At 37.5% G+C, this 142,481-nt stretch overlaps 1 long non-coding RNA gene across 1 annotated transcript; it reads right to left on the minus strand.

The window, feature by feature from the left end:
• Positions 1 to 50,707: 50,707 nt before the first annotated feature.
• Positions 50,708 to 110,252, minus strand: LOC105499457 (uncharacterized). Its single transcript, XR_011616909.1, has 3 exons — positions 110,054 to 110,252; positions 77,417 to 77,612; positions 50,708 to 50,880 (listed from the first exon to the last, which is right to left on the minus strand). It is a non-coding gene; the product is annotated as an uncharacterized lncRNA (long non-coding RNA).
• Between the last annotated feature and the right edge of the window lie 32,229 nt (positions 110,253 to 142,481).

Here is a 142,481-nt window from a genome sequence, read left to right on the forward strand (position 1 = left end):
AGTCCAGCAGTGGACTGGATCTGACTGAAATGACTTTAAAGGATGTTTCTTTCTCCAGTCTTGACTTTCTATTTGATTTCTGCAATTTTGAAATTCTACCTCTTGTTTGCAGTGAAGATGTCTATACAGAGGACCTTAATTGAGAAGCTGAACCTTATGATAGATCAGAATTCCAGTTCCTGAAGAAGGCCACTTTACGAGTGAAGTGGGAAGACTGATAAATGTAGAGATGTGGGTGTCAATGCACAACAATAAAATGGAGCTTGGGTGGGTCCATAAGGTCTATATCTAAAGCATTAGTGGATCTTATTCATGAAAACAGCTACCCTAACAGCATCTGGGCTATTTTAGTGACATTCAAAGGAGTAGTACTGCCAGTAGTGGTATCAGTAGTAGTAATAGAAGAGAGGACAAGCCAATGAAAAGAAGCTCGTGATCCCCGATGCACATCTTGTCTGCATTATTCCCACTTCTGTTTTAAATCTAGGTTAGTGCTCTAAAAACAGAGACACCATTTTGAGCTTCAGATTCCAGGGAGGTATGTGACCGTACCTAGATCTGGCATGTTTTCTAGACAGCCAGATTCTTTTGTTTCTCAAAAGACCAATCATTTGTCTCTGTTTTAGTATGTCTATGTCCTACTATAGCTTTGTAGATCATAGGCAAATTGAAATAGACTAGAGTCTATTTAAAAGTACAGTACCCTGATCTAGAATTTAGCACCACCAGTGGAGGTTTGAATGTCTAGGGATTGCAAAATCTGAGGCCTTCATGGACAGAATTATTTTAGAAATTGTTTTTGGCCCTGGCTTGGCTCTGTTTGTGTTTGTATGTGTGTATATTATGATCATGTTAATTTTCGGATTTCTGTCTGATGTTCCCTATGTCTATCTGGATCTTCTGCTACTTAAAAACTTCACTCGTTGTTTTGTTCTGTTTTATTCTTTGCTTCAGTTCTTGGCTCTGCTGACCTGCAACTCTGAATCTTGTTCGTTTTTAGATTTATGACATACACTGTCCAATGGCCATTGACACTCTCCATTTTCTCTCTGGTAAAGATTGTTTTTTGTTGTATTTCAGGGAGAGAAGAGACAGTGAGAAAGTCAGGACCTAGGATCTCAAGTCCCTAACACTCAATTTTGTCCAGTCACATAGCATGACAACAAGCAGATTTAAGAGAGAAACTGTTGAAGTGGAATAGGGAACACATCCACGGCTTATGTCTATCCAGCTTTGGTACCAGACCTCACAACCGGGCTGGGCTGTCTCTGAGGGCTCAGTAGCAATGACTAAATACAGCCATCCTGGTTCCCTTCCCCGAACCTTGATGATTTAATATTCTGACAATGAGAAGCAGCAGCAAACACAAAACAGAGGAAAGCTCATCCAGGCATGTGTTTCTTCTCAAAGTATCAGCAGCTGGTTTAGATCTCCATTGCCTGCCCCTTTTTCATCAGTTCTCTTCCTGGTCTGGTTACATATTGCAAGTGTCAGGACTCCTCACTAGTGGAAGGCATCTCAGGCTAGTTTCATATTAACCCCCAATATATTTCTGAGAAACAGATTTTCAAAAAGATGACCAAAAGGCAGGTTCTATAGAAGAAACAATACCTGATAACACAAGAGTTTTTAACCTTCATGGTATCATAAACTCTGGGGCCTGGCTGGCACCTAGATGGAAAAGTACAACTGGCCTTAAACCATGCCAGTGTTCCTCCTTCCCAGAGCTTAGCCTGGAATGAGATCTTTAACTCCTGTTAGTGACTGGCTTATACTGGTTCTACTAACTAAGGCCAGATTCATATAACTACGTAGTTTAAAGATGCTGTCTACTGAAGATTTTGTGCCATATTAGTCATGTTCTGTTTTATTTTGCTGGTCACATATTGTGAACGTGTTTGAGTATGACCAGAGAGCAACGGATATTTCAGAGGGGAGAGAGTGTCAAAAAAGAGTCAATATCTAAATACATGTTTTTGCAATCTGTAAAAACAATTTCTTTTGGAAAAAGAAACAAATAACTAAACGCCAGAATGTGCAAGTGGGTGATTCATATATTCCATAGAGTGAAAACGTTAAATTCTGAAAGCCTTTAGGCTGTGATTTTCTTGTCTTTCCTTGTAACTTAAAATAGATGGAGGAAAAAGACAGCAGAGAGAAGGAGGGGGAGTTAAATGAATCAAGAGGGGGACTGTCAAAGCTGCTATAAAGTCTGCAGGAAGGCAATAGCAGTAAGGAAAAGTAAAAAGGCTATAGTCATAAAGATGATGGCATTTGTGAAGCAGCGGAAAGAAATGTCAGGAGGGGTGCTCTCTAAATCTGAATAATATAGGACTTAGACATTTCACATTCTAAATTATTTTATCAGTTCAACCAATCCGGCTTCTACTACATTTTGCATTTGCAAATAATTGGGTGCTTCAATAAAAAGCCTTAGGTAATTCATTTATTCTATTACATGATATTACCATCAAGTATTACTATCATTATTTTAGATTGGGCTAGGTATGTTTCATAAGATTAGTTTTTGAGTTTATCAAAATTTGGTAATCCTCTAAGACACTGATTTTCTAACCTGGCTGTGCTTTTGGATTGCTTGCATTTTTAAAAAATATGAATTCTCAGGAGATACCCAAAATCTGCATTTAAAATTGAGAATATCGGAGTGATACATCTGGGAAGTGGTGACATGATCTGCCACCTTTGGGAGCCGTGATTCTAAAACACAGTGCAGAAATAACTCTTAGTCAATATTTTGTCAATGCTCTAAAAATAGAAAATACATATTAAAATATTTACAACTTCAATATTTAAGGATTTAAACAAATGAGCACACAAAAGAATAATTATTTTGTTTTCCATATGTGCCCAATGATAAGGTGTGTAAACTGTGATGAAGTCAGTTTTGGTTAATGTAGATCTCCAATAAATGCCTATTGGAAAAAAAGACAGTTATGAATATATTAAAAGAGGATAAAAATAGGACATATAAGTTAAAATGAAAGGAATAAGCAGCATCACTAGACTAGAAATCAGGAGAAATGTTTCCAATGTCATCTCTAAACTAGAAACTTGCTCAGCTTTCTTCTTCTGTAAAATAAGTTAGCTGGTTTTAAGAAAAAACCTCTAAGTCTCTTCAACTTCTAACATTTTATAATCCCATGATTCTAGAGACCATTGTATTTTAGAGGCTATATGTCATGAAATAATACATTCATTTGATATCTGAGTATATTTTAATATCTTTTAAATTACCTCAGCTTTTATCAATAATTAGCATTACCTTACTTCAGTGATAAAAATGCCATTTCTTTACACTCCATCCAAGCTTTGAAGTAAAAGCCTCCTAGAGAGGTGAGCATGTTTTTTCAGTTATAGGTGCTTACTGGCCAAGCTCTGTGTCTCATGCCTGTAATCCCAGCACTTTGGGAGGCTGAGCTGGTGGATGGATCACTTGAAGCCTGCCAGGAGTCCGATACCAGCCTGGCCAAAATGGCAAAATCCCATTTCTACTAATAATATAAAAATTAGCCAGGCATGGTGGTGTGCGTCTGTAGTCCCAGCTACTCAGGAGTCTGATGCATGAGAATTGCTTGAGCCTGGGAGGCAGAGGTTGCAGTGAGCTGAGATCACGCCACTGTACTCCAGCTTGGGCAATAGAGCAAGACTCTGTCTCAAAAAAAAAAAAAAAAAAAGACCTTCATGATTCTGTCCATCTTCAATTTTCTGGATTTTCATGTTTTTGTTTTCAAATTTCGTATATTTTAATTCACCTACTCTTTCATTCATACATTGATTCAACAATGTTGAATGAATACCTAAAAGGTGCCACAGTTGTGCTAGGTACTAAAGAGATAAGGGAAAGTAAAATCAAGTGTAGTCTCCATTCCCTCAGAGCTTTATGGGCTAGTAGATAAAGAGATGTTAATGACACAATTTCACAATCCATATTAAATTTCCAGCCATTCTGAAGGAGGAAGGGCATTTAACCTATGAACTAAGAGTCACTGTGTTTTCAGATGGGTAGAACTGGACTAGGCCAAGAGAGATAAGAAAACTTGAGGGAGAGGGTTTCTTATGTGAGAAAGTCCAGTGGTTGAAAGTAACATGGAAAGTATGAAGGTTTTTTAAAAAAGCCTGAGAAGACCTAGGACCGGGAGCAAGAGGGAGATGTTTTACAATTAGGTGTGCGTAATTGTTAGAGGAAGGACCCTGTAGAACCCCGAAGGCCTTGTGAGATTCTTTATCTGTGCTGTTGGCTAAATACTTGCCGCACTCCTTTTGAGCATAGGCTAGGATCATACCTCCCTGCCCTTTTGGAGTTAGACGAGGTTGAGGTATTCTAACAGGTGTATAGTGGTATGACGCTGTGGTTTCCATTTATGTTTCTCTAATAAGTAATGATATTGAACATTTTTCACATTTTTTTCATCCATCTAATATATTTTTTGGTCACGTCTATTTAAATCTTTTGTCTATTTTTTTAATTTAGATTTTTGCTTTATATGTTAGATTATGGAAACTATATATTAAGGGTACAAGTCCTTTATAAGATACATGTTTTGTAAATTTTCTTTCCTAATCTGTGGCATGTCTTTTCATTTTCTAAACAGTGTTTTTTTGACAGTCCAAAGTTATTAATTTCATTTGTTCGCTTTTTTCAGTCAGCTCATTTATTTATTTATTTATTTGAAACAGAGTTTCACTCTTGTAGCCCAGGCTGGAGTGCAACGGTGCTATCTTAGCTCACTGCAACCTCCACCTCCTGGATTCAAGTGATTCTCCTTCAGCCTCCCGAGTAGCAGGGATTACAGGCACCTGCCACCATGCCTGGCTAATTTTTGCATTTTTAGTAGAGACGGGGCTTCGCAATGTTTACCAGGCTGGTCTTGAACTCCTGACCTCAAGTGATCTGCCAACCTCAGCCTCCCAAAGTGCTGGGATTACAGGCGTGAGCAACTGTGCCAGGCCAGTCTGCTCATTTAATAGTAGAAAAAGTTTCATTCATATAACAAGAGATTGAATAGTTTACTTTTTGATATCCTTATGCTTTTGAAAAATCTGTATGATTATCTATTTGCAAAATATGTAATTTCAAACTATTTCATAAATCTAACATACTATATTAGTATTAACCTGGATTTAATAATATTCAGATTAATCGGGCCACATAGCAATAAGGAATATGATTCAACTATATTATACAAGTTTATTAGTAAAATAGAAGTGTAAACTCTCTTCATCTAACTTATTATGAGACATTTATTCATGATTTTACTTTGGACCTTTATATATCACAGAACCATGGGTTTTTCTCTAAATCTAGGTTAGTATTGATCTTCCTGAAATGATCTTAAACACATACCAAAATAATTAATTTTGATGAAGTCTAGTTTATCAAACTATTATTAAATATCCCAATTATAATAGAAATAAAACAATAAAATATCCAGGTATGACATTTAGTAAGAAATGTATAATATCTGTATGAGGAAATATTTAAATATCTTGAAAAGAGACAAAAATAGACCTGAAAAAATAGATGCTCCATGTTGAATAACAGATTATTTTTTGGATGCTAGGCCTGTTGATTCTGTCATTTATAGGAAAAGCAAGTAAACAAGACCAGCCAGCAACATTTTGAATAGGTGCAATGATAATAATGAGCCTCATTTTAAGTTAAAAATATACATTATCAATATCTCTATTTAAAACACTTTGGTATCAGGATAAGAAAAACTAAATCCATTCATGGACTAGAACAGAAGACTAAAAAAAGAACCTATGGATATATGGAAATTTTGTATATAATGAAGGTGACGTTTCAAATTACTATGGAAAAAATAGAGGTTTTGATAAACAGTTTAAAAACTATTTGATGGCCATAACATTTTATTACTTACTTTGCACCCATATCCAAATAAATTTTAAATAGATCTTAGATAAAAATATAAAAAATAAGAACATACAAGTGTGTATAGTCTGTTCTCACACTGCTAATAAAGACATATCCAAGACTGGGTAATTTATAAAGGAAAGAAGTTTAATGGACTCACAGTTCCACAGGGCTGGGGAGGCTTCACAATCATGCGGGAAGGCAAAACGGAAGCAAAGGCATGTCTTACATGGCAGCAGGCAAAAAAAAACTTATGCAGGGGAACTCCCATTTATAAAACCATCAACTCCCATGAGACTTATTCACTATAATGAGAACAGTATGGGGAAAACCACCCCCATGATTCACCTGATTCAATTATCTGCACCTGGCCCCATTCTTGACACATGGGGATTATTACAATTCAAGATGAGATTTGAGTGGGGACACAGAGCTGAACCATATCAAGTGCAACATAAAAAGTGAATTATTTTATAATCTCCAAGTGTGGAAAGTTTTTTTCTCACAATGACTCAAAACCCAGAAGCAGTAAAGAAAAAATCTTAATACAAAAAGTAATGAGAAAAAAACCACCATGAACATAGTCAAAACACAAATAAATCAGAAAATAATTCTTAATTATATTAAAGAATATCTACTGAAATGTAAAATGTTCTTAAAAAATAGCGATGACAAAACCTGAAAACTTGTCAAAAAAAAGAAACAGGAAAAAAATTTAAACATGGAGTTAATGGGGGTAGGGGTAGTGTGTGTGGGAAGTGGCTCTTAGATATATTAAAAAGAGAAATGCAGAAAACTACCTGGAAATATTACTTTTCGTCTATTAAATTAGCAAAACTCCTATTACCCACCTATATTAGTCCGTTTTCATGCTGCTGCTAAAGACATACCAGAGCCTGGGCAATTTACAAAAGAGAGAGGTTTAATTGGACTCACAGCTCCACGTGGTTGGGAAGGCCTCACAATCATGGCAGAAGGCAAGGAGGAGCAAGTCACATATTATGTGTTTGGTTGTAGGCAAAAAGAGAGAGCTTCTGCAGGAAAACTCCCATTTTTAAAGCCATAAGATCTTGTGAGACTCATTCACTATCATAACAGCACAGGAAAGATCCACCCCCATGATTCAATTATCTACCACCTGAAACCTCCCACAACACATGGGAATTATGGGAGCTACAAGATGAGATTTGGGTGGGGACACAGAGCCAAAACATATCACCACCCTCCAGCCCATTCTCCACTTCCCAGAAAATAAAATGTGTTGGCAAAACTGTTATGAAAAAGGCACTGTCACACATGACTGGATGAAATGAAAAAGAGTACAAATGTTATGGAGGAAAATTTCATAACATAAAACAAAATTACACATGTACTTTGCTTTTTAATCAGAAATCTAATTCTTAGGAATCTTTCCTAAAGATATACCTCAATGCATATCAAGAACAAAGACACAAATTTATTCTCTGTCCAGAAGTAGGGAGTGTTTAAATGAGGATTTTCTGATACTGCTGCAAAATAGAATACCATGAGAACTTAAGACATAATGAAGATTACCTCTATGTGCTGATTTGGAATTATCTTCAGTATGAATTATCAAAAGGAACAAATCAAGGCTCAGAAGAGTATTCACATAATGCTTTCATTCCTGTTAACCACAGGTTCTCAACTTGGGGTGATTTTGACCCTCAAGGCAATATTTGGCAACATCTGGAGATATTTCTGGTTTTTATAACTGGAAAGGTCCTACTGGTATCTAGTGGGAAGAGTCCAGGGATACTCAGAACAACCCCTACAACAAAGAATTAGCAATGAAAACATCTAGCAATCAGATCTTGGTTTCCTCATTAAAGGAATCATGGATCTTTGGGGGAGTGGCTGGTACTCGATCTAAGATAGGGAATATGTAAATTGAGTTTGGAGCATCTTCTTGTGCCAGAAAGCAATGATGCATCAGAGTCTAGGGTAGGAATGTCAAGAGAAATAAGATGCCAGTTTGCAGAGGCTTTCATTGACCAATATGGGCAAATTTGAAAGTAAAAAGTTGTGTACAAAAAAAACCTATAATTGATTGTAAAGATGAAAGAGAGAGAGTTTTATCTGCTGCCTCTTATAAGGGGACTAATCCCATCATGATAGCAGCATCCTCATGATCTCACTTAACCCTAATTATCTCCCAAAGACCCCATTTCCAAATACTATCACACTGCTGGCTAGGGGTTTAACATATACATCTTTGGGGGAAATGCAAAAATTCAATATATAACAGTTGATAAAGGATTTGCTTTTTTTTTTTTTTTTTTTTTTGTAGAAGAGTACCAGTTAACGTAATGAAGAAACAATAGATTTAGAAAATCAATATTCAGCAAACTTTAAAGAAGTAACTGACTTAGGCAAGAATCACCAATGGATGCTAAAATGATTAGGTGGAAGTTTGTGGGAAACAGAAAATTTCCAAAGTGCTAGAGCCCCACTCCACCAATTGTTTATAAGTTGCAAAAGAAAATGATACCTTTAGGATCAAGAGATCTTAACCAAATAATCAAACTTAGTATTGCTAATAATTGGCAATTTGATATGTGCATTTTGATGTGGTAATGTGTTATACCATAGCATCACCTCTAGAGGTTTTTTTTTTTTGACAAAAATGTTTAATCTGAATTTTACAAAGCCTTTTAGACTTAAATTCAGTTTTAAAGAGATACAGATCATATAATAACAGGTTAGCAACATAATGAGGAAGCAATCAGGTAACTCTAAAATGTGGAACTGTTTATATAACAACTGACCTATTTTGATAATGAAAAAGAGATTGGTTTAGAAAGAAAAAAATCATAATCACACTTTGGAGACAGTTAGGGAAATTTGAATTTTATCTACATGTGGAAATGTAGATAAAACAAATATGGTAAAATATTAAAATTATCTCATTTTAAGATGATTATTTTGAATTTTCCATATATTTGAAAATTTTATAATAAAAATAGAATAAATACCAGAACGTTGATAGAATAATAAAGGGAGTGAACTCCTGGGCAAGAGAGAGTGGTACACACACGACTTATCTCCCTACCACCCAACTCCCAATACATAAGAATTGTGTGTGTGTGTTTGTGTGTGTGTGTGTGTGTAAGATACATGATGATAAAATGTGTGTTCAGATAAGAAGAGAAAACTCTAAATAGTAAGAATAAATTCTAGTACCAAGAAGAAAGTGGAGGAAAATATAGGCAGAGTGATTTAGGACTTTTAAAACCATGTTAAATCATGGCAGAGAACACAATCTACATGTCAGAGTTAGGGGCTGGATTTAGTGCTAGTTAGTGAACTCCAGTTCAAATAAATTTTACAACTGTTGTGGGTACGGTCAGAGAAGCACCTCTTGCCAGTGGCCTAGGAAGAAAGAAATGCATCTAAATGCAAACAAACAAGAGAGAAGTGACAAAACAAAAACAGAGTAACAAAAAAGAAATACCAAAAGCATGCAGAACAGCACTAGCAGTTGAGGAGGAAAGTGCAAAATGCAAATATAAAACCTGTTGTGGGTTGTACAGACAAGAGGACCAAGATAGAGGTACTAAATAAAAGTTACTGAACACATTATGAAAGACTCAACATACAGAACTCATATGGAAAGAAATATTAAAAATAATGTCATCCAAACAAAGTAGTTATTATCTTTGAAAACAAGAGAGAACTTTTCTTTAAAAAGGAGTATATGAAAATGAAATGATTGCAGGTATCAGAAACTAATATCATATTTATTAAAATAAAATTTAGGAGAAATATTTAACAGAATGATACAACTGGAATTAGCGAATTAAATAGAACTGAATAAAAATTGTTAAAAATTTTTAAGAGACACGGAGGAAGGATAGAATGAAAAGTTTCAATATACATCTTATAAGAGAGAAAGCAAGTGGGAATGGAGCAGAAGTGTAATAATGGGAGAGAGAAAATATTTGGATTTGAGTAAATCTGTGAATGTTCAACAAAAAGTGCAAAATAAAGAGCAGGATATTTGTTCTTTCATATTTTGGTAACAACACCCCGTAGAAATTTCTAGGCCTGGCTGATGCCTCTTTCCAGAAAAGAATATATTAAATTTGTGAGTCAATTATTCTAATTAATTTTGATTTATTCAAATATTTCCTTGATTTTCATAATAAAGTCCTATTTTCTATATGAAATTTTATTTTTCTTGATTCTTCTTCCCAGTGGTTCATATTTTACTACTGTTTTAAATAACCAACTTTGGATTTTTTGATTACATTAATTTTGTTTGTTTTTATTATACTAACTTATGCTGTTGATTTTATTTCTTTTCTTATACTTTTAAGTTCTTGGGTATTATTTTTTAATAGTTTCTGAGATCGAATGCTGTATTTATTTGATACAATTTAGCATCAAATAACCTTACATCAAATATCATACTTATTGTTGAAAATTTAGAAGAGAAATAAAAGCGTGTCTGTTATCACTCTATTATTTCACATTTAGTAGCGATCTCAACCAATATAATAGGATAAGACAAAGAAATGGGATGTGTGAATATTGGAAAGGAGAGAAAAGCTTTTCATTTAATTTCTTTCATTTATTTTGCTTTCTCTTTGTGTCTCAATGTTTGTATACAGTATAATTGTCTACATATATACCCACATGCTGAATCAATAAGCTTAATAAAATAGATGACAAAAACAAATAGCGGCCAGGTGCAGTGGCTCATGCTTGTAGTCCCAGCACATTGGGACAGCGAAGCAGGTGGATCACGAGGTCAGGAGTTCAAGACCAGCCTGACCAACATGGTGAAACCCTGTCTCTACTAAAAATACAAAAATTAGCTGGGTGTGGTGGCACACACCTGTAGTCCCAGCTACCCGGGAGGTTGAGGCGGGAGAATTGCTTGAACCCAGGAGGTGGAGGTTGCAGAGAGCCGAGATTGCGCTGTTGCACTCCAGCCTGGGTGACAGAGCAAGACTCCATGTTTAAAAAAAAAATAGCACTTTAATAGCAGCAGTCAAAACCATTCGCAAAGCAATTTTTTAAAAAACTTAAATAAGGTCATTTGGAACTTCAAGAGAAAAATACAACTGTATAAAAATAGATGTTTAGTTGGGTAAACAGAGAAACAGTCCATGTTCTTAGATGGCATGACAATATTATAAAGGTATAAATATTCTTCAATTATTTTACAAATTCAATTCAATACCAATAAAATCTCATTTGATATTCTGAGAAATTTAATAACTTAATTTTAGTTTGTATATGGCAGAACTAAAACTCAGAAATAGATGAGTAAACATTTGACAGGAAGCATAAAGCATAAAAATGGAGTTATGTGTTCTCTCAGGTAATTTGATATATTACACTTCTCTGGAATTGAAAATAATGACAATGATGCAAGAATAAATGAACAGTCTAATGCAACAGAAAAGAGCTCAGAGGCAGACCCATGTATACATAGGATCTTATTTTATTAAATTTTTACAATATATAGTATATGTATAGAGAAGTATATATAGACAGAGTTCACTTTTTTTGCATTAGCTTCACTGTCTCATCATTTAAATATGTCATTGTCCCCCTTTGTGTTGAGGAAATTGTCATTGAACACAGAATTACAGTTAGGCAGTTATTTTCTTCCTGCACTTTAACAATGTAACTCAATCATTACTGTTTCTGGCTTGAAGTTAGCTGTAATTTTTACCGCTCCTTTTCAGGTACTCTGGGTGCTTTCAAAACTCTTTATGTTTTTGGGTTTCAGCAATTTTCCTATGGTGGGTCAAGTGTTATTTCATTTATCATTCTTCTTTGGGTTTGTAGTACCTCTTGAGTTTGTGGCATTGTATCTAAATGAGTTTTGAGAAAATTCTCAAATGATAGCTTTTCTCATTGTTGCTTATACCCCATTCTTTTTCTTCTTTTCTTCTTCCTTAATATAGTAATCACCCATTTATTAAATTATTTCATTTATATATAAATATATAAAATGTAAGTGTGTATGTATATATATGTATATGTATAAACAATCACATATTAGATTTAATTTTATTTTTATTAATATATGTGTGTATTTCCAGGACACATGATAATTAAATACATTCACATAATTTATAAAGATCAAATCAGTGTAACTGAGATATCTATCACCTTAAATATTTTTCTTTCTTTAATGCTAAAAATATTCAAATTTTTGTCTTCTAGCTATTTGAAAAGATACAATAGAGTATTGTAAACTATAGTTCCTCTGCTAATCTATAAAACACTAGGTCTTATGTCTTCTGTCAAACTGTTCTCACACTGCTAAAAATAACTACCTGAGACTGGGTAATTTATAAAGAAAAGAAGGGTAATTGACTCAGAGTTCCACTGGCTGTACAGGAAGCATAGCTGGGGAGGCCTCAGCAAACTTAAAATTATGGCAGAAGGCGAAGGGGAAGCCAGCACGTCCTATATAGCTGGAATCAGAGGAAGAAAGAGAGCAAAGGGGAAGGTGCTACACACTTTCAAGGAACCAGATCTCATGAGAACTCCATGATGACACAGCACTTGGAGGATGGTGCTAAACTGTAAGAAACCACCCCTATGATCCAATCACCTCCCACCAGGCCCCACCTCCAACACCTGGGATCACAATTCAACATGAGATTTGGGGGGGACACAGAGCCAAACCATATCACAAACTGTATGTTTGTACTCATTAATCATCCTTTTCATCTCTTCCATCCTCACCCTTCCTGGTCCCTAGTAACCACCAATCTACTCTTTATCTTCATGAGATCCACCTTTTCACCTCCCACATATATGTGAGATTATGTCATATTTATCTTTCTGGCTGGGCTTGCCTTATTTTTAATTACCATAATATCCTTCAGTTCAAACAATATTACTACAAATGACAGGACTTTATTTTTTTTAAGGCTGAGCAGTACTCCATATTTTGTGTGTGTGTGTGTGTGTGTGTGTGTGTGTGTATGTGTAAGTATCTTGTCACATTTTCTTAACCCATTCATTCACTGATGGGCACTTAGGTTGATTACATAGTTTTGCTATTAAGCTGATTACACATTTTTGCTATTGTGACTAGTGCTGCAATAAACATGGGCATGCAGATATCTCTTCAATATATTGATTTCCTTTTTTGCCTATATACCTAGGAGTAGAATTGCTGAATCATATGGTATTTCAATTTTTAGTATCTTGAGAAACCTCCATACAGTTTTCCACAGTGACTACACTATTTTATATTCACACCAACCGTGTACAACCGTGTTTCCATTTTCTCTACACACTCACTGGCATTTGTTATTTCCTGTCTTTTTGATAAGTCATTTTAACTGGGGTGAGGTGACATCCCTTTGTGGTTTTGATTTGCATTTCTCTGATGGTAAGTTATGTTGAGCATTTTTTACATATCTGTTAGCCATTTAAATGTCTTCAGAAATATATATTCAGATCTATTACACAGGTTTAAAGTCAGATTTTTTTCTTAGTTGGTTGAGCTCTTTATATATCCTGGTTATTAATTCCTTGTCAGATGAATAGTTTGCAACTATTTTCTCCCTTCCTGTGGGTTTTCTCTTCACTTTATTGATTGTTTCCTTTGCTGTGCAGAAGCTTTTTAGCTTGATGTAATCCCATTTGGCTATTGTTGCCTTGGTTGCCTGTGTTTTTGAGGTCTTATACACAAAAGTCTTTGCCCAGATCAAAGTTGTGTGGTATTTCCCCAATGCTTTCTTCTAGTAGTTTTGTAGTTTCAGCTCTTAACAGATTTAATTCATTTTGATTTAATTTGTACATATGTTCAAAGATGGGGATTTAGGTTCTTCCTCCTGCATATCCAGTTTTCCCACCATCATCTATTGAAGAACCTGTTCTTTCTTCATTGTATGTTCTTGAAAATTTCATTAGAAATGAGTTTGCTATAGCTGCATGGATTTATATCTGGGTTCTCTATTCTGTTTCATTGGCCTATGTATCTGCTTTTATGCCAGTTACCATGCTGAGTTGGTTACTAGAGCTTTGTAGTTTATCTTGAAGTCAGGTAGTGTGATGCCTCCAGGTTTCTTCTTTTATCTCAGGATTGCTTTGGCTATTTGGGGTCTTTTGTGGTTCTATATTATTTTTAAGATTGTTTTTTCTAATTCTGTAAAGAATATCATTAGTAGGCAATTTGATAGAGATTGCACTGAATCTATAAATTGGTTCGTGTAGTATTCCCATTTTGACAATATTAATTCTTCCACTCGTGAACATGAGATACCTTTCCATTATTTTGGTCTTCCCTTCAATTCCTCTCATCATTGTCTTATAGCTTTCCTTGCATAAATCTTCCTTTTCATTGGGTAAATTGAATCTTAGGTGTTTTATAGTCCTTGTAGCTATTGTAAATGGGATTTGCTTTCTCAATTTCTTCTTCAGATTGTTTGCTGTTGGTACATATAAATGATGCTAATTTTTGCATTTTGTATCCTGCGACTTTATTGACTTTGTTTTTTGGTGGAGTTTTTAGGGTTTTCTAAGTATCAGAACATATTGTCTGTGAACAAGGATAATTTGGCTTCTTCCTTTTCAGTTTGAATGCCCTTATTTCTTTATCTTACCTAATTTCTCTGGCCAAAACTTTCAGTATTATGTTGAATAAAAGTGGTGAAAGTGGGCATCCTTGTCTTGTTCAAAATTTTTAGAGAAAAGGTTTTAAAGTTTTCCCCATTCAGTCCGATGTTTGCTATGAGTTTGTCATATTTGGCCTTTATTATTTTAGGGTTATGTTTCTTCTATGTCCAGTTTAAATGTTTTTAATCATACAAGGATATAGAATTATATCAAATACTCTTTCAGCATTTATTGAAATGATCACATGGGCTTCGGTCTTGGTTCTGTTAATGTGTGTATCACATTGATTGTTTTACATATGGTGAACCATGTTTGCATTCCAAGTGGAGATTATCCCACTGGATAATCCCCACTTGCTTGCAGTGATTTGTTTTTTTTTTTTTTTTTTTACTATGTTGCTGAATTTTGTTTGCTAGTATTTTATCGAGGATTTTTGAATCTATCTCTATTAGAGATCATCCTGTAGTTTTCTTTTTTATTGTGTCTTTGTCTGGTTTTGGTATTGGGGAAATGCTCCTTTGTAGAATGAGTTAAGAGGCATTGCTTTGTCTTTATTTTTTTTTGAAAATTTGAGTAGAATTGGTATTAGTTTTTCTTTAGATGTCTGGTAGAATTCAGCAGTGAAGCTCTCAGGTCCTGGGCTTTCCTTTGATTGAAGAAATTTTACGTTCTGGTTTTCTATTTGTTTGTGGTTCAGTGTTGGAAGATTGTATTTGTCTAGGAATGTGTTCGTTTCTTCTGGGTTTCCTAATTTGTCAGTACATAGTTACTCACGTTAGTCTGTAATGATTTTTTGTATTTCTGAGGTTTCAGTTGTTACATCACAATTTTTTTTGTCTGATTTTCTATATTTGGGTGTTCTCTTTTCTTAGCCTGGCTAAAGGTTTGTCAATTTTATTTATCTTTTCAGAAAAATGTTTATTTCTGCTGGCATGGTGGCTCACACCTGTAATGCCAGTACTTTGGGAGGCCAATGTGGGCAGATCTCTTTAGGTCAGGAGTTTGAGGCCAGCCTGGTGAACATAGTGAAACCTCTTCTCTACTAAAAATACAAAAATTAGCTGAGTATGGTGGAAGGTGCTTGTAATCCCAGCTACTTGGGAGGCTGAGGCTGAGGCAGGGGAATAGCTTGAACCTGGGAGGCAGAGGTTGCAGTGAGCTGAGATTGAACTACTGTACGCCAGCCTGGTGACAGAGTGAGACTCTGTCTCAAAAAAAAATATTGCACTGATATACTGAATTTATTTTTGTCCTAATTCCCTTTGTTTATGCTCTAATTCTTTACTTATTTCCTGCTACTATTTTGGGTTTTGTTTGTTCTTGCTTTTCTAGTTTCTGGAGGTACATAATTAGTTTTTGTATTTGAAGTCTATATATTTTTTGTTAGAGATACCTATTGCTATAAATTGATCTTTTAGTACTGCTTTTGTGGTATCCCACAGAGTTTGGTATGTTGTATTTCCATTTTAGTTGTTTCAAGAGATTTTTTTTTCCCTCTTAATTTCTTCATTGACCAGTTGATCATTCAAGAACATGTTGTTTAATTTTTATGTATTGTGTATTTTACAAGTTTTCTCTTGTTACTGATGTCTAGTTTTATTTCATTTTGTCAGAAATTATTCGTATAATTTCTAGATTTTTGAATTTGTTGAGACTTGTTTTATGGCCTAATATATGGCTTATTCTGGAGAATGTTCCATGTGCTGATGAAAATAACAGGTATTCTCCTAAAGAATCATCAGTTAGGCCTATTTGGCTTCAGGTATAGCTTAAGTCTGATGTTTCCTTGTTGATTTTTGTCTGGATGATATGTCCATCACTGAGAATGGGGTGTTGAAGTCTCCTACTATTTTTGTATTTCAGTTTATCTCTCCCTTGACATCCATTAATGTTTGCTTTATATGTTCTAGAGCTCCAGTGTTGTGTGTGTATATGTTTAGAGTTATTATATCCTCTTGCTAAATTGATCCCTTTATCATTATTTAATGACTTTGCCTATTTTTACTGTTTTTGGCCTAAAGTCTGTTTAATCTGATGTAAGTATAGCTACTCCTGTTCACTTTTGGTTTCCATTTGCATGAAATATCTTTTTTCATCTTTTTACTTTCAGTCTGTCTAGGTCTTTAAAGGTTAAGTGGGTTTCTCGAAGGCAGCATATATTTGGCTCTTGTTCCTTTATTTGTTCAGCCATGCTATGCCTTTTAATTGGAAAATGGAGTCCATTTATATTTAGTGTTTTTGTTGATAACTAAGGACTTGCTATTGCCATTTTATTACCGGTGTTCTGATTGTTTTATAACTCCTCTCACCTTTTCTTACTGTATTGTTTTGTGATTGAGTGATTTTCTTTTGTGGTTGTATGTTCTAAATTGTTGCTTTTCATTTTTATTAGTTACAAAATATAATAGTTATTATAATTATATGTTCTCACGTTGTGGTTTCCATGAAGCTTTCCAAAAACATCATATAGGTATAACAAGTCATTATAAGGAGATGACAATTTATCTTAGACAACAACAGAGAAATAGAAACAGAGAAAAAAAAATTTAGTACTTTAATTCCATCACCCCCACATTTTGACTTTATATTGTCTCAAGTTAAAATATAAATTTAAAAAAATATTGCCTATCTTTCAATAGGTTGCTGGAGCTATTATTTTGAATAAAATTTCCTTTTGAGGTTTATATTAAAGTTACTAGTGGATTGGACACTAATGTTATTAGGGTATTCTGGGTTTGTCTGTGTGTTTAATTTTATCAGTGAATTTTATATCTTCAAATGTTTTCTTGTTGCATATTAGTGTTTTGTTTTCTTTCATTTTCAGATTGAAGAACTCCCTTTAGCATTTCTTGTAAGATCATTCTGGTGGCAGTGAATTATCTCAGCTTTTGTTTATCTGGGAAAGACTATCTTATTTAAAGGATAGCATTACTGGATACAGTGTTGTTGCATGGCAATATTTTTCTTTCAAGACTTTGAAATTATTGTCTCACTTCCTCCGGACTTGTGTGATTTTTATTGAGAAATCTGTTGCCAGAATAATTGGAATAAAATAATTATTAGATGCATTGGGGTGGTCTTATTTGGGTTAAATCTGTTTGGTATCCTCTGACTCTCCTGTACCTAGGTTTTTATCTCTTTCTCAAGTTTTGGAAAGTGTTCTGTTATTATCTTTTTGAATAATAGCTTCCCATACCTTGCTCTCACTACTTCTTGAAGACTAATAATTCTTAAATTTTGTCTTTTGCAGTAATTTTTTAGGTAAAAATTTTTTGGCAAGTTTTTGTAGGCAATTTTTGTTTCTTTTCATTCTTTTTCTTTTCTGACTATGTATTTTCAAATCCCTTGTCACTGAGCACATTGATAACTTTCCTCTACTAGAACCATTCTGCTGTTGAATCTTTAATAAATTTTCCAGTTCTGCACATGTATTTCTCAGTTGTAAGATTTTTGTTTGACTTGTAAATTATTTCCATGTGTTTAAAAAATTTATCTGATACATTTCAGAATTGCTTTTCTGTTATGGAGATCACTGCATTTCCTTAAAACTGTTAGTTTGTATTCTTGGTCAGAGTATTCACATACTGCCATCTCATTAGGGTTAGTCATTGGTTACTTATTTTGCCTGTATGGGAAGGTCATGATTCTCTGCTGCTGTTTTTTGTGGATGTACATCAATGCCTTTGCAATGAAAGATTTGTTATTTTTTCCAGGCTTCTCTGTGTGACTTGTTTTGATTATTACTAAATATGTTTCCTTAGAGAAACTTGGAAATTTACCTACTAATTTTCCTCCTCCTTTTTTTTTGCCCACTAGGTCACTGCCTCCTTTTTGTCAATCAATGGTACCTTAAACCCAGGTTTGCCTTGGTTCTAGTAAACTATCAAGAGTTCTGCCCATCCCAAATAGTTGAGGTCCCAAGGGGAAAATCCCAGAAGCACAGGAAGGCTGGATAGTCATTTTTGCCCAGGGAACTTATGGACAAACCTCCTACAGTTGTGCTGCTGAATATAATTTAGCATTTCCTTTGGCTGGGTTACAGAGCAGAATTTCTAGAGCTGAGGATGGTAGTTAGCCTATCCCCTTGTCTCTGGCTGTCCTCAGGGATATGTCTCCCTTCAGATACTCTCAATGCTTACTGGAGGTTGAGGTAAAGGCAGGTATCCTGCCAAGGAACCAAGATGTGGTGAAGCTGGTTGTCCACCTTAATCTTAGTTTTTTTGAGACTGAGTCTCATTCTGTCACCTAGGCTGGAGTGCAGTGGCACGATCTCAGCTCACTGTAAGCTCCGCCGCCTGGGTTCATGCCATTCTCCTGCCTCAGCCTCCCGAGTAGCAGGGACTACAGGCACCCGCCACCGCATCCAGCTAATTTTTTGTAATTTTAGTAGAGACAGGGTTTCACCATGGTCTCGATCTCCTGACCTCGTGATCCGCCTGCCTCGGCCTCCCAAAGTGCTGGGATTACAGGTGGGAGCCACAAACGCCTGGCCCAATCTTAGTTTTTTTCAAGGTTGAACTTGAGTCAGAGGAAATTTTCTGCACTCTTGGTGCTGCAGATTTCAGGGAGGTGCATCTCAGATACGTATGTCCAATTCTGCTACCATGTTCTTAGGGTTTTTTTTTTTTTTTTCACTTCTCTGTGACCCGAGGAAATGTCTTACTATCATAGGGGAGTTCTGAGATATTTCTAGTAATAAATTCAGCAGTATGTGTTTGTTTCTGATTTTCTGTTGAGGGAGAGTGAAGTTAGCTTGCTTCTATGCTGCTATTTTGGAACTGGAAGTTCTCCCTTTTGTTATATTAATTTGCCTCTTATGTTCTCTTCTACATATCTTCTTGTGTCTCTTGAACTTTATTCTTCAGATATTCTTTTGATCCACTTTCCAAATTACTAATTATTGAGCTTGGACCATGTTTTAAAAAACCCTTTCACTGAATTCCTAATTTTACTTATTATATTTTAGTATCTAGAATGGTAATTTTTAAAAATGAATAAATAAAACATGGAATATTTATTCAATGAAACACTATTTAGCATGTAAATAAAAGCTATATCTTTATAAATTATCCCTGATGTTTCTCAAAAATATGTCTAATAAAAGAGGACCAAATAAAATGTTTAGCATATCATTTATATATCATTTTAGAAGCATTAGAAAACAATATTCTAAATCACACATGGATACAAGCATACAGACTGAATAGACTGAAATAGACACTGAAAATATATACATTGAATCACTGTGGTTTTGCAGTGGGCGGAAAGAGGATGCTGGGGGAGGTATGAAGACAGAACCTCAACTGCATGCTGTATTTTAATTCCTCAGAAAGTAAAAAAAGACTTGAAAGAAATGTAATCTAGGAGAGGGTGTAGGGCATGCCCAAGATGGCTGAATAGGAACAGCTCCAGCCTCCAGCTCCCAGTGTGAGCAACACAGAAGATGGGTGATTTCTGCATTTTCAACTGAGGTACCGGGTTCATCTTACTGGGGCGTGTCGGACAGTTGGTGCTGGTTCGTGGGTGTAGCCCGACCAGTGAGAGCTGAAGCAGTGCGAGGCATCGCCTCACCTGGGAAGCACAAGGGGGAAGGGAATTCCTTTTCCTAGCCAAAGGAAAGTGAGGCACACGACACCGGGAAAATCGGGTAACTCCCACCTTAATACTGCACTTTACCAAGGGTGTTAGCAAATGGCACACCAGGAGACTATATCCCACACCTGGCCCAGAGGGTCCCACACACATGGAGCCTCCTTCATTGCTAGCACAGCAGTCTGAGATCTAACTGCAAGGCAGCAGCGAGGCTAGGGGAGGGACGCCCGCCATTGCTGAGGCTTAAGTTGGTAAACAAAGCGCTGGGAAGCTCAAATTGGGTGGAGCCCACCACAGCTCAAAGAGGCCTGCCTGCCTCTGTAGACTCCACCTCTGGGGACAGGGAATAGCTAAACAAAAAGCAGCAGAAACCTCAGCAGAGGTAAATGTCTCTGTCTGACAACTTTGAAGAGAGCAGTGGATCTCCCAGCATGGAGGTTGAGATCTGAGAATGGACAGACTGCCTGCTTAAGTGGGTCCTTGAGCCCTGAGTAGCCTAACTGGGAGACATCCCCCACTAGGTGCAGACCGACACCTCACACCTCACACGGCGGGGTACACCCCTGAGACGAAGCTTCCAGAGCAAGAATCAGACAGCAACACTTTCTGTTCAGCAATATTCTATCTTCTGCAGCCTCCACTGCTGATACCCAGGCAAAGAGGGTCTGGAGTGGACCTCAAGCAAACTCCAACAGACCTACAGCTGAGGGTCCTGATTGTTAGAAGGAAAACTAACAAACAGAAAGGAAACTCACACCAAAACCCCATCAGTACGTTATCGTCATCAAAGACCAAAGGCACTTAAAACCACAAAGATGGAGAAAAAGCAGTGCAGAAAAGCTGAAAATTCAAAAAATCAGAGCGCATCTCACCCTCCAAAGGAATGCAGCTCATCACCAGCAACAGAACAAAGCAGGATGGAGAATAACTTTGACAAGTTGAGAGAAGAAGGCTTCAGTCGATCAAACTTCTCAGAGCTAAAGGAGGAACTAATAACCAGTGCAAAGAAACTAAAAACCTTGAAAAAAGATTTGACGAATGGCTAACTAGAAACACCAATGTAGAGAAGTCCTGAAAAGAACTGATAGAGATGAAAACCATAACATGAGAACTACGTGACAAATTCAGAAGCTTCAGTAACCAACTTGATCAACTGGAAGAAAGAGTATCAGAGATTGAAGATCAAATGAATGAAATGAAACGAGAAGAGAAGTTTAGAGAAAAAAGAGTAAAAAGAAATAAAGAAAGCCTTCAAGAAATATGGGATTATGTGAAAAGATCAAATATACGTCTGATTGGTGTGCCTGAAAGTGAGGGGGAAAATGGAACCAAGTTGGAAAACACTCTGCAGGATATCATCCAGGAGAACTTCCCCAACCTAGTAAGGCAGGCCAACATTCAAATTCAAGAAATACAGAGAACACCACAAAGATACTCCTCGAGAAGAGCAACTCCAAGACACATAATTGTCAGATTCATCAAAGTTGAAATGAAGGAAAAAATGTTAAGGGAAGCCAGAGAGAAAGGTCGGATTACCCACAAAGGGAAGCCTATAAGACTAACAGCAGATCTCTCAGCAGAAACTCTCCAAGCCAGAAGAGAGTGGGGGCCAATATTCAACATTCTTAAAGAAAAGAATTTTCACCCCAGACTTTCATATCCAGCCAAATGAAGTTTCATAAGTGAAGGAGAACTAAAATCCTTTACAGACAAACAAATGCTTAGAGATTTTGTCACCACCAGGCCTGCCATACAAGAGATCCTGAAGGAAGCACTAAACATGGAAAGGAACAACCGGTACCAGACATTGCAAAAACATGCCAAAATGTAAAGTCCACCAATGCTAGGAAGAAACTGTATCAACTAGCGAGCAAAATAACCAGCTAATATCATAATGACAGGATCAAGTTAACACATAACAATATTAGCCTTAAAAGTAAATGGACTAAATGATCCAATTAAAAGAAACAGACTGGCAAATTGGATAAAGTCAAGACCCATCAGTTTGCTGTATTCAGGAGACCCATCTCACATGCAGAGACACACGTAGGCTCAAAGTAAAGGGATGGAAGAAAATCTACCAAGCAAATGGAAAACGAAAAAAAAGCAGTAGTTGCAATCCTAGGCTCTGATAAAACAGACTTTAAACCATCAAAGATCAAAAGAGACAAAGAAGGCCATTACATAACGGTAAAGGGATCAATTCATCAGGAAGAGCTAACTGTCCTAAATATATATGCACCCAATACAGGAGCACCCAGATTCATAAAGCATGTCCTTAGAGACTTATAAAGAGACTTAGACTCCCATACAATAATAATGGGAGACTTTAACACCCCACTGTCAACATTAGAAAGATCAACGAGACAGAAAGTTAACAAGGATAGCCAGGACTTGAACTCAACTCTGCACCAAGCAGACCTAATAGACATCTACAGAACTCTCCACCCCAAATCAACAGAATATACATTCTTCGCAGCACCACATCACACTTATTCCAAAACTGACCACATAGTTGGAAGTAAAGCACTCCTCAGCAAATGTACAAGAACAGAAATTATAACAAATTGTCTCTCAGATCACAGTGCCATCAAACTAGAACTCAAGATTAAGAAACTCAATCAAAACCACTCAACTACATGGAAACTGAACAACCTGCTCCTGAATGACTACTGGGTACATAACGAAATGAAGGCAGAAATAAAGATGTTCTTTGAAACCAATGACAACAAAGATACAACATACCAGAATCTCTGGGACACATTTAAAGCAGTGTGTAGAGGGAAATTTATAGCACTAAATGCCCACAAGAGAAAGCAGGAAAGATCTAAAATTGACACCCTAACATCACAATGAAAAGAACTAGAGAAGCAAGAGCAAACACATTCAAAAGTTAGCAGAAGGCAAGAAATAACTAAGATCAGAGCAGAACTGAAGGAGATAGAGACACAAAAAACCCTCCAAAAGATCAATGAATCCAGGAGCTGGATTTTTGAAAAGATCAACAAAATTGATAGACCGCTAGCAAGACTAATAAAGAAGAAAAGAGAGAAGAATCAAATCGACGCAATAAAAAATAATAAAGGGGATATCGCCACTGACCCCACAGAAATACAAACTACCATCAGAGGATATTATAAATACCTCTACACAAATAAACTAGAAAACCTAGAAGAAATGGAGATTTTCCTGGACACTTACACTCTCCCAAGACTAAACCAGGAAGAAGTTGAATCCCTGAATAGACCAACAGCAGGCTCGGAAATTGAGGCAATAATTGATAGCCTACCAACCAAAAAAAGTCCAGGACCAGACGGATTCACAGCTGAATTCTACCAGAGGTACGAGGCGGAGTTGGTACCATTCCTTCTGAAACTATTCCAATCAATAGAAAAAGAGGGAATCCTCCCTAACTCATTTTATGAGGCCAACATCATCCTGATACTAAATCCTGGCAGAGATACAACAAAAAAAGAGAATTTTAGACCAATATCCCTGATGAACATCCATGCAAAAATCCTCAATAAAATACTGGGAAACCGAATCCAGCAGCACATCAAAAAGCTTATCCACCATGATTAAGTGCGTTTCATCCCTGGGAGCAACACTGCTTCAACATATGCAAATAAATAAACGTAATCCAGCATATAAACCGAACCAGAGACAAAAACCACGTGATTATCTCAATAGATGCAGTAAAGGCCTTTGACAATATTCAACAGCCCTTCAGGCTAAAAACACTCAATAAGTTCGGTATTGATGGAACGTATCTCTAAATAATAAGAGCTATTTATGACAAACCCACAGCTGTATCATATTGAATGGGCAAAAACTGGAAGCATTCTCTTTGAAAACTGGCACAAGACAGGGATGCCCTGTCTCACCATTCCTATTCAACATAGTGTTGGAAGTTCTGGCTAGGGCAACCAGGCAAGAGAAAGAAATCAAGGGTATTCAGTTAGGAAAAGAAGTCAAATAGTCCCTGTTTGCCAATGACATGATTGTATATTTAGAGAACCCCATCGTCTCAGCCCAAAATCTCCCTAAGCTGATAACAACTTCAGCAAAGTCTCAGGATACAAAATCAATGTGCAAAAATCACAAGCATTCTTATACACCAGTAACAGACAGAGAGCCAAATGATGAATGAACTCCCATTCACAATAGCTTCAAAGAGAGTAAAATACCTAGGAATCCAACTTACAAGGAATGTAAAGGACCTCTTCAAGGAGAACCACAAACCACTGCTCAGTGAAATCAAAGAGGACACAAACAAATGGAAAAACATTCCATGCTTATGGATAGGAAGAATCAATATTGTGAAAATGACCATACTGCCCAAGGTAGTTTATAGATTCAATGCCATCCCCATCAAGCTAGCAATGACTTTCTTCACAGAATTGGAAAAAACTGCTTTAAAGCTCATATGGAACCAAAAAAGACCCTGCATTGCCAAGACAATCCTAAGCCAAAAGAATAAAGCTGGAGGCATCATGCTACCTGACGTCAAACTATACTACAAGGCTACAGTAACCAAAACAGCATGGTACTGGTACCAGAACAGAGATCTAGACCAGTGGAACAGAACAGAGTCCTCAGAAATAATACAACACATCTACAGCCATCTGATTTTTGACAAACCTGACAAAAACACATAAAAACCCTACAAGAAAACATAGGTAATACCATTCAGGACATAGGCATGGGCAAGGACTTCATGTCTAAAACAGCAAAAGCAACGACAACAAAAGTCAAAATTGACAAATGGGATCTAATTAAACTAAAGAGCTTCTGCACAGCAAAAGAAACTACCATCAGAGTGAACAGGCAACCTACGGAATGGGAGAAAATTTTTTCAATCTACTCATCTGACAAAGGGCTGATATCCAGAACCTACAAAGAACTCAATCAAATTTATAAGAAATAAACAAACAACCCCATCAAAAAGTGGGCAAAGGATATGAACAGACACTTCTCAAAAGAAGACATTCATACAGCCAACAGACACATGAAAAAATGCTCATCATCACTCACCATCAGGGAAATGCAAATCAAAACCACAATGAGATACCATCTCAAACCAGTTAGAATGGCGATCATTAAAAAATCAGGAAACAATAGGTGCTGGAGAGGATGTGGAGAAATAGGAACACTTTTACACTGTTGGTGGGACTGTAAACTAGTTCAAGCATTATGGAAAACAGTGTGGCGATTCCTCAAGGATCTAGAACTAGAAATACCATTTGACCCAGCCATCCCATTACTGGGTATATAACCAAAGCATTATAAGTCATGGTGCTGTAAAGACACATGCACACGTATGTTTATAGTGGCACTATTCACAATAGCAAAGATTTGGAATCAACCCAAATGTCCATCAGTGACAGACTGGATTAAGAAAATGTGGCACATATACACCATGGAATACTATGCAGCCATAAAAATGGATGAGTTCGTGTCTGTTGTAGGGACATGGATGCAGCTGGAAACCATCATTCTCAGCAAACTTTCGCAAGAACAGAAAACCAAATACCGCATGTTCTCACTCATAGGTGGGAATTGAACAATGAGATCACTTGGACATAGAAAGGGGAACAGCCCACACTGGAACCTATTGTGGGGAGGGGGTGGGGGGGATAGCATTAGGAGATAATGTAAATGACGAGTTAATGGGTGCAGCACACCAACATGGCACATGTATACATATGTAACAAACCTGTACGTTGTGCACATGTACTCTAGAACTTAAAGTATAATAAAAAAAAAAGAAAAAAGAAATGTAATCTGTATTAACAGTTGTTAATTCTGTGTGAATATACAAGTGATCATTATATTTGTGGTTTTCTGCAATTATAAGATTTCAATATTTAAATTTATATATCCCACTGAATAGTTTGGAAGGAAGTACACAAAATATTAATGATGCTGTCCTCAGGGTGGTGATGTTATAAGTATTTTTTCTTCTTTAAGTTGTAGAATTATAATTTTTAATACTTTTATTTAAATCTGCTGTAGTTCTTTATCTTGCCTTGGATCCTCTTGAATATTAGCATATGTTTTACTTTTATTCTCTTTTCTCCTCATGACTTCATAGAAAGTTAACTGAGTCTGTGCTTCAGCAAAATAAAAGATTAAACCAAGTGAAAAGATAGTGATCCAGAAAGTGAGGGGATTAATACATGAGAGAAGCAATTGAAGTCCCAGGAAGGCAGTCATACCATATGCTTATAAGATAACAGGATAAATAGAATAGGTAAATTGTGGTTTGGCAGAAGGTCTTTAGGGAGAAAACATTTAATTGGTAGAATTCTTATTGCCTTTGAGGAATTAGAATTTATTACTGATTAATTATTTTTAGGAAAAATGGTGTCAGTTACATAAAATAAAAGCAAATAAAAGATTGAGGCAAATAGATGAAACAAAATGTTAACAAGAAGAAATATGTAATCATAATGTGTTACTTGACTCAGCAGTGAAGGCAAACATTGGTTAACAAATTGTTAAAGGATTCTATTGGGAAGATAAGGAAAAGGGAGAAATACATACACTTTTATAAGAGTAATAAACATGACTTATTTTCAGAGAAGATATAATAAAATAAGGTCTAACACTGACAAATCAAGAAGCAGAAATTTAGGTGCCTTATTATTCAAATATGTGAGTGTTAATATAAAGGAAAAACTTAGAGTTGAAAAGGTTGCCTCTGTGTAGCAGGACTAGCAGATAGCATGTATGAAGCATAGACTGTTTCATTATATCTTTTAATATTAGCAGTATTAAAATAATGTAATATGATAATTTTAAATTAAAAATAATGTGCATGGCCGGGCGCGGTGGCTCAAGCCTGTAATCCCAGCACTTTGGGAGGCCGAGGCGGGCGGATCACAAGGTCAGGAGATCGAGACCACAGTGAAACCCCGTCTCTACTAAAAATACAAAAAATTAGCCGGGTGCGGTGGCGGGCGCCTGTAGTCCCAGCTACTCAGGAGGCTGAGGCAGGAGAATGGCGGGAACCCGGGAGGTGGAGCTTGCAGTGAGCCGAGATCGCGCCACTGCACTCCAGCCTGGGCAACAGCGTGAGACTCCGTCTCAAAAAAAAAAAAAAAAAAAAAAAAGTGCATTTATTCCTTTTATAGAAGTTAACATTAATTGAAAAGTTGTGACATTGCATCTTACTTATTGTATGTATTGAGGAAAATTACTACAATTTCCTTAGTTTACTCATGTTAACAAACATCAGTGTTACCATCTGATCTTTGACAAACCTGACAAAAACGAACAATGGGGAAAGGATTCCCTATTTAACAAATGGTGCTGGGAAAACGAGCTAGCGATATGCAGAAAACAGAAATTGGACCCCTTCCTTACACCTTATAAAAAAATTAACTCAAGATGGATTAAAGACTTAAATATAAAACCTAAAACCATAAAAACCCTAGAAGAAAACCTAGGCAATACCATTCAGGACATAGGCATGGGCAACGACTTCATGACTAAAACACCAAAAGCAATTGCAACAAAAGCCAAAATTGACAAATGAGATCTAATTAAACTGAAGAGCTTGTGCATAGCAAAGGAAACTATCATCAGAGTGAACAGGCAACTTACACAAGGAGAGAAATTTTTTTTTTTTTTTTTTTTGAGACGGAGTCTCGCTCTGTCGCCCAGGCTGGAGTGCAGTGGCCCGATCTCGGCTCACTGCAAGCTCTGCCTCCCGGGTTCACGCCATTCTCCTGCCTCAGCCTCCCGAGTAGCTGGGACTACAGGCGCCCACAACAGCGCCCGGTGAATTTTTTGTATTTTTAGTAGAGACGAGGTTTCACCGTGGTCTCGATCTCCTGACCTTGTGATCTGCCCGCCTCGGCCTCCCAAAGTGCTAGGATTACAGGCATGAGCCACCGCGCCCGGCTTGCAATATATCTATCTGACAAAGGTCTGATATGCAGAATCTACAAAGACCTTAAACAAATTTACAATAATAAAAATAAATATATCAGGGCTGGCTGCAGTGGCTCATGCCTGTAATCCCAGCACTTTGGGAGGCCGAGGCAGGTGGACCATGAGGTCAGGAGATCAGGACCATCCTGGCTAACAGGGTGAAACCCCGTCTCTACTAAAAATGCAAAAAAATAGCCGGGCGTGGTAACCGTCGCCTGTAGTCCAAGCTATTCCGGAGGCTGAGGCAGGAGAATGGCGTGAACCCAGGAGGCGGAGCTTGTAGTGAGTGGAGATAGTGCCACTGCAGTCCGGCCTAGGCGAAAAAGTGAGACTCCGTCAAACAACAACAACAACAACAACAACAACAACAAAATCAAACTGGGCAAAGAATATTAGCAGACACTTCTCAAAAGAATACATTTATGTGGCCAAGAAACACATGATAAAAAGTTCAGCATCACTGGTCATTAGAGAAATGCAAATCAAAACTGCAATGAGATACCATCTCATGCCAGTTAGAAAGGCAGTCATTAAAAAGTCAGGAAACAACAGATGTTGGCAAGGATATGGAGAAATAGAAACACTTTTACACTATTGGTGGGAGTGTAAATTAGTTCAACCATTGTGGAAGACAGTGTGGCAATTCCTTAAGGATCCAGAACCAGAAATTCCATTTAACCCAGCAATCCTGTTACTGGGTATATACCCAAAGGACTATCAATCATTCTATAAAGACACATGCACAAATATGTTTATTGCAGCACTATTTACAATAGCAAAGACATGGAACCAACCAAAATACCCATCAACTGATAGACTGGATAAAGAAAATGTGGCACATATGCACCATGGAATACTATCCAGCCATAAAAAAGGATGAGTTCATATCCTTTTCAGGGACATGGATGAAGCTGGAAACCATCATCCTCAGAAAAACTAACACAGGAACAGAAAACCAAACACTGCATGTTCTCACTCATAAGTGGGAGTTGAACAATGAGATCACATGGCAAGGGGAGGGAAAGCTTTAGGATAAATATCTAATGCATGCGAGGCTTAAAACCTGAATGAAGGGTTTATAGGTGCAGCAAACCACGGTGGCACATGTATACCTACGTAACAAACCTGCGTGTTCTGCACATGTATCCCAGAACTTAAAGTAAAATTAAACAACTCAATGTTTACCAATGTTTATAATTATTTAATAATTATATTATATATGTTTACTTAAATTATTTCTTAAATTTAATTATATTTATTATATGCAGTACATATTAATACATAATAATATTGTTAATATCTACCCTTAGATATTAATATATATAAAGTCCTCAGCGATACATCTAGTACTTAATCAAAATTTATTTTCCTACCTATATTAATTTTTCTTGTAAAGAATTCTAAGGAATCATGTTAAAAACTACTGATAGTAAAAACTGTTGGGTAGAGAATTTTTCATGGTATCTTGTCCTCTCCCACTTCCCATTGTCACAACCTTTTCTCATTACAGTGAAAATTCTCTCGAACAATTGGCTATAACTCAATAGAAAAATCAATATTGCTAAAAGAGTACAATATATGGATAGTACCAGACTAAGCACTCAACACAATATTTCTTATAAGAAAGCAATCATTAGAAAAATAAATTTTAAAACAGATTATGTCCTCACAGCAGAATTTCTTGACAACAATGAAAAATGAAATCAGAGTAAAGGTTCAAATTTCTCATCTGTTAGCCAAGCAGGAAAAATAATTTGCCGATGTTGAGTTAATTAAATCATGTTTGATTTACAACACGCAAAGAAATGTATCCAGAAAAAATAGCTTGTTTAAGGTATTAGCATTTTGGTGTAAACAGCTTCTCAAAGAGTTGAAGATGTTTGGAGTAATATTAATAGTCAAATAACAAGACAAAAAGTTTGAGTGGTTGTCTTTGGTTCTTGAATAGTTGACAGATGTTACTAGTAAAACTCAGATGTTTATTTGAGAAGTCAATGCCAAGCCTGAAGTGACTGGAGAATTGGATTCTGTGGATAATCTGTATGAAACATTTACAAGCAAGAATGTTTCTAAAGAATCTGAGAAAATAATAATTCAATAAAACCTGAAGTGGAATCTGCTAAGATGTGTTACAACTGATACTGCCAAAAAAAATGTGAAACAAGAAAAGGCATAGTTGGAAAAACTTACAAAGCTTGTGAAAATATAAGGCAGTTAATGCCTAAGGTTATTTATTGTATTACTCATCAGCAGGCACTCTGCTGAAACTATGTATGTCTATCATGTGGCATTAAACTTGTAGTCTTGATGATGAATTGCATTGACTTTGTGTGGGTTTAACCGTCATTAGCTTTATGAATTTCTGTTGGAAATAGCAGCTGACTATCCTGACTTGTCCTATCCTATAGTGGGTCTACAACTTAACAGTGGTAACATTTGACTGCAAGTTGTTGAGTTCAGGACTGAGATTTAGAATTTTTCTGAATGAGAATCATCCTCAACCATTATTATCAAATACTGTTTGGCTTTGGAGATTAGTTTTGCTTAAGACTCATAATGTTTTTAAATTTTAAAATTACAAGTAAAACCAGCATTTATATGTGAAGTGTATACTATGGTAAAGTAATTTTGACAACTACTGTTGCTTGAATCACAAGTAATGACAAGCTGATTTGTATATTTCTTATACTGTTAAAAGTTAAGATGAGAAGTGAGATCTTTAATTCCACCCAAATATGCAGCAAATCTAATTTCCAAGTTCAAGCTACAGTTCTAGCATCTTCTTTCAGACCTCAATGCAAGTACAAATAAAATTTCCATACTTCAAAATCCATTTAATGGTACAGTTGAAGAGATTCCACATAACCTTCAATTAGAAGTGATTCATTTGTAATGTAATGACATGCTAAAAGCCAAATATCAAGAGAAAAATCTAATAGAATTCTATAACTTTCTTCTAAATGATGAATATTTTAAATAAAGTTACATGCTCATGGATTGATATCTGTATTTGGCAGTACCTTTCTGTGTGAAAAGACATTTGTAAAGTTAAAATATGTAAAATCTCATTACAGATCACATTAACAAATGAACATTTGCAATTGATTTTGGTTAGAAAGAGTACTTTTAATTCCATTTGAGTACAATGTTATCTCCCTTAAAAAAAGAATTCTAGTCTGGGCAACATAGCAAGATGACAACAACAAAATTGCTGGGCGTAGTGGTACCTGCCTGTAGTCCTAACCAAGGAGGGAGAAGTGCTTGAGCCCAGGAGTTTGAGGCTGTAGTGAGCCATGAACATGCCACTGCCCTCCAGCCTGGGTGACAGAGCAAGACCCTTAAAAAATTCCATTCTCATTAATAGACCAGGAATATAAAAAAAATGTACTAAGTTTACATTTTGAATTTCTTAGAAGGTTGCAAAACATTTTCTTTTCTTATTATATAATTCCTACATAAAGTCCTCGATTTGCCTCTTGGTCCCCAAAGCCTGGAATGCCTAATGTTGTGCCCTTTACAGATAAATTGCTGATCCTCACTACAGTTTTTTTTTCAATACCTGATTTAAACTATGTATAATTATCCTGATTCAGGAGTACTGAAGTGGGTCTTAAGGGAGGGAGTCTCCTCAAACGCAAATTAATGGTGTTTCTAGAAGCAGAAAATCTTGTGTGTAAGTAAATTAAAATGGCCACTATTCCAATCATACCTAGGTTTGCCTTATTTCCAGCTGTTCTGAGGGTAGTTATTTTACTTCCAAAAAAGTTCTATCTGAAAACCAGACCAATTACAGGACAGCAGCTAATATGGAGAAGTGGCAGCATAAGAAAAGTAAATATGAAAGAGCCCTTTGAAATTTCCAACAAGAGGCAGTGATGATGGAGTGTGGCACTACTCTAGGTACATACCAAGGTATTGCAGCAGACCTGCAGCTTCCCTGCCATGTCCCCTCTGGCATTACAACCCTAGTGCTCAACTTCCCTGACTTCCGAATCTCTCTGAGAGTACTATGTGGCAGCCAGAGCCTGCACATTCTAGGCCCTCGATGGTTGAAGTGTCAGAAAATTAATGTTTCTTGGATCAACCCTCAGCTAAATATCTCTCTGAAAGGATGACTCTCAGACACTTGTGCCACACTGACTTCCAGCTTAGTCCCACTAGGTACTAAGATCCAGTGAATTAACATGACAAATGTACTTTATAAACTGCCTGTCCTCTATCTTACTTCCCAGATCTTCTACTGATGCCTACTACTGGGATAACCCCTCAAAGAAACCACTTGCCTTTGAGCACTTGCTTTCAGGTCTATGACTAATGATATAGAATCCCGGCATTTAAATATTTTTTTGCAAATTATCTGTCCTCTATAAAAGCATTAAAAATATGGATGCCATTTGCATTAATCACCTTGTCTAGAAGTGCACTTTTTACATGTCTTCAATAAAAATTAAAACTAACATATATAGTTTGAAAACATAAATAGTATAAGAAGTTAAAAATATAATAACTGAGAATCTACACCTATCTCCTCCTTTCCACAATTAACTATTATTAATTCCCTTATGATCTCTTCTATGTAAAGCAGAGAGAGAGAGAGAGAATGAGAATATCAGTTTTAGTTGAAAAGTTACTAATAAAATTAAATCATTAAGTTTCTTTAAAACTTACTCCAAATAATGTCTGTCTGTAAATAATTAACTGTCTTGTAGTGAAGTGATCTGCAATGTATACACATAGTTTAAGTGGTGGCATGATGATGTTGTCCTGGTCCCTTTATATGCCACGGATTAACTCACCAGAAAAAATACACATTAAGTCTCTGTTAATTGAGAATAGTGACTAGCACTGAAACTCCCACCTTCACTCCCAGGGGAAAATTTACTTTCACAAAATGGCCAACATTTTTACAAATGAGTCTGTTAAAACTCATGTATTTGAGTTTGTCAATCAGTATTGTTGATGTCTTTGAGCCATTCTTACAGAAGCTTTTCAACTCTGACATTAGTATGAAAAAAAATTGTCATATGCTTTTACAATTTTATTTTTTGGTATTTAAATATTTAATTTTGCTGATATTTATTTATTTATTTATTTTTGGAAGAAAGAGAGGCCTGATGTAGTTATTCTATAGCTGGATTCTGCAGCTTTTCAGGTGGACCACAGAATAATGGGAAAAAAAAATAACACATAAACAGAGAAGCCCACACAATATTTTCAGAAGAGGGTTAGCTACCCAGGACAGGAGGAGACACAGGATGTGTCTCACAGGCACATCTCGTGGCTTTCAGAGTCTTGAATGATATCCAGGAGCTGTGGAACATTTATTTCTCTCAACGGCAGGGCATGCTGAATCTAGAATGCTTAGATAGTGTCATGCCACAACTCTTTTTGACTTGCTGCATATGATCCCTCCAGAGAAATGCACACAACAACATACAACACACACAATATATATGCACACAACACACAAGACACAACACACACACACACACACATCCATCCCAACTAGGCATTTTCATTTATGGAAATATATAGAAACATCCAGTTACACTGTGGAAGCTCTATGTCAGCAAACCTCTATTATCACCTGGGAGAGAACAGTGAGACCCATATCCAGGTGCTGTTGAACAAACATCTCAGCTTCTCATTTCCTATTATTCTGGAAATCTATTTCTTCCTAGCTACACATTTGTCTCAACACAATATATTGACTGCAGCTTTCCCCTCAATTATTTGAAACACCTCCTCCTGTATCAAAGACAAAAATCCCATGGGCATTTAAATCAATTCTGGACTCTATTCTGTTTCATTTATTTTCCTGTCTAGCCCTGTATTGGTATCCACCTACTTGTGCTACAGTTGTTATTATACTTTCTCTCTGATGGGCTAGTTATTTTTTCCCCCTAACATTTTTGTTTTAGGTATCTTAGGTATCTTCTTATTATGAATGCATAATTTTTTCCACATAAACTAGTTTGCTATGTTCTCTGTCAAGGCTGATTCATTAGTAGAGAAAACATGAGAAAAATCAAAGTAAGAGAATGATACAGTGCTTGATTTACACAATTTACTATCTTAATAATGAATCTGTCAGTACTACAACTCTGTTATATGCCCACTGAACAAAGGAAGACAAATATTATCTGTTGATATATACGGTAGAGCCTTGACAACACAAGAGTTAGGAGCACTGGCTACCCTGCCCCCATGCAGTTAAAAATCCACAAATAATTTGACTAGCCCAAAGCTTAACTACTGATAGTCTACTGTTGACCAGAAGCCTTACTGATAACATATTCAATTACCACATATTTTGTGTGTTATGTCGATTGTATACTGAAGTATTCATATGATCAAGTAAGCTAGAGAAAAGAAAATGTTATTTAAAATATCATAAGAAATAGAAAATAGATTTACTATTAAGTGGAAATGGATCAACATAAAGGTCTTTATCCTTCTCATCTTCATGTTAAGTAGGCTGAGGAGGAGGAGGAAAAGGAGGGGGGTTGAGCTTGTAGTCTCGGGGGTGGCAGAGATGGAAGAAAATCTGCAAGAAAATTTGTGGACCGATGCAATTTAACCCATGCTGTTTAAGAGTCACCTGTATACATATCTGAAACATATATATATATATATAGAGAGAGAGAGAGAGACACACACACACATACATATATGTATATTCAGCTTTCCCCCTACATATACATTTTCCCATATGTATATATATGTATGTGTAAAAGCTTACTAATTGTTTTTAATAGTTGAGAGACCAGTAGGAATTTTGATAAATACTCAGGAAATACAATGTAAAAATCAGAAAACTCTTCACAGGTAAGTAACCAGAGGTATAATTTAAAAACAGCAAGTGTATTGCTTCTTAGAACTCCAGCTGCCTAAAAGTGAAGGCCTCACTCAAGGCTTCAAATCTAGCGGGTTTTAGGTGGGTAAGTTAGGGTAGAAACTTAGGAGAGCTGAACTACTCTGTACAATTATGAATAAAGTTATGGGGACCTGGAAGAAAGTGACCAGCAAGGTGGGCCACTACCTGGGCAGAGAGGAGAGATTTGAGATGCCTCAGAGACAGAGCAGCCCAAGAGATACTTCATAGACAAAAATTACTAAATTTAAATTATCACATTATTTGCCCATGAGATGTGCTATCACTTATTTCTCACTCTGTCCCCCTATGGTAGCTTTATCAGGCTGCGTTGATGACTGTTTTTTTTTTTTTTTTTTTTTTTTTTTGTGCAAGTGGACTCCTTTGCAGAAACTTGAAATGCCTGGGCTAATACAATGCAAGACCAGATTATGTAGGGAGGCTGAATTTGAGGATACAGGAAATCCTGAAAAGCCTAAAGATCTGACAGTTAGCAAAAATCCTTGGGGAAACTTCAAACTTGGAGGGCTGCAGAATTAGTGACATCAGAGCTGAGAATAACAAAAGGTAAAGCTGGCTGATTTGTATTTGCATAATATAAAATTGCACTAACTATGTATATGACATGCTGTAAATTTGGAGTTGGAAAGCAGCAAAGCCCAGAATAGGATGGAGGGATTTAGCCATCCAGTCTGTCCTGTGGGGTCTGGATGGTAGGGGCAGGGATGGGAGGTTCAACTTCCACTTTGTGGCCCCACCCCCATCCTTGACAGCCATTGGTGACTGTTCCATGGCTCCCTGATGCAAGCCTGAATCTCTAGGCCAAAATACACAGGCTCAGGGCCCAGTGCTCAGTGCTGCTCAAAGAAGCCACACTGTATTAGTCTGTGCTTGCACTGCTATAAAGATACTCCCTGAGACTGGGTAATTTATAAAGTAAAGAGGTTTAATTGATTCACAGTTCCACATGACTGGGAAGCCATCAGGAAACTTATAATTGTGGTGGAAGGTGAAAGGGAAGCAAGGCATGTGTTCACGAGGCAGCAGGAGAGAGAGAACGCACAGGGGCAACTGCCACTTTAAACCATCATATCTTGAGAGAACTCCTTCACTATCATGAGAACAGCATGGGGGAAACTGCCCCCATGATCCAATCACTTCCTTTTATTTACATGTGGAGATTACAGGTCCCTCCCTCAACATGTGGGGATTACAATTTGAAATGAGGTCTGGATAGAGACACAGAGCTAAACCATATCATTCCACCACTGGCCCTTCCCAAATCTCATATTCTTTTCACATTTCTGAACCAATCATGCCTTTCCAACAGTCTTCCAAAGTCTGAACTCATTCCAGCATTAACCAAAAAGTCCAAATCCAAAGTTATATCTGAGATAAGGCAAGTCCCTTCCACCTATGAGCCTGTAAAATAACAAAAACAAGTTAGTTACTTCCAAGATACAATGGGGGTCCAGGCCTTGGGTAAATGTTCCAGTTTCAGATGGGAGAAATTGGCCAAAATGAAGGGGCCACAGGCTCCATGCAAGTCTGAAACCTAGTCAGGTAGTCATTAAATCTTAAAGCTCCCAAATATCCTTTGACTCCATGTCTCACATCCAGGGCGTGCTGATGCAGGGGATGGGCTCCCACAGCCTTGGGCATCTCTGCCCCTGTGGCTCTGCATGGCACAGCCCCTGTGGCTGCTTTCATGGGCTGGCATTGAGTGCCTGCAGCTTTTCTAAGCATGTGGTGCAAGTTGTTGGTGTATCTACCATTCTAGGGTCTGGAGGATGGTAGCCCTAGGCAGTGCCCCATTGGAGACTCTGTCAGGGGGTGGGGGGGGGGCTCTAATACCATATTTACCCTCTCCATTGCCCTAGTAGATGTTCTCCATGAGGGCTCCACCCTGGCAGCAGACTTCTGCCTGGATATCTAGGTGTTTCCATATATCCTCTGAAATCTAGGCAAAGGTCCCTAAACCTCAAATCTTGTCTTCTGTGTACCCATAGACCCAATGCCACATGGAAGATGCCAAGGCTTGGAGTTTGCACCCTCTGAAGCCACAGCCTGAGCTGTATATTGGCACTTTTTAGCTGGAGCAGGAGCAGCTGGGATGCAATGCAGCAAGGTCTGAGGCTGTACAGAGCAGCAGGGCCCTGAGGCCAGTCCACGAAACCATTTTTCCTTCCTAGGCCTCCAGGCCTGTGATGGGATGGGCTGCCATGAAGATCTCTGACATGCCCTGGAGACATTTTTCCCATTGACTTGGAGATTAACATTTGGCTCCTCGTTGCTCATGCAAATTTCTGTAGTTGGCTTGAATTCCTCCTCAGAAAATAGGTTTTTATTTTCCACCGCAGGGTCAATTTGCAAATTTTCCAAACCTTTATGCTCTGCTTCCCTTTAAACGTAAGTTCCAATTTCAGACCATCTCTTTGTGAACACATATGACTGATCACTTTCAGAAAAAGCCAGGTCACCTCTTGAATACTATGCTGCTTAGAAATGTCTTCAGTCAGATACTCTAAATCATCTCTCAAGTTTAAAGTTCAACAAATCTCTAGGGCAGAGGCAAAATGGCATCAGTCTCTTTGCTAAAGTATAGTAAGAGTGACCTTTGCTCCAGTTCCTAATGAGTTCTTCATGTCCATCTGAGACCACCTCAGCCTGGACTTCATTATCAATATCACTATCAGCATTTTGGTGTAAATCATTCAACAAGTCTCTAGGAAGTTTCAAACTTTCCCACATCTTCCTATCTTCTTTTGAGCCCTCAAAAGTGTTCCAAACTGTTCCAAACTGTTACCTAGTTCCAAAACAGCTTCTACATTTTCAGATTATCTTTATAGCAGTACCCCACTCTGCTGATACCAATTATCTCTATTAGTCTATTCTCACACTGCTATAAAAATACTATCTGAGACTAGGCAATTTATAAGAAAATAGGTTTAGTTGACTCAGAGTTCTGCATGACTGAGGTAGCCTCAGGAAACTTTTAGTCATGGCAGAAGGTGAAGGGGAAGAAAGGTGTGTCTTCACAAGGCATCAGAAGAGATAGAGTGCAGGGAAAAGTGTCACCTTTAAACCTTCAGATCTCATGAGAACTCCCTCATTAGCATGAGAACAGCATGAGGGAATCCCTGCCCCTCATTGATCCAATTGCCTCCCTCCCTGGATGCATGGGGACTGGAGGTCTCTCTCTCAACATGTGGGAATAAAAATTAGAGATGAGATTTGGGTGGGGACACAGAGCCAAACCATATCACAGGCCCTTCTGAAAATGGAGACAGATCTCTGTTTTCTAAACAGCCATGGAATTCCATGGATGAGGTCAAGTGCAGCCTAATGGGTCATTTTATCTATCCTTTTCTTCCTGCGTGATATGGGGCTCCTCCTTCTTTTTCTGAACTCCCTCTAGATAAATCTATTTGTAAAAAACACAGAAATAAATAAGGTGAGGGAATCCTAGATCCAACCCCCTAGTGTAGATGGGCTGGTGTTTTTCTTATTCCTTTTCCCACTTAACTCAGTCAATTGTATTACTGCAGCAGACGTCTGACGTGGATCCTGTTGGAAAAGATTAGAAAATTTTCCTTCTGGAGACCAGGGTGAAGACAGAGGTCTTCTATCCAAAACTCATAGATCAACTTACCTGGGAGTGGTAGAAGACTCCAGGGTAGAGGATAGAGTCCCAAACCCTGTGATTCTCTGTCCCTGGAACGATTATTGAGTGAGTATAAAATATGTCTAGAGGAACAGAGTCAGACAATGATAGCTCATTACTTCTCTTATCTGATGTTTCTGGGCCAATGCTGTGTCTTAGAAATGATTCTTAAGAGCCAGCCTGAGACTCTGAATGCCTCTGATTAGATGTTTAAAGCAGCTCTGGCCTCAGGGAACAGAATTCTGTCTGAGGGATCATATATGCACCTAAGATCAGCAATTCTGTACCTGTCCTTGACACTGATTGGAAAATTTTTGGAAGATCATAAGCAGAAAGCCATTCTTTCTGAAATTTTTGAATAATAAACAATAGAAAATATTTTTACTTTCTGTGAAAGAAGAAAGAGAATGAAACAGTCTCAAATTAAAGGTAGAAAGTCATATCATTCATGAATAATGATGGTCTCCAGTTTGTGTAAAGACGAGAGAGTGAGAACTGAATCCCAGACCCTCATTCTTTCAAGGTCAATGAAGTCAAGGGAAGAATGAATTCACCTGATCCCATAACCTCTCAGAAAATCTCTCATCAGACTTGGCTTATCCAGGGATCCTTCTAGTCACTTGCTTCCATCATCCACTACTGACCTCTCTACTTCAATACAGCACATACCATCACAATGCTGACTCAGTCTGACTTGCTTCCCGTTCTGTTGTGCACTGTCTCAGAGAGCTCATCTTCAGAGTGTTGGCCTCTTCTTTTCCAACATTCTTATGCCTGGGAAGTTCATGTCTTGACATTTCAGCCTCCTACTAGAGGTGCTTGTCTGGTAGAGTTTATTCTCTTCATCTTCCCGCACTGGGTTTTTCACAAAGGCTCTTTCCTTGTATTGCCCACAGGCCTTTCTTGGGAGATACACTGCAATGAGGTTTGAAGGAGGCTAATGGCTTCTTTATTATCTTAAACTTACCATACAGATGCACCTGTATATATGAGTCATAAAGAGAATGGATATTCAGATGTGTTTAGATAAATAAAAGCAGGAGAGATCATTTCCAAACAATTGAAGCAAGACTATGAACTGAATTCTAGAAAAGCCTTAGAATTACTTGCTGTTGAGCAGGATGCCCCAGCTCCTTATACCTTCCTGAGCTTTGAAGGCAAACCAGACCAATTGTACAAGAAAACCATCAAGATGCACCTGAGGGCCAGTGGCCTTGGGAGTTCTCAACTCAACATAGAGAAGCGAATAGTCTGGATGAGTACTGGATGGTCCAGTACTCATTTCCTATACCACTAAGAAGGTTGGAGAAGGGAAAGATCTAGATAAATCATGTCTGAAAGACCATCTTGGAGAATCAAAGCTCCAATTAAAGGGAGGAACCAAAGGCCATGGCTGCACCTCTGAAGAACCCCTGACTCAGATATTTTGTCTTCTGAGGACTCTGAGTCCCAGGCCCAGCGTGTGTAACGAAGAGATGTGGCCATTTCCAGGGGTACTACATCTACTTAGAGGACAGAGGGAGTGATCTGGTGTGGCAGGAGTACAGGAATTTTAAGGTTCAGGCTCCACAGTGGGGCCAGAACATCAATTTAGACCCAAGTTTAGAAAACAGTACACAGTCTCCAATCAGAGACTTCAATCCAAAAGAGAATGCAATGTTGGGGACTTCCTTTGCTAGAGAGATGATGATCCACCCTGTCCTGGATGGGGACCAAGAGAGATACTATTGACCAAGACACTCTGTCACTGTTCCAGAAGGGATAGGCTCCTCAAAAAAGTTAATCCCAGCAAAGGATGAGTAATTGGTTACAGTGGATTTATCCCAAGAGAAAAAAGAAAAGTCAGCAAGTTCCCCTGAAACAAACTGGATCAGTGTTAGTCTCCACAGCCTCCAGCTGTGCTGAGGCCTCCTCCCTCCACATCTTGCAGTGAGCCATTGTGTTCCATCAAGCCCCACCTGGACAATGCCCAGGGTGCTAGGTCCCATAGGCTGTCATGAGTACTGTCCTCTGCTATGTATCATGGCATCTGTTTCCACTCAGCCAAAAGCCCTCCCCTATCCATTTAGTATGGTCTGTTTTACCTATTCCTCATTTTTTTTCTTAAAAAAAAAAATATATATATATATATATATATATAAAATATATATAATAGGAGAATTAGTGTCTTTTCCTTTGGAGGATTTGGGACTGGGTTTAGGGAGTTCCAGTGGCTTGGGCTTAGATTAAAAAGGGAAAAACTTTAGCTCCTGTTGAATGCCTGCTTTGGCTTCTAAAAGAAGCTGTTTTGTGATGGGTATTCTTGGAAGCTTTATTTTTGCCAGTAATTTTGGTTCGTTTGTTTCTGTCTCTATAAAATGTGCCATGATGGCAGAAGTCTAGTTTTAAATCTTTTGCTGGACATTCTGTGTGGAACACAACTGAGTGTTTTCAAGTCTAGACCATTCCTCCTGGGGATGTTGGAGGGATCAGTAGCAGTGCCATGCCAAGCCGTATTGGAAACTAATTTCCACAAGATGTTTCAGATGGGATATGCTAGCTGCTTCTCACTCATATACCTTTCCTTACATAGTCCTGGAAAGCTAAAGTCCAAAATCTTGTCATTAGCAAGGCAGCTCTCCTTCTGAAGGCTCTAGGCGGAAATTCTTTCTTGCCTCTTCTAGCTTCTGGTAGCATCAAAAGTTCCTTGGTTTACAGCTATACTACTCCGATCTCTGCCTCCATGTTCACATGGCCTTCTCCTATGTCATTAAGCATTTAAGCAGTAGACATCTGTATCTATTGGGATGGAATTGACTGGGAGTCTCTAGGTAAGCAGGCAGCTGAAGTCACCTTGGGGAGGCACAGCACCAATAGGGACTACCATCACATTGATAGAAAGTTTCAGATTTGCCAGTGAGTAATCACAAATCTTGAGCCACGGAAAAGAGATAATTTACTGCCTATTTGCAAAGAAGTCAGCCTGGGCTAAAAATGTGGATAAAACTGATTCATTATTTGCTGGAGTCTTTATTTCACATTCCAAGAATATACACATAGCCAAGATGTTTGTAGTAAAGCTGGCAAAATCACCTGTGCAATAAGTCATCTTCCTCTGGGGTTGCAGGGCTGGTCTACCTGAAGGAATTTAGGTTTTCCCCTTACATTCTAAAACTGCAGTTCCTACACCTTCTTTCAGCCAATGATTTTTCTTTTTCTTCCTACTAGCAACATCAACAGAGCAGTTTATCATTGATTACTTGAAAATGGATTGAATTAATAAGCCATAAAAGCTAACACTGGCACCTACGGTGTGCTCCTCTTTTTTCCCCTGATTACTTCCTAGAAGCAACCACTCTAGAGCCTGTACTGTGTTTAGGATACGAAGCAATGGGTCTGGCAGTTGGTGGAAATATTTCCAAGGGAGGGAAGGCAATTGCCAGCACCCCAGCAGCTTGCAAGGCAGGTGGCTGCCTGGCCTGATGTGCTCCCCAGGGATGCTGTCTGTCTGTCCAGCTCTTATTGTGTTTGATGCAATTCAGTCTCCACTAAGCAGTCAAGGATCAAATGGCTTTTGACAACAAATGAAATCAGAAGAGGACAGCAATTTGTCATCCTTCCCTCTAAGCTGACCCCCAGGATGCTGGCTCATTAATATAAGAAACCACAAAGGTTTCTTATAGGGCCAAGCCTGGGCTAGATGGTGGAGGGGTGCTTGTAAGCAACCCCTGGCTGCTGCTTCTTGAACATAACCCATTGGCCTGCTGCAGCCTAAAATTTTGCCTTTAAGGGATCAGTCTTTGTCTCCCTAGACAAATAGTTCCTTATGAAAAAAACTCCCTCGGAGGGTTAGTACTACATTGTCTCTCACATTTTATGTTGGGTTATATTGTCAGATTTTTTTCAAGATAGCTGGGCAGCGCAGAGGCAATCAATGGGAATGAAAATATGGAGTGATGCCTTTCCCAACCAAGGCAAGAATGGAGTGCCATAGGTTCTGAGGACAGCAGAAGACACCGAGGCATCTGGGCCCCTGGGAGTAACACAGACCAGGAGATGTGTCTTGACAAATCAAATCTGCATGCTGAAAGGGTAACAAGGAGAAAATAAAGGTGAGAGGAAGTGAAAGGATGCAAGAAAGAGAAGGAATGAGAACAAGAAAGGAAAATCCATTACTTCAAAGAGGATGGTTGTATCTGTCACTGTGCCAGCCACTCCCACATGCATTTTATTTCATTGAATCTTCACAACAGCTATGTCAGGGCTTTATTATCTTCCTGCTACACAGATGAGGATCTTAGACTGGAAGGAGATTAGGGGCTTGCCGAAGCTGGGGCATGGGATAAGTAGGTTAGGTTGGAAGGTCAAACAGAGGTGCTTCCATACTGAGGCACAAGAGATCCTGCTTATAGGCTGTGCCATTGGGGGGTGGGGGGGTGGGAAGGAGCATGAAATCCTACCTAAAAAACAGACAGTGACTTGTCTTTCTAGATTACTATATAAACATTACACACCTGTAAATAGGTATGGATAACGCCTTAACTCAGATTATTTGATCAGGCTAGCTCACGTTAGCATAGAAGAATTTAACCATTCTAGAGCTGGGAAATAGAAGGAAAAGTTTTGATGGAAGGAGGTAGATGAAATAGTATGGAACAGGGGTTGTGGCAAAAAAATAGACCTGAACGGATGGCACAGAACTGGGAAGGCAACTGCTGCAAAGTGACTTGGTCTATATAGTGTCATTTTCCAGATAAGTGTTTTTCAAGTTTTGAATTATGGTTTAAAATATATGAAAATAAAATAGAATATAAAACAGTAAATTACATATTGTAAAGATAAATAGCTCATAAAACCCTGTTTTCAGTTATGAGTAGTCGTATGAATATGCATACTGGATTATGATATTAGGTATACTTTTTGGTCAGATTTTAATGTGTATAGATTTTTGGGGAGAGTTTATTAAAACTTCATGACTGAGCCCCACCTTTGCCAACGTAAGAGCTGTGAGATGAGTCCCAGAAATTTGCAGGGTTTTTTTTGAAATGGATTCTCACTCTGTCGCCAGCCTGCCATGCAGTGGCACGATCTCAGTTCATTGCAGTCTCTGCTTCCCGGGTTCAAGAGATTTTCCTGCCTCAGCCTCCCTAGTAGCTGGGATTACAGGCACACACCACCACACCCAGCTATTTTTTGTATTTTTAGTAGAGACGAGGTTTCACCATGTTGGCCAGGATGGTCTCCATCTCCTGACCTCGTGATCCACCCGCCTAAGCCTCCCAAAGTGCTGGAATTACAGGCGTGATCCGCCTGCCCAGCTGAGGCCAGAAATTTGCATTTTCATTAAGCTCCTCAGGAGCCACGCTTTAAGAAATACTGGTCTTGGGACATCCTTGGAGGAAGGAATCTGCTTGAGGATACACTGCAACTCATACCCAGAGTGGAAATAACTGAAAATATGACCATATGGCATTGAGTTTTGAATAAATTGCATGATGACTACTAACTCAACACATCTCACAAAATATTCTGGGGACATGAGCTTGGTGAAAGATTTTTTATCTTTGATGAAGGGCAATTTGAAGGCCACCAGAAGGCTCTTTTCTAATATCCACCTACTCATTCATTAATCCGTTCACCATTTATCCATCCAAGGGTTATTAACAGTTATGAATGTGGGCTCTGCAGTCATCCAGCCTGGGTCTAATCCAGCCTCTGTTCTTTATAAACTGTAATTTAAAATTACTTCATCCTTCTTTACCTCAGTTTTCTCATTTGCACGTGGATATAGTACTAGTAGTTTCCTCCTAGGATGGTGAGATTAGGTGAAATTGTATATGTGGAGTGTGGGGAGGCTTGCTGGGCACACAGCAACCACTCAGGAAGTGTTATGATTGTTTTTCCTGGAACATTCATTCACTGTTTTCTGTGTGATGAGCCCTTGATTTGCATGCAAAGGGGTGACAGCATAGCCTGCCGACATGTGGCTTGATCAGACACTCAGTGGTCCCACATTTCATAAGTTAGCCCTCAGCTCCTGAGCCTGCTTTTCTATCCTTCAGAGGCTGATGACCTGATCTTTCTGGCTTCATCCACTGTAGCCATATAGAGTGTCTATGTATCTTAAAATCTACCATTTACTTCCTGGAAAAGAAAAACTTACTGTTGCGGGACAGGGGAGCCCTGAAATTGGGGTTTAGCCCGGGAGGGTTTTTGGCTTCACCCATGAAACAATTGAAGAGCAGGAGAGTGGTATAACATAGCAATCTTTTATTGAATGATATTCTCCTTGAGGAGCAGGGCTAACTCATAGGCTGTGCACTCAGAGTCCACAATATATAGGCTCTTGGCAACTGTATTTAGACTTGCATAAACCCACTTTCAATTATATGCAAAGTAAGAGGTGGGTTAGTGCAATTGAGGGACAGGTTATTTGTTAATAGAACATTCTAGGAAAGGGGTAGTAATTCTCGTCTTTGCCCTGGAAAGGATTAGTAACTTCCAAGTGGTTGCTGTGACATTTGTAAACTGTCATGGAGCTGGTGGAAGTTTCTTATGCCAGTGAGTAAATGAGGGCAGCCAGAAATCATATTTGTTGCCATCTGTTGGTTCCTGCCAGTTTTTTCACTTTATCCTGTCTAGACTGGATTCTGTCTTGGTCAGCAGGGTTGTGACCAGAAAACGAGTCCTGCTAATTTCCTCCTCACTACCTGTTATGGAAGGTGAACTCCTATTATGTCTTCAAGAGTTGTCTCAAAGATTATGGAAGGTGAACCACTATTACATCTTCAAGAGTTGGTTCAAAGAAGAGTTTTCCTAATCTTCCTTCCACTCTTCCCTTGGGTCCTTGGTAATCCCCCTCCTAAGGTGTTTTCTTTACTCTGTTATAAAAGCTCTCTGAATTGATATGATTTGGTTATATTTCAGGCTGAGCCTCCATTTTCCCTGTAATAGGCATAAATAGTTGACATTCAGACATGTGCAAACAAAACACTGGTTTTGTTATCTTGACTACAGTTCTTCTTTGAACTATGAAACCTCAGTTTACTTATATCAGAATACTTTTTCTGTTCTTGTGAATTCAATTTAACTCAGCAAACTTTAAATTTAATTTGGTTAGTAATAGCCACTTTATAATTTTAAACTTACTTTGGCCTTTATCCATTCTTCCTTTATCTTTCTCTCTCCTCTCATTCCCACTTCTAATCCTCACAGGGCCTTTTTCTTTCAGCATATGTGGACTTTAACAGCAAGGGAAAAATGAAGAATTATGTCAGTTTTGGGGTTTATTCAGGAAGTATTCAACTTTGTTCTGTCTCCCTAGCAAGGAGAACACCCAGGGGTAGTAGCTAGATCTTCCTTTTGTCTATATTAGATCAATGGTTCCTTTACCTCCTGTCCTTTGATTAACCTCATAGTACCTTCCCTTGGGGGTTGTAAGAGCCAGGATGGTCGTTTTTAAATCTCCCTAAGACCCATGGGCAACTGGTATGGGGATATCCTGCCCCCTTCATCTTCTCCTTCCTAACACACTACACTACAGTTCCTTCATGCTCCACTGACACAAGGTGCTCCCATGGCTTCACACTCTGAAAACTCCAGAAGAGAGGGAGTGCTGGTCTCTGTGCTCACCTAATCCCCGACTTCAGAAGATATGTCCAACATGCTGGTACTTCCATGAGAACAGAGGAAATAGGTCCCTCACACTTTCTAGCATGTGCCATCCTAGTTGCAAAATCTACCCAATCATTTTTGATTTCCTTAGAACTTTGAAGCCGATTAAGGTTTAGTACCCCTGTCTCCCTAAAATAATGTCCCTTGGGAGTTGGCCATTGTAATTGAGCATCATTTTTTAAATCGTAAGATCCCATCGTAGTGATCAATGTATCTTTTGCTAGTCATCGAATAGCTAGCTGATAATGGGGATGAGAGGGCGAGGAAAAAAGGGTAATGATTAATATTTTATATATTTATGTAAAATTCTAAGTATCTATAAAATAGGAAACATAGAATATTTACCTGTGAATGTCACTATAACTTGACCAGAATGCCTGGCAAAGAATTGTAATGCAATAATTATTTATACAATGAAGGGATGCCCTGAACCCTTATAAGTGATGTCCCAAGAGAATGCGACCAGACTTTAAGAGGATCTCAGTCAACTATAGAAACTTTGCCTTCAGTAGTCGAAGCCAAGGATTCATGCAGAAGAACAGATTTCATAGCTGATGTTACAGGAATAATGATAGACTAGAAGCAAGAACAACTCTGACCACTGATTAATTAGGGAATCAAGGAAGAGATGCCAACATTTCTCATCCTTAGTTTTCTTTGTCAAATGAATGGTGACATGTAATTCTAAGTTTCCCTTCAAATTTAAGCATTTTATGATGTACTCAGCTAAATAATGAAGATACTGAACCTTGTATTTACTTAACCATTTTTTCACTTATTCACCAACAATATTTTGTGTGTCTACTAGGGCTTCTGCTTTTTCTAAAAAAAAAAAAAAAAAAATTCTGGGTAGAGATGGTGAGTTTTAGGATTATAATTGCAAAGTTGGCATTAACCTACTATTTAGATGGGTTAAACCTTTGTTCCAGATTTAAGAGTTGGACTTTCTGAGGCCTTCCTGGCCTAAAGGCAGTGAGTACTACTCTTCACTTGTCCAGGGACTTAGAGGCTAGTGGAATTGCTCAGAGGCACAGCTTTCACAAGATGAAAGGCTAGGTGTAGACTCTAGACTCTGTTACATAATTTAGCCAAAATTGTTCTATTTTCTGTTGGCAGGCCCTCATGTTTGGAGTAATTCTGGAGACAATGTAGTTGGAAGATAGAGAAGGGCTCTCAGCAACATAGACATTAACTGAAGACCTGCTTGGTACAACTGTTGTAGGTTGATGAGTCAATTTCTCCTCCAACAGGCACTGTGGGTCTTTGGGAGGTATTTCTCTGGCACGTCTCCTTTGGGGCCATGGGAAATATGTCCACCTGACCCAAGCATTGAGTCTGGGGGATTCTTTTTCATACCACCTTTTCTCAAGATTTTGTTATCAGCTCCACCTGAATCTCCTCCATTGTGACTTGTGTTAATCAAACATTTACTGAACCCTATTATGTGCCAGGTGTAGTGTAACATGATGACAGCAGTAGATGTAAAAATTTTAAAAGACAGACTCCATTTCAAGAAGTTGACAGTCAGAAATAGAGAACAATGCAAAAACAAGTTAACTAAATTACAATAGGAGAGATGCTGTAGTAAATCTAAATAGAGGGTTATAATGATCTAGAGGGTAGATTTGCCAGAAAAGGTGAAAATTGAATGCCAGGTTTTATTTAAGTTGGAACTTTCCAGGAAGATAATATGTGAAGGTCCATTCTGGGTTAGATATAAAGGCAGAGCTGATCACCTGGGTCAGGTGGCCCAGCACACAGTGGCAGTGTCAGGACCTGAACTCAGGCTCCAGTTCCAGTCTGTTAGTCTTGTTAGTAATAATAATGTCACATTATATTTCACAATCTACTACATGAATTAGTATAATTTTAAATGCACAATTTTTATAGGAAACTATGATAATTGCTAATTGGAATAAGTATCAATAGCTACATTTTATTTTCATAGAATAAGGCTCGGAGAAATATATCAAATTAAAATTTCAGGTAACAATAAAATGTTACTGCTAAAAGATGCTCTAAAGATAGTCTTTACTAACTCCTTGATTTTATAGACAAGAGCTCTAAATATGTCAAGTGACTTGAAAAAATTAAAAAAAAAAAAAGAATCATGTAAAATGGTGAAGGTCATACTGTGAACCCAGCGTGTAGAATCCAGATTTCCTGATCCTAAGGTTTGAGAGATTTTCACTAAACAACCTGTCTCTCTAGGCACAGGTCTAAACTGCTTCTTCTATTCCTAGGCAGACACTCCTCAAGGATATATGACAGCAGGTGAACAAATTAAATGCTGTAAAGTGTCTTCACGTAGGTCCTTATTTGGAGGAAAGAAGAGGGCAGAGCAGAGGGGAGGAGGCAGAGCACAGAAAGGCAGCTCAGGCGGTCCCTCAACTGAGCTATGCCTGTTGATATCTCAGCTTTTGAGGTCAGCTGTGCTCATCTCTAGCCAATAGAGGAGCCATACAATAAACTACTTCATGTAAATTATGTTCTCATTCCACTGAGCATGGGACACAATTCTCTTGTATTTTCTGATAAGGCTGATAATGAAGTGATCAGTCTATAGGATGCCCGAGTGGCAGTGAACCTGCATTTGCATAATGATATTATAGCTTCTGTTGAACCCACTAGTGGTAATCCATCCATATGCAAGGAATATAGGTCAGCAAAGACACAGCAGCAATGAGAGACGCAGGGCTATTCACTTATTGGAGTAAGGAAGGTCTTCTCTATCCTTTAACTCAGCAGGACAGAAATAAATGGAATGGAATAGATCAGGGGATTCTATTGGCTTTTGAACAATAAAAGGAGATGCATCAATTTTGTTTCATGGTTTAAATTCCATTTAAAATGTACTTAACCCTGTCATTTCCATTAGCAGAGTATTCCTCATACCCTTCTCTGCCCAACTGAGAAGAGGCAATGCACTCTAATAGCAATGTGTGCAGAGAGATCAGGAGTCATGGTGCCCCATTTAGTGGGGGTTGGGCAGTAGGGGTTAAGAAAATTAAGTATCATGGTTCTCCCTTGTGTTACCTGACCCCATCATCCCTCCTGTTTCAAAGATCTGTGAGATTTCTTGCCCAAACATGTCCTTCCATTTGGGGCCTTTTATTATTCTATTTATTGTCTTTATATTCATTTTGGAACCCCATGTGCTCTTCGATCATACTTTTCCTGTGCTCTTCTTCCCACTGTCTCTCTGAATCTTATGTGTAAATAATAGATCTTGCTTCTCTTACTACAATAATTGTGCGTTTTCCAAAGGCAAATCCCTGGCCTTTTTTTTTTTTTCTTCTGGAACTCACTCACCAAAGTCACTATTCAGGCTGAACACCGATGGAAGGCCTTCTAAGACTCAACTGAATTGCATTAGATTTATATTATCACCATAGAATTAAATTCAAGGAGGCTAAGAGACCTTAAGAGATCACTTAGATCATCTCAGAGCCAGGCAGTAGTACAACTACAACATCTAGGGGAAATGGCTGAATGGTTTATCCTTAACTTTTTTTTTTTTTTTTTTTTTTGAGACAGAGTGTTGCTCTGTCTTCCAGACTAGGGTGCAGTGGTGTGATCTCAACTCACTGCAACCTCCGACCCCCGGGTTCAAGTCATTCTCCTGCCTCAACCTCCTAAGTAGCTGGGATTACAGGCATGCACCACCATGCCTGGCTAATTTTTGTATTTTCAATAGAGACAGGGTTTCACTATGTTGGCCAGGCTGGTCTTGAACTCCTGACCTCAGGTGATCCACCCTCTTTGGCCCCCCAAAGAGCTGAAATTACAGGCATGAGCCACCACACCCGGCCATCCTTAAAATTTTTAAATGAAGTATACATTATCTCAACTAAAACCTAACTCTTATAACAGCTATTGGAACACATCTTATTTGAAAAGATGTTTTCCATCAGACTAGCAAGACACTATAATTGTCCTCTAATGATTTAGTGGTTAAACAAATAGAAATTGATTTTATTTCACTATGTATATATAGATTAAGTGAGATAAAAATATATGTAAGAAAACATCTGTTTATTGGAATGTTCCTTGTGTTCATATTTTATTAAAATGAATGTGTTAAATTACTCTGACAGAAAATATGTATGCAGTGTACACATATATAATGCCCCCACACTTATTCATATACTCATACATCTTTTACAACAATTAGACTATGGCCATTTGTGTGTGTGTGATAACTGAGACATTCTGGGATAACTGGAAGGGAAAACTCCTTATTGCCTGGAAGTGAGTTCAATGTGATGATTTTATGGACAGACTGCAAGTGGCTGTGTTGTTTAACACAGGGTAGATTTCAAAGTTAAAATGCTAAGCAAGAAAAGAATCAAGCCTAATTCTTGGCGCAACGTAGTAGGGCTCTTCAGCCCTAGCTAGCTCAACTTGTGGCAAAGGAAGGAACATGAGGTTTGACTAGTTCCCAGGAACTCTGGAAGCTGTATTATCCCAAATGAAAGAGTTGGACTTGGATGGAAGACAAAAGTTTATTTCTTTTTTGGTTAGACTTCAGTCTTCTTTGTTCTTGATCTCTGATCTCTGGGCTGCCTTCCCACCATCTCCAGGCTCTGCAGATCTTGCCAGTCTGGATCTTGTCCACAAACTGGAGTCAGTAAGAAAAAATGCCTGAACCTAAGAAAATCCAAAGCCAAAATATTGTAAATCACTGCCACTGAAGGAGAAAGAAATTATATTTTCCCTTTGTGAACTACGACTGAAGTTTTATGTTGCCTGCCCATCATATTAAACTATGAGATCATGCCTTGGAGTTAGGCATTTTGGCATGTCCTGCAGCTATTGTTTCCATGGTTGTGGTCAAAGCAATTCTGTGGACCCTAATTCACCTTGCTGACCTGGCATCTGGGGTGACTGTCTCCTGATAGGGGGTATTTTGTGAGATACAATTTTAAATGTTACTGTTTTGTTTGGGAAAAGAAACACACCACCCCTCTCCCCTTCCAAAACATCTTCAAGAAAAATACACATCAGATCATCATGCACACGACAACTATGAAAAACTGGAATGACTATTCCGTTAGTCTGATTGTCTTGTTTTATAGAGCAAATGGGGAAAAAATGGGATTTGAATGCTAGCGAAACCATCTGTTTATTGATTGCCTAAAAGACTAAAAGCACTTGCCCCAGAATCTTGGATAGAAATGAAACTTGGAACTTCCTTGTTGTTATCTATTGTGTGTCAGAATTTTTGTGGCAACTGAAATGTCACAATTTTTCTTGGAACAACATTCTGGCATCATTTGGTTTATTTATTTTAACTGATGATTTTCATTTCTCATTTTGTATCTAACGACTTCTGACAATGTTTCTTGGAGATAAAAGCGTCGTGGGAAATTATTTGGTTTATGTGACTTTTTCTTATACAATATGCTCAGTTTATTTGGGGGTAGTGGAATGTGGGAGAAGAGGATGGATGTTTGACTTGTTTTTACTAATGATTGCCTTGGTATTTTACAAGATTGATGGCTTGCTTGCTTCAAAGGCATCGCTGTCCCACTTTCCACAAAGGCAGTTGAAATCTGACTCAGGACTTTAAGAAATCTCAGTGACCTCATGACTTACCCTGCCTCATTCTTGATCTTTTTGCTGTTATGTTGATGTGGGTGTCATGCATTAAAATTGAACAACAATTTTGTTATTGTTGCTGTAAGGCTAGCCTAAGCCAACTCCATAATTTGTTCCCTTTTGATGCAATATTGCCCCACTTTGGATACTTTCATTCTCCCTTTTTACTTTGATTTGATATTAGACAAAAAGCATACACCATTTTTCAAAGTCAATTTTGGGACCTGAAAATATGCGCTTTATATTTGGTACTAAAAGGCATGCTCGCTTTATTTTATTTATTATTTTTGTGGTTTTTGTTTGAGGGGAGTGGGTAGTAGGGGTGGCAGAAACCCGTTAAATTTAAACTATCGTAGGTTTCAGAACAACATGTTATATTAATTGTGCCATTCATATTAGTAGCTTGATTACATTAAACAAACTTCTGAACTCATTTGCATGTGTAGACACTGCTTTTTTTTTGTGGTGTTTCTACTGTATGTCCCTTTCATACATTTTATGAAAAATAAAATGTAATTAAATAGTGTGATAGATAAATTCCTGTCAGAACTGTTCTTTAAAAAACAGAGAATTATTCAAGATACTTATAAAAATGATTGATGAGTACAAAATAGAAAAGGATACCTGGGACCAATATTTAGGCATGGATAGTGACTTTGGTGGGTATAGAAGAGAGGTCAGCAAATTCATTCATTAGCCTTATGAGTCAAAAGGCAAAAATCAAAGCTATTATGTAGTTACTTATGTGACAAGAGAATAACATTTTGTATGTTATTATTGAAATTTAAAAAAATAATTATAATAATTAAGTACAATTTTTAAATAAAATATGTGTAGCGTAGTATGTTGAATGGTTAATACTTCCCCTTCCCCCAAAAAGGCATGTTCAATTCTTAATTATTCTAATTATCTGTTAATTGCTTTCTAAATAGTATAAAGAACTAGTTTTCAGGTGGTTTATAAAATTCACCAGCCCTTCTGGATAGTGTTTAACTGAACATTCCACACTCCTTCTTTTCTTTTAAAGAGATCTACTTGCTTTAGTTATTTATCAATCATTCCCACTAAAATGAAGTTTTCTGGCCAATTCCAAAACCTAAAACAGGTCATGATGACCATAAATTTGTAACTGGGAGATAGATTTTGGGAAACAGAGATGTAAAGAAGGCTAGGGGTTATTCCAGGGAAAGCCAGCATGTAATCTTAGAGTTGAATGCCAGGAAACCCAAAAGGATAGAAAAATAAAATATTTGGGCAGGGTGTTAGGGAGAATAATTTTTCAACTAAGAGCAATGCAGAAATAGATTAGGAAGACTTGCTAGAATACAGCTTTGCTCATGGAATAGTGAGAGCAGTTATATTTGAATCCCTAGATTATTGTTCCTGGATTTGCTCTCTAATCCAGAGACTAAAAAAGAGTGGAAGAACTATAGGAATGGGTGTTAGAGGACACCAGAAAACAGGCTGATAAACAAGGCTACACTACTGGCTTGCTGCGCAGTAGAGGAGGGAGTGGGTTAGCAGCCTTCGCTCAACGCAGAGTGGAATACAGGATCTACTACTCTGGCTAGAAATACTTATGTGTCCCAATTTATTAATTTATTATTTTACTTATGAAATCTATATAGAAGTCCTTTATTTAAGTTGACTGAAATAGTCACCGAGAATACATAAAAAAAGGGTGAGAGAGTATTTCAATGAGGGCATAAAATAATAACTTCAGGGACACGATTTGAATATGTTATTCATGTCAAGTGTTTATTTCTTCAGGTTCTCTAAATCAAACATCTGTACAAAGGTGCGGTACATTCCTATTCACTGTCTGACACCTTTTCTCTTCTCTATTTTCTTTCTTCTTTAAGACCAGTAGCAATAAATGCGAGAGAAAAACTACATCAGGAAGGGTACCAGGTAAAAATGGTTTAACAACATCAGAATCACATCATGGTCATCATATCTGGAGACATTGTCAGTTACGATCTTTAGTGCTTCTCTGTGATTTATTAAATGCTTGCAAACTATTTTAATGTAAAAATTAATTTAGATACTTTTTCATTTTTTTAGGAGTCAGAAATTCAGGATAAGGTCCATTGACATTTTTAAGCCACTAACAACCCCCAGCACATTGTAAACAAAACTTCACATTGAGATCTTGCATTAAAAGATTTTAAATTAGTTTTATTAAATAAAGTATACTTTTTAAGGACCAATAAAATATCCTTATGTAATTACAAAGACTTTATTTGGACAACTACTTGCTAAATCATCAAATAAATTTTAATATGTGCATGCACAGGATTCAATAACTTTAGAGAAAAGAAAGGAAAATGGTTTTCCAGATGAGGCAACCAAGGCCAACGAAGGTTAAATTTAATGATTTAATTTAATTTAAGGTTAAATTTAATGGTTTAATGATTTTCCAGATGCAGTTTTAGCTACTTGAATAGCAAAACTAGAACTCAGGGACCTTTGCTGCCACACGTCGTTGTACAGCTAGTGGAGGTAGAATTGGGATTTAGGTACAATTAGTGAGGTTTTTTTTATTTTTATTTTTATTTTTCTGTTAGATCACAAATTTATTTTTAAAAATAGGTTTTTGAAGAGAAAAGTAAGACAAAAGTTCTGCCCCATAGATAGTAGTGAGTTAGAATACATAATTCATATGTTCACAGTCACCTTCAACAAAGAACTGGTGTATACATTGTAATGTAGAAGAGTAAATTCCTCATTTACTACAACAAACATATTCTAGCAAAAATTATTTTTATAATAAACATAAAGTGTCCAAATACAATTTTTACAACAATCATGTAAAGGAAGATATGCAGTGATCATAGCTTTGTAGTCGAGGTTTATATTCCATGGGAGAGAACTATAAAACATTCGTGGTTAAGAGCACAAAAATAATCACAGGAGAGCTTCTTGCCTTTTTCAATAAACAATTCAATTTTATGAAGACAAGAGACAGAGTATGTACAGATTTAACTTAAACAGGAACTTTCCCGCACCTGCCTAACACTTATTTGTTAAGCCTGATGGTTACTGGTATGTTAAATTCTCTGACTGGCTTTCTTATTTTTACAACCAAAGGTAGTTCTAATCCAGAACCTTGATATCTTTATTTTATTTATTTATTTATTTATTTTTAATTTATTTATTATTATTATACTTTAAGTTGTAGGGTACATGTGCATAACGTGCAGGTTTGTTACATATGTATACTTGTGCCATGTTGGTGTGCTGCACCCATCAACTCGTCATTTACATCAGGTATAACTCCCAATGCAATCCCTTCCCCCTCCCCCCTCCCCATGATAGGCCCCGGTGTGTGATGTTCCCCTTCCTGAGTTCGAGTGATCTCATTGTTCAGTTCCCACCTATGAGTGAGAACATGCGGTGTTTGGTTTTCTGTTCTTGTGATAGTTTGCTAAGAATGATGGATTCCAGCTGCATCCAAGTCCCTACAAAGGACACAAACTCATCCTTTTTGATGGCTGCATAGTATTCCATGGTGTATATGTGCCACATTTTCTTAATCCAATCTGTCACTGATGGACATTTGGGTTGATTCCAAGTCTTTGCTATTGTGAATAGTGCTGCAATAAACATACGTGTGCATGTGTCTTTATAGCAGCATGATTTATAATCCTTTGGGTATATACCCAGTAATGGGATGGCTGGGTTATATGATATGGTACTTCTAGCTCTAGATCCTTGAGGAATCGCCATACTGTATTCCATAATGGTTAAACTAGTTTACAATCCCACCAACAGTGTAAAAGTGTTCCTATTTCTCCACATCCTCTCCAGCACCTGTTGTTTCCTGACTTTTTAATGATTGTCATTCTAACTGGTGTGAGATGGTATCTCATTGTGGTTTTGATTTGCATTTCTCTGATGGCCAACCAAAACAGCATGGTACTGGTACCAAAACAGAGATATAGACCAATGGAACAGAACAGAGTCCTCAGAAATAATACCACACATCTACAGCCATTTGATCTTTGACAAACCTGAGAGAAACAAGAAATGGGGAAAGGATTCCCTATTTAATAAATGGTGCTGGGAAAATTGGCTAGCCATAAGTAGAAAGCTGAAACTGGATCCTTTCCTTACTCCTTATACGAAAATTAATTCAAGATGGATTAGAGACTTAAATGTTAGACCTAATACCATAAAAATCCTAGAGGAAAACCTAGGTAGCACCATTCAGGACATAGGCATGGGCAAAGATTTCATGTCTAAAACACCAAAAGCAACGGCAGCGAAAGCCAAAATTGACAAATGGGATCTCATTAAACTAAAGAGCTTCTGCACAGCAAAAGACACTACCATCAGAGTGAACAGGCAACCTACAGAATGGGAGAAAATTTTTGCAATCTACTCATCTGACAAAGGGCTAATATCCAGAACCTACAAAGAACTCAAACAAATTTACAAGAAAAAAACAAACAACCCCATCAAAAAGTGGGCAAAGGATATGAACAGACGTTTCTCAAAAGAAGACATTCATACAGCCAACAAACACAATTAGTGAGGTTTTAAATTCCGTGCCCTTAGCCACCACCTTCCACTGCTGCTCTGAATGGAGCACACCTCTCTCAAATCTGATCTCTTTTCACTCCTCTACAGACTACTTTCTTTTTGATTGTGGGGTTGATTTTCAGCTTGTCTTTATAAAAAATCTATCAACAAAGAAAACACAAATGTGAATTGTCAGTAGATAGCTAAGTCAGATCTTCTATCCAGAATAGACACAGCTACTTAAGGGAGTTAAGATATAGGACAAAAATCCCAACTTTGCAATACTTTCTTTTTTGAAATTATATTGCTGGATGGTCTAATGAGCCTTTATGTCAGTACATGGGGATATTTCAAAAGAGGATGACACATGTCATTACAACAAATGAATCTGTCTCAGATACTGAACAAGTTCACAGACTTCAATAAATTGTAGTGTTTTTCATCTCTCACCTGTGTTGTGCACACATCACTCCAGTTTTCTGGAAGAGAGGTGATTAACATCTCAGAATAAGACTTGTTTTTAAGTTGAATAGGTTTTTTTTCCTTTTACAAAGAATACAGATTAATTTTTCATTAAGTACATATGGAGATCTCTTGCAATGATGCTTCAGAAAGCCCCATAGACATAGGATAATGTGTCTCCACTTCATCATCAAATGAAAATGAAATACTTGTTTGGGGACCAAGAAAGATAGACCAAGACAGTTGAATTATTCACATCTGAAGGTTTCCAGTTCAAATGTTTTGCAAGCTCATTTGCAGCTGGGTTGCAGCAGGCTCCATCCACGTCTGTCTAATGAAACTCATGCTGAAAATCTCAGTTGGAAGTTCAGGGATTCAGAGCCATTCATCAAACCTCGTCATAATTATTTAATAAGCAACATTAAATGTTCAGTCAAGTCTTTAACTCATCAGTTCAGTTATCACAGTTTAGTGCATGCAAACATCATTTACACGGTTTCCTGCTGAACGATAGAGGATACAAATAAACCCCATAAATTAAACCAACCCTCAAAATAACCTTCTCCTGACTGCCTGCCCCCTGCCTCACCTTGTCAATGCTTGAAATGCTTGAAAAGGGTTTCTCAAACGGACTCCCTCACTAGAAAGATGGGTAGATGGGTGTTTCTTTTAGCTGGTGTCAGTTTCTGTGTGTGTGCATATGCATGCTCTATTGGATCAGGGGAGGTTCACATTTTATCAAGGCTTCATGTGGCTTGCCCCTCTCAGTCTGTCTAGCTGGTGCAGATATGTTCGTCACTAATAAGTAAGCATTTTAAGCATTTAAGTATGCATTTAAGAAGTGAACACTTGGCTCTATTTATTTTTCCCATGATAATCAGGACATATAATCTAAATGATAGAATTTTATGTAGAGGCAGCATATGAGAGAAAATAAAGCAAGGAAATTGAGGAGGAGGAGGAGGAGGAGGCAGAGGAGGAGGAGGAGGAGGAGAAGGAGAAGGAGAAGGAGGAGGGGAAAAGGAAAAGTGAGAAGCAGTCTTTAACATAGACGTTCTCAACTGAGGTTGTAGGACAGACCAATGTGCTGTTACATGTCATGAGTGTGGCACAGGAAATTTGCCAGGAATAAGAGGCTGCAAGTTTTGTAATTTACTCCTAAAATATATTACAACGGATTCAAGGTTATTCCTGTTACAATGTCACTGACTCATACGGATTCTGTTATGCTTTCTTAGGAGGGAGAGAAAGGTTTTGATCACATTAGTGAAGGTATTTTTTATAGAACTCTGTCTCTTTAGGCTGCAGCCCTGGGTATGCTGGCTGTACAGATATCTTATTCTGGTTTGTGTGTGTTTGCACGCATGCACACATGTGCTCATGCTAACACATCTGTGCATGTCAATGAGATTTGTTGCCTTAGGAAACATATGAAAAGAAAATTAGATGCTCAGAACTTGGGTTTCTCCGGTGGTTCCAGTCAAGTGACTGCAAAATTTCTGGACTGCCGTTTAGGCTGTCGGGGATCAGCAAGCTCCACAGCGTTTTTGGGCAGTAGAATGAATGATGTTTGAGGAGCCCTGAGGTCTAGGTTTTCACTCCACTTTTGTCATTAACTAGATATGTACCCACCTGTAAGTCTTGGTTTTTAAAATTACAGTTGGTATGCCAAATTTCTAAAAATTTTGTTAAATGAGTTCTTAAATAGGATATCTCCATGTGTACTTTAAAAAAACAAAATGCCCTTCAAATCCTAAAGTTTCTAGTTTCTACCTCAAGCATGAATATACATGAATATATATATATTTATATATACATTCTATATATTCTCTCTCTTTATATATATATATCTATATATATGCACACACTCATGCTTAAGGTAGAAACTAGAAACCTTAATATATATGAATTTATACATTTAAGGAGTTCTGATGAGCAGGAATTATTAATACTTTAGAACTATACTCATTATGATTTGGGATATACTCTAACTTTTGGGAGGTGCTCCACCCAAATGATACCAATTGAAAGAATATTCATGATCTTTCCATGGTTGAACATAGCACACTGAAATAAATACCAATATTTTGCACATAATAGTGGACTTGGTGGATATATTGTATTAAAAATGTGCTCTTGAAATTGCCGTTCAAATAATTTCAAGGTCTTATGAAGCATATCATATTTCCTTTGCATTTCGTGTACCCACCTCATGATGTCACTGGGATTCCTTTAGCTGATCCTCAGGAGAAACTCTCTCAACTTACAAGCTCTTCTAATTATGCTGTTCCTCTCCCTGAGCCATTCTTTCTTATTCCTCCCAGAACACACATCTGGTCACCTTGCAGTTATAGTTCAGCTCTGACATACATTGACTTTTCTGAAGAAGTCAAATCTATCTCCAGTTCTCAGTATGCTGCAATTACAACACCATGTTCTCTTCTTCTTTGCACTTGTCACAATGGTAAACTTAGATTTATTTTACTACAATTGTTGATTGTCTGCCCTCCTAGTTCATTACAAATGCCCTAAAATCAGAGAGCAAATCTACTTTGCTCACTGTTGTTTTCTCAGAGCCTCTCTCGGTGCTTATGACTGTAGATCAGTGAATATTTGTGGAAAGGATGGTTCGTTCCTGCTCCCCCACTGGCTTAACCAGGGTTATCCAGAGCTAGGAAACAGTACAGTGCTCAAGGAGTGACTCATCACTCAGCTCATTCAGTGCACATGCAGCCATTATGTCCCCGTTCTAGGCCAGCCTATGGGATGCAGTCATTCAGTGAGAAATGAATCACTTTGGGGAAATTTAAATGAATAGGATTTAAATGACCAGAAAGAAAAAATCAGAGGGCATTCTAAGTCAAAGAGGAAGAACAGCATCACAGAAATGGGAGAGTAAAACATAGTCAAGTGGTAATGCCTCAAGGGGAGTGATGTAAGGAAGACAGAAAATATGTGTAAGAATCATATTGTGGGTTATCTACACAGTTACAAGATGATTAGATGTATCCTTATGGGCATTTGGCAACAGTTGAAATTTTAGTCTTGGCCTAGTCCAGTTGCTTGGAGTTCTTTATAACTTTTTTGTGAAATCTTTCTATTCATAGTTTCACACACTTCATACATAATATTTAATCCTCAGATCTGCCATTTGCCTTTTACAGAGGAGAAATCTGAAATGTATAGCTGCAAATTAACTTGATCTAGGTCCTTGTGTAGTAAATAGTAGAGCTAGAAGTTGAGTCCAGGCAGTCTGTCTCCAGAACCCATACCCTTAACTTGGATGTCGAGTTGTTAGATGTCATTTTCATAAGAGGGCCTGAGGTCTCATCATTTCACTTTGCACCACAGTGCAGATTGTGGCTTCTGTGCACTACAGACTTGTAACAACTTTTGCATCTCTGAAGGAATGTAAATTTCATTTAATAAATTGAATTTCAAAAAGACACAGCACAAGCTTATGAAAATTATTGTTTTACCAATGAGGAGAAAAGAGGCAATACATACTACTGGCTGAGGAGCAATTAACACCATTCTAGCTCTGTTGCCATCCCTAATTATCATGGAATCTGCTCTTTGGCCTGCAGTTTCCTTACCCATAAAATACCAGGTTCAGCTGGATTATCTCTAAGATCCTTTATCACACTACTTTTATGCTCCTCTTCAAATCCTCTTGGTCTCAATCGCTTCTGACTTTGGCCTCTGATACAAGGACTCACAGGCTTTGATCAGCTTCTTGCAGATGTACCTCCCTGGGGCCATGCTGTAGCCCTCTCTGTTTCTGGCCTGGAGCTGTGCTTATGCTAGAATCTGCTTGCATGACCCTGCCTGGAACTCAGCATGCACAACCTGGAAGTTGTCTTTCATCCTCTGGAAGATGATTCTGAATGCAATTCATGAGCCTACTCCAAAGCTCTTGCAGAATTGAGAGTGAGCAAGTGGTCCTGTGGTAACCAGCTCAACAAATCTTTTATTGACTACCCTTCTTTCATGCTTGATTCCCTCTCTTCCTCATTCCTCATAAATTACTCTCATGCAAGGCTTTGTGTTACATTCTCAGTTGAAGATCACACAAGCTAAGAGTGGTGCCTTCCACAGTCAGGTTGTTGACTCTATGATCTAGTAAAATTGACTCTAAGAACATCTTGGTGGGGCTGAGTTGACTGAATAAATTCCTCAGAACCTTTCCAGGCTTTCCAGTTTAACTTTTGGAAAGCTGCTAAGATAATTGTTGGATACTCCTTTAGGAAGTGTTGCATATTTACAAAAGTCAGGAAGAATAAAAACAGGTATTCAAAGGATTATTCTAATCACCCATCAAAGACTACAATGTCACTTTTCTAAAATTAGTTGGAAAGAGATTTTGAACTCTTTCCAACTAATTTGAAAGCTCAAACGTTGAAATTTGAAAGCTCAAATTTCAAGGCATTGTAATTTTTAGCATGAGTTTTCCAAATACCTGAGAAATTATATGTTCATAATATTATCTTTCTTAAAGATTATTTCCCAGTAAATGTATATGAGTGTGAGTTTTCAGAAGGAAATATTAAAATCTAGCAAGTTTTGGTTAAGGAGTAATGAAGTTTATGTGGGAAACGTGAGGAGGGAAGAGAAGGAAAGGAGATTAACGAGCCAGTAGGCAGACAGAAGAGACATGATGCTGTGCAAAATTTTAGGATCCCTTGAGGCAAATCTTTTTAATGGAAGCTTCATTGACCCCAATAAAGTAGTATTATTTCCAAATTCTAGATAAAATCATCTTCATAAATAAGTCCTCAAATATATTCCACAGCAAAGCAGGAAAATGGAAAGAGCATTCAACTTGCGTGATATTGGGTAGTTCATGAACCTTTGTTTACTTATCCCTACAATTAAGATGTTGAATCGCTCAGTTCTTCAAACTCCAGTCTAACAACTGGGTCCTAGAAAACAAATGTCTGTGAGTTTAGACCACTGCTGCCTCTGCTCTTGGTGTTTTTTGAATAACACCGACCATTCTTTTTACTTGCATAGCCTTGAGTTAATGGATCAAACCTTGCAGCTTGTGACATTGTTGTGAAGATCATATGTAATACACATAGAACGATACTTAGTGTACCATGAACCTTTTTGAATTTTAGCATTAAACATCCATGGAAAAATTAAACATAAATGGCTACTGTCTAAGGTATTCTATTATAATGAATATGAAAAGTAGAGTAGAATTGTCTAGTTATCAAAATTATTGGCTCAATAAACAAAACCAATGCTGAAAATTGTTTGAAGAAAATGCAAAATGTCTTAGTTGTCACTACACTCAGGAAGACTTAAGAGTGTGATACAGAGGGCAAAATGGCTATTTCATTGCAAGTTTTCCCTTAACTGCATAGTATTAATGATCAAGTACTCACAATGTTCTGGGCATTTCTATAGATACATTACATGAAATCGCACAACAACCTTACATAGTCACTTGCTGTTCACTGTTCCTAGAGACAGTGTGCTGAGACACAGAGGTTAAGTGACCTGCCCAAAGTAACATAGCTACCAAGTCGGAGAGTTTGGGTTTCAACTTACGCAGTCTGTCTTTGGGATAGGTGCATGTAACCAGTATTTTATACAGACTCTAACGTTGGCCAAATGGAATTTATAAGCATACTCAAGAGAGAAATACATTACTACTCTATAATCAAAGTTCAAGTCACCTTTTCATCCCCATTTTCTATTACACTCCAGCCCTACTCCATGTTTCAAGAAGTAGAAATGTATTTCAAAATCTTATATGTACCACTCTATCTCTTTTTAAAACATTGCCTCAAATATCCTTTGTACTTGTTTTGCCATTATTTAAGGCCTGTCATGTGGCCCAATTATTTCAAAAGGCTTTCTCAAACTTTTTCAGCCCAAACTGACACAGCTCTCCACTGAAAAAACACCACATTTCCAGTTTTTATTGATAATATTTTAAAAATCATCCTACGGGTTTTAATTTCTGGTAGGTCAAATATCAACTACCATAATCCATATAAACTAAAAGTTATCTGGCATTCACTTCTTTTGCTTTAGTTAAAGAATAAAGAATTCTTAGGACCAAAAAGTGAGAAAACCACTGTGTGAATTAGTCTCAGGCATGATAGGTCCATTTCCTGCTGTAATTGTTATGAAATTCAAAGCACTTATATTATTTGTCCCTGGCTGGGCATAGGTTTTAGTTCTAGCTCTAGAAGGTAACTTTTGTTGCCCTGAAGGACTTGATCAAAATTAGTTTGTTCCTTCCTTGGCTTTTCTTCTATTTTTGTCTACTTTGTTTTCCCTTTTTTTCTCTAGTTCTTTTTTTGTAATCATTTTTAAAAAATCTAATTCATTAGTATTTGTTTTGTTTATCTCATTTTTGTCTAATATTGTAATTTGAAACCACTGTACTGATCAGTTCATTAGATAGACTTTGTACCTGGTTTTCTTTTGAGGCAATATGGACCTAGCTTGTTACCAGCTTTTCCCAATTTAAAGCTATCCACGGGATACCTTGCCTCCAAAGCCAACAGTAAGTCTAACATGCTGAATGGCCTTTCAGCCATCTCTGCTAAGGAGGAGACCCATATTAGCAACTACTGGCTCCTCAAGATCATTGGGAAGAATACCTTCACAAAGATGAAGTTGTCCCTGACTAAAAGACCAAGGAAAATGAATTAATGTCCCTGGGTTACAAAAGAGAAGATATACAGGACTCATTAATGGGCCACAAATACAATGAGGTAATGTCTACCCATCTGTTCTTGAGCTATAAGAAAGTTGAGCTGGAGGACTATACCATCACCTTGAAGTCCCTGCCTCACCTACCAGCAGAATTTGCGGTATGGCATGACCCCAGCAATAGCCAGAGCCAGAAAGGGACACTGAAAGATTCTTCACCTTCATCTACAGACACCCGTGTTTTGGGTCCACCAGAAAGAATTGGCATGAAGCTGAAAGCAGTGTGGAGATGATTGAAACTAATGTGATGAGGAGCCAAAGTGGCAATAAAAAACAAGAATGAATGAATGTGGGGAGGTCAAGCCATACTTCCTGAATTTTACATGGGATATGAAGATCATGAGAACCAAGGAATATAGTGAGATAGTGTGAGCTTCTGTGCCCTCTCTGGACATGCTACCCTCAATCTTTTCCAGACATTCATGATTTTTATGTTCAGGAATTGTTTGTGTTCAGGGATTTCTATGGATACGTCATCATGTAGCATGATCAATTATTAACTCAATCACTAGCATCTCTTTTTATTTTCTGGAGGATGGGGCAGCTGAATGTTCTAAGCTTCTAATCACAGCTTGATTCTCTTGGTGACCAGTCCCATTCAGGTGCCCAACAACAGTCTCTTCATCAGAACAAAACACACCCCAATCACCTAGGAAATTCCAAAGGATAAGATACTTTGTGTCAGAAACTGGGGTCAAACACAGTGTATAGAAGAAAAGATGCACTTGGTACCTCTATCACCCAGAAAATTACAAAGGATTTAGGAGCTTGGTGGCAGTTATTGGGGCAGAGACCACATACATATTTCTTATTATACCACAAAAACACATCTTTACAGCCAAAATTGTTAAATATGTTTTAGAAGGGGTATTTGAAAAGAGATATTGAAAGTTGTTTTGAAGGAGCTGGGTTGTGGGGAAGAAACGTAAGAAATTGGGAATTATCCTTCTATGCAGACTTTCCTAACAGTTTTAGAAAAACTCACAAGAATTTTAGTGCTGCTGACATGTTTTAATTACCATCAAAATGTCCACAATAGGATAATGAAGTCCTAGAAACCAGAATGTTGGGAGTTAGAAAAGTGATGTGATTTTGGTCACCCAAAGTAGCTTGGGGAGTCACTTAACTGTGACCAAATTTTCTGACTGTGTATTATAGCAAGAGTTAGGCCTTCACAGTGAGATTTTTTTTTTCTCTTTATAATAGAAGTATGGAGTAGTCACTCTAAAAAGCTTAATTGAGGTAGGAGCCAGCCTGAGTTTCCAAGAGGTACTCCATGGTCAGTCAGATGCCCTGGAGTTCCCAGAGCTAAGATTTATGGCAAGAGACAGCAGCCCAGAGGGATGGAGTGGATGGCAAGAAAAGTGGCTTTTAAAAGCAAGTTGCGGGTTCTCAAGTTCTCATCTCCAATGTGGGCACTGAATTGATGATATTAGAAACCCATAAGGGAGCTTCGCCAAGGGTTCCTTTGCAACCTAAGGAGCATCCCACAAAGCCAGCAGGTACCCATCACCCTCAATCTGCCTCCTCCACAGTCTTCTGGGTGTTGATCATCTTGACATCCCATAATGTTTTGCATTCTAAGTACATTTTATGAGCTTTATTCTCTTCCCACACTTGGATCAAAAAGTCATTGAGTTTAGAACCAAGCTTTATTCCTCTTTTCTTCTGTGTCCAAAGCCTTGTAAATTTATCTATAAATAGTTGACTTAATAAATAAATATTAATAAATTGATGGTACTAAACCAAAGGTAAGATATTTTATAGTTATTTATTAAAGACTTGGGCTGAGTCTTTGAAGAATGTAATTTAAATATAAATAGGATGAAGGATGGGGTTGCAATTTTATCAAAGGCAAAGAAGATGCACATAAAATGGAAGAGTTGAAGTAGGGGCATTGGGCATGTGATTCAATGAACTGGCTCACACCTGAGGCATAAGGAATATAAAATAGGTATAGTTTATTCATATTTTGTAAGTCCTACTATAATATTGGTATTTGTGGAAGGTGCACAGAGAATGTACATGATATATTAAGTGGTTTACATTTATAGATATCAGTTGAATACATGAAGAACATCAGTGAGTCAGGATATTTATAGATTGAGGTACACTAAAACAACTATAAAACATAGAGATTTTGTAGAGTGGAAGGAAAAGTATAATTTGAAGAATGTCTAGATACCTATTGCTGCAATATCTATTGCCCAAAACTTAGTAGCTTAAGACAATCCATCCTTCATGATTCTATGGGTTGACTGGAATCAGCTAAAAGGCTATTACTTGGGATCCATCATGCAATTGTCATAAAATGGTGTCTGAACCTGGAGTTGTCTGAAGGTTTGACTCAGCTGTGTACCCAACATGGCTTACTCAGTTGATTCTTGCTGTCAGCTGGGAACTCAGCTGGTCTGCCAACTGGAGAATTTACATGTGGCCTTTTTTTGGCAAATTGGCTTTCAGTATTTTAACGAGCTTCCCAGTGGAGAGTCATATAATTTTTTCTAAGATATTTGGATGGAAGTTGCAAGTCTTCTTATGACTTTCCAGTGAAAGTCTCAAAACTTGGGGGGGGCGGAGCAAGATGGCTGAATAGGAACAGCTCCAGTCTCCAACTCCCAGCGCGAGCGACACAGAAGACCGGTGATTTCTGCATTTTCAACTGAGGTACTGGGTTCATCTCACTGGGGAGTGCCGGACGATCGGTGCTGGTCAGCTGCTGCAGCCCGACCAGCGAGAGCTGAAGCAGGGCGAGGCATTGCCTCACCTGGGAAGCGCAAGGGGGAAGGGAATCCCTTTTCCTAGCCAGGGGAACTGAGACACACAACACCTGGAAAATCGGGTAACTCCCAACCCAATACTGCGCTTTAAGCAAACAGGCACAGCAGGAGATCATATCCCACACCTGGCCGGGAGGGTCCCACACCCACGGAGCCTCCCTCATTGCTAGCACAGCCGGCAAGGCAGCAGCGAGGCTGGGGGAGGGGCGCCCGCCATTGCTGAGGCTTAAGTAGGTAAACAAAGCTGCTGGGAAGCTCGAACTGGGTGGAGCTCACAGCAGCTCAAGGAAACCTGCCTGTCTCTGTAGACTCCACCTCTGGGGACAGGGCAATAAAAAACGCAGCCGAAACCTCTGCAGACGCAAACGACTCTGTCTGACAACTTTGAAGACAGCAGTGGATCTCCCAACATGGAGGTTGAGATCTGAGAAGGGACAGACTCCCTGCTCAAGTGGGTCCCTGACCCCTGAGTAGCCTAACTGGGAGACATCCCCCACTAGGGGCAGTCTGACACCCCACACCTCACAGGGTGGAGTACACCCCTGAGAGGAAGCTTCCAAAGCAAGAATCAGACAGGTACACTCGCTGTTCAGAAATATTCTATCTTCTGCAGCCTCTGCTGCTGATACCCAGGCAAACAGGGTCTGGAGTGGACCTCAAGCAATCTCCAACAGACCTACAGCTGAGGGTCCTGACTGTTAGAAGGAAAACTATCAAACAGGAAGGACACCTACACCAAAACCCCATCAGTACATCACCATCATCAAAGACCAGAGGCAGATAAAACCACAAAGATGGGGAAAAAGCAGGGCAGAAAAGCTGGAAATTCAAAAAATAAGAGTGCATCTCCCCCGGCAAAGGAGCGCAGCTCATCGCCAGCAACGGATCAAAGCATAATGGAGAATGACTTTGACAAGATGAGAGAAGAAGGCTTCAGTCCATCAAATTTCTCAGAGCTGAAGGAGGAATTACGTACCCAGTGCAAAGAAACTAAAAATCTTGAAAAAAAAGTGGAAGAATTGATGGCTAGAGTAATTAATGCAGAGAAGGTCATAAACGAAATGAAAGAGATGAAAACCATGACACGAGAAATACGTGACAAATGCACAAGCTTCAGTAACCGACTTCATCAACTGGAAGAAAGAGTATCAGCTATTGAGTATCAAATGAATGAAATGAAGTGAGAAGAGAAACCAAAAGAAAAAAGAAGAAAAAGAAATGAACAAAGCCTGCAAGAAGTATGGGATTATGTAAAAAGACCAAATCTACGTCTGATTGGGGTGCCTGAAAGTGAGGGGGAAAATGGAACCAAGTTGGAAAACACTCTTCAGGATATCATCCAGGAGAACTTCCCCAACTTAGTAGGGCAGGCCAACATTCAAATCCAGGAAATACAGAGAACGCCACAAAGATACTCCTCGAGAAGAGCAACTCCAAGACACATAATTGCCAGATTCACCAAAGTTGAAATGAAGGAAAAAATCTTAAGGGCAGCCAGAGAGAAAGGTCGGGTTACCCACAAAGGGAAGCCCATCAGACTAACAGCAGATCTCTCGGCAGAAACTCTCCAAGCCAGAAGAGAGTGGGGGCCAATATTCAACATTCTTAAAGAAAAGAATTTTAAACCCAGAATTTCATATCCAGCCAAACTAAGTTTCATAAGTGAAGGAGAAATAAAATCCTTTACAGATAAGCAAATGCTTAGAGATTTTGTCACCACTAGGCCTGCCTTACAAGAGACCCTGAAGGAAGCACTAAACATGGAAAGGAACAACCGGTACCAGCCATTGCAAAAACATGCCAAAATGTAAAGACCATCATGGCTAAGAAGAAACTGCATCAACTAACGAGCAAAATAACCAGTTAATATCATAATGACAGGATCAAGTTCACACATAACAATCTTAACCTTAAATGTAAATGGACTAAATGCTCCAATTAAAAGACACAGACTGCCAAACTGGATAAAGAGTCAAGACCCATCAGTCTGCTGTATTCAGGAGACCCATCTCACACGCAGAGACATACATAGGCTCAAAATAAAGGGATGGAGGAAGATTTACCAAACAAATGAAGAACAAAAAAAAGCGGGGGTTCCAATACTAGTCTCTGATAAAACAGACTTTAAACCATCAAAGATCAAAAGAAACAAGGAAGGCCATTACATAATGGTAAAGGGATCAATTCAACAGGAAGAGCTAACTATCCTAAATATATATGCACCCAATACAGGAGCACCCAGATTCATAAAGCAAGTCCTTAGAGACTTACAAAGAGACTTAGACTCCCATACAATAATAATGGGAGACTTCAACACTCCACTGTCAACATTAGACAGATCAACGAGACAGAAAGTTAACAAGGATATCCAGGAATTGAACTCATCTCTGCAGCAAGCAGACCTAATAGACATCTATAGAACTCTCCACCCCAAATCAACAGAATATACATTCTTCTCAGCACCACATCGTACTTACTCCAAAATCGACCACATAATTGGAAGTAAAGCACTCCTCAGCAAATGTACAAGAACAGAAATTATAACAAACTGTCTCTCAGACCACAGTGCAATCAAACTAGAACTCAGGACTAAGAAACTCAATCAAAACCACTCAACTACATGGAAACTGAATAACCTGCTCCTGAATGACTACTGGGTACATCACGAAATGAAGGCAGAAATAAAGATGTTCTTTGAAACCAATGAGAACAAAGATACAACATACCAGAATCTCTGGGACACATTTAAAGCAGTGTGTAGAGGGAAATTTATAGCACTAAATGCCCAGAAGAGAAAGCAGGAAAGATCTAAAATTGACACTCTAACATCGCAATTAAAAGAACTAGAGAAGCAAGAGCAAACACATTCGAAAGCTAGCAGAAGGCAAGAAATAACTAAGATCAGAGCAGAACTGAAGGAGATAGAGACACAAAAAACTCTCCAAAAAATCAATGAATCCAGGAGTTGGTTTTTTGAAAAGATCAACAAAATTGACAGACCACTAGCAAGACTAATAAAGAAGAAAAGAGAGAGGAATCAAATCGATGCAATTAAAAATGATAAAGGGGATATCACCACCGACCCCACAGAAATACAAACTACCATCAGAGAATACTATAAACACCTCTATGCAAATAAACTGGAAAATCTAGAAGAAATGGATAATTTCCTGGACACTTACACTCTTCCAAGACTAAACCAGGAAGAAGTTGAATCCCTGAATAGACCAATAGCAGGCTCTGAAATTGAGGCAATAATTAATAGCCTACCAACCAAAAAAAGTCCAGGACCAGATGGATTCACAGCTGAATTCTACCAGAGGTACAAGGAGGAGTTGGTACCATTCCTTCTGAAACTATTCCAATCAATAGGAAAAGAGGGAATCCTCCCTAACTCATTTTATGAGGCCAACATCATCCTGATACCAAAGCCTGGCAGAGACACAACAAAATAAGAGAATTTTAGACCAATATCCCTGATGAACATCGATGCAAAAATCCTCAATAAAATACTGGCAAACCGGATTCAGCAACACATCAAAAAGCTTATCCACCATGATCAAGTGGGCTTCATCCCTGGGATGCAAGGCTGGTTCAACATTCACAAATCAATAAACATAATCCAGCATATAAACAGAACCAAAGACAAGAACCACATGATTATCTCAATAGATGCAGAAAAGGCTTTTGACAAAATTCAACAGCCCTTCATGCTAAAAACGCTCAATAAATTCGGTATTGATGGAACGTACCTCAAAATCATAAGAGCTATTTATGACAAACCCACAGCCAATATCATACTGAATGGGCAAAAACTGGAAAAATTCCCTTTGAAAACTGGCACAAGACAGGGATGCCCTTTCTCACCACTCCTATTCAACATAGTGTTGGAAGTTCTGGCTAGGGCAACCAGGCAAGAGAAAGAAATAAAGGGTATTCAGTTAGGAAAAAAAGAAGTCAAATTGTCCCTGTTTGCAGATGACATGACTGTATATTTAGAAAACCCCATTGTCTCAGCCCAAATTCTCCTTAAGCTGATAAGCAACTTCAGCAAAGTCTCAGGATACAAAATTAATGTGCAAAAATCACAAGCATTCTTATACACCAGTAACAGACAAACAGAGAGCCAAATCAGGAATGAACTTCCATTCACAATTGCTTCAAAGAGAATCAAATACCTAGGAATCCAACTTACAAGGGATGTAAAGGACCTCTTCAAGGAGAACTACAAACCACTGCTCAGTGAGATAAAAGAGGACACAAACAAATGGAAGAACATACCATGCTCATGGATAGGAAGAATCAATATCGTGAAAATGGCCATACTGCCCAAGGTAATTTATAGATTCAATGCCATCCCCATCAAGCTACCAATGAGTTTCTTCACAGAATTGGAAAAAACTGCTTTAAAGTTCATATGGAACCAAAAAAGAGCCCGCATCTCCAAGACAATCCTAAGTCAAAAGAACAAAGCTGGAGGCATCACGCTACCTGACTTCAAACTATACTACAAGGCTACAGTAACCAAAACAGCATGGTACTGGTACCAAAACAGAGATATAGACCAATGGAACAGAACAGAGTCCTCAGAAATAATACCACACATATATAGCCATCTGATCTTTGACAAACCTGAGAGAAACAAGAAATGGGGAAAGGATTCCCTATTTAATAAATGGTGCTGGAAAAATTGGCTAGCCATAAGTAGAAAGCTGAAACTGGATCCTTTCCTTACTCCTTATACGAAAATTAATTCAAGATGGATTAGAGACTTAAATGTTAGACCTAATACCATAAAAATCCTAGAGGAAAACCTAGGTAGTACCATTCAGGACATAGGCATGGGCAAAGATTTCATGTCTAAAACACCAAAAGCAACGGCAGCAAAAGCCAAAATTGACAAATGGGATCTCATTAAACTAAAGAGCTTCTGCACAGCAAAAGACACTACCATCAGAGTGAACAGGCAACCTACAGAATGGGAGAAAATTTTTGCAATCTACTCATCTGACAAAGGGCTAATATCCAGAACCTACAAAGAACTCAAACAAATTTACAAGAAAAAAACAAACAACCCCATCAAAAAGTGGGCAAAGGATATGAACAGACATTTCTCAAAAGAAGACATTCATACAGCTAACAGACACATGAAAAAATGCTCATCATCACTGGCCATCAGAGAAATGCAAATCAAAACCACAATGAGATACCATCTCACACCAGTTAGAATGGCGATCATTAAAAAGTCAGGAAACAACAGGTGCTGGAGAGAATGTGGAGAAATAGGAACACTTTTACACTGTTGGTGGGATTGTAAACTAGTTCAACCATTATGGAATACAGTATGGTGATTCCTCAAGGATCTAGAACTAGATGTACCACATGACCCAGCCATCCCATTACTGGGTATATACCCAAAGGATTCTAAATTATGCTGCTATAAAGACACATGCACACGTATGTTTATTGCAGCACTATTCACAATAGCAAAGACTTGGAATCAACCCAAATGTCCATCAGTGACAGATTGGATTAAGAAAATGTGGCACATATACACCATGGAATACTATGCAGCCATCAAAAAGGATGAGTTTGTGTCCTTTGTAGGGACATGGATGCAGCTGGAAACCATCATTCTTAGCAAACTATCACAAGAACAGAAAACCAAACACCGCATGTTCTCCCTCATAGGTGGGAACTGAACAATGAGATCACTTGGACTCAGGAAGGGGAACATCACACACCGGGGCCTATCATGGGGAGGGGGGAGGGGGGAGGGATTGCATTGGGAGTTATACCTGATGTAAATGACGAGTTGATGGGTGCAGCACAGCAACATGGCACAAGTATACATATGTAACAAACCTGCACGTTATGCACATGTACCCTACAACTTAAAGTATAATAATAATAAATAAATTAAAAAAAAAAGTCTCAAAACTTCACTTCTACCGCATTTCATTGGTCAATACAAGTCACTAAGATCAGCATAAATGCAAATGGATGGAGATTGAACTTCATTTGATGTGAATAGGAGCAGACACATAAAGAGAAGGAAGAAATTGATGATAGTCATCTTTTACTATCTGCCACAGAGAATTAAAAAAAATTACTGAATAGCTTTTTAAAAAAAGTATTGATTTAAGAGGTATTTCCTGACCACCTGTAGTTTTCCAGATTTTAGGAATTGTAATAGCAATATTACAGTGGAAAAAATAAAAGTTTGACTTTGTGAAGGTTGTATCCAAGTACAGAAAACAATTAGAAGCAAATAATCCATGGTCAGAGAATGATGAATGCTATTAAAAAAAATAAAATAGGGTAAATAATAGAGAATAATGGGGATAGCAACTTGGAGTTATCAAAAAGACCTCTCTTAGAAAGTAAAATAAGGATAGATTCTTAATCTATTCTTATACAGGGAGTGCGCTGTGTTATTATCTGGGGAAAGGTGCTATAGGCAGACAGGTAGGGATATGCTTGGCAGAGCATCAGGGCACCCCGCATGGTTAGAATTATATGAGAGAGGAGAAAGAGGTTAAAAGTGAATTTGGCAGGAACCAGATAATTTAGCAGCTTGTAATCCATGAAGAAAAATATATTTTCATTTTGATTTTATTTTAACTATGAAGAGAAGCCATTGAAGAACAGGGGAGACCTATGGTTGACTTATATTTTATATGATTGAATATAGCTGTTGTGTACAGACTAGACTATGGGGCCGAAAGAGGTGGGTGGGCATCAGGGCAAAAATGGAAGCCAAGAGAACAATTAGGAGATTTGCAGTGGTTCAGGAAATAGTTGATGGTGGCTTGGCTTACAATATTGGTATTGCAAAACTTAAAACAAAATTTATTCAGTTATATTTTGAAGGTATAGACAACATTATTTGTTGATAAACTGGAGTGGTAAGTCAAAGACGACTCTAAGATTTTGGCCCTGAGTGAATAAGTGAATAGCGGTTTTTTTCTGAGACAGAATTTCTGAGGAAACAACAGCATTGAAGGGATAGAAGGCAATTGATTGCTTTTTTCTTCCTTTTTTACCTTAAATACAATGAAATGCACAGATCTTAAGTATACTTTCACTGAGTTTTGACAGTTGCATACATCTGTTTAACCTAAACTCCTACAAAACATTAAACATGACCTTCACCTTAGAATGTTTCCTCACTCCTTCCCAGTTCATCTTCATTCTATGCACACAAATGACTACCTTGACTCTTTTTTCCCCATTTGAGGCTCCTTTCACTTGTTCAAGAACTTTATATAGGTGGAATCATATGACTCTGCTTACTCAGGAGAAGGTAAGTGGCTTTTTGAAACACTATGTTCAATATCTTCATTAGATATCCATGTGAAAGATGCCATGCAAGCAGGATCAACTAAAGACAGCCAGTAAGGAACCTTATTGACAAAGGTAGTAGCATAGGGTCTAAGTGAAAATGTATGAGAGGAGTCTTGCAGGAGGTGAGTTTTGAACATAGTTTTCTGAGATGATGCTTTTTAATTGGTAGACTATTTGAGAAATGACACCAGGATGGCAACATGTTTTGTCAGAAATCCATATTAGGAGGAGCAAAAAAATTGGATGAGCCTTTCAATGACAGGTCTTGTAAGTTAAAAAAAAAAAAAAAGGACTAAGAAGAGTGAATTAAATCTCTTAGGCAATGTCAGTAGATAAACAAAATAATGTGTAGGGAAATTATTCCTGCAAACTTCTATTCCAGCATTGATTTGATAATCTCAGGCTAGTTGTGGAGTACCAAACTCAGCACATGGAACTTTGTCCATTCAACATAGTCTTATAAAACCATGGTGAGGGGCTACAGTTTGACAGCAGCCTTGTTATGTGAAAGAAATTGCAATTTTTAATCACTTGCTTTGGGTGATACAGTGGATAACCGACTCAGAAGAGATGGTTGTTATTTATTGCAGGTTGTGGGTGGTCTGTCTGCTTGGCACAGTCAATCTGGAGCTCTGAAAGTAAGCCAGAAGAAGGTTTCGTTTTGCTTTTTTTCTCTTTTCAAAGGCAATTGGAGAGTGGGTCTTAATCCTGGAACTGATATCACAGAAAGTCACAACTTTGCCCTTTTCTCTTAAGATACAAAATAGCAAAAGAAAGCTCATTTAAGAATATATTATCTATCAGACAGATGTCTGTAGGGAGTGATTTGATGGATCCTGGAAAACTCTTCTGCCCCAAAATATCTCCTCCTCCTTGAAATCTGTCGTGCTTTACTTTGGAGCGTGAAGGCTTTGGGGATTCCGAGAGTCTCTGCTGCCTTTGTAAATACCTTGGGGAGGGAGAACATATTAAGTTCTCATCAGTTGGGGGATTTATTTCATTTATCTTGAGGGCAAAGCCCTGTGGGAACAGAAAAAGCAGAAGGGAGGTGGTGATGCTAAAAGGAATAGAGCCTTGAAGTGGGGGCAGTTTGTAAGGGCGCACCCCAGGGAGGTCTTGTTGACTTCAGCATTTCACCACGGTCTGGGTGTGCCCATCTCACTGCACTCAGATTCCCTTCTGAGGCTGTTCATCTATTTCTCTCCTCCCCCTCTTTAATGTGTTGCAAACTCTACCTCTTAGCCATTATCCGAAGCACTTATGCATACTCATCCATCAGGAAGTGTCCCTTTCTCCCTTTTGCCCTCTCTGTGTCCTTTTGGCTCGCCTTCTTTCTGCTCCATTTAGAAATGTTGACAAGGCATTGTTCACTGCTGACTAGTTTGGTTTTTAAGTTTAGTTATTAAGCGGCTCTTTTGTTGTTATTGTTGTTTTCTGCAGCATTGGATCTTAATAGCTGCTGAACTGCAAATAATGGAAAAAGCAAACAACTAGAAAAAGAATGTTGAGAAGTAATATTTCCCAAATAATGACACCTGAGTTGGCAGAGCAGGGGACATTTCAGTAGTTTGGGTTGTGGAGGAGATAACTGTTAAAATCATTGAGGCTGGAATTCCATTAGGTACAGTGGGGAATTAGGAAGTTTATGTGTCTCTTATTTTTAGTGGAGAAAACCGAGAGACACTAATAGCACTGGCTTGCTGCATGTTTGAAATATTCACAGGTATTAGTAGAGAAAAGGGTTTAAGTAAAGAATAATATTGGAAAAAGAGGGCAAAGTGTGTGTGTGGGGGGGTGTTTGAGCTTGGAAAAAAAGGAGATGTTGGTGGAGTCTATAAAGTACCTGATGATGGTGGCAAAAAAGTATACAAAATCTTATACATTTCCCCGTTTGACTGTGGTTAAAGACAGGGGAATATAGAGAACGAAAGTAAGCCTTAACCAATTTAAGAACCAGTTTTCTATTCTTCTTTCTCTAAAACTTTGCTTTTATGATCATGAAAAATCAATAATTTGGGGATTTAAAAAGTCATATACATCCCATAGAGAAGGAAGGCTTCTTATTAGGGTGTAGAGTAATTACGCTAGCAAGCAGAGGATATGTACAAACAGTTACTTTGCTAATTGTTCTTCCTCAGTAGCCGAGAGTAACCAGCTTTCTTTAGCCTGGTGTGGGACAGATGACAGCTTGCCTCCCTACACCAAGTAGTCTTGGCTAGATTTAGAATTGTTCCTCAGTCAAGAATTAACTAAGCCTGGCCATGATCTCTAGGCTAAGGACAACTATGATGTATCACTTTAGTATTTAGGATTATTGTAAGACAGGCCCATAGTCACCCTGGTAAAGATAGATATAGTACCATGATTTAACTTCAGAAAAAGAAATGACATTGGAAGACATGGAAATGGATGGCCTTGCTTTATTGATGAATCCAGGTGTTCACAGCATCCAGAATCAGAGACCTATAAAAGTACAGTAATCCTTATCTCTGTGAAACTTGAGACTGGTATATGATTTCTATATGCTCAGAAACCTGTTCCAGCCTGGCTAATTAAACCCAATGTTACCTTAGCACATCTGGCTGAAAGGAAGAACCTTGGAATGCAGGGAGATGCAGATTCTGGGAAACAGATTCTCATGGAGCATAACAGTGAAAAACAGAAGTAAGAGCCAGTTATCAAGCACTTTTATGTACCAGACTCCATCCTAACTGCTTTTGTACATTTTCTCATTTAGTTATTATAATCATTATGTGAGATAGGCATCAAGAATCTCACTTTCATGTTAAGAAAACTGCATTCAAAGAAATAGAACAACTTGTCTACTTAGAACACAATTTACAAGTAGTCAAACCAGGACTCAAACCCATACCTGTCTGACCTGAAAGGCCATGTTATTAATCACAAAGTTTAATCTTTTATGAAGCAAAAGAATGAGCTCAACATTGGTTTTGGTTTTTCACCCCAGATCAACACATTTGAGAAATGTTTTACACTGTGAAATTGCATGCTGCCTTGTATATTTTGAACATTTATGCAATTTGAGCCAGTTATATTTTGATGCATCTATCATAATCTTTCCTAGAGGAAAGAGGGAGGGTTGATTGACAGAGGAAATCCCACATTTACCATTAATTTGTGTAAAAAATTTCAATTTTAAATGTCTAACAAATTGAATTAAATTGAGAAGGGTCATAAGAGCTTATTAGTTGAGGTCGTCATGACGGCAGTAAAGAAAGTAGTTAGGAGGCTGATTTTATATTAGCTGGCAAGCCAGCCAGGTCACTCTATTAAAATTCTAAGAAAGCCTACATGGAAATGCTGCTCAATGTGACAATTAAATGTGATATGTAATTTATTCCACTACCCATTACACTGATGTGCTGAGGTAGCCACTAAAAATGAAAGCTACAGGAACGATGAATACAGTATAGTGTAGCATGCATATGGTGGGACCATGTGGTTTGTTTCATTAAAACATATTAGTCCCTGCTATTTTCCTCTCTTTGGTGGCCAAGTCTTAACTTTCAGCTGTAAACTCAGTTCTAATACATTTTTCCAACCTTGTTTATCATCCATGTATAATTAGAAATTATAACTGGTTTCCCTGTTTTCTAGCATTGAAATGCCATCCAGTTATTCACATCTCAAGGATATTGTATATACAGTTATGTTACTTGGCAGTTTAAAGTTACATATGCATGTATTTTTATCTTGAGCAAGCAAAGAAGCAGGCTCACCTGAAGCCCTCTTTGTGAAGGTCCACTGGCTTGACCTGGAGGCAAGAGAACTAGTGTCTGTTGTCAGTTCTGTGGTTCACTGGCTGTAGCATGTAGAAGCAATCACACCCTCTCCCTGGGCTTTAGTTTGCTGTTTTTGTAAGACTTCTCTAATTCCAAAAGGCTCTTCTGCATGAACTTCCAATGGTCCTCGAGTCTAATAAGAGAATATAATCAAGAGTGCCATTCAGTCCCAGGTAATAAGAATTATGTATTGGAAACAAAACAGGCACTTCTCTGAATGATGAAACAGCAAAAAATCAAACTTCTAAATTGGATGTGGCAATAAGAGATATGGGACTATTTTAAAGGAAACAAAATTATATTTATACTTTTTATTTGCTAACAATAAGCAAGAGGAAATAATGTCTAGCACATTTTGTAGAGAAGAAATTATTATCCATGGTATACAAAGAGCCATTAAAATAAATAGGAAAACCATTATCACCTCAACTGAAGAAAAGGCACAAATATGTTTATTATTTATAAAAAAAGAAAAATATCAATAATATATTTTATCAAAATTCTGGAGTTTACTCATGTGAAATATATCATACCTTTTAATGAGTATGTATTATTACAATTATTATTCAGTAGCACCACCTATCTTAAGAGTGAAACCAGTACATTTGAAACTTTAGTATACTCTTTTTAAAACTTTGCTTGCTAGAAGTAACCACTATTTTCAGTTGTATGTGAATCACTACCTTGCTTTTGTGGATGATGTAGCTCCATGTGTACACATGGCTTAACAGTATATTACCTGGGTTTGCCTGTGCTTTCACTTCATATGAATAGAGCCATACCGTGTGTATTATTCAGTCACTTGTTTATGTCACTTAACTTTGTTCTTTTGAGCCATCTATGCTGTGAGTAAAGATATATTCATTTTATTTTCTTTCTACCTAGCATTCTAGCATAAAAAACATATCCTCTTTTATCTAACCTTTCTATTGAACATTTAGAGTTCAGGTTTCACAATTCCAAATAATGCTACCAAAAGCAATCACAGAGTTATTCTGTTGTACATGAACAAGAGGTTTTCTCAGATAAATGTATCCGGAAGTAGAATTGTTGGTCACAGATACGATGATCATTTAGTATATTGTTCAAATTGGAACATTTCGAAAACTTGAAGAGGATAATGTTAGCAATTATTCTAAAAGTAAGTAAAGTGGACTTACTACGATGCATGATTACACAAGTACAGTATATGAGTATGTTCAAATTCGGTGAGTAACGCTAAATTATTTTCTTAAACTGTATCAATTTAAACTCCCATTTGCCATGTCTGAGAGTTACCATTGCTCTTCATCTTTACCGATGATTGGAAGTGGGTTATTTTCCTGACATTTACTAAGTTTATTTTTGTTTTGTTTTGACATTTATTAACCATTCGTTTTTACTCTTCTCTGAAATATTTATGTAAAACTTATTCATATATTTTGGCCATTTCTTTATTAGAATGCTTACCTTATTTCTTATTATTTTATAGTAGTTCAATTATAAAGTTTCCCTGTATGTGTAAATATATTTCTGAGCTCCTTATTATATTTTGCTGGTCCATTTGTCGATCTCTGTGACAATTCCACACTGCCTTAATTACTACATTATTGTAGAAAGCTTGATGTTCTGCAGGATTACTATGAAACATTTGGATGCATATGTATATATATATTTTTATTTATCTTGCTAGGGATTCACCAGGTTTGTGAGTTTAATGTTAGGTGCCATTAAATAGCTATGAAAAAATCTCAGCTAATATCTCTCCAAATGCTACCTATTCTTTACTCTCTTTTTCTGGAAGTTCAATCAGATGCATGTAGGGTATCTTCATCATTAGGTAATTTCTCATTCCTCATTCTCCTCCCACCCTTCCACTTTTCTGAGTTTTCAATGTCTGTTATTCCACTCTCTATGTTCATGTGTATATATTATTTACCTCCCATTTATAAGTGAGAACAGGCAGTAAATGACTTTTTGTTGGAGTTATTAAATTTAATATAATGGCCTACAGTTTCATCCATGTTGTTGCAAAAGACATAATTTTATTCTGTTTTCATATCTTGAGTAGTATTCTATGGTATAGATATACCACAATTTCCTTATGTGATAATCCATCAATGGACACTTACATTAATTCCATAAATTTACTATTGTAAACAGTGCTTCAATAAGCATAAAAGTGTAGGTAGCTTGTTGATATAATACTTTATTTTCCTTTGGGAAGATACCCAGTACTGGGACTGCTGGATCGAATGGCAATCAGTACTGGGGCTGCTGGATTGAATGGTAGCTCTATTTTTACTTCTTTGAGAAATGTCCATACTGTTTTCCACAGGGGTTTTACTAATTTATATTCCCACCAACAGTGTATAAGCATTCGATTTTCTCTGCATCTTTGCCAACATCTGATTTTTTTTAAAAAAAATCAACAACTATTTTGATTAAAACAAACAAAAATCTATTAGCATACCCTTAATATGATAAAAGATACTACAAGATTCCTATGGAAAGCATAATAGTTAATGATAAAATATATAAACAAATTATCTTATTGATTCGTTTAAGTTCTTTATAGATTCTGGATAGCAGACCCTTGTCAGATGCATAGTTTGTGAATGTTTTCTCCCATTGTGTGGGTTGTCTGTTTATTGCTGGGTTGTTTTGCTGTGCAGAATTCTTTAATTAATTAGGTCACACTTCTCAATTTTTGTTTTTGTTGCAATTGCTTTTGGGGGCTTAGCCAAAAACTCTTTGCCAAGGACCATGTTGAGAAGGGTATCTCCTAGGTATTCTTCCCAGATGTTTATATTTTGAGGTCTTACATTTAAATCTTTAATGCATCTTGAGTTAAATTTCCTATACAGTGAAATATAAGAGTCCAGTTTCATTCCTTTGCATATGGCTAGCAAGTTGTCCTAGCACCATTTATTGATCAGGAAGTCCTTTCCCCATTGCTTGTTGTTGTTGACCTTGTTGAAGATCAGATGGTTCTAAGTGTGCAGCTTTATTTCTGAGTTTTCTATTCTGTTCCATTGGTCTACGGGTCTGTTTTTGTACCAGTACCATGCTGTTTTGGTTGCTGTAACCTTGTAGTATTGTTTGAAGTAGGGTAGTGTGATGTTTTCAGCTTTGTTCTTTCTGGTAACGATTGCTTTGGCTGTTCTGAATTTCTTTTGTTTTCATATGAATTTTAGAATACTTCTGTGTCATTCTGTGAAGAATGACATTGGTAGTTTGATAGGAATAGCATTGAATCTATAATTTGCTTTAGGTAGTATGGTCATTTTAATGATATTGATTCTTCCAATCCATGAGCATGAAATGTTTTTTGATTTATTTATGGTGTCTCTGATTTCTGTTTTATAATTCTCATTGTTGAAATCTTTCACCTTCTTGGTTAGCTTTTTCCTGGGTATTTATTTTCTTTCTAGTTGTTGTGAATAGGATTGTCTTTTTGATTTGACTTTCAGCCTGGACATCATTGGGGTCTAGAAATGCTACTGATTTTTTGTACCTTGATTTTTTATCATGAGGCTTTACTAAAATCATTTATCAGTTCTAGTAGCCTTTTGGCAGTCTTTAGCATTTTCTAGGTATAGAATCATATCAGTGCTGGATTATGTTTATTGATTGGATGCAGCTGGAAACCATCATTCTTAGCAAACTATCACAAGAACAGAAAACCAACCACCGCATGTTCTCACTCACAGGTGGGAACTGAACAATGAGATCACTTGGGCTCGGGAAGGGGAACATCACACACCAGGGCCTATCATGGGGAGGAGGGAGGGGGGAGGGATTGCATTGGGAGTTATACCTGATGTAAATAACGAGTTGATGGGTGCTGACGAGTTGATGGGTGCAGCACACCAACATGGCACATGTATACATATGTAACAAACCTGCACGTTATGCACATGTACCCTAGAACTTAAAGTATAATAATAATTAAAAAAAAAGAATCATATCAGTGAAAAGAGTTTAGCTTCTTCTTTTCCTTTTTGGATACCCTTTTCTTTCTTTCTCTTGCCTGATTGTTCTGGCTAGGACTTCTAGGACTAGGTTAAATAGAAGTGGTGAGAGTAGGCATTTTTGTCTTGTTCCAGTTCTCAAAGGGAATGGTTCCAGCTTTTGCCTGTTTAGTATGATGTTAGCTGTGTGTTTGTCACAAATTATCCCATTTAAAAAATGGACAAAGGACCCAAACAGGGAAGAAGAAGACAAGACATACAAGCAGCCAACAAATGTATGAAAAAATGCTCATCATCATTATTTGCATGAGAGAAATGCCAATAAAAACAACAATAAGATATTCTCTCATCATCAGAATGGCTGTTTCTAAAAAGTCAAATATAACAGATGCTGGTGAAGCGGAAGAGAAAAGGGAACACTTATACATTGTTGTTGGGAATGCAAATTAGTTCAGTCACTCTATAGAAAGCACTTGTTAATTTCTCAAAGAACTTAAAAAAGAGCTACCATTTGACCCACCCATCCCATTACTGGGTATATACCCAAAGAAAAATAGATCATTATACCAGAAAGACATATGCACTCATATGTTCATGGCCATGTTATTCACAATAGCAAAGACATGGAATCAACCTAGGTGCCAAACAATGGTCAACTGAATAAAGAACATGTGGTACATATATACCACCAAATACTACACACCCATAAAAAAGAATGAAATTGAGGCCAGATGTGGTGGCTCACGCCTGTAATCCCAGCACTTTGGGAGACTGAGGCAGGGGGATAATTTGAGGTCAGGAGTTCATGACTAGCCTGACCAACATGATGAAACCCTGTCTCTAATAAAAATACAAAAATTAACCAGGCATGGTGGTGCATTCCTGTAATCCCACCTACTTGGGAGGCTGAGGCTGGAGAATCGCTTGAACCCAGGAGACAAAGTTTGCAGTGAGCCGGGTTCACATTGCTGCACTCCAACCTAGGTGATAGAGCGAGACTTCCTTTGCAGCAATATGGATGGACCTGGAGGCTATAGCTCTAAGCAAACTAATGCAGCAACAGAAAACTAAATACCATGTGTTCTCATTTATAAGTGGTAGCTAAAAATTGAGTACACATGGATATAAACAAGGGAACAATAGATACTATGGACTATAAAGGGGGAAGGGAGGGAGGGAGGCGGGGATTGATTAATTACCTATTGGGTACTATGCTTACTGCCTAGGTGCAAGGTGCAATATACCCATGTAACAAACCTGGACATGTATCCCCCACATCTAAAATGAAAGTAGAAATTAAAACAAGAACAATGACAACAACAGAAAACATTCTCTGAAATTTAAGATGAGACAAAGGAATCCTATATCATCACTCCTATTCAATGTGTCCTACTCTTCTAAAATTGTTATTCACAGATGCCATATTGTGTATATACATATGATCTCAAAGAAGCTATAGATAAGGAATTAGATTTGAACTTAATTGTTTATTTTATATTCGATTAATAAAGAGAAATCAATTGTATTTCTATATACCAGAAATAAACATGTAGAAACGAAGTTAAAACCAGTACTGTTTATAGTAGTGCATACACACAAATTCAACTAACTAGAAATAAATCTAATTAAAGTAGCTTAAAAATTCTATACAGAAATCTAGAAAATGTTTTTGAGAGAAAATTAAAGTAAGTGAATAAAATATTCATGAATTGGAGGAATAACAATTATAAAACTGTCAGAGTAAGTTTTTTTTTTTTTTATAGATTCTATGTAATCCCAGTAAACATTTCGGGATTTTGTCGTTGTGATTCTACAATTTATCTGCACACACTTCTGGTTTTCAGTTTGGCAGGTAAGGAGCTTGAAAGTTGACCATAATAACAAGGCATAAAAAGTTGGACAAACTGAAAAATCAATAATTCTTTTTAGATCCATAAGAGATGTGAGGTCACAGGGCAAACTGCTGCTCCACAAAATTGTAGAGACAGACAGACTAGATATAGAGAATCACAACTTACCAGAGCAGAAACCCCCAAGAAGAAATCTCCATAGTAACCAGAGCCAGGAGAAGAAAACTTGAGTTGTAATTGACGAATTGCTGGAGGCTCAGTGTGGACAAGTCTGAGAGAAAAAAGACTCCAGGAGGACACAGTCATGGGGTGGGGAGGGTCCCACACTTTTGTGAATTTGACTTTAGGAGCTTTTCCAGATCCTCATAGTGAAGATTGGAGAAAAATACCCTAGTGCTTCTGGCAAGGGGAGGGGAAAAGAACAACTTTAAAATATACTAGTGCATTCTGTTCATCTTAAGAAGGCCCGCCCTCAAGAGAAACTATTTTACTAGAGCTTCAAGGGCTCACGAAAAGACTGCAACCTAATCATGGCACTATGAAACATTTTTTCTCCCTCTACACCTTATCACATTATTAAAGCCCTATTTACATTAGAGAACTCAGAGAACACCAAGCAAGAAAAATACCAAAACCCCAGCATTTCTTTTACCCATATATCATGTCAACTATCAAGAAAAATTGCAAGTCATACTAACAGGCAAAGAAACAAAGTTTGAAGAGACAAAGAAAACATCAGAACCAGAATCAAATATGGCAGAGATGTTGGAGTTTTCACAGTGAGAATTTAAAACAACTATAGTTAATATGCCAAGGGCCATTATGGATAAAGTAGACAGCATGAAAGAACAGATGGGCCACGCAATCACAGGATGCAAATTCTAGAAATAATAAAAAAGAATTGCTAGAGATCAAAAGCACTATAAAAGAAATGAGTAATATATTTGATAGGCTTGTCAGTAGACTGGGCATAGCCAGGGAAAAAAACCTTTGAGCTTGAGAATATGTCAACAAAATCTTCTTAGAAAAGCAAAGAGAGAGAAAAGACTGAAAAAGAAAACTAAACAGAATAGCCAAGGAATGTGGGACAACTACACAAGGTATAACATATACATAATGGGAATACAGAGGAGGAACAAAGAGACAAGGGAAGAGAAGAAACATTTGAAGCAATAATCATGGGTAGTTTTTTCAAATGAATGTCAGGCGCTGCTATAGATTGAATGTGTCCTCCTCTGCCAACTCACACATTGAAGCCTAACCCTAATAGATGGTATTTGTGGTAAAACTTTTGGGAGGCAATTAGATCTTGAGTGTAAAGCTCTCATGAATGAAACTGGAATTCCTATAAGAAGAAATACAAGAGAACTTGCCTTATTTCTGTTTTTTCTTTGCCATGTGAATATACAGTAAAACATGACAATATTTAAACCCAGAAAAAGGCCTTCACTATGAAAGTGACATATTGTCATGCTGATCTCAGATTTCTAGCCTCCAGAACTATGAGAAAGAAATATTTGTTGTTTAAGCCACCCAGTCTACAGTATTCTAACAGTCAAACTATGGAAGACACCAAACCACAGATCCAGAGAACTCAGCGAACACGAAGCAAGATAAATGCCAGAAAAACCACGATACCTATGCATATGACATTCAAACTATAGAGCATCAATGATAAAGAATAAATATAGAAAGAAGTCAAAGAAAGTAAACACCTTACAAACTGAGGAACAAAGATTACTATTACATTTGACTTTTTAGAAGCCATGCAAACAAGAAGAGATTGGAAGGAAATATTTAAAATATTGAGGAAAAAATCACCAACATAGGATTCTGTATCCTGAATCACAAGGAACTAGACAAATCTGAATAGACCAATAACAGGTAACAAAATTGAATCAGTAACAAAAAGCCCCCCATCAAAGAGAGGCCTAGGACACGATGTTTTCATTGCTGAATTCTACTAAACACTTAAAGAAGAACAAATATCAATCCTGTTCAAACTATTCAAAAAGTTGAAGAGGAGGAAATTATTAACTATTTCTATGAGGTCAGCATTACCATGATACTAAACCAGCTAAAGACACAACAGAAAGGAAAAACTATAGGCCAATATCCCTGATAAACGTGGATGCAAAAATCCTCAAAATATATTAGCACACTGAAATCAACAGCAAGTTATGAAGATAATTCATCATGTTAGGATTCATTGCAGAGATACAAGAATTGTTGAACATCTGTGAATCAATAATATATCATATTACAGAATTAGAAGGGAAAAACCATTATCATTTTAATAGACATCCAAAAGGATTTGATAAAATTCATCATCCCTTTATGATTAAAAACTCAACAAATTATATATTGAAGGAATGTATCTCAACACAATAAAGGTCATATATGACAAACCCACAGCTAACATATTTAATGGGTAAAAAGCTAAAATCCTTTCCTCTAAGATCTGGAAAAAGTGAAGGATACCCACTTTCATTACTTCTATTCAACAGAATACTAGAAGTCCTTGCCAGTGCAATTGCACAAGTGAAAGAAATTAAGGGCATCGACATTGAAAAGGAGGAAATCAAATTATTCCCGTTTGCAGATGACATGACTATACGTATAGAAAATCCTAAAGACTCTACTGAAAAGAGTTGGAGCTAATAGTTCAGTAAAATGGCAAAATACAAAAATCAACATACAAAAATCAGTAGCATTTCTATAAGCCAATAGTGTCTGAAAAGGAAATTAAAAAATGCAATGCCATTTACAAAACTACAAAAAGTAAAATACCTAGGAATAAATTTAATCAGGAAGGCGAAATATCTTTACAATGAATAGAGTATTTTTACAATGAAAACTATAAAACACTGATGAAGTTAATTGAGGAAGACAAAAGTGAATGGAAAGACATTACATGCTTATGAATTGAAAGAATTTATTTTGTTATTAATAAAACGTACCTACTACCCCAAGTGATCTAATGCAATCACAATCAAAATACTAATGACATTCTTCACTGAAATAGAAAGAAAATCCTAAAATTAATATAGAACATCAGAAGACCCTGAATAACCAAAGTAATCATGAGCAAAAGGAACAAAGCTGGCGGTATCACACTATTTGATATCAAAATATACTACCAAGCTATAGTAACTAAAACAAGACAGTACTGGCATAAAAATAACACACAGATCAATGGAACCGAATAGAGAGCACAGAAATAAACCCACATACTAACAACCAACTGACTTTCCAAAAATGCACCAAGAACACACACTGGGGAAAGAACAGTCTCTTCAATAAATAGTGCTGTGAAAAATGAATATCCAGATCCAGAAAAATGAAAATAGACTCCTATCTCTCAGCAGATACAAAAATCAATGCAAGATAGATTGAAGACTTAAATGTAAGACGTGAAACGTTAATACTAGTAGTTAAAAATAGGGAAATGCCCCAATTAAAAGACAGACTGGCAGATTGGATAAAGAATACTAATCGGTGTGCTGTATTCAGGAGACACATCCCACATGCAAAGACACGCATAGGCTCAAAATAAAGGGATGGAGGAATAGTTTCCAAGCAAAGGGAAAGCAAAAAAGAGCAGGGGTTGCAGTCCTAGTCTCTGATAAAACAGGCTTTAAACCACCAAAGATCAAAAGAGACAAAGAAAGGCATTACATAATGTTAAAGGGATCAATGCAACCAGAAGAGCTAACTATCCTAAATATATATGCACCCAATACAGGAGCACCAAGATTCACAAAGCAAGTTCTTAGAGACCTACAAAGAGACTTAGATTCCCACACAATAATAGTGGGAAACTTTAACACCACATTGTCAATATTAGACAGATCAACAAGACAGAAAATTAACAAGGATATTCAGGACTTGAACTCAACTCTGGACCAAGTGGACCTAATAGACATCTACAGAACTCTCCACCCCAAATCAACAGAATACCCACTCTTCTCAGCACCACATCACACTTATTCTAAAATTGACCACAAAATTGGAAGTAAAACACTCCTCAGCAAATGCAAAAGAATGGAAATCATAACAGTCTCTCAGACCACAGTGAAATCAAATTAGAACTCAGGATTAAGAAACTCATGCAAAACTGCACAACTACATGGAAATTGAACAATGTGCTCCTGAGTGATTACTGGGTAAGAAACGAAATGAAGGCAGAAATAAACATGTTCTTTGAAACCAATGAGAACAAAGACACAACATACCAGAATCTCTGGGACACACTTAAAGGAGTTTGCAGAGGGAAATTTATAGCACAAATGCCCACAAGAGGAAGCAGGAAAGATCTAAGATCAACACCCTAACATCACAATTAAAAGAACTAGAGAAACAAGAGTAAACAAACTCAAAAACTATTGGAAGACAAGAAAAAACTAAGATCAGAACAGAACTGAAGAAGATAGAGACACAAGAAAACCTTCAAAAAATCAATGAATCCAGGAGCTGGTTTCTTGAAAAGATCAACAAAATAGACTGCTAGCCAGGCTAATAAAGAAGAAAAGAGAGAAGAATCAAATAGATGCAATAAAAAAATGATAAAGGGGATATCACCACTGATCACACAGAAATACAAATTATCAGAGAATACTATAAACATCTCTACACAAATAAACTAGAAACTCTAGAAGAAATGGATAAATTCCGGGACACATACACTCTCCCAAGACTAAACTAGGAAGAAGTCAAACTCCTGAATAGAACAACAGCAAGATCTGAAATTGAGGCAGGAATTAATAGCCTACAAACCAGAAAAAAGTCCAGGACCAGATAAATTCACAGCCGAATTCTACTAGAAGTACACAGAGGAGCTGGTACCATTCCTTCTGAAACTATTCCAATTAATAGAAAAAGAGGGACTCATCCCTAACTCATTTTATGAGGCCAGCATCATCCTAATACCAAAACCTGGCAGAGACAAACAAAAAAAGAAAATTTCAGGCCAATATCCCTGATAAGCATCAATGTGAAAATCCTCAATAAAATATTGGCAAACTGAATCCAGCAGCACATCAAAAAGTTTATCCACCACGATCAAGTTGGCTTCATCCCTGGGATGCAAGACTGGTTCAACATACAAAAATCAATAAGCGTAATCCATCATATAAACAGAACCAATGACAAAAAAGCACATGATTATCTCAATAGATGCAGAAAAGGTCTTTGATAAAATTCAACAGCCTTCATGCTAAAAACTCGCAATAAACTAGGTATTGATGGAACATATCTCAAAATAATAAGAGCTATTTATGACAAATCCACAGCCAATATCATACTGAATGTGTAAAACCTGGAAGCATTCCTTTGAAAACCTGCACAAGACAAGGATGCCCTCTCTTACCACTGCTATTCAATGTAGTATTGGAAATTCTGGCCAGGGCAGTCAGGCAAGAGAAAGAAATAAAGGATATTCAAATAGGGAAAGATAAGTCAAATTGTCTCTGTTTGCTGATGACATAATTGTATATTAAGAAAACTCCATAGTATCAGCCGAAAATCTCCTTAAGCTGATCAGCAACTTCTGCAATCTCAGGATACAAAATCAATGTGCAAAAATCACAGGCATTCCTATACACCAATAACAGTCAAACAGAGAGTCAAATCATGAGTGAACTCCCATTCACAATTGCTACAAAGAGAATAAAATACCTAGAAATACAAGTTACAAGGGATGTGAAGGACCTCTTCAAGGAGAACTACAAACCACTGCTGAAGGAAATAAGAGAGGAACCAAACAAAGGGAAAAACATTCCATGCTCATGGATAGGAAGAATCAATATCATGAAAATGGCCATACTACTCAAAGTAATTTATAGATTCATTGCTATCCCAATCAAGCTACCATTGACTTTCTTCATAGAATTGGAAAAAAAACTACTCTAAATTTCATATAGAACTAAAACAGAGCCCGCATAGCCAAGACAATTCTAAGCAAAAATAACAAAGCTGGAGGCATCAGACTACCTGACTTCAAACTATACTACAAGGCGACAGTAACCAAAACAGCACGCTACTGGTACCAAAACAGATATATAGACCAATGAAACAGAACAGAGGCCTCCAAAATAACACAACACATCTACAACCATCTGATCTTTGACAAACCTGACAAAAACAAGCAATGGGGAAAGGATTCTCTATTTAGTAAATGCTGCTGGGAAAACTGGCTAGCCATATGCATAAAACTGAAACCGGATCCCTTCCTTATACCTTATACAAAAATTAACTCAAGGTAGAATAAAGACTTAAAGGCAATTCCTAAAGCCATAAAAACCCTAGAAAAAAACCTAGGCAATACCATTAAGGACACAGGCATGGAGAAAGACTTCATGACTAAAACACCAAAGTGGCAACAAAAGCCAAAATTGACAAATGGGATCTAATTAAACTAAAGAGCTTCTGCACAGCAAAAGAACTATCATCAGAGTGAACGGGCAACCTACAGAATGGGAAAAAATTTACAAGAAAAAACCCCATCGAAAAGTGGCTGAAGAATATGAACAGACACTTCTCTAAAGAAGACATTTATGCAGCCAACAGACATATGAAAAAAAGCTCCTCATCACTGGTCACTAGAGAAATGCAAATGAAAAACACAATGAGATACCATCTCATGCAAATGGCAATCATTAAAAAGACAGGAAACAACAGATGCTGCAGAGGATGTGGAGAGATAGGAATGCTTTTACATTGTTGGTGGGAGTGTAAATTAGTTCAACCATTGTGGAAGACAATGTGACGATTCCTCAAGGATCTAGTAATAGAAATAGCATGTGACCCAGCAATCCTATTACTGGGTATATACCCAAATGATTGTAAATCATAAAGACACATATGTTTATTGTGGCACTATTCACAATAACAAAGACTTAGAACCAACCCAAATGCCCATCAATGAAGACTGGATGAAGAAAATTTGGCACATATACACCATGGAATATTATGCAGTCATAAAAAAGAAGATGAGTTAATGTCCTTTGCAGGGACATGGATGAAGCTGGTAATCACCATTCTCAGCAAACTAACACAAGATCAGAAAATGAAACACCGCATGTTCTCACTCATAAGTGGGAGTTGAACAATGAAAACACATGAACACAGGGAGGGGAACATCACACACTGGGGCCTGTTGGAGGGTCGGGGGACTAGGGGAGGGATAGCATTAGGAGAAATACCTAATATAGATGATGGGTTGATGGGTTCAGGAAACCACCATGGCACATGTATACCTATGTAACAAACCTGCCCGTTCTGCACATGTACCCCAGAACTTAAAGTATAATAAAGAAACAAAATAAAAAAGCAAATGTTTTTAAAATAAGCAAGGAACTAGATAGACATTTCTGAAAAAAGAAGACATACAAATGGCCAACTGGTATGAAAAATTGTTCAACATCACTCATCATCAGAACAACATGAATCAAAACCACAAGAAAAAGTAACAAGTGCTGGTGTAGATGTAGAGAAAAGAGAACACTTATACACTGTTGTTTGAAATATAAATCAATGTATCGATTTTGCAAAAGATTATTGAGGTTTCTCAAAAAATTAAAAACATAGCTACTATATGATCCAGTACTTTCTTTACTGGGTGTTTATTAAAAAAATGAAATCAGTATGTCAAAAAGATATCTGCATTCTCTCATGTTTATTATAGCACTATTCACAATAGCCAAGATATGGACTAAATCTGAGGATCTATCAATAAAGGAATTGATAATGGATATGTGATATACATATACAATAGACTACTTAGCCATAAAAATAAAACCCTGTCATTTGTAGCAACATGGATAAACCTGGAGGACATAATGTTAAGTGAAGCAAGCCAGGAGTGTGCGCACACACACACACATGCAAATATTGCACGATTTCACTCATATATGCGATGTAACAAGGATGGTCTCTGAGAAGTACAGAGTTAAATAATGGTTATGAGAAGCTGGAGAAGGCGGAAAAAATATGATGGGGAAAAGGTTGGCCAACAGGTACAAAATTACAGTTAGATAAGAGAAATAAGTTCTGGTGTTCCATAGCACAATAAGATTACTACAGTAAACAATAATACTGTATATTTCATGAGAGGATTCTGAATATTCTCACTACAAAATACGATAAAGATTTGAGGTAATGGAAACACTACCTACCATGATTTGATCATTACATAATGTATACATGTATCAAAACATTATATTGTACCCCATAAAATATGTATAATTACTGTGACAATTGACAACAAAATAAAAATAAAAATTAAAATGTGAAGAGGCTATAAAGACTTCTTTAGAGAAATAAAAATTGCAAGGATTTGCTACTAGTAAAGCTGCTTTATAAGAAATGTTAAAAGAAGTACTTCAAAGAGAAAGGGAAATATATTGGTCAAAGCCCAAATTTGCATAAAGAAAGGAAGAATATCAGAGAAGGAATAATTGAAGGCAAAATGAAACCTTTCATTTTTCTTATTCTTAACTGATTTAACAGATAAAGTTGTTCAAAATAATAATAGCAACATGAAGGTACCAAAACAGACATACAGACTAATGGAACAGAATAGAGGCCTCACGAATAATGCCACACATCTACAAACATCTTACCTTCCACACACCTGACAAAAACAAACAAGGGGGAAAGGATCATTCAGTAAATGGTAGTGGGAAAACTGGCTTGCCATATGCAGAAAACTGAAACTGGACCTTCCGCACCTTCTGCTCAATTTTGCTGTGAATCTAAAACTTCTCCAAAAAATAAAATCTGTAACAAAAGATTTATATGGACATAGGGTCAAGAAGAGTTAACACAATGTTGAAAATGAAAAAAATATTCTATCACATATTGAAACACTATAATTTTTTAATAAGACTGCTGTTGGTAGAAGAATAGGTTATTAATATAAGTGGACATAATAAAAAGCCGAGAAACAAGTATTTATAAATTGACTTACAACATACAACTCATACAAGGAAAGTGGCACTGCAAAGAGTAGGAAAGACATTCCCTTCAATAGTGTTGGTTCAACTAGATATTCTAACAAATAGAAAAGGAAAACCCAGAGAACTTGAAACCTACTTCATGCTAACAAATATCTATCTTAGACTATTGTAAATCTAAATGTGAAATGTGAGACAAAGAAAAATATTTTATAATGTATGGGAATATTCTTAATAATTTGGGATAGGGAAATGTTTATTGAATAGGTCACAATAAATGCCAATAATAAATGAAAATATTGCCAAAGTAAACTAAATTAAGATTGGGAATTTTGGATCATTGAAAGACAAGTTGAAGAAAGTGAAAGTCATAAGAGCAGGAAAAGTTATTTTGCCACAAATGTATAGAAAGTAGGTAACTTCTTCCTACCAATGAGGAAAAGATAGACAATAAAAAAAAAAAAAAAAAAAGGACAAGAGAATCAGACACTTCACAAGAGAGGATATCTAAACAATCAGTAGAAATACAATGCTTCTCATTAGTCAACAGAAAATGCAAACTAAAACTATAATGAGATGCTACTAGACACCTATCAAGATGGTTTGTGAAACTGTAATTGTAGAAGTATATACTTTTCTGTTGGATATTTGCTCAGGTACATACCCAACAGAAAACTGTTGTATGTGTAAGAATAGGCAAGTAAAAGCATATTCATAGTAGTATAATGCTTCATAACCACAAATTGGAAACACCTCTAACGTCTATTGAGAATATAATAGATAAATATAACTGATGTAATTTACAATCGACTCCTAAACAGCATTGAAGGTGAAAAGATACATGCAATAAAGAATGAATCTCTTATCTACATAAAATTTTTAAAATGAGCAAAACTGATGTACGCAGATAGAAGTCAAGACAGCGTTTAATTCTGGAGAGATGAGAGGAGTTGTGACTGGTAGAGGCCAAGAAGCTCTGGATGTTGATAGATGTTAAATTTTTTAATCTGGGTAGTATTTTCACTTTATGATAATTTATTAAGCTGTTCATATATAAATTGTGCACTTGTCTCTTGTTATACTTCTACTGAAAAAAAGTTAAGTAAGTAAAACAAATCATTTTTTAATTTTTTGAGATGGAGTTTCACTCTGTTGCCCAGGCTCAAGTACAGTAGCTTGATGTCAGCTCACTGCAAGCTCTGCCTCCCGGGTTCAAGCCATTCTCCTGACTCAGCCTCCCAAGTAGCTGGGACTACAGGCGCCTGCCACCACGCCCATCTGATTTTTTGTATTTTTAGTAGAAACGGGGTTTCACTGTGTTAGCCAGGATGGTCTAGATCTCCTGACCTCGTGATCCGCCTGCCTCAGCCTCCCAAAGTGGATTACAGGCATGAGCCACCACGCCCAGCAAACAAATCATTTTTTTAAAAGGTTATTTGTTCCTGGCTTAGTTGGTCCAGTAGTGGATCAATTAATCAATCACCATATGACCTATTATATCAGCAGCAGCAACATTATTAAAATATTAGTAATCTGGACAGGATCAATGCTTAATCTGAAAAATTTAAAAAATTACAAATCTGATTTTCTGTCCTTGAGTAGTATAGTTAGGGACAAAATCATAATGTGATTTTAAAAATTTCCACTTAATTCTTACTATTTTCAAGTTTCTACTATTGCATAGGAGTTGACATGATATAACCCAGTACTACATCTCTGATAAACTTTCTTATTGCTCTTTCCCATTTTTAAAAACTGATACATAAGAGGTGTACACATATTTTGATACATTTATGCAATATTTAATGATCAAGTCAAGATAATTGGGATATCAACCTCAAACATTTATCTTTATGCTAGGAACACTCGAACTTTTCTAGCTATTGAAATATACAATAGATCATTGTTTACTATAGTCACCCTACTGACGTATCGAATACTACATCTTATTCCTTCTAACTGTAGTATTGTATCCATTAATCAACTTCTTTATCCATCACCACCCTATCCCCTTCCCAGGCTCTTGTAATCACAAATATTCACAAATATACTTTCTATCTTCATGAGATCCACTTTTTTTTTTTTTTTTTTTAGCTCCTACATAGAAGTGAGGACATGTAATACTTGTCGTTCTGTGCCTGGCTTATTTCATTTCATGTAACATAATGACCTCCAATTCTATCTTTGCTGTTGCAACTAACAGAATTTCATTAATTTTTAAGGCTAAGTAGTATTCCATTGTCTATATATACCACATTTAAGAAAACATTTATCTGTTCATAGAACTTAGGTTGATCCTATATGTTAGCTATTGTGAATAGTGCTTCAATAAGCATATGAGTGCAAATATATCTCTTTGATATATTGATTTCCCTTCTTTTGGATATATATCCAGTGGTGGGATTGATGGATCATGGTCATTCTATTTTTAGTTTTGCTCACACCTTTCCATCAATGATGGCCTCATTGCTATTTCTCAACTGTTTCTGTTTTTTCTTTCTGTCTGAAATGCACTTCACTCATATATCAGAATGCCTGGTTCTTACATTTATTGAAAATTTCTGCTCCAGTATCATCTCAGAGTAATGTTTTTTGGCTACCTCAATCTGAAGTAGCATTCTTCTGGTTTCTGTCCTTTAAGCTCACTTCATTTGTGATCATAACAGTTACTACAACACGACATTTTATTATATATTCATGTGCTGTCTATAATTTGGTTTCTAATGTAAACTCCCAGGGTCAGGAACTTTTTTCTACTTATTGTTACATCTTCAGCACCCAGAACAATTTCCAGCACCTACTTAGTGCTCAATAATTGTTAAATGGATGAGTGCGTGAATAGTTTGTGTTAATGGCCAATGACAAACCATATAGACAAATTATTTTGTTGATTGGTGATAATATATTTGAATTAACATCACCATATCACCAGACTCTAGAAAACTTAGTGGTTAACCACTTTTGGTTTATTTGGGAAATTTTAAACCCCAAAACCTGGGCTTAACCATCTTCCTCCTTTATCCTGTTATACATATTCTACTGAGTTGCACAGTCCCTGGTGGGGAAACATTAAACAAACAGAACCCAGGGTTGCTATGCTGTTAAAGCCAGAAGTACATCATTCATTATGTGAATAAAATACATGGAGAATAAAATAGCCACAGAGTAATGGGAGTTTTATTCTCTCTCTATTCCATTTCACTCCCTCTCTATTTTACTTACGTTATGAAATGATGCTCCCGCTGCTGGCTGATAAATGTTGATTAATCTGATGGAGAGTTGGATTTGTTAGCGGGCAAAAGCAATGTAAATAAATCGAGCAGGTGAACTGGAGTTCACAGTGTCATTTCTGAGATTAAAGAGCCTGTCTAGCCCTCCAAGCTCACTTATTACAATCAGGATGCATGTTCTTCTTGTAAACAGACCTAGTAAGCCCCTTTAAGCAGCTCAGCAGGCCTCCTTTTGTGTTTCCTACTGACTGTCCCTTCCGCAAGTTTCATCTCCTGGGAATTGCCTATGATGTTAATTTTTGTTTCTTTTCCAGGGACTGGGAATTGGAGAGGGGGTACTGGAGAGAATAGAAAGGTCACTTTTTCTTTTTGGAAACCATTGCCATCAGCCAGTCAATAATTACACAGAACTTACAACATGCAAGGCTCTGAACGAAATGCGGATTAATAACAATAAAGAGAATGTTGAAAGCAGCAATTCTCATTAACACCTATATAGCAATTTACTGTTTATAAAGCACTTTAGGTAGTATTATATTGGTTGATGCTCAAGGTAATCCTAGGCATAGGGATTATTGTTTTATCTAGGTCACCCAGATGTCAGCTGTGTCACCCTTCCTTGTAAATACATTTATGCACTTTTAAAAAAAATTTTACTTTAAGTTCTGGGATACATGTGCAGAATGTGCATGTTTGTTACATAGGTAACGTGTATCTATGTAACATGTTATCTATGTAACATAGGTATCTATGTGTATCTCTGTAACATAGGTATCTATGTAACATGTTACATAGATACATGTGCCATGGTGGTTTGCTAACATTTATGCACTTTTGTAATGGATTGATAATCCCTGTTTTCAGTTCTGCAGGAGGTTCAATGCCTTCCTCAAATTTTGTTGTTAGTTCCCAGGCAGCTTATGGTCTTGTCATTTTTGGCTCTGGTATTGACTCTGCCAAAAAATTATCCTCCGCTGCACCTTCCCAGCCCCCACAGTTCCGTAGCTCTGTTCTGTGATTGTTTCCTTTTCTTCTGTTCCACATTGGCTTAGACACTGAACTGAGATCTGTTTCTGCATTTGTACTCCAGGTAATAAAACGCAGTCCTTGAACACTGCTCTGGAGTGTATTCGTACCATATGTTAGAAGGCTTGGCTCCTACTTCCCTTGAAGGCTCCTAGCATGGCTTCTAAATACAGTTATGTTAATCCCGAGGCAAGAGATCCTGTCACCATATTAAAAAGAGGACTACCTGACTGCCACACTTTCTGCTTACAAAGCCACTTTTGTTGCTTTACATTATTATGTAGACAGGTTTTAGTCCTCACTGTTGTTTGACCTCTGACATTCAGAACTTGTATTAAAAATGATGGCCATAATGTAATTGCTATCTACTCATAACTATAGTACAATGCAGCAGAAGTTTTAAAAGAAATTTTCCTGTTCCTAAGGCCAGATAACATTCTCAACCAGTGTACCCACACTTTCTTTCTCCCAAACAACCTTAGAATATGGCAGCTGAAATTGGTTGGTTAAGAGGGTGCTTCTGGTGTCTTATCCTTCTGACAAAGTTTGACTCTACCGGCTACCAGCCATGTGACCCAGGTCCCCGATGTACGGTTGCTCAGGCTCTGTCCTGAGACTCCGGAGGAAACAATCCTAGCACAGAGCTCTGGGAATGTGGGAGATGGGAAGGGGCAGGGGAGGATATGTTTTTAGCAGAGTCCATACCAAAGCCAGTAATGACAAAGACTCCTGAGTCACAAGAGCACAGGAGAATAGAAATACAGCTTGAACCCTAGTCATTGAGACGTCAGCCTTGAGGTAAGACTAGTTTAGCAAAGAGGAAGGTTCACGTTTTAGAAGCTGAGAGACACTCTTTTGAATTTGAGCAATGGCACTATAACTACTAATAGTTGTCCTAAGGGTGGCCTTTGAAAATTCACTTATTCGTTCTGTGCCTCAGTTTCTTTCTTTGCTTTTCTTTATTATACTTCAAGTTTTGGATACACGTGTAGAATATGCAGGTTTGTTACGTAGGTATACACGTGCCATGGTGGTTTGCTGCACCCATCAACGTGTCATCTACATTAGGTATTTCTCCTAACGCTATCCTTTCCCTAGCCTCCCACCCACCAACAGCTCCCAGTGTGTTATGTTCCCCTCCCTGTGTCCATGTGTTCTCATTGTGTAATGCCCACTTATGAGTGAGAACATGCAGTGTTTGATTTTCTGTTATTGTGTTAGTTTGCTGAGAATGATGCTTTCCAGCTTCATCTATGTCCCTGCAAAGGACATGAACTCATCCTTTTTTATGGGTGCATAATATTCCATGGTGTATATGTGCCATATTTTCTTTATCCAGTCTACCATTGATGAGCATTTGGATTGGTTCCGAGCCTTTGCTATTGTGAACAGTGCTGCAATAAACATAAGTGTGCATGTGTCTTTTTAGTAGAATGACTTATAATCCTTTGGGTATATACCAAGTAATGGGATTTCTGGGTCAAACAGTATTTCTGGTGCTAAGTCATTGAGGAATTGCCACACTGTCTTCCACAATGGTTGAACTAATTTACACTTCCACCAAGAGCGTAAAAATATTCCTGTTTCTCCATATCCTCTCCAGCATCTGTTGTTTCCTGACTTTTTAATGATCACCATCCTAACTGGTATGAGCTGTTATCTCATGGTGGTTTTGATTTGCATTTCTCTAATGACCAGTGATGAGGAGCTTTTTTCCATGTGCTTGTTGGCTGCATAAATGTCTTCTTTTGAGAAGTGTCTGTGCATATACTTTGCCCACTTTTTGATTTGTTTTTTCTTGTACATTTGTTAAAGCTCTTTGTAGATTCTGGATATTAGCCCTTTGTCAGATGGATGGATTGCAAAAATGTTCTCCCATTCTGTAGGTTGTGTGTTCACTCTGATGATAGTTTCTTTTGCTGTGCAAAAGCTCTTTAGTTTAATTAGATCCCATTTGTCCATTTTGGCTTTTGTTGCCATTGCTTTTGATGTTTTATTCATGAAGTCTTTTCCATGCCTATGTCCTGGATGGTATTGTCTAGGTTTTCTTCTAAGGTTTTTATGGTTTTAGGTTTTACATTTAAATTTTTAATCCATTTTGAGTTAATGTTTGTATAAGGTATAAGGAAGGGGTCCAGTTTCAGTTTTCTGCATATGGCTAGCCAGATTTCCTATTTACTGAATAGGAAATATTTTCCCCATTGCTTGTTTTAATCAGGTTTGTCAAAGATCAGATGGTTGTAGATGTATGGTATTATTTCTGAGGTCTCTGTTCTGTTCCATTTGTCTATATGTCTGTTTTGGTAACAGTACCATGCAGTTTTGATCACTGTAGGCTTGTAGTATAGTTTGAAGTCAGGCAGCGTGATGCCTCCAACTTTGTTCTTTTTGCTTAGAATTGTCTTGGCTATAAAGTCTTCTTTGATTCCATATGAAATTGAAAGCAGTTTTTTTCTAATTCTGTGATGAATGTCAAGGGTAGTTTGATGGAGATAACATTGAATCTACAAATTACTTTTGGCCATATGGCTCTTTTCACGATACTGATTCTTCCTATCTATGAAATATTTTTCCATTTGTTTGTGTCCTCTTCTTTCCTTGAGCGGTGGTTTGTAATTCTCCTTCAAGAGATCCTTCACATCTCTTGTTAGCTGTATTCCTATGTACTTTATTCTCTTTGTAGTGACTGTGAATGGGAGTTCATTCATTATTTGGCTGTTTATCTATTGTTTGTGTAAAGGAATGCTTGTAATTTTGGCACATTATTTTGTATCCTGACACTTTGCTGAAGTTGCTTATCACTTGAAGGAGTTTTGGGGCTAAGATGATGAAGTTTTCTAAATACAAAATCATGTCATCTAGAAACAGACAATTTGACTTCCTCTCTTCCTACTTGAATACCCTGTTTCTTTATCTTGTCTGATTGTCCTGGTCAGAACTTCCAATACAATGATGAATTGGAGTGGTGAGAGGGCATCCTTGTCTTGTGCTGGTTTTCAGAGGAAATACTTCTAGTTTTTGCTCATTCACTATGATATTGGCTGTGGTTTTGTCATAAATAGCTCTTATTATTTTGAGATATGTTCCATCGATATCTAGTTTATTGAGAGTTTTTAGTATGAAGGGGTGTTGAATTTTATCAAAGGCCTTTTTCTGCCTCTATTGAGGTAATCATGTGTTTTTCATTTTGGTTCTGTTTGTGTGATGGATTATGTTTATTAATTTGCACATGTCAAAGCAGTCTTGCATCCCAGGGATGAAGCCGATTTGATCGTGGTGTATAAGCTTTTTGATGTGCTGCTTGATTTGTCTTGCTAGTATTTTATTGAAGATTTTTGCATCGATGTTCATCAGGGATATTGGTCTGAAATTTTTTTGTTGTGTCTCTGCCAGGTTTTGGTATCAGGATGATGCTGGCCTCATAAAATGAGTTAGGGAGGAATCCCTCTTTTTCAATTGTTGGGGATAGTTTCAGAAGCAATGGTACCAGCTTCTCTTTGTACCTCTGGTAGAATTCAGCTGTAAGTCTGTCTGGTCCTGGGATTTTTTTGGTTGGTAAGCTATTGATTATTGCCTCAATTTCAGAACTTATTTGTCTATTTAGGTCTATTTGACTTCTTCCTGGTTTAGTCTTGTGAGTGCATATGTGTTCAGAAATTTATCCATTTCTTCTAGATTTTCTAGTTTATTTGCATAGAGGTGTTTATAGTATTCTCCGATGCTAGTTTGTATTTCTGTGGGATCAGTGGTGATACTCCTTTATTATTTTTTGTGTCATTTTTATGTGTAGCTCTCATGTGGATCACCGCACCGCACTGTTCTTACCTCCTCCCAGTGGATCACACCAGTTGCCTGGTCTGTTCTGATGGGAGAACCTGGGTACCTTGGTTGCTAGTGAAAGATTCACACACTTATGGTTCTTTTCCATGGGAGCCTCCAATTGCTGCTGTTTCTATTTAGCCATCTTGGCCCTGTTCTGCCTTCCCTCAGTTTCCTTATTGGTAAATGGGGGTTGTTGAGAGGACTAAATGAATTGATGTATGTAAAATGCCTCACACTGTCTAATACTGAAGCACTCCTTGCTCTCTGGCAGGTTCAACAGCTTTCTTTAAGCTCCCATGACCCCTGAGCTACCTTATACTAAGGAGCAGGCTGACAACATTTTTGCCAGTGCACTGTGAGGGAATGCTGGGTTCTATGCCAGCTCTTTAAAATGGACAGTCCTGGCTGTCATGCTCCTCCTTTTGCTCTTCCCCTTTTTCTTGCCTGGGATGGAGATGTGGTCCCTGGAGGCATAGCATGCAACCTCTGGCCTAGGGGAAAGCCACAAGAAGACAGGAGGAGCCCCTGTCTTTAAGGACAGTATTAGGATACAGAACCGTTTCCGGAAGGCCTCTCTGAAATTTTTGTTCAGTGAAACAGATATGCATACAAGTTGTATGTTTTAGGCATTTTAGTGGATTTTTCTATTATTTGTAGCTGAATGTATTCATGACAGTACAGCTCCTCCTCCTCCTTTTCCTCCTATACTATCATTATCATTACTTTCCGTGAGAAGGAAAGCAACTTCTGTGTAAGCAACCTCCACAAATTGAGGGATGTAATTTGTTCTTCCAGTTACACCTAATTTACAGGTGAAAAAACTGAGTAAATTAAATTGCCCAGATTTCCCAATTTGTAACCAAGCAAATCATAATACACATCCACACACTGTCAGCAAATTTCTTGCTTTTCTACTATTGCATGTTGTTGCCAAGTTTCCATCCTGTGACTGTGCTATAAAAATACCACCTAAACCTCTTAATTTCAGATTTGTTTTAGGTCATCCAGTCTGTTGAGAACCAGTTGAACTTTGATGGTGTCATGTAATATATTAATTACATGCTCTAGTTATATGGAATCTTTAATCTAGGACCATTCTAATGCATAATGTAATAATTTAGAATTATTGAACAGTACAGGGCCAAATTCAGCTTGAGACATGTGATCAGAGGATAACATTGTAATTCACAGTAGGAGATGTCTCATCCACTGGCCATCAACTGATTATTTACTACACCTCAACCAGTGTTGTTGGTTATAGGAGGAAAAACATTAGCAAACAAAAGTTTTCTTTCCCCACGTTGTTTTCTCCTCCTCTTCCTTTCTTCTTTCTTCTATTTTTCTTTTTCTTTTTTTCTTTTTTGTTTTTTTTTAAGAGATGAGGACTGGGTATGTTGTCCCTTGCCTCCCAAAGTGCTGGAATCTCAGGCATTAGTGCCAGGCCACTTTCCATACTTTCAATTGGCTATGCACTCTTTCCATTTTTTTATATATGTTATTTAAGTTAATCTTCACAGAAAGCCATGGAGTGACCCTATCATTATTTTCACATTTTATTTGTGAAAACAGAGGGATAGAGCACAAAGGTTTTTTTTAGAGATAAACAACAGATTAGGTTATAATGCAGGCACACTTGGAATAGTTCTCAATAGCTACATGGAAAGATACATTACACTGGAAGATAGCACATGATACCTCCTCCCATTCTGATGGACTTGTTTTGTCAGGAAGCCATTCTGAGATGATAGTAAGATGGAATCCCTTGAATCTGGGCTAGGAGTTTTTTCTCTATGTGTAAGGCATATGAGATCAAAGCTCCAGTATCAGATATGGAGAAGGCCTAGGGAGGGGAATGTCCAAAACATATCTCAGGGAAAGAAGAGCTTCACATGAGCATCCCTCTAGTACTGGCAGCATATACAGGGAAGCTTGGGATGGAGGGCAGGTCTGGTCTACAGACCCTATAAACCACATTTACCCACTTTCTGGTTCTGCCTTACCTTCTTATTTCAGTGAATGTCCTTACATACTTGGAACAAGGACATCAATTGAGCAACTCTCCACACTCACTCATCTTCCTTTTTTAAGCAACTTTATTGACTAATAATTCAGACAATACAATTCACCTTTCTAAAGTACACAATTCAATGGTTTTTATTATATTTATTATTTGCTACCATCATCAGTCAATTTTAGAATATCAAATTTAGAATGTCACCTCAAATAGAAACTTCATACTATATACCTATCATTCCCCATCCTCTCATCTCTCCAGACCAAAACAATTACTAACCTACTTTCTGCCTCTTTATATAGTATTTGCTTCTTCTGAACATTTCCAATAAATAAAATCATATAGCTTTGGAGTCTTTTCTGACTGACCTGATTTTGGTATCAGGATTACTGGTTTCAGAATTATTTGGAAAGTGTTCCCTCCTCTTCTATTTTTTGGAAAGATTTATGAAGAATTACTATAATTATCTTTAAATGTTAGAATTCACCAGTGAAACCATCTGGGCCTGAGATTTTTAGTGGGTAGTTTTTGATTATGAATTCAATCTCTTTGTTATAGGCTGTGATGGTTAGTTTTGTGTGTTAACCAGATGGGGCCAAGTGATGTCCAGGTAGTTGGTCGAACATTATCTTTCTGTGAGAGTGTTATTGGATGGGTTTGATATTTGAATTGATAGACTGAATAAAGCAGGTTATCCTCTAAAGTGTGAGTGGATCTCATCCAATCATTGGAAGGCCTGGATAGAAAAGGCTGGCCCTTCCCTAAGAGAGAATTCTTCCTGTCTAATGGTCTCTGAACTGGAATATTACCTTTTTTTCCTGCTCTCAGACTTGAACTGAAACATCATCTCTACTTGAATCTTGAGCCTGTTCGCCTTGAATTGAAGCAAAACTATTGACTCTCCTAAGTCCCTGGTTGGACAAGTCACCCTGCATGCATATGTTGGGACTCGTCAGCTTTCAAAATTCCATGAGTCAGTTCACATACATATACACACATAAACATATTTTATTCATTCGGTTTCTCTAAAGAACACTGACAAATATATATGTCTATTAGATTGTATATTTCTTTTTGAGTCAATTTTAATAGGTTTTGTTTTTTGGACTGAATGTTTGTGTCCTCCTAAAATTAATGTGTTGAACCCCTAATCCCCAATGTGATGGTGTTAGGAGATGAGGTTATAACCTTTGAGAGGTTATTAGGTTTAGGTGAGATGATAAGGGTGGAGACCCCGTGATGGGATGAGTGTCCTTATAACATGAGAAAGAGACACCAGAACTTCTTTCCCTGCCATGTGTGGATTCAGCAAGAAAGTCTGCAAATCAGGAAGAGGGCCTTCACCAGAACTTTCCCATGCTGGCACCCTGATCTTGAACTTCCCAGCATTCAGTACTGTGATAAATAAATGCATGTTGTTTAAACCACTCAGTTTTTGGCATTTTGTTATAGAAGCACCAGCCGATTAAGAGATTTTTGTCTTCCTGGGAATTTGTTCATTTAACTTACCTAATTGGTACATATTTTGTATACCTTTTCTTCATAATCCTTTTTATTTCTGCAAAGAAGTCCATAGTGATATCTTTCTTCATTTTTGATTCTCTTCTTGCTTTTTTGCTTGGCCAATCTAGTGAAAGATTTGTGAATTTTGCTAATATTTTTCAAAGAACCAACTTTTAATTTTGTTGATTACTTTTCTAGACTTTATTAATTTCTGCTCAAATCCTTTTATTTTATTGCTTCTACTTCCATAGGTTTAGTTTGCTCTTCTTTTTCTCAGTGCCTCAAGGTGGCAGTTTAGGTTGTTAGCTTGAGAATCTTAATATATGGACTTACAGTTATCACTTCCTCTTGAAGCACTGCTTTCTATAAGTTTTGGTAGGTTATGTCTTCCTTTTCATTTATTTTAAATATTTTCTAACCTCCCTCTTGATTTCTTTCTTTGACCCTTTCCCCCCACCATTTAAGGGTGTGTTGTTTAATTTCCACATAATCTGTGATTTTCAAAAAATTGTCATAGACATTGACTTATGGTTTCATTCCATTATTGTATCAATCTTTTAAAATTTGTGGAGGTTTATTTTATGACCTAGCATATACCCTATCTTGGAGGATGTTCTGTGAGCACTTGAGAAGAATGCATATTCTGCTGTCATTAGCGGTGGCATTTTATAGGTGTGTTAGGTCTACTTGCTTTATGGTAGGCACGTGTTTCATTTCCTTCTTGTTCTTCTGCCTGGTTTCTTTCTCCATTATTGATAATACAGTATGAAAATTTTAAACTACTATTGTTAAATTTTCTACTTTCATTTTCTGTAAAATTTTGCTTTATATATTTTGGTGCTGTTATTAGGTATATATATGTGTATAATTGTTAGATCTTCCTGATGAATAGACCCTTTTATCACAATAAAACGCTTCTTTTTATCTCAGTATTTTTTTTTTGTTTGTCTTAAAGTCTATTTTGTCTGACATTAATGTAGCTACTTGGGCATTCTTGTTGTTGCTATTGGCCTGATATGTATTTTTTTCTCTTCTTTACTATCAATCTATATTGTCTTTGAATCTAAATTATGTCTCCTGTAGATAACATAGAACTGGATCTTCTTTTTTCATCCAGTTTGAAATTTTCCTGCCTTTTGTTTGGGTTTTGGAATCTATTCATGCTTAACACTAATATTGACATAGCTGGATTTATGCCTGGATTTTATTTTTTAAGGTCTCATGTCTTAATTTTCCTTTATGCCTATTTTACTACTTTTTCATTAAGTGAACATTAATTAATTTCTTTAATGATTAAAAACATTGTAGGTTTTTCCTTAGTGATTGCTCAAGGGCTTACCTTATGCACCGTAATTTATAAGAATCAGCTTCAGATTTATGCTACTTCTAGTGAGATATAGGAACATTACTCCTACATAGCTCTATTCTTGTCCTCTCTTTTTGTGATATTATTGTTATATATATTTATAAATGTTACAGAGGTAACAATGCATTGTTAAAATTATTACTTTATATAATTTTATCACCATAAAGAAGGGAAGAAATATAAACAAGTAAATACTTGTAGCTTTGTTACTATTAACTTTTTAAAATAACATTTCTTGTTCTTTACATCTATACTTGTGGATTCAAGTTATTATCTGGAATCATTTCCCTTACTCAATACAGCTTTGCTGTCAATTACCTCTTTCTCCGTTATTGGCATATATATTACATTTCTATATATTATAGGCTCAGTGCATTATATACATATGGTTCAATATAATTGTTTTTCCAATGACTTGAGAGGAAAGGGAAATAAATATACATTTATGCTTTTATAATAATTTGCTTAATTACCTTTACTGATGTTCTTACACACACACATTCTCTCTCTCTCTCTCTCTTTCTCTCTGTGTATGTGTATTTGAATTACTGTTTGGGGTCACTTGCTTTTAACATGAAGAATTTTAGTATTTCTTGTAAGATAGATCAGATAGAAAAAAATCCTGTCAGGTTTTGTTATTGGGAAATGTCTTTCTTAAACCTTCATATTTGAAGGTTAGCCATACTGGATATAGAAATCATGGTTGGCTTTTTTTTTTTTTTTTTTAATTGCACTTGAAATATTTTATCCCACTGCCTTTTAGTCTTCATTGTTTTTGACAGAAAGTTAGCTGCTAATCTTAATGGAGTTCCCTAGTGAATAAGTCATTTTTCTCTCACTGTAAGATTTTGTCCTTGTTTTTTTTGCATTCAGCATTTTTACTATGACATGTCTTTTTATGAATGTGGGTTTATCATTTTTAGAGTTTATTTATTTTTCCCAAATGAGGAAGGTGTGTGTAATTTGCGATGTGTGTAATTTACAGTTATTATTTTATTGAAACAAATACATATATACATATCCCTTCTCTGTCTTCTCTCCTCCTCATATTCCCAATATGTATTCTTGCACTGATTGATGTTTCACATTTCTCTGAGACTCTGCTTATTTTTCTTCATTATTGTCCTCTCTGTTCTTTGGATTTAATAGTTTATTGCTTTATTTTCAAGTTTGCTAATTCTTTCTTATGTCAATTGAAATCTACTGTAGTCTCACTAGTAAATATTTATTTCAACTTCTATACTTTTTAACTCTAGAATTTCATTTGGTTCTTTATTATAATTTTTTTTTCTTTATTGATATATTGTATTTGACACAACATTGTTTTCATTTCTTCTGTTACTTCTGTAACCATATTTTTTATTTCTTTGAACATATTTCTGATGGCAACTTTGAAGTATTTTCCTTTTAAATCTGACATCTGTACACTCTTACAGGCGGTTTCTATTGCCTACTTTTATTCCCCAGTGTATGGGTCATACTTTCTTAAAATGGACATTTTAGATAATATATTGTATTAATTTTAGGTACTAGGCTCCCTTCCTGGACTTGTCATTGTTATTTATCCTTTTGTTGTTGTAGTTGTTCAGTTACTATCTGCATAATTTTAATTTTAGTGAAGCCTATTTCACTCCAAAGAAAAAGCCTTTGATGGTCCTCCTCAGGAGGCAACAACCTTGGGTATGTCCACTGTTGCTCTGGAATTACAGTGTTTTTGGCAGAACTGTCTCTTTTACTGTCACTTTCCCTGACTGCACCTACTTGTTAAGCTCCATTAATTATCTGTCAAATGCCCTATCGTGTTCAACAATGCTTTTGAGGCATAAATTGTTCTGTAGACTAATCTAATCAAATCTACAGTCCTTTGAAGAAATAGCTTTCAGGGTCAGTCTTTGATACTTTTCAAACAACAGTTAAACTTCTGGGTGTCTCCTTCCTTGGATCTCTCTGATAAATAATCAGGCTACAGTTTACCCTATATCTTCAATGACTCTACCAATTTCCTCTCACTATGGTTTATCTTTTATATATATTTATGTTTATATATTATTACCTCCACTTTTTTTTTTTTTTTTGAGATGGAGTCTCACCCTGTCACCCAGGCTGGAGTGCAATGGCGCAGTCTCGGCTAACTGCACCCTCTGCCTCCCAGGTTCAAGCAATTCTCCTGCCTTAGCCTCCTGAGTAGCTGGGATTACAGGTGCACACCACCACACCTGGCTAATTTTTTTGTATCTTTAGTAGAGACGGGGTTTTACCATGTTGGCCAGGCTGTTCTCAAACTTCTGACATTGTGATCCACCCGCCTCGGCCTCTCACAGTGCTGGGACTAGAGGCAAGCCACCATGCCCAACCACCACCACTGTTTTTGATAGTTCCCTTAGGCTTGAACTTCTCTGTATTATGTTGCAAATTAAATTAGTTTCTTACAAAAAAAATTAATTTAAAATAATAGGAGCTATTTGTGTTATGGCCTGCTTCTCATGCCAGGCAAAATGGTTGAGCCTCAGCGTTGGAGTTGGGGGTGAGGACAATGGCATATTTCTCTCTGAATGATATGCCTTTGTTAGGGGATGACCACTAGATGGGGGGATGACAATAGTCTCAGATCCTCTTAGCCTGCCTCTCCTGGCATTCACACCCACCACCCTATGAACCATGGTAAGGATGATTAGGGTCCCAGTATTCTAGACAATGTTGTTCCCAAGGTATAACTTCCATTTTATGAATTGGGGCTGGGCAGAAGAAGGGAAGCCCCCAGATTTGGCCACACCCATAACAACCTCAAAAATAGATAAGTGGTGGCAGGATGAAAAATGCTGACATTCTGTTCCTTCTTAGAGGTTATCCTCCCAACTAGAAGTTGGTGAGAGTAGGAGCTCTGTGTTTCCGACTGCACTAGTCTGAAATAAAGTCTCTACCTCATTGAGTGATGGGTAGGAGATTGAATAATGTTAGTTAAAATACCACAGACTCTCAAATGTCTTACAGAATTTCAGCAGATATTCCTGAATAGATATTTTTTTATTTGCTGTATACCCTTGGGACCATTTCTGGAGACTTCAAATGGTTGTTTTATTAAATTTTCACTAGATTCTCTGTGGAGATTGCCTACAGAACTTCTCATACTGCCATGCTGGAAGTTAATCTCTTCTCCATTCTTTCATAATATCAATTTTTCCATTTTACTGAATCACTTTTTATCAGTATACACAGTAACTATTTTCTTTTCTCACTTAAAAAAATATAGTAAAACTCTTAAGCCCACTTTTCAGCTATTACCACAGTTTTCTTTTTTCACATAACAGTTCCATAAAACAAACATATACATGCTTGCCTCTAATTCTTCTCTCATTTTTCTTTTGAACCCATTGCTATAGTATGACAGGTCCCTGACCAGGTTACTTGAGAGTTTATGTCTCTTAGGTTGAGCCAAAGGCATAGTGCCCAGCCAAGGACCCAAACATACCAGAGAGTATCTGAGAACCTACTTAGGAAAACAGTCCTATCACACATACACAGCAGGCAAAGAGCCAGAATATTAGCTCAAAAGCAGTTTAGAGACAGGAGGCAGGGAGGATCTCTAAATCTGTTCTGCTGCCACCCAGGAGTGCCTTGTATATAAGTCCTAATAAACTCATCTACTCACCAAACTGGACTTGTCCCAGTCACTCTTTGGTCTCTCAGCTCCCTTCCAGTTTGGGGAAAGGATTTTTAATATGATTCCAGGTTGTTCTCATTACAGTTGTTATGAGGATTTTGTTTCCCCTCCTATTCCCCACTTCATTATTTTAAACAAAACCCTCGGTGATGGCCATGTTGTTATATTTAATGATTAATCATTGGTGTCATCTTAATTGACTTTTGTGAAGCACTTTCTTGTTTTCACTACTCCATACCACATTCCCCATCTTAGCTTTGACTGCTGATTCTTTCCCATCTCCCTAACCTCTAAATATTGACTGGTTCAGAGCTCAGTTCTTGGACTTTTTCCCTTTTTTCTTTACACTCATTCTTTGGTTATCAATTTAGTCTCATAGTTTTAAATATTAACTAAGTCTAATGACTCTGAAATTCATATCTTCAGTCTAAACCTGTCTTCTGAATACCAGGCTAATATATACAACTGCCTTCTTTAAATCTCTACTTGGATGTTGTAGTAAGCTTTCTTATTATTTTCATTACTATTACTGCCACCATTATTGTCGTCATCATCATCATCATCATCATAATTGGCTTTCTCCCTACGAAAAAATTACACCACTTCATCACTTTGATGATAGTTCTAACCTTATGACTTCTTTTGGTCAATTAATGTGACATGCACAGTTTAAGTAGGTTTTAAGATGCAGTGTGTGAACTCTCATATCTTTTTTACATCTACCATGATGATTAGGAACATTCTGGTTAGAGAGACTGACCATAAGCTTTGGTCCCAAAGAGAAGAAAACAGAAGCAGAGTTGTATCCAACTCTATAGTGTATATGTAACTCGAGAAGTACATAAACTACATTGTTGTAAGTGATTGTTGTGATGAAAATTTGGGGGTAAATTCTCACTTGGTGTACAGTTATCACCAGCTTAACATGTCCCAAAGAGAATGCCTCAATGTCACATCTGACTCTTAGTTATTCCCAATGAAGTAAAAATGTTTTATCCCTACAGTTTCTCATGATCCTTGACTCATTCCTTTCTGAAACATTATAGGAGATTTCACTGTCTCATCATTCAAAATATAACAATAATCAATCATTTTAATCACTGTATCTTTCATTATAGCCCAAGTCACCATTGTCTTTTGTTCCAATTAGCTCAACAGCCTCCTTCCTGAGCAGTCTCTCAGCTTCCATTCTCACCTGGTTTGTCTTTCCTCAACTCAGTAGCAACCATCATCTTAAGATGTAAGAGAGATCATGTCATTTGTGTGTTCAATACTCTCTGAAGGTTTTCTTCCTCACCAGGAAAAAGCAAACAAAACAAACCCAAGGTCCGAACAATAATCAGTAAGTCCCATCCACTGCCCCTCACTTTCTGACCTCCTCTCCTAATACTTTGTTACTCACTGCTTGTCAGTTAAACTGTTCTCCTCACAGTTGGTTGAACATAACAGGCATTCTTCTGCACCAGGGCCTTTGCATTTAATTCTTTCTCCTACCTAGAATGCTCCTTCCTTCAATATATATGGCTTATTCTCTCACTACTTTCTTGATGTAAACCTTTCTCACCTTCCTATGCAAATTCTAAAATTGCATCTTCCCCCATTTGTTTTTCTATTCCCAGTCCCTGTTTTGCATTCTGCCATAGTACTATCTGCTCTCTAACATAATACAAATTTACTTCCTTAGCTTAGTTATTGTTTGTTTCCCTCACTAGAATACATGCTACGTGAGGGCAAATAATTTTGTCTGTTTTTTTCTAGGTTTAGTATCAAAAAGAATGCTTCACATGTTGTAGATACCACACAAATATTGGTTAACAATTAAATATGAAAATTGTATCATGTGATTCTAGAAAATGGACCTACTTCTCATAACTGGGATTAAGAATGTTCCTAGAGTCCATTTTATGAGTGGATTTGGTCTATTTAAGTGGGTCATGCCATATCAGACATCTACTGAGAATTTTCCTTTCTTTCTTTTCCCTCCTCTTGTAACCAAACCCTCTTTATTTTTCTTCTTTCTGCTATATATACTTTTTATTTAACACCTGTTTTTAGAATGTTATTTACAAAAAATGTTTCTGCTTCCTGTTGAATTACATATTCAAAACTTTGGGAAGGCTTCTTTTCATTACTTCCTGAATCTTTTAAGAAAAATTCCATCTTTCCAGGAGCTCTAGAAAATACAGCTTTTAATATTATCATCTTCCTTCATAATTTATTTCTTTATCCATCTGTATTTACAGAAATAATGACAAACTATTTAGGCTTACGTATCTTTAAAGATTCTTACCTAGAACTTCGATGATCATGAATCCTATTTTTTCTGATGTATGCTATGATTTTCAAAAGACATCAGAAATTGGCAGGTTAGGCGGACTATATAAATTGTCAAAATCTTGGTCATATTTTAGGTTTATTTTCTAAAAATAATATTGATTTCAATTAGCTAGATCGGTAAAAAGTTACTAGCTCTCATTATAGGATTTAATGTAGTTTATTTTAATCAGATTACTTTCCTCCTAAAAGCTGGTACAGTAGGGCAAGGAAGTAGAGTAAGACTTTGATTGGTGGAAAGACAGATGAGTAAATATTGAATATACTGCTTAGCTTGAGGAGAATGGCTGGGTAGAACCCTTGTAATCAGGGCCTTGAATTGGACTGATCAATGGGTTGCACAGGTGTCTGGGCTCTTGGAGCACACAGGATGTCAACTGTGAGAAGAAAGCTGGTATGAAAGACAAGAAGAACCATAAAGAAACTCTGTTAACTACACAGTTGTAGAAATAGTCATCACTGCTCTGTGTGTTCTCTTAGAAACGGGCTTTTCCACAAAACCCAAACGGGTCGTTGGATAGTTAGGGTTAAATTAATTATAATCTTTTGTGTGTCATGCAGTTTACACATTCATGCAGGGATTGGGTGATTTTGCCTATGGCATCGTCACAAATGGTGAAATAATAGGCAGTAAAATAATAAACTTTAAGCTCCTTCTTTGTCACATTTGTTGCATTGTTTATCACATCTGTTGTTTTTCCCCCCTGAACAGTGAAATAATCAATTATTCATGACAGAAGGATAGCAGCTTCATAATAATCTCACTGGTGGATGAAACCACTGTGTCCATTTAGGCACCCATGGAATCAGTATCACCAGAGGAATAAGTCACTATTAAGCACCCACCTGCTCTGAGCATTTCTCTTCATCTTTATACATATATGTATTTTTTTTTGAAATGGAGTCTCGCTCTGTTGCCCAGGCTAGAGTGCGGTGGCGCGATCTCAGCTCACTGCAAGCTCCGCCTCCCGGGTTCACGTCATTCTCCTGCCTCAGCCTCCTGAGTAGCTGGGACTACAGGCGCCCACCACCAGGCCCGGCTAATTTTTTTATTTTTCTTAGAGACGGCGTTTCACCGTGTTGGCCAGGATGGTCTCGATCTCCTGACCTTGTGATCCGCCCACCTCGGCCTCCCAAAGTGCTGGGATTACAGGCGTGAGCCACTGCGCCCAGCCACATTTCTCTTCATCTTATTTGTTCAGGCTTTAAAAAGTTACGGCAGAAAATTCTGCAATAGTCACTTATGCAGATTACAGCAGTAGACACTATGCAATGCCTAACAAATGACCCCATTACTATCTTTCAGTTGATAAATATAAAGTAATGAATACTGAGAGAAACTGAAAATTCTTTTTATTTTTAAAAGAGGGTGTAAATGGACCAGGTGCAGTGGCTCATGCCTGTAATCCCAGCACTTTGGGAGGCTGAGGTGGGTTGATCACCTGAGGTCGGACGTTCAAGACCAGCCTGACCAACATGGAGAAACCCTCTCTTTACTAAAAATACAAACTTAGCCAGCGTGGTGGCTCATGCCTATAATCTCAGCTACTTGGGGGGCTGAGGCAGGAGGATCCCTTGAACCTGGCAGGCAGAGGTTGCGGTGAGCCAAGATTGTATCGTTGCACTCCAACCTGGGCAACAAGAGTGAAACTACGTCTAAAAAAAAAAAAAAAAAAAAGAGGTATAAATGTCATTTAATTTCCTATTCTTGACTGGTAGGTCAGGGATAAGGCAGGGCTAAGGGAGAGGTTGGAATTCCATCTCTGAAGAACCAATGGCTAGCTGATGTTCACAGTTGATAGATGTCTAATGAGCTAGTAGAAATAAAGCTGGTTTAAGGGACGCCAATGAGGTCTGGTGGAGTTCAGGGTGATTCTTCAGAGATCAGGAGAATCACCCTCACTGCTAAATTGAATTGAGGTCAGAAACAACATTGGTGATGAGCGATGAGGAGCAGTACTGTATTCTAAGGGAAATAAGCTTGAGGCATTTTTAAATTTCTGGCTTGTGTTTGTGCTTGCGTTATTTGGCATCAATTTTCCCAGCTCCAAAATTGACTATAGTAATTATCTAAACTAGTTTTCCCTGATATTTTAAAAAATGATCTTGTATTTAAATTTACAGTAGTCTTTACAAATCTTTGAAATCAACATCAAAGTTTGGAAGCTAAAATTTCTCTTTTTCTTTTTGTAATACACTATGGCCTTATTTCTGAGATTTCTGGTACTAGAATTCTTCAGTGTATTAGGGAAGTGCCAGCTTCAGGTAAAATGTGAAACTGATAAAACTGTTTTGGTTTCTGAGTCCTCCGTTTTTACGCTATTTCTGTATCTGTTCATTAAATGTGTCTTGGGAACCAAGAAGCCCCAGATTCTATTTCTATAAACACTTCTCAGATACTTTTAACTAAGGTATAATAATGTATTTATATAATTTCAAAATTATAAGGTATCAAAAGATCATTTTATGATGGTCACAGATAACTACATAAAGTGTTACTTTTTCCTCTAGGGGCTTTTGTGTTTAAATACTTAAATAATAAAATTGTCACAATACAATTTTAACTTCATGAAACTTGGGAAGGGTGTGTTTTTACATGTCACCTCCTGAAGCCTTTTAAATAATACTACATAGGAAATCACCTGCTTACAAGCAGAATTGATGAAGGTTTTCAATTATACTAACAGCCTCACATTTTTTTTTTTAATAGAATAACCACATCCTCTGTTTCTGAATTTTGTATTTCATTATGGAAGTCGTTTCTCCAGGGATTCTTTTTCTGAACCTCAGAAGATGTTTTCATACCATTTCTTATTCTGCAACGTCTAAAACTCAGTAATACCTTAAGGAGTGTTTGTTTCCAGGAGTGCAAATAAACAGATGTTATATGAGATATCAGTTTCAGTTCATTCACAAGGAGTTATTGAGTGATATGTTGGAATAGAGTGTCAAGGCAGAGATAATAGAAAAAGAGGTAGTTAGAGATAGAGGACAAATCATGTTTCTTTTGTTGTTGTTGTTGTTGTTTTTGCACTTTGTCATGGGATGATTATGGTGTGTAAGGATAAAAATGTGAACAACATTAAATTTAGTTTCTTATACGAGAAGAACTTTGAAGGTTTATTTACTCATTTCACCCTTATTAAAATATTTTGAACACTAAAGTGGAACTAAAGTTTTGAAAAACATGGACTGAGCTCTATAGTCAAGTCATATCATCTACTGCATTTAATGTGAGGCAAACAATATCATCATCATCATCATCATCATCATCATCATCATCATCATCATATTCCTTGATTAAATAGCATGGAGAGATGTTCAAAATTGATGGTTTAGTAAGATCATTTAAATAATTTCAAATACTCTTTTAATTCTTTCTGGTAACATTGGATAATATTGAATTTAAAAGTTAGAAATAAGACCTCATATTTGATAGCACAACAGGGCAACTATAACCAATAATAATTTAATCATACATTTAAAAATAACTAGATGAATATAATTATATTGTGTGCAACACAAAGGGTAAGTACTTGAAGGAATGAATTCCCCACTTACCATGATATGATTATTTTTATTTTTATTTTTATTTTTTTTTGAGACGGAGTCTCACGCTGTTGCCCAGGCTGGAGTGCAGTGGCGCGATCTCGGCTCACTGCAAGCTCCGCCTCCCGGGTTCCCGCCATTCTCCTGCCTCAGCCTCCTGAGTAGCTGGGACTACAGGCGCCCGCCACCGCGCCCGGCTAATTTTTTGTATTTTTAGTAGAGACGGGGTTTCACTGTGGTCTCGATCTCCTGACCTTGTGATCCGCCCGCCTCGGCCTCCCAAAGTGCTGGGATTACAGGCTTGAGCCACCGCGCCCGGCCACCATGATATGATTATTACGTATTGCATGCCTGTTTCAAAGTAGCTCATGTACCTCATAAATATATACACCTACTATGTACCAACAAAAATTAAAAATTAAAAAAGAAAGTTTGTCATCACAGATGATTGAAAAATGATGCAAATGTATCCCTGAAGGTGTATTAATATGTGGGTCTATTAACTTTGGATAAATGGGAGGGGGAACTTTATAACTCATATGAAACTCTCCTGGGTTGTTTGGAGTCCGGGAACAAAAAACAAAATTAGATTAAATACAGATCATAAATGTTTCAAAATTAAATGAGAAAGAGAATTAATTGCAGTAGTCACACATTTCAATCTGAAGTTTCCTTATGCAAAAATAATTTTCTATTATATTTAGTTATTAGATTAGTTTTGAAATCTAATTGAAGAGGGGGATAAACTCTCATTTGCAGATTAATTTTTCAAACAATACAGCCAAGATATCAGTGCTCATTCAAATGTATCTGACTTGCAAATAGAAATGTACAAAGTGATAATTATAATGTCCTTTCAGAATTCTTCACAAATTTCAGTGAAATCTATAAAATTATCAATTAAAATATAGAATTAATTTTATCTTTTAGATCTACAATACAATTATCAAGCCATTCTAGTTAAGTAAATTAAAGTGCTCTACTAAAGGAGAGTAGAATTGCAGGAAGAATAAGTTCTAGTAAGTATAAAGAGAAATATAATGAAATTAAGGATTAGGCTACTAAGGAAGATTATATCTGGAGAAAGAATTTTGAGAAAAAAGTATTTACAAACATAATTCTGGAGATACATGAAGGTTTACTGAGATTTCTTCAACCCTAAGAACTCTATTATCACTAATATTTTAAAAAGAGATTATTCTGAAAAATGTATCTTAGAAAACATTATGATCATACATAGGAATTAAAATTTAATATGCAATATGTCCATTTCTTCACAATTGATTTTCATAATCCTAATGGGTTTAATAAGCAGGAACATATTTCCATATTTTTACAAATAAACAAACTTTCCATTTTAACCATGTCAGTGGCAGAACCAAGGTAGCCCCTGTATGACAGATTCGCCACTCGTGGAAGATACATGCCAGGGTGATTTCTAATATTCCACATTGGCGCAACCACATATTGATGTGTGTAATTCCAGCTTTGATGAAAGCAACAGTGACAATTCCATATGGGCTGCATCCAGATTTCCTGGAGCTTAACTAAACTGTTAACTCTTCTGCAGAATGGATCAGACTCTATTTCTAACAAGTCTGGCATTTCTCCTATTAAGAGGCTGATGCTGAAAGCAAAACAATATTTAAGAATCCTTTGTCAAGTTTGTGTGAAAACAATAAAGTGAAGGCATTGGTATGGTTCCTTCTATGTCATCATTTTGGGCCAGAAAGCAACTACTCTTTTCCCTTGACTCTCCCTTCACACCTGCTGATGGGGCAGTGAGAGCTAACAGTGTGAAAAAGCTGCCAACTGCAGAGGGAGGTTGCTCCCACACACCTCATTAGGCCTTTAACACATTTGACTTTGTCTTTCCCTAGCACAGTGCATATTACAATTAGAAGCAGTTGGGTACTTCCTATTTTTCTCTGAAAGGTGTAATTGGGTAACCAAGGAGCTGTCACTTTCTGGACATTGCCAGCTTTGCCATCTGCCTTTGGAGCATCAATTTACTGGCTATTTCTCTATTTCTTTAAGAGGTTTTGACTCATGGAATATTCCATTTTAAAAGAGCTCACCAGTTCTTTTGTTTAATATCTTATTTTACAGATGAGGAAATTGAGGCCAGGAAGATTAAATGTCTTACACTTGGACACACAGTTACTGGATTTATTTCAAGTTGCCTGATTTAAAGATTAACTATCTTTACACAAAACCAATCTTTAATATATCCATGATCCTTTTATTTTCTCCAAACCTGGCAACCTCATGAGTTTAACAGGTTAATTTGGCTCATTTTACATTTGGATATGACATAGCCCATTTAGGTATAAAATACAAGACAAATGGGGAGAACCAGGCTATTATGGAAAAGCTCCAGGCTATAGCTTCAAGAAATTGTTTGCTCCTCATTGTTCACCATAGTTATAAAATATTGTTCTGTAACTATCATGGGTGAGAGGAAATGGGGCAAAAGAATTGGAGAGTACAGGCAAATTTTAGGCTAGACTGTCATCAACTTGAATGTTTCTCTTCTATAAGACTGTGTTAGAGCAACAGAAATAAATTTGCACTGAGACAAAGGAGTCTGAAGTCTTCTTGCTACATGGCTAACGGGCAGTATGTATCTATGAACAAGACATTTAGCTTACTGATTACTGGTTGTTGTTATGCAGTATCTCAGCAAATTTTAGGGTTTGTGTATAGCTTAGGCTGTAAGCAACAGGAAATAGCCAAGTACTGTGAACGTCATGTGATTTTTTAAATTGATTTTTCACCTAAACTGTAATTCATTATATATAAAAAATAATAAGAGTTAAGCTTTAGTAATGTGAAGTTGTAGGATTTTCTTGGAAGGTCTAGATCACTACATTTTGAATCATGCCACTGCCATCATTCTTTCATCCTCTTCCTGTATACTCATCAGGCTCATAATTCTGTCTCACTTTTCTACCTAAGCCTGACATCTTGCAAGTCTTTATCTTCCTTCTTCATGACAATTAATAGGGAGGTTTAGAGGCTCCTTATTACAAAACTCTAGATATAATGAAATATTGACCTCCGTCAGATGGGCAAAATTAGAATCAAGAGTAAGGATAAAGGCCCAAAAAGTATGCATTTAATTATCTGTCTTTCCATTGTCAATTTGTAGACATTGTAGAAAGAATCTGGGTAAGAGAGCTGGACATCTGGGAATGTTTGTCAGCCAGTATGAGAGTCATGTGACCTCAAACTTCCTATTCTTACCTGTCTCCTTCCTGTGGCATGCATCTCTAATATACCCAGAATCTCAGAAACGTAAAATTTCTGCACTTAAGGGAGCCCTGCTTAGAAAATAAAGTTATTTTGAGGTCATTTTTCTGCTTTGAGAGGTTTCAATGGTAACTGGGAAATATTACTGTTACTTTAACATATTTTTTTCAATAACTTTGAAGCTCTTTGTAGCTCTCTTCCTACACTCTAATACACTCTATAGTCTACTGTCATATCAAACTTCTTAAAGTGAAACTTCATTTTATCACTTCATTTCCTTGATATCATCAATGACTCTGTTGCCAATTACATTAAATCTGGAGTTCAAGGTTCTTTATAACCTTTCGTCTCTCAGTATTATACTGTTATTTAAGTATCAGTCAGACCAGGCCACTCAAATTGTGCTGAATAAATGGCCTATTTCCTCATCTTTGCCTTTGCTAATGTCCATGTTCATGTCCACTTGCTTACCACACTCTTCCACACTTGTTCACACTTGCTTATTGTGCCTGCTCACAGAGCTGATCTCAATTTAGAACCAAGCCTGACACGGTACCTTTCTCAAACCACTTCAGCCCCATCTTAACTCCCATTGCATCTCTGTTTCCCAGGGATACAAGTCTCTACTGGTTCAATACTAAACATATTATAGACATGAAACAGCTATTGAGTTGAAGCATTAATAATTATAATCTAATAACGAGTATTTATTTAGGACACCTATTTGTCAGGCACTGTGTGATATATCTCATTTAGTCCTTATGACGATTGTGTGTTGTAAATATAAAATAACCCATTCAAGGAAATGAACTCTGAAGCTTAGAGAAATTAAACACATTGCCGGCATTACACAGCTAGTGACAGAGTTGAATGCTTATCGTCTGTCTGCTTCCAAAGTCTGTGCTCTCCACGTTCTGCTCCCTTGCCTCTAAGTAAATGACACTCAGGAGAATTTTAAAATTATATTTCAAATATGTAAATTTCAAGTTTTTCTGACACAATGCACAACTGCAGGGAAAATGTGTTTTTATTGATGTTAAAGGAAACCCATGCCTACATTTGTGATAAATTGTAGCACTGTTAGCTTTTTGCTGTAGTCTATATTTGGGGTCTGAAGGACTTGTCAGTGTCTCTTTAATAATATCACTGTTCTTTTTCTTCAGACTGAATCTCATTGTCTCTAATCACTGGTTTTATTTGTATGTGTAGCTTCCAGTCTTCAATTTTCCTAAATGTCATGTAGATATAAATGTACGACTCAATTGCTCAGCCTGAGTTTTTGTGTCTTGACAGACAGTTAGGCGGGGGAGGCAGAGAATGCTTGGTGTTGGGTTTCGCCCTAATTTTGTGGGTATTTTGTGCAAATAAGAACTGAAGCATATTTTTGTTCTTTTTTTTCCTCCCCCCCCCCACATATAAATATCTTCAGGGAAACTGGAAATGAAAAGAAAAACACTGAGCCCCACAGTTTCAAGTCAGAGACAAATTATCTCAAGGTAAAAAGCTTGGCCAGGTTTCTTATAATGAGTGAATTACAGCCTTTTTTTTGTAAGATTAATATCAATGTTGACTAAAAGAACATTGTGCTTTTAATACAAAAAGGCTCAAATTAGAAAAGTACATTGGCATTTTCTAAAAACCCACCACAAGGTATGGCCTTGTGCCCAGATGATGTAGGTGTCATTGCACCTAGGCAGCACAATTAAAGATTAACTGAGAGACGGTTTCCAGGCAAACGTGTTCCTCTTTGTGCTGTTACACAGTATTAAAAGTCAAATTGTAGAGACTAAAGGCTTTGATTTAAAGAATTATCCTCCCCCATCATTTATTCACTACTGTAGGACAAAACCTGGGAAAGGAGTAACACATAAAACATTTTGGAGTGAGCTTCTTTTGACAACTAATTGAGTGTTTCAGATAGGAAAGAGGCATGTCTCTCTAAGACATGGGTATTTGTGTTCAAATATTGGGGGTGAGGAGAAGGCAAACCTGTCTTGGGCACTCTTCCTGGAGTCATAGTAAGATTGGAGCCAGGGAAGTGCTGAGAAGAGAAAACCATACATCACTTAGTGCCCACTTCCAGAAAATTGGCATTTTTAGATTGTTACCACCTATACCCCAGAATAAAGGCTGGGTTGACTAACTGGTTCCCCAGGGTCACTGTGCTAATCTAGACTTTTCAAATTCCTACCTCTTTGAGCAGGGAAATGCAGCCACAATGGTTTGAAAAGGCCTAGAGTTTTTGGTATTTGATGCAGTAACTCCTCTTCTTTCCAGAGACTCTGGTTAGTTAAGAACCTAACTAATTGGTTGGAGGCCATAGAGATACTCAGGACAGTGGAGTTCTTACATTGAGTGTCCTCACTTACTTCTCTCTTCCATAATTATTGCTTAGATGATAATTAAAAGTAAAATATAGTTTCAGGGCATAATGTCAAAATTGTCCTATTTTTTTTAGTTGATAAAGATTTGTACACAGTGTATGCTTCCTATATTTGGACTACATTTTCCTTATTTGTAAGATAATTTGTTGAGCAGATAAACTCTGCAGTTCTTTTTATAGCAACATCAATAATTTATATTTTAAATTTATGGGTTCCTAAGTCTGATTACTTTAGTCCCAGGTAATCTTGAAAAAAACAGAATGTATGGATACTCAAGGGAGCTAAGATTTCATAAAATTTATTTTAATGTACTCTTTTGGCTTTCTTTTTTCATTTTTGGAAAAAAAAATGTTAAAGCATATATAAAAAGAAAAGTTATACTATGCATACCAGTTTCTAATTCTTAGATTTAATAGAAGGGATGCTGTGACTTTAGTAGCAACATATAACTGAGATTCAGAAAATCACAGCATGAAAAAAAGCAATACAAATTATTATTCATAGCACCTGAGGAGCATTATTCAACAGCTTCAGAGTGTCTTTAGAAGACATTAAAGTCAACTTCTACGTTCACAGTCTACATTTTAAACTTTGAAGAAACTATAGACATCATGAGCCCATAAATTATTTTCAAATAAAGAAACTGAGCTCCAGGCATAGGAAGTGCTTTACTCAAAGTCATGCCACAGGATTTAGCTATCTCAACTTCCAGTTTTGGAGTGAGGCTATAAATTCAGTAGTTGCTTAAAGATTCCTTTTGGTATATGATAAAATAATAACCAATTGGGAATAGAATAGAATAGAATTATCATGGTCTACAGAAAAGAAATGGAGGACAGTAAGAATGTGTGAGCTATGTGAATTTTGGAAGCCAGCAGCAGAGACATTGGGAATCTCATTTCCCCCAAGAGATGGGACTATCTGCAACAGCTGCGCTAAAGCCCTTGGCTGGGATGGGCTCCTTAAGTGAGATATTCCATTAGATTAAAACTAAGAAGGGGGTAAAGAGTCTCATGGGCTATGACTTATAAATAAGGATGTCTTGGATGTTTCCTCAACCCTGAAATATACTAAGTGACCACAGGAAAACCACTTTTCCCTTCTGGCCCTCAGTTTCTTCATTCGCAAATTAAAGACGATGCTGCCTCCTCTGTCTACTACACAGGGTTGATACCAAGATCAAATGTAAAAGTGGATGTGACAGTGTATTCAATGTGTTTTAAAACATAGACAAATCAGAGCGATTATTCTTTTAATATCTTTACTCCTCATCAAGTCCTAATTCTTATTTGAACAAGATTGTCCCTTTTGGGTCCGGTAATTGTAAAGCACATGCAAGTGACCTGCTTTTTTTTCTTTTACCTGCACTGTTACTTCCTGATTGACATTAGACATCTCAGGAATATCCAATGGGTTCTCAGTTATTGGGTTTCTTGGTTCTATTCTTAGCTTTGTAAGAGGAAGTGTGTGCTCTGGGGAGAGACATCAATTTTTAGACCCTTTAGTTATTGCCTCAAGCTTCAGAGAAATAACTTGTCTAAGGCTTATATTTCTTCTGAGTATGGCCAACACCTAGTGACTGATCAATGTAGGAGTATAAAAAGGCTCAGCCAACAGGGGGCAACTCTGAAGTGGCAGTAGTTTCACATCACCCCAAGGTGCTGGTCAAGCCTGTCAGTAGTCTTGCAGTGCAGCTTGATTTTTTTCCTCCCATCCAACTTTCTTCCCCTTTTTTCTGCAGGCATTGGTACCAAGATAATTATCTAATAAACATCTGACATGCAAAACACTGTCAGTATCTGGTTCCCAGAGAACTCAAGCTAAAACATGCGTGTTTTAGCACATTTTCTTATTCCCCCTTGAAGGGGAGAATCAGACTGGGACATGCAGATGTGAGTAGATCTATCCATCCAATAGAAAGAATGATAGCCAGGCCCGGCATCCCCATTCTACCTCTAATATCTGTCTACACACTATTGACTCTCCTTGTAACCTCAATCTCAGTTTTCCAACTTTGGATAAGATTAAATTCCACGATAAAAAGTAAATACATGACACCTAGCAGAGCTCAAAAGATCATGTTTGGTCTGTGATTTTATTGTTCATTGTAAAGCACTGGGATGTAATTAACTTTTAAAACTCATGCCAAAGAATGCCATTTACAATTACCAAATGAGCCAGCAAACCAGAAACAAACAAACAAACAAACAAACAAACAAACAAAGGCAGTATCTAAATGCCTGCTGACCCTTGTCCAGGCTCATGGGGAAAAATGTTATTTGGATAATGAAAACTATTGAGCCATTTCTCATTTAGTCAACTCATTCTCTTTCTTGAATTTCTGCCTACATGATGATTAAATGGCCTTTTTTGTTTGGCCTCATTGTCTGTACTTGAATTTGACCTAAGAGGGTCTAATCCTGTCGTTCTTTGGTAACTGTTCAGACTTCAAATATCTTCTTCCCTATGCATGAAAGAAGATAAATTAAGATGGGTTTCCGTGATTAAAGGCCTGTCACATTATTTGTGTTTCTTTTATTTCTTGAATTTTCTTGCCTGTTAAGAGTGAGATGTTATGCTTGATAACTGGTGAGTAGATGGTGGCTGTGATCAAATCAGTCCCTGCCTTTCCTGAGCTTACAGTCAAATGGAGGAGCCAGAAAAATAAATAGGCAATTATAACTTAGTGGAATAGAACCCAATAATGGAAAAGTCAGAGTGCTCTTGGAATTGGAGAAGGAATACAGAACAGGCTTTGCAGGTCAGAGAAACTTCATTTATCCCAACTTTGTCTGAGTGCTCACTGAAATGTTAACCTTGTTTTTCTCCAAGTATCGGGAAAAGAGCTGCTGTTCACACTCTCTCAGGATGTGAGGAATTATATACTTTGGGCAGGCCAGCTCCCAAGGCACCTGGTGATCTAGAGCAGGCCTGAATCTAACTCGGTTTCTAGTGCCAAGGAAGGGGAACTCTGTCCAGTGCTACAAGGAGGTGACAGTTCTGCATAGAAGGTGCTCAGGTCCTTGTATTTGGCTTCTCAGACACTGAGTTTAACTAATTACCTGATTCCGAAGATAATGAGAGAAATCGCCTGACTGTTTAATGGAAGGTCTCTGTTTTCTTACCAAGTTCAAGTCGTTCCTTAAACTTCCACATTCTGTTTCCTTTGTTTGGAGAAACTATGGTTTTTATTGCACATATTCAAATACTTCTCTGCCTTGTTCTCTAGGGGATTTAAAAGAGAAAAAATGGGCTCCATCCTACAAAAGCATGTAGTTTTGTTTAGGAAAGGATAGGATAGATTAAAAATGAAAACTTTTGCCAAAATCATACATTTTAAGAGATACATTTACAATATAACCAGTAATTTTAATGTTACTTACCCAATAATAGTGACACTTGGCAGTAATTTGGTATAATGAAAAGAAGAAGCACAAGGCCAACCTGTTGTTCAGCCTAAGATTCTCTCCCACCTCTTCCATTCCTTGTCTCACTGACTTCCATTCATTATCAGTTCATGTGCCACCTACTTCATGGAGCCTTCCGTTTTTCCACTCCCTGACCTCTGCCTAAATCCTCTGGCTCTGTCCTGCAGAGCTCTATAATCATTCATGTAATTTTTTTCTGATAGCTACGTACATATATTTTGATCTTTCTTATTTACCTGTGAATTCTAGGATTGTTCCTTTCCAATATGCAGAAAAGATTTATGGAACTCTTGTGTTTCCTGAGTGTTGAAATAATAGCAGCCTATTTATCTGTCTTTAAATAGGTGTATGATTTTGAGGCAGAATGTCTTCTAGAACTACCACAGTTAGTTATGTATTCAGCAGATAAGAGGCGGCAATAAAAGGGCATTAGAGTTAGGCACCAGTATATTCTCATTGTAAACCATCTTCTGGAAAGCTAGAAATGCTATGGAGATAGAAGGGGTTCCTTGTAAATTAAAAAAAAAAGTTACACTCAATTTAAAATATTAGTGCTTAAATATTGACCTAGATTTGAAACCATGAACACTCTATACTTTCATGATGGTGGGGGCAGGTGGTTAAAAAGATGGCCTCTAAGATACTTCTGTGCTTCACCGAGCCCTCTACCAGATTTACTTGCTTATATTACCTCTAGGAAAGTATATTGTTTTATGTCCACAATCAATCCAATTTCAAATGGATTCCAAAAGTTATAAAAACTAAAAAGCCAAAGCATCAATGACTTTAAGGAACTTTGAGTAGGTAGCAAATGGAACTCCATGAATGCTAAGGGACTCTGACATCAGACATTTTTCTAAGAGCAAATCAGAATTTAGAGTCGCATATTCAAAACTGTACTTCTAGCCTAGTATGAAGGTTCCTGAAAGATTATTCTATGGTGAAATACTTTTGGGAGCTTTGCCTACAGTTTCCCCTCCACCCCTTGGAATATCATTGTGCATTTTAGCTATTAAATGTTCTGCCAAGCTCTGCAATAAAATAACCAGTTAAACTTTGTTTAACCTCTCTTTTTCTGAACTAATTTGATCACAGAATCTTTTTTGTGTGTATTACCAATTATAATTTCATGGAACTAGACTTCTAAGGAACACAGCTTGAAAAAGGCTGACCTGGGCTCTTTGTTCTGCTGCTCTTTAGTACAATGTTAGGTCCATATCTAGAAGTCAATATTTTCCCTCACTCTAACCAACTTCTTCCTTAAGACTTTTTAAAAAATGTACAGAACAAGATAGAAACTGGCATAGTGTCCATTTTTAACTTTGGAATGTAGCTTCCAGAACATTTTCCTGAACTTTTTTCATGGAATAATAACTACAGAATAACAACCATTCTATGAATGATAAAAAAATAAGTACAAAATAACCTTTGCCTTAAAGAAATGCCTACTTGTGCAGGAACTGTGGCTACTGACTGTAATCTCAGTGACTAGGAAGGCTGAGGCAGGATGACTGCTTGAGGCCAGGAGTTCAAGACCATCCTGAACAACATAGTAAGACCCCATCTCTAAAAATGTTAAAAAGAAATACCTAGCTATGTAAGCATAGAGAAAGAAATAAAAGTGAGTATTAACACCAACTAATATAGACTATGGGTATTATAATTTCAGAGAGACAACAACCAGTAATTATGAGAAGGATAAATTAAATCTTCTAGGAGACAAAATTGGAGCCAGCAAGTTGAGACACTTAGAGGAACGAGCTGGATAACACCGAAGAAGTTAATCCAGACTAAATTCATAAATAAACCCAGGCTCAAGTAATAAATGATGATTCTAATTAGGTTTAGGTTTACTGCCATGTAGGTTACTACTGAGCCAGCAATTATGTAGTTTGGGAAGGAACACATAGATAATATTATACATCAGTATTTAAGGCTCTCCTCATACTTCCCATGTGTCTCAGAGACATGGCCTGAACTGACATTCGGTGGTTTTAGCATCCTGCAGGAGTGGGAGTTCTCCCAGATTGGAGAAGCTCAGTGCTTCAGGTTCTCTGCATTTTTTTTTTTTTTTAAATTCTGGCAAGGCCACATTAGGGGGCAAGAGTCTCACTCTTACCAAGTAGGAATTCATTAGTAGACCACAGCTATGAGATTTCATGTTCTATTTCTGTCAATATCACTGGGTTAGCAGTAGGTAGGGCCATGGCCTCTCACAGAGCTGATGGAGAGTATTTGAAACCAAAAAAAAATTTAAAAACTGACAAAATTAGGAAACCAGGAGGAGAGCTTTTATGAGGTCAAGTTCTTACACTTTTAGGTACTAGAATTGAAAACTGTGTACATTTTGTATGTTGGTGTGGTCCTTTATCTAAAACCCAGGAGAACACTACCTCTCTAAGTTTCTGAAGAGAGAAAAGGAAGGTGGCAGCTTGGGCTGCCCCAAAGCCTTAGACACAATGATCACATCCCTGTTTCTATTTCCCAGGTTCTCTTGCCAGCAGAAGCCTGCTAGAGAAAATAAAGTATTCCCATTAAATCTTTATAATTTCAGAAGGGATTTGCTATATTATGAAAGCCTTCATCAGTGGCTTTTTAAATGGTAGATGAGGTTATCCTTCTGCATGTTTTATAAAGTTATCTAGTTTGCATTAAATATGTATCATGTATATTCTGTTATTTTACACCAACAACTTGATGGTGCCAGTAATTTTGCCTTCTTTCTCTGAGGTCCCATGCTCTGTCCCTCCCGCACAGTACACAGCTCCCTCTGGGTTCCAGGGAAAATTGGGCAGCACTACAATCAAAATGATGTGTTTCCCCAAGTCTCATTTTTAAGGAGGCTTTATCAGGTTTAATTAGACAGCTGCCATCTCTCGTGGCTTGCAGTGTATATTTAAGGAGAGAAACATGAGTCGTCCTCTGTGAAATGAAAAACAATGTCATCAACACTGTCTCTCCAAAGCTCTGCTGGCTCTTTACCCGTAGCCTAGAAACACATTGGAGCTCTTTCCAGGGCTCTGTGGAGAGTTTCTCAGTAAAGATGTGCAGACTGTGTTAGCTTTGTTAGCAGCGTTTTTTATAGGAAAATGCCTAAAATGGATTGAACATTTCAGGTAGGAAATATGTGGGCACAAAAGGTGCAGACTGTTTTTTTCTGGAGCACAAGAGAGGCTTGACCCCAAAAAGGCAAAGCTAAATGTATTTTCCACTCTATATTCAACTCCGATATTCAGTAGTCATCTAGTATGTTTTGGTTCCTGAAGCTAAGTAGGGAAGTGTGAAGATAGGGGAGCAAATGATAGGAGGGAAAAAATGATAGGAGGGAGAAAAACGGAGTGAAAAAGTCTCTGACTGAGCATACCATGAGGTGCTATGGAAGATGATGCCTCCTCCTACTTTCTTACTCATACTTAAGTGACATACTATCCTATTTTATTTATTTTCCTTCCATGCCTGTCCTTGATGGTACCTGTTTCCAGAATTCCCTGGATAACAATATTGAGGTGTGGGAAGTACATTTTGGACATGCCGGGCATTATGCTCATGCTAGACAGGTATCTAGAAGAAATGATCCCTCTGACACCTTTGGTTTTTAATTTTTTTTGTTGTTTGGCTACAATTCTGTGTCATTACCATTTCTGAAATAAACTTCAGCAAGACAAATACCTGTTGGGTCTTCCAGTTAGTTTCCATTCTTACAGCAATATAGGGGGAAAAACATGAAGAGGCTTCCAGGAATCTCCAATCTTCCCTATAGAATGACTTGGTGATGTCTGAATCCCTCTAGTGTCCCTGTGAAGCTGAACAAATCTCTAGCCAATATTTTAGAAATTAGCTGCAAATTAGCTTTTCTTCCCTAGATCTTTCATCATTTCATTCAGCATTGGCTTCCCTCCTCACCAATTTCCCTGATATCCTGTGCATCCATGGAGCCTGGAAGTACCAATTAGAAGGTTTGTGACTATATTCCAGGCTTTGATGCTACTCAGGATCCAACCATTGAAGTGGCAAAATGTGTGTAGCAAGGCATGAGAGCCTAGGATGTATTGGCTTAAGTATGAATAATCAGAATGAAGTAGAAAATGAAGAATTGTTAAGAAGCATATGGGTAGCAATTTTGGTTGCTTCCAATGTGCCAGTCACTGTGGTAAATTCTGCACATAAACATCCTTTTTTTTTTTTTTTTTTTTTTTTTTTTGGTGAGACAGAGTCTAGCTTTGTCGCCCCAACTGGAGTGCAGTGGCACAATGTTGGCTCACTGTAACCTCTGCCTCCCAGTTTCAAGTGATTCTCCTACCTCAACCTCCGAGTAGCTGGGATTACAGGTGCCCACCATCATGCCCAACTAATTTTTTGTATTTTCAGTAGAGAAAGGAGTTCTCTATGTTGGCCAGGCTGGTCTCGAACTCCTGACCTCATGATCCACCCACCTTGGCCTAAACATCTTATATAGTCCTAAAAATCATCCTATGAGGACTTATGTTACATATAATGACATGTAACTACAGGTTCAGAACACATTAGCACATTTTATTTTTTATTATTTATGTATTTATTTAGACAGAGTCTTGCTGTGTCACCCAGGGTGGAGTGTAATGGTGTGATCTCGGCTCACTGCAACCTCCGCCTGCTGGGTTCAAGCAGTTCTCCTGCCTCAGCCTCCTGAGTAGCTGGGATTACAGGCATGCACCATCATGCCTGGCTAATTTTTGTATTTTGAGTGGAGATGGGGTTTCACCATCCTGGCCAGGCTGATCTCAAACTCCTGACCTCATGATCTGCCTGCCTTGGCTTCCCAAAGTGCTGGCATTACAGGCATGAGTCACTGCACCCAGCCAGCACATATTATTTCTACTAGCTGTTTGCTTTCCATGATATCAGTTATATGAATTGACCGATTATTTCGTCAAACTATTTTGATCTCATATACTTCAAGTAAGAAATCAGTTAGTTCTTCAAAAAATAGGGATGATGTTTGCATCATTGGATTGTGAGGATAAAATGAGATAATTCATGAAAATGGAACATAGCTTTTGTAATCTATAGGAATCGTTCACTGGTTAATGTATTTTCTTCTTATTCTATCACTGATTAATTATAGAGTGTGATGTTAATATGCAGTTCACAATCGAAGGCTGATTGTTGACAATTTCTGATGATCATTTGGCAAATATTTATTGGGAACCTTTAATTATCCTAAATGTTATGTGCAATACTGAACTAAATAAATTCTCTGTCTACAAGGTGTTTATAATCTAGCAGTTTAAATAAAACATGAAGAAGCATTAGATATTTTCCAAGATAAAACCTAAGTGGCAAAGAATATAGAACTGAAGAGCCTTTTATTTCAAAAACAGAGCCAATTTTTCCAATGAAACTTTCCCCAACACATTATCCTTTTCTCCAAGTTTCCTCTGTGTACATGCATGCATGTGCCTGAGTGTGCACACACATGTATTTTTAGGTGGAAGTCCAAAGAAAATGAAGTGTATTGAGGTATTTTGGAAAACTCTACGAATAGCTTCCTTGCACTGGGGGAAAGAGGGCCCTATGTTCCTTTGATGATAATAGATTATCTTTTGAGGTGTAGTTTGTGTCCTTACATCTCTGGGTGGTCTGCTAGTGTGTGCTACTGAGAGACATAGTTGCCAAACTCAGCATTCTTTGCTAAAACAAACATCTCCCCTCAATTCTTGTTGGCCTCGCAGATATGGTTGAATCACTGGCTCAATTTTTATATTTGCTTCCAGGTAGCATTGCACTCTGTTCCTCTGGGCAGACTTAATGGCAAGCCCATTATCTCTCAGTTCACCATCAGTGCCACATGGGAAGATGCATTAACCTTGAACACAAACTTACCTCCCCTTTTATGCCTGGCCATGCTGTTTCATCATCTGGAACTATTCTGGGGCTATTCCATTTTAGGGTATAGCTGCCTGCTGTGGAGGTTTCCTCCTAGAGTTCTAGATGGGGAGCCAGTCAAGAACTCCCTTGGCATTTCTGCTATCTAGCAATGCCCTTTTCTGCCTAGGCTCTGAATCACTTTGGTGGGGAGATTAGGACTCACATTTAATTAACTCCTTTCTTTTTTCTCTCCACAAAATAGCAGACTGCAAGAGTAAATTTTCTTTTTCTCTGTATGTGACTCTTCTTACTCTAGTGCTCTAGAACTTCTGGACTAGCTTTCATGATGGAAAAAGTGTTCTCTTCGTACTACCAAAAAACATGATGAGTTGAGATTCCAGTCATAGTTCTTTAGGATCCACAACACAACTTGCAGTAAATGGCTCTACGTAATAAAAATACAGCATTACCAACAATACAATGTAAATTATATAAACAACAAAATACAAATGATAATGTAATGAGTTCCACGTGTGACATAAAGAAGAGGCAATTTCAGAGGAAGTGAAGACAATTTCTGGCATAAGAAATCCCATTTTTTTTTAAGAAGATTAATCTGGTTTAAAAAATAATAAGGTATTAATAGGTGAATATGGAGGCATAGATTATTTCATTTGGTGGAAATGGCTTGAGTTGTACTTCATACACAATATGTAACTGAATGGCTTTAAAAATATTTCCCCTACTTAAGCTGTGATGATGATATAACACCTTTTGCAAGGACAAAAAACGTAGATAATATGGAAAGATAAAAATTTTAAAAATGAAATTAAAAACAAAATAAACATTTCCTTGTATCAGCAGTGAAACCAAAATACCAAATTATAATCAAGGCTAGACTCTGAGACTCATAGGATCTGGTTCATAGATCGATATGGTTTGGCTCTGTGACTCCCACCCAAATCCCATGTTGAATTGTAATTCCCAGTGCTGGGGGAGGGACCTGGTGGGAGGTGATTGGATCATGGGGGTGGATTTTCCCCAGTAATTCTTGTGATAGTGAGTGAGTTCTCATGAGATTCAATGGTTTAAAAGGGTATGGCATTTCCTCCCTCATATTCTCTCTTGCCACCATGTGAAGCAGATTTTTTCTTTCCGTTCACCTTCTGCCATGACTAAGTTTCCTGAGGCCTCCCAAGCATGCTTCCAATTAAGGCTGCAGAAATGTGATTAATTAAACCTCTTTTATTTATAAGCCAGTCTTTTATTTATAAATTAGTTATTTATAGCAGTGTGAAAGCAATCTAATAGAGAAAATTGGTACCAGTAGTGGGGCATTGCTATGAAGATACCTGAAAATGTGGAAGCAACTTTGGAACTGAGTAATGAGCAGAAGCTGAAACACTTTGGAGGGCTCACAAGAAGATGAGGGAAGATTTGGAACTTCCTAGAAATGTGTTGAATGGTTGTGACCAAAATGTTGATAGTGATATGGACAATGAAGTCCAGGCTGGGGTGGTCTCAGATGGAGATGGACTTATTGGGAACTGGAGTAAAGATCACTCTTGGTAATTTGGGAGGGGCCAGGGTTGGAATGATATGTTTTGGCTCTGTGTCCCTCCCACAAATCTCATGTTACATTGTAATTCTCAGTGTTGGGAGGGGGGGGACCTGGTAGGAGGTGATTGGATCATGGGGGCAGATTTTCCTCTTGCTGTTCTTGTAATAGTGAGTTTTCATGAGATTTGATGGTTTAAAAGAGTGTAGTATTTCCCCCCTCACATTTTCTCTTTCACTCCTGCCACCATATGAAGAAGGTCCTTGCTTCCCCTTCACCTTCTGCCATAATTGGAAGTTTCCTGAGGCCTCCCAGTCATGCTTCCTTTTAAGCCTGCAGAACTGTGTGTCAATTAAACACTTTGTATTCATAAATTACCCAGTCTCAGGTAGTTTTTCATAGCGGTGTGAACATGGACTAATACCTAGGAGGAGGAAGAGGCAACCAGAAGTTATTTGTGGGAAAGGAGACAAAAGTGACCGAGAACAAAACTAAGTTCAGGACCACATGGCAGCAGTTGGTGTAGATTTGGATTTGTATAACCAGGGAATTAAGTAGACTGTCAATGAACTACTGCTGAAAGAACTTTAGGGAGAATGGTTCCTAGGGAAGCTGGAGAGTGTAAACAAGGACTCATGACCAGCCTAGGATAAGCCTCTTGCCAGGAATGTTCATGGATCTGTAAAATGTTCAATAGGAATAGAGGATAGGACTTTGAACATATTAACATATTACGGCCATTTTAATAGCCAGGCTTTTTAATTTTATTATATATGTTATTTCTATGTTTCTTTTTTTTAAAGAAAGGTAATAATACAATAGATGTGAGACAAAAGATGGTAAATAGGGGTACACTTGTGCTATGTTTATTTTTGTTCCCATTTCAGTGCTCAATTACTGTGGCTGCTAGTAAATAAAATTATCAGTTGCTAACATTTAAATCAGTGGTTCAGTAAGTGGAAATATTGCTTATTTGTGAGAGTTTTGTTTAGTCTTTTTTAAGTTCTGGGATACATGTGCTGAACATGCAGGTTTGTTACATAGATATACATGTGCAATGGTGGTTTGCTGTGCCTATAAACCCATCATCTAGGTTTTAAGCCCCACATGCATTAGGTATTTGGCCTAATGCTTTCCCTCCCCTTGCCCCCCACCTTCTGACAGACCCCGGTGTGTGATGCCCCTTCCCTGTGTCCATGTGCTCTTATTGTTTAACTCCTATGTATGAGTGAGAACATGTGGTGTTTAGTTTTCTGTTCCTGTGTTTGCTGAGCATGATGGCTTCCAGCTTCATCCATGTCCCTGCAAAGGACATAAACTCATTCTTTTTTATGGCTGCATAGTATTCCATGGTGTATGTGTGCCACATTTTCTTTATCCAGTCTATCATTGATGGGCATTTGGGACAGTTCCAAGTCTTTGCTATTGTAAATAGTGCTGCAATAAGCATATGTGTGCAGATGTCTTTATAATAGAATGATTTATAATCCTTTGGATATATACTCAGTAATGGGATTGCTGGATCAAATGGTATTTCTGGTGTTAGATCCTTGAGGAATTGCCACACTGTCTTCCACAATGGTTGAACTAATTTACAGTCCCACCAGTAGAGTAAAACTGTTCCTATTTCTTCACATCCTCACCAGCATGGTTTTCTAACTTTTTAATGATCACCATACTAACTGATGTGAGATGGTATCTCACTGTGGTTTTGATTTGCATTTCTCTAATGACCAGTAATGGGCTTTTTTTTTCATACGTTTTTGGCCACATAAATGTCTTCTTTTGAGAAGTGTCCATTCATATCCTTCAGCCACTTTTTGATGAAGTTTCTAAGTTCCTTGTACATTTTGGATATTACACCTTTGTCAGATGAATAGATTGCAAAATTTTTCTCCTATTCTGTAGGTTGCCTGTTCACTCTGATGAAGTTTCTTTTGCTGTGCAGAACCTCTTTAGTTTAATTAGATCCCATTTGTCAATTTTGGCTTTTGTTGCAATTGCTTTTGGTGTTTTAGTCATGAAGCCTTGCCCATGCCTATGTCCTGAATGGTATTACCTAGGTTTTCTTCTAGGGTTTTTATGGTTTTAAGTCTTTAATCCATCCTGAGTTAATTTTTGTATAAAGTGTAAGGAAGGGGTCTAGTTTCAGTTTCCTGCATATGGCTAGCCAGTTTCCCAACACCATTTATTAAATAGGGAATCCTTTCCGAATTGCTTATTTTTGTCAGTTTTGTCAAAGATCAGATGGTTGTAGATATGTGGTGTTTTTCTGAGGCCTCAGTTCTGGGTTCTGTTCCATTGGTCTATATATCAGTTTTGCTACCATTAGCATGCTGTTTTGGTTACTGTAGCCTTGCAGTATAGTTTGAAGTTAGGTAGCATGATGCCTCCAGCTTTGTTCTTTTTGCTTAGGATTATCTTGGCTATACATGCTCTTTTTGGTTCCATAAGAAATTTAAAGAATTCTTTTCTAGTTCTGTGAAGAAAGTCAATGGAAGCTTGATGGGGATAGCATTGAATCTATAAATTACTTTGGATAGTATTGCTATGATATTGATTGTCCTATCCACGAGCATGGAATGTTTTTCCACTTGTTTGTGTCCTCTCTTATTTCATTGAGCAGTGGTTTCTAGCTCTGCTTGAAGAGGTCCTTCACATCCCTTGTAATTTGTATTACTAGGTATTTTATTTTCTCTGTAGCAATTATGAATGGAAGTTCACTCATGAATTGGCTCTTTACTTGTCTATTATTGGTGTATAGGAATGCTTGTGATTTTTGCACATTGATTTTGTATCCTGAAACTTTGCTTAAGGAGTTTTGGGGCTGAGACAATGGGGTTTTCTAAATATAATATACCCTTTCTTTATCTTGGCTGATGGCCTTCTCCAGAACTTCCAATACTCTGTTGAATAGGAGTGGTGAGAGAGGGCATCCTAGCCTTGTGCACGTTTTCAAAGGGAATCCTTCCAGCTTTTGCCCATTCAGTATAATATTGGCTATGGGTTTGTCATAAATAGCTCTTATTATTTTGACATGTGTTCCATCAATATCTGGTTTATTGAGAGATTTTAGCATGAAGGGGTGTTGAATTTTCTCAAAGGACTTTTCTGCATCTATTGAGATAATCATGTGGTTATTGTCATTGGTTCCGTTTATGTGATGGATTGTGTTTAAAGATTTACAGATGTTGAACCAGTTTTGTATCCCAAAGATGAAGCCGACTTGGATAAGGTTTTTGATGAGCTGTTGGATTCTGTTTGCCACTATTTATTGAGGATTTTCACAAGTATTTTCATGAGGGATATTGGCCTGAAATTTTCTTTTTTTGTGTGTTGTGTCTCTGTCAGGTTTTGGTATCAGGATGATCCTGGCCTCGTAAAATGAGTTAGGAAGGAGACTCTCTTTTTCTATTGTATGGAATAGTTTCAGAAGGAATGATACCAGCTCTTCTTTGTACTTCTGGTAAAATTCGGCTGTGAATCCTTCTAGTCCTGGGATTTTTTTGTTGTTGTTGTTTGTAGACTATTAATTACTGCCTCAATTACAAAACTTGTTATTGGTCTATTCAAGGATTTGACTTCTTACTGGTTTAGTCTTGGGAGGGTGTATGTTTCCAAGAATTTATCCACTTCTTCTAGAATTCTAGTTTATTTATGTAAAAGTATTTATAGTATTCTGATGGTAGTTTGCATATCTATGGGATCAGTGGTGATATCCCCTGTATCATTTTTTATTATGTCTATTTGGTTTTTCTCTCTTTTCTTCTTTATTAGTCTGGCTAGTAGCCTATTTTGTTAATCTTTTAGGAAAAAACTCACTTCTGTATTCATTGATTTTTTGAAGGGTTTTTTTTTGTCTGTATCTCTTTAAGTTCTGCTCTGATCTTAGTTATTTCTTGTCTTCCACTAGCTTTTGAATTTGTTTCCTCTTGCTTCTCTAGTTCTTTTAATTGTGATGTTAGGGTGTCAATTTTAGATCTTTCCCACCTTCTGATGTGGGCATTTAGTGCTATAAATTTCCCTCTAAGCACTGTTTTAAATGTGTCCTAGAGATTCTGGTACTTTGTCTCTTTGTTCTCATTGGTTTCAAAAAACTTCCTGATTTCTGCCTTAATTTTGTTTTTACCCAGTAGTCATTCAGGAACAGGTTGTTCAGTTTTCGTGTAGTTTTACAGTTTTGAGTTAGTTTCTTAATCCTGAGTCCTAATTTGATTGCACTGTGATCTAAAAGACTGTTTGTTATGATTTCCATTCTTTTGTACTTGTTGAGGAGCATTTTACTTCCAATTATGTGGTCAATTTTACAATACATGGTATGTCACACTGAGAAAAATATATATTCTGTTGATTTGGGGTGGAGAGTTCTGTAGATATCTATTAGATCCTCTTGGTCCAGAGTTGAGTTCAAGCCCTGAATATCCTTGTTAATTGTCTGTCCCAATCTGTCTAATATTGACAGTGGGGTGTTAAAGTCTCCCACTTTTGTTGTGTGAGAGTCTATTTGTAGGTCCTTTAGAACTTGTTTTATGACTCTTGGTGCTCCTGTATTGGGTGCATGCATATGTAGGGTAGTTAACTATTCTTATTGAATTGATCCGTTTACCACTATGTAATGCCCTTCTTTGTCTTTTTTGATCTTTGTTAATTTAAAGCCTGTTTTATCAGAGACTAGGATTGCAACCCCTGCTTTCTTTTGCTTTCTGTTTTCTTGTGAATATTCCTCCATCCCTTTATTTTGAGACTACGTGTGTCTTTGCATGTGAGATGTGTCTCCTGAAAACAGCACACTGATGGGTCTTGACTCTTTATCCAAATTGCCAGTCTGTGTCTTTTATTTGGGGCATTTAGCTCATTTACATTTAAGGTTAATATTGTTATGTTTGAATTTGATCCTGTCATCATGATGCTATTTGGTTATTTTGCTCATTAGTTGATGCAGTTTCTTCATAGTATCGATGGTCTTTACAATTTGGTATGTTTTTGCAGTGGCTGGTACCAATTTTTCCTTTCCATATTTAGTGCTTCCTTCAGGAGCTCTTGAAAGGTAGGCCTGGTGGTGACAAAATCCCTCAGCATTTGCTTGCCTTGAAAGAATTTTACTTCTCCTTCACTTATGAAATTCTGGGTTGAAAATCCATTTTTTTAGGAAGGTTGAATATTGCCCCCCACTCTCTTATGGTTTGTAGGGTTTCTGCAGAGAGTTCAGCGATAGTCTGATGGGCTTCCCTTTGTAGATAACCTGACCTTTCTCTCTGGCTGCCTCAACATTTTTTCCTTCATTTCAACCTTGAAGAATCTGATGATTATGTTTCTTGGGGTTGCAATTCTCAAAGGGTATCTTAGGGGTGGTTTCTGCATTTGCTGAATTTGAATGTTGGCCTGTCTTGCTAGGTTGGGGAAGTTCCAAATAATAACCTGAAGTGTGTTTTCCAACCTGGTTCCATTCTCCCGTCACTTTCAGGTATCCCAATCAATCATAAGTTTGGTCTTTTCATGTCCCATATTTCTTGGAGGCTTTGTTCACCCTTTTTTTTTCTTTTTTCTCTAATCTTGTCTTCACACCTTATTTCAGTAAGTTGTTCTTCAATCTCTGATATCCTTTTGAAGGAACAGGATTGACTCGGCTATTAATATTTGTGTATGCTTCACAATGTTCTTGTGCTGTTTTTCAGCTCCATTTATGTTTCCCTCTAAACTGGTTATTCTAGTTAGCAGTTCCTGTAGCCTTTTGTCAAGATTCTTAGCTTCCTTGCATTGGGTTAGCACATGCTCCTTTAGCTCAGAGCAGTTCGTTATTACCCACCTTCTGAAGTCTACTTTTGTCAATTTGTCATACTCATTCTCTGTTCAGTTTTGTGTTCTTGCTGGAAAGGGGTTGGTAATCATATGGAGGAGAGGAGGCATTCTGGTTTTTGGAATTTTCAGCATTTTTGTGCTTGTTTTTCCTCATCTTCATGGATTTATTTCCCTTTGATCTTTGAGGCTGATAACCTTTGGATGGGGTTTCTGTGTGGGGGTCCTTTTTGTTGATATTCTTGCTTTCTGTTAGTTTTCCTTCTAACAGGCCCCTCTTCTGCTGCAGTTTGCTAGAGGTCCACTGTAGACCCTATTTGCCTGGGTATCACCAGTGGAGGCTGCAGAACAGCAAAGATTGCTGTGTGCTTCTTCCTCTGGAAGCTTCATCCCAGAGGGGCCCCAGCCTGATGCCAGCCGAAGTGCTCCCCTATGAGATGTCTGTCAACCCCTGCTAGGAGGTCTCTCCCAGTCAGGAGGCATGGGGATCAGGGACCCACCTGAGGAGGAAGTCTGTCCCTTAGCAGAGCTTGAGCACTGTGCTGGGAGAACCCTCCTTGTCAGGATCTGCTGTTCTCTTCAGAGACCACAGCCAAAAACATTTAAGTCCACTGAAACTGCACCTATAGCCATCTCTTCCCCCCAGTGCTCTGTCCCAGGGAGATGGGAATTTTATCTGTAAGCCCTTGACTGGGGCTGCTGTCTTTCTTTCAGAGATGCCCTGCGCAGTGAAGAATCTAGAGAGGCAGTCTGGCCACAGTTGCTTTGCCATGCTGTGTTGAATTCTGCCCTGTCTGAACGTCCAGCCCTCTTTAGCACTGTCAGAGGAAAACCGCTTACTCAAGCCTCAGTAATGGCAGACACCTTTTCCCCACCTAAGCTCTATCATTCCAGGCCAACTTCAGACTGCTGTGCTGGCAGTGAGAATTTCAAGTCAGTGGTTCTTAGCTTGCTGGGTTTCATGGGAGTAGGACCTGCTGAGCGAGACCACTTGGCTCCCTGGCTTTAGCCCCATTTCCAGGTTCTGTCTCACTGCAGTATGAAAAATACTCCTGCATCTAAGAAGCTTAGTGTCTGCCTAAAAACCCACCCAGTTTTGTGCTTGAAACCCAGGGTCCTAGTGATGTAGATACATGAGGGAAATTCCTGGTCTGTGGTTTGCAAAAACTATGGGGAAAGTATAGTATCTGGGCCACATAGGAGAGTCCCTCACAGCTTCCCTTGGCTGGGAAAAAGAGGCTCCCCACTCTTTGCACTTTCCAGGTGAGGCAATGCTCCACCCTGCTTCTGCTCACCTTCCATGGGTTGGACTCATGGCATAACCAGTCCCAATGAGATGAACAGGGTACCTCAGTTGGAAATGTAGAAATCACCTGCCTTCTACATTGGTCTCGTTGGGTGCTGCAGACTGTAGCTGTTCCTATTCAGCCACCTCACCAGATCCCACACTTCTGTTGACATATTTTTCTCCTTTATGGAGATGTGTCCTGCTATTTCATTTGTCTACCAATTTTTATTTGAATGCCAGATGTGACTATAATGTTTGCAATGCTGGATCATGCAGATTCCTGGAGCTCTTTCCCCATGTTGCTCCCTCTTTGGAAAGACTTATCCCCACAATTTTATATGTCACCATTCAGTATAATTAGCTTTTTTGGTTTTATTTTTTTTGCATGTCCTTAATTAGTAATAATATTAAGCATCCTTTGATACACCTCTTTTTCATTCATATATCTTTGGTAAAGTAGGTTGTCTATTTTTACGTTGAAGGATACCCTTGAAATAGTTTGGTTATCCTAGATCTTTTGTGTTTCTATGTACATTTTAGGAAAATACTGTCAAGGCACATTCTCAGGGGATCAATCCAAGATGGCTGACTAGAGGCAGCTGTGGTCAGCCCACCTGGGAGCAGCACAGAGCCCCCCGCAACCCCCAACCAAGGGAAGTGGTGAGTGATTGCACAACCCTACCTGGGAAATCTTGCTTCTCCCATGGATCTTTGTAGCCCACAGATCAGGAGATCCACTCATGAGTTTATGCCACCAGAGCCTTCAATCTGATACACAGACCTGTGTAGAGTATTGGCAAAGCAGCTTCTCAGGCACACACACAGAACTGGGAGTTTTGCATACTTCACCCCTAGGATCCCAGGCAAGATGGGAAATTCATCTGTAAATGTCCTTAAGAAGGAGGCCACATGGTTTTGTTGGTCCTGCTTCCACAGCACCTCAAAAGTTGAGTCCACTCAACCCACCCAATGGCAGTAAGTTGGAGTCCAACTGAGACGGGTTCAAGTTCTTGGTGGGGAGAGGCAGCCACCATCTCTGTGGTTCAGTCTACTCAGACGCTCCAGCCTGCTGGATTTGGAGAATACAGGCAGTCTGGACAAGGAAGGGTCCACCCCCAAAGTAGCACACCTGTTCTACCCAAAACCTGCCAGACTGCTTCTTTAGACAGGTCCCTGATCCTGTTCTTCCTGACTGGGTGAGACCTCTGAACAGAGGGCTCCAGCCACCTCCTGCAGGTGCATGTGGGCTGGCAACATATTGGTACTCCCCTGAGAAGAAGCTTCCAGAGGAAGAAGCTGGCTGCCATCTTTGCTGTTTCATGGCCTTCATTTGTGATACCTCCAGAAAATTGATAGAGTAGCCTGACGGTTGAAAACAACATCATCATCAACAAGAAAGATCCAACTAAAATCTCATTCAAAGGTGAGAAACCTCCAAGATTGAAGGTAGGTAAGCCCACAAAGATGAGTAAGAATCAATGCAAAAATGCTGAAAACTCAAAAAGCCAGAGTGCCTCTCCTCCTCCACATTACTGTGACACCTCTCCAGCAAGGGCACAAAACTGGGCTGAGATGGCTGAATTGACAGAATTAGGTTTCATAAGGTGGGTAATAATGAGCTTTGCTGAGCTAAAGGAGCATGTTGTAACTCAATGGAAAGAAGCTAAGAATTCTAATAAAACAATGCAGGAGCTGATGGCCAGAATAGCTAGCTTATAGAGGGACATAACCAACCCGATGGAGCAGAAAACCACAACATGAGAACCTCACAATACAGTCACAAGCATCAATAGCAAAATAGACCAAGCAGAGAATAGAATCTTAGAGCTTGAAAAATATCTTTTCAAGACAAATACAGAGACAAATGAATGAAAACAAACAAACAAAACCTCCAGGAAATATGGGACTATGTAAAAAGACCAAATCTATGACTGATTCAGATACCTGAAGGAGATAGGAAGAATAAAACTAAGTTGGAAAACATACTTCAGGAAATGCAGAAAACTCCAATAAGATACTGCACAAGAAGATCAACCCCAAAACAATCATCAGATTCTTTAAGATGGAAATGAAAGAAAAAATGCTAAGGGTAGTCAGAGAGAAAGGCCGGGTCATCTACAAAGGGAAACCCATCAGACTAACAGCAGACCTTTCAGCAGAATTCCTACAAGCCAGAAGAGAGTGGGGGCCAATAATCAACATTTTTAAAGAAAATAATTTTCAACCCAGAATTTCATATCCAGTCAAACTAGTCTTTATAAGTGAGGGAGAAATAAGATCTTTTTCAGACAATCAAATGCTGAGGGAATTCATCACCACTAGGCCTGCCTTGCAAGAGCCCCTGAAGTATGCACTAAATATGGAAATGAAAAACTGTTACTAGCCACTACAAAAGCACACTGAAGTTTACAGACCAGTGACATTATGAAGCAACTACATGAACAAGTCTGCAAAATAGCCAGCTGGTATCATGACAGGATCCAATTCACACATAACAATTAACTTAAAATAATGGGCTAAATGCCTCAATTAAAAGGCACAGAATGGCAAGCTGTATTAAGAGCTAAGACTCATTGGTACGCTGCCTTCAAGAGAAACATCTCATATTCAAAGACATACATAGGCTTAAAATAAAGGGATGGAGGAAAATTTATGATGCAAATGGAAAACAGAAAGAAGCAGGGGTTGCAATCCTAGTTTCTGGCAAAACAGACTTCTAACAGACAAAGAACAGTATTACATAATAATAAAGGATTCCATTCAACAAGAAGTGCTAATTATCCTAAGTAGATATGCACCCAATACAAGCGCCCAGATTCATAAAGCAAATTCTTAGAGGCCTACAAAGAGACTTAGACTCTCACACAATAATAGTGGGAGACTTTTAACACTCCACTGGCAATTTTAGACAGATCATCGAGACAAAAAATTGTCAAAAATATTCAGGATCTAATCTCAGTTCTGGATCAATTGGACCTGATAGACAGGTCCAGAAATTTTCACCCAAATTCAACAGAAAAGAGGAAAATTTATACACTAAATCAAAAAGCTAGAATGATCTCAAGTTAACAACCTGAAGAACTCAACTAAAAGAACTAGAGAACCAACAGCAAACAAATCCCAAAGTTAGGAGAAATCAAGCAGTAACCAAGATCAGAGAGAAACTGAAGGAGATAGAGACACAAAAAACCCTTCAAGAAATTAACAAATTCAGGAGATTTTTTTTAAAAAAGTTAATAAAACAGACCTCTAGCTAGACTAAAAAAGAAAAGAAAGAAGAATCAAATAAATACAGTAAGAAATGATAAGGGGGCTATCACCACTGATCCCACAGAAATGCAAACAACAATCTGAGAATACTATAAATACCTCTATCCACATAAACTGGAAAATCTAGAAGAAACGAATAAATTCCTGGACAAATACACACCTCCCCCCCAAGACTGAAACTGGAAGAAATTGAATTCCTGAGTAGACCAATAATGAGTTCTGAAATTTAAGCAGTAATAAATAGCCTAACAACCAGAAAAGCCCAGGATTAAATGGATTTACAGCTGAAATCTACCAGAGGTACAAAGAGGAGCTGGCACCATTTCTACTGAAACTATTCCAAAAAATGGATTAGGGTAGGGCTCCTCCCTATAAGGCCACCATCATTTGATATCAAAACCTGGCAGAGATACAACAAAGAACCTTCAGCCCAATATACATGGTGAAGAGCAATGCAAATGCCCTCAATAAAATAAAATACTGGCAAATGAAATCCAATAGCACATCAAAAAGTTTATCCACCACAATCAAGTTGGCTTCATCCCCAGGAACCAAGGTTGGTTCAACATATGGAAATCAATAAATGTGATTCATCACACAACCAAAATAAAGGCAAAAAATGCATGATTATCTCAATAGATGCAGAAAAAATTTAATTGAAAAATTGAAGAATGCATCATAATCTCTAACAGTGAAATTTATCATGCAAAATAATGAATTAATGACTTTTAAGATAGGTTACTTAAAAATACACAGACGAGATGAAAGAAAAAAAAGAATGAAGCATACCTACAAGATATAGAAAATAGCCTAAAAATATAAAATATAAGTTATTGGCTTTAAAGAATAATTTTTTAAAAGATCAGGTTAGAATGTTTATTCAAAGGGATAATAACAGAGAACTTCTCAAACCTAGA

This window comes from Macaca nemestrina, chromosome 19 (assembly GCF_043159975.1).
Source record: "Macaca nemestrina isolate mMacNem1 chromosome 19, mMacNem.hap1, whole genome shotgun sequence".
Classification (NCBI taxonomy): Eukaryota; Metazoa; Chordata; class Mammalia; order Primates; family Cercopithecidae; genus Macaca; species Macaca nemestrina.